Consider the following 144,179-nt stretch of genomic DNA (forward strand, 5'->3'; position numbering starts at 1 on the left):
CACACACACATTAGGGAATGGACCAAAAGAAGTGATGAAGGACACATGAATGGGGATGAAGTAATGTCTGTGCACCGTCCACCTCACCAGGTCCCTTGGAGCTCCAGAATATGGAGTGAAGACATTAGAGACTAAGCCATGACAGCTGCTGTGAAACTCTGGATAATAGAAGAGAAACTTGATGAGTGCAGGAGACAAGGCATAACACAAAGTATACACAAAGCCCTAACCTGAGTCGCACCCTTGCGTGCGACATTGATGGTCTCGTGAGCACTGGTTTTTTGGGCAATGGGAATAGAACAAAGGGAAGCCGGAGGCAGAGAGTATGGGTGTAACATATGCAATGTGGTGAATGCAGGAGAGAGATCTGTTTCTGGGCCCATCCCCTTGGAGATATTTCCTAAGTATCTAGGACACTGCGTGGATGAGAGTTGAGGCCCTGTCACTCACAAATGAGAACAGTTTGGATCACTTGTAAGCTGTATGAGGACCAGGACCAGGTTGGACCTCTCTGCTGCTATCTCCATACCCTAGGACAGGGCTCACCCCATAGTAAATGCTCATCTATTTGTTTTTGTCTATGTGGGTTTCTTTGTTTGCTTCTAACAGTCTTGAAAAAAAAAAAAAAAAAGCACAGATATTTCCAACCTACCAAACTCCATATATCCTGAAACAAACATTGCCTTGGAATGTCCTTTAACTCCCCCATGTCCTTTGATACTTCATATCTAACCTTCCATGGTTTCTATCTCCAACATTTCTCTTGAATACTGCCTTATTCAGGTCTTCATTTCCTCTTGCCTCAAGCCCTTCCTCCATTCTAACCCATCCTACACACTGCTTTCTGATACTCAGTTTCTCACTCCCCTGCTCAGAAACCTCCCATGGTTTCCTATTGCTTGTCTAATAAAGACCAAATTCCCTGGTAAATCTTATGAAGGTCTTCACGTTCCAGTCCCTTACAACTTCAGTTTCTTCAATTTCCCTCACCCTTCACTGACTACCACCTGCCCTAATGTTTGCATGTCTGTATTGCTATTCATGCCATTTCCTCTCTTTCATGCTAGCTTATAAGTTCCTTGGATCTTGAGGCATGTTTTTTTTTTTTTTTTTTTTGACAGAATCTCATTTTGTGGCCCAAGCTGGAATGCAGTGATGTGATCTCACTCACTGCAACCTCTGCCTCCTGGGTTCAAGCAATTCTTCTGCCTCAGCCTCCCAAGTAGCTGGGATTACAGGCACCCACCACCATGCCTGGCTAATTTTTGTATTTTTAATAGAGATGGGATTTCATCATGTTGGCCAGGCTGGTCTCAAACTCCTGACCTCAGGTGATCCTCCTGCCTCGGCCTCCCAAAGTGCTAGGATTACAGACATGAGCCACCGTGCCTGGCCATGTTCTTTATCTTTATATATCCTGTGCCCTTGTCCCTAATACAATTCCTCATTTTGGGGAGGAAACTTCATCTGCCTGCAAGCCATGGGACGTCAGTTAGAGCTAGACTGCAGGACTTTCCCTGCCTTCCTCAGTGACTCTGCCCAGAGAAGAAGAGGTGACTTATCTGATTCATGAGTTTGGCGAAAGGATCTGAGTTTGCTTAACTTAGCACCCTCCGATCTCTCTTTGAAAATCCAGCCACCTATAGGAAACCTGCTTTCTCAGTATATCCTCATTTGTTCTTGGCCATCCAGAAAGAACAAATGAGGATATACTGAGATGTCCCTAATTGCGACAGGATTATTCCTGCATGAAAGGCCTCCAGTTCGGGGGACGGATATAAATTTGACTCAGGGTAGTGCATGCAAGCCTCTTGGCTAGATCTAAGCTATGCCCTATGATATAGAGCTTTATGAGTAACAAAAGGGATATTTTTATCTACATCTGTTTGATTCTTATGTCTATTTTTCAACACATTCCAATTGAGGCAGGTTGGAAGGATGTTGTTTTTTAGGTCATCTCAAACCTAACATCTCATACATATTACGCATATGCTATAGGTGTCTCAATTTAACTGACTTGAATTCTATCCCAGAGGCATATTTTCCATTTTCTCATCCTGAGTAAGATTGAGCAAACAAAGCCTTACTTTATAAATAGTATAACAGTAACATGACATCTTTCAACTCAGGAAATTGAAACATTTAAGGCTTGAGAAACATCATTTATTTCACAAACAGCATGAGGTTGGGAAAAGCCAAAAATGGATTTTCCATGTCAAATTTCTCTTCATCTGTAACCCTTCCCTTCTCACAGAAATTTATAGGTTTCTGGCTTCCTTTCTCTTTGGTCATTAAATTTAATTTCCCAGGACTTGTGTTTTTGTTTGGGGTTTGTTTACTTTTTCTAGTTCCGATTCTAAACTTGGAGAATGTTCCCCATTCTTGATTTTATAGATCTTCTCCTCTCATTTTAATCTGTCACTTCTAACCTATTCTTTTCCTCTACCTCTCCTCTCCTCTTTTACTTCTTAATAAATTCCATAGATGACCAGGCCTCCTGATTCTCTAAATGCTATTTTAAGCCTTTGTATTTCTTTTGTTATGCTTTCAAAATACAGGCAAACCTACCTTTTTCCATCCTTCCCTCCAGCCTTGGATTATATGCCTGTCTTCCTCTCTTGTATCCCCCATAGTACCTAGTATATCCACTTTTCTCCATTCCTCTTACATCCTTTCTATCTATTTTTCTCCACTGATTCCCTCCCCCCTACCTTTAAACATAGCCAAATATATGAGTCCATTATCATTCTGCTATAAGGACATACCTGAGATTGAAAAAGGTTTAATTGGCTCACAATTCAGTATGGCTTGGGAGCCCTCAGGAAACTTACAATCATGGTGGAAGGGGAAGCAAACACATCCTTCTTCACATGGCAGCAGCGAGGAGAAGTGCCAAGCAAAAGGCGGAAAATCCCCTTATAAAAACATCAGATCTCGTGAGAACTCACTATCACAAGAACAGCATGGAGGTAACTGCCCCCATGATTCAATTATCTCCACCTAGTCCCTCCCACAACATGTGGGGATTGTGGGAACTACAATTCAAGATGAAATTTGGGTGGGGACACAGCCAAATCATATCACCAGGCTTCCCTGCTTTGAAAAAAAAAACTCTCATTTCTCACTTTATTTGCAGTCCCCTCTCACCTCTAGCTATCTTACCCTTTCACTCACATTCTCTTCACTCAGAAAACTAAAAACATCACCCCACATGTTCTACCTGTATTTCCACACTGTTGGATTTCTCCATAGCTCCCTGACCTTCTGCTTTCAGCCTAATCACTCAACTGAAATAATTGCTGTTAGAGTTCAAGAACAATTTCTTCATTGTCACTCCTCAGTCTTTCTTCAGTCCTCATTTGTCTTGACATCTTTGCTACATGTGACATTGTTGATCACATTCTGACCTTAGCCTCACGTTCTTTCTTTTAAAACTGTGGTTCAATCCTAAGTCTTGGTGAACTCTGTGGCAGGCACTTTCAGTTGCCATTTTCACCGTCTATCAACAACTGATCAGCCCCAATCATGGGAAACTCTTCTCCTTTGGCAGCGATTGATGTAAGGGCAGGCACATGGCCCATTTATGATCAATGGTAAAAGAAAGACCTCCAAGAGGGTCTTGGGAAATATTTGACTCCCTATAAAAGGCACATAATGAGAAAAAAACATTTCTTCCTGCCCTTCCCTTTCTTCTTCAGATATTCCCACATTAAAAACATAAAGCATTGAGCTGCATCATCCTGCCACCATGAGAAAAGGCCAAGAAGAATATGGAAGCCAGTGCTGTGTCCTGACATCTGGAACTGCCAAGTCAATGTTACAACTACACACATACTGGAATGACAACAGGTATAGATATAAGTAGGGAACTATTGGCTAAGTTTGTATTATTTGCAACCAAATACATTGAAGCATTCCTCTGAAACTTTCTGCCATCCATTTGCACAGAATATATTGTGAGGTCTATGCTGACCTTATGAAAATCTTTATTTCCAAACTTCCCCACCTCCTAGACTCTCAGGGCACCATTGTTTCCACCTGGATTTCATACCATCAGCTTAATGCAACATATGCAAATCCAACTCATCAGTTTTCGCCTAACATCAAGAAGCCTTTTATCATTTTCATTAAGATGAAGAACCCCGTTGAGCTTTGTTAAAAGGACATGAGTTCCAAGAGCTCCAAAGTAGGGGATATAGTACAGATAGGTGAGACAGACAGAATTTCAGATTTGTCTTAATATGGCTTAGTTCTGCCTGGATGTTCTGGCCATTTCACAATGGCATGGATGAAACACACAGTACATGGTAAGACGTGGCCAATGATAAAGCCAAAGTAGAAGTAGTTGTCAGATCATGAAAGATGCCTTCTGAAAGAGCTTGGCCTTAATAGTGTAGATGGTGTAAGACTCTTAGCTGTGGACAAAGATGATCAGATTTGTGTTTTGCAAAAATAGCTTCAGCAACGTTATGAAGGATGGATCAGAATGTTCAAGACTGAGATTCGTAAAGCAAAATAAAAATTCTCTAGTCAGAAAATCATGAGGTCCTGAACAAAGACTCTGAAAGTGGCAATGGAGGGGAAAGGATATTTTTGAAAAATAATTAGGAGAGAATTCATAAGATTGAGTATGGAAATTGAGGGAAACAGAAAAGTATAAAATGAGAACGTAGGTTGACCAAGTAGTTAATGGCATAATTGTATAAATGGGAAGATTGTAATTATTGTGGGTCAATATACTGGAGTCCAGTTTAGCACATGTTCAAATTGAGTTGCCCATGTAACATACAGGTGGAGATATCTAGTAGCCAGGGAAATATATGTTTCCAAAACTCAGAAGAAAGATTTGGAAACACAGGTTTGGGAGTGTGAAAGATACTGGGATGTACATGCTCAATACCCATCCCAAACCTCTTCTTGCATGCTTTCCTCTCCTGCAGAGGCTAGAATGTTAAAATATATATATGTATGCTTCTTAGTTTCCCTAGTAACTAGATGTAGCCATGTGACTATGTTCTGTTCGTTAATGTTAAGTAGGAATGCTGTGTGGGACTTTTAAGAAAACTACTTGAACTAGTGTAACTCAAATGGGAGGTAGACTCTTTGCCCTCTCACTCTTCCTTTTTTCTTCCGCTGAGGTCAAGAATGTGATAGCTGGAGCTCCAGCAGCCATTTTGGCCATGATGTGACCTTGAAGATGGAAACCATATAGCAGGAAAATAGAACAGAAAGATAAGAGGACCCTTGATTCCTAATTAGTGTGAAGCCTCCATACCAACCCTGGACTGAGCACCTCCAGACTTGTTTTACATGTCAAGTTTTATTTGGGTTTTATGTTTTATCCCCCAAAGTACAATCCTAAATGATACATTAAATCACTATCTGTTTATAGGTAATCCGCACAGAGGATAAGAGGTCACGTTAGAGCCATGGAAGTGGAAGAGATCTTCCAGAAATAATCTATACAATGGGGAGGAAAATAAGCACCAATTTCTGGAGAACCTCAATGCAAAAAGCAGAGGGAGAGAAGTCAGCCAATGAGACTTGGAAGGAAGAGACAGAAAGTTAGAACAATGTGTCAGACCTAGAGATGGCCTGCTCAGGTTCCTAGCTACAAGAAGTGTGAGTCGAGAAAGGACTCACTGCCTATCTGAAAGGAGTGGGATTGGTTGACAGCCTCCAGCTGTCATTGGTTGACAGCCTCCATCATGGTCTACCTCCGTTTTAAGGTCATACTATTCTTGGGCTAGCTCCTGGCCAATCACTGAGTAACACGGTAAGTGAAGATCACTTCTCAGTGCAGCTCTGCCAATGACTGAACAATGCATGGCACAAAACTTCCACCCAAAACTGGACTTCTCTAACAGGCCCTCTTTGTTCCAGAGCTCTCCATCGGGCTGATAGAGCCCATCAGACCTGCATCACAGGCAGATAGTTCCTTCTGCCCAGTTAATCTTTTGACGACCTAACTCTGTTTCAGCAACTCCTTGCCAGAAAACCCAGCTGGATATTAAGAGGCTGTACAAGTTAACATGTATTATTTGATTTGATTAAAAATGTATAAAATCATTTACTTTCAAAGTGAAGAGGTAGGTTAATGATTTCTTCAACTTACCAAAACTACCAGACACAGATGTTCTTACTGAAAGCAGTTCACTTTCCAATTCGTGTGCTCAGTCCTCTCTGGGTTTTTATCTCTCTTAACCCAGAATAAAACCATACTCCATCAACAGTCCTTCCAAAATGTCCATTTCTGTTGTCTTACTTTCAATTTAAGTTTTATCTTGCAATCAAATATGTAGGAAAAATGAGTAAGAATGAATTAACAACATCACAAGTAAAGGAATGCATTTGAGGCCCTTTGTGTGCGTCGTTACCGAATACTGTCCAGATTCAGCTATAGTATGGTATAAATCACAATCATTCAACACATAACTCCATATGGCAAAAGCTCAATATAATAAGATTAATTTATAAGGCAGGTATTAAATATGTTCCCAGAACATAATGGCCAAGAGTATTGTCAACAGAATTCATTGAAAAGGTCCTTGTTTCTGAGAATCCAACCATTTATTTCACAAAGATAAAGGTTCATTTTCTCTTCCTTCCTTTTATGTCAATCATCACTTAGCACAAATTAATCTCTCAAGCAAAGCATGAATACCTGCAAATATGTTGGCATTTCCTTCTTATATGAAAAGCGACAAAGCAGATAAAAATCCGCTTTCCTCAATTTCAGAGAGCCACTATTATTGGTGTACTATTGAAAACCTCTGATGTTCTCTTTGGAGGTCAGCAAACTACCACCCACAAGCTAAATATGACCACTCATCTGTTTTATAAATAAAGTTTTATTGGCACACATTCCTGCCCATTAGTTTAAATACTCTCTATGGCTGCTTTTGTAGTACAAGAACAGAGTTGAGTCACTGCAACAGAAACCATTTGGCCTACAAAACCTAGAATATTTATTATCTGTCCCTTAACAGAAAAGATTTGCCAACCCCTGTTCTAGTTTAAAAATTATCATGTACTTTTATATTTCAGTTATTTATCCACTCATTTCACTGATATTTTAACATGTTAACATCACAGTTAATAGGTGTCAATCTGAAATCAGATAACTCTTTTTAAAGATCATAATGCATGCTCTTTTTCTTTAATAGGTGGTTATTATTTTTAATTAATCTATTTTTTTTAATTATCTTCTACCCAGATGACATTTGTGTTTTTTCTCAGATGACATTACAATCTTGACTCCAACACTTGATATTCGGCCATGTTGTAAGATAGAGGTTTAAACTTCGGGTTTTGGAATAAATAAATAAATTAATTAATTTTTAAAAAGGCTAGTCCCCAAAAGAGACTGGAAATAAAATATCTACTGCTTTAAGAGAAATAAAAAAATGAGTATGCCCTAATTCCAATGTTTTTCTGTCTTTCCTTTTGAAAAGATTGCCTCTCTAAATAAAAGAAAGAAGATGACAGCCTTTTAAAATGCGTTTTATCTTCAGATCTTTTGACGTCACAGACCTTCCTATTTTAATGGAGCAGCACCTTCTAAAAATTCATCAATGAATCATAACACAAAAAAGAAGGGGAAGAGGAGGTCCGGAGTGCAGGAAGATTCCAAACTGCTGTCCTAAATGGCAAGTGTTATACAGACCACAAGTTTGCTCAATTCAGAGATGCCCAGAAGGCTAAGCGTGGATTTCTGGTTATCAGCTTCCGTGTGTCAGCTTTCGGCTGGGAGGTCTGTAGCTTACCCACAGAACATAAATTAACTTAGGTTTCTGTGTGATGACTTTGCCCTCCTCCTGAGGCTCTTTATTTTCTCTTACTGTTTCCTTCTCTGTAGTGCACACAACTACTGGGAGCTTGTGAACCATGGGTTCAATCATAACTTCAAGATGACCAAATCAGCATTTTTGAATGTAGTCTCTCAGTTTTCATATGCCAAGTACATTTTTACTTTCCTTTTATTTCTAAAGTAGTGTAAAGATCTTTGCCTAAAAATCATAAAATACTAGTAAGTAAAAAAAGGAAAAAGAAAATTCAGATTATTCATAATTCCCACCACCCAAAGAAACCAATGCAAAATGTTGCTATACATTTATTTATGCATGCAATGGGTTGAGTGGTACTCATCCCTCATCTCACCTTCCAAAAGATACATCCACCCAAAACTTGTAAATGTAACCTTATTTGGGAAAAGGGTCTTTGCAAAGACAAATGTAATTATGTTAAGGATCTCAAAATGAGACAAGTCTGGATTATCTTGTAGGCCCTATATATAATGACAAGTGTTCTGATTTCAGACTCCTGGCATCCAGAATTATGGAAGAGCATATGTCTGGTTGCTTATGGCAACTTTATAGCAATTTGTTACAGTAGCCTGAGGAAGCTAATATATTTATTCAGTAAATATTTATTGAACGATTGTAACTCAGATATTATACCAAGGAGCTGGTGTATGACACACCAAACAGGCTGGGTGTGGTGGCTCATGCCTGTAATCCCAGCACTTTGGAAGGCTGAGGCATGTGAATCAAAAAGTCAGGAGATCGAGACCATCCTGGCTACCACAGTGAAAACCCGTCAATACTGAAAATAAAAAAATAAAAAAAACAAACAAACAGCTGAGCATGGTGGCAGGCACCTGTAGTCCCAGCTACTCAGGAGTCTGAGGCAGGAGAATGGCATGAACCCGGGAGGCAGAGATTGCAGTGAGCCAAGATCGCACCATTGCACTCCAGCCTGAACAACAGAGTGAGACTCCATCTCAAAAAAAAAAAAAAAGAAGAAAGACTTCTCAAAGTTTTAATCTATGCATACATAGAAATATATATATAAATATGTTTTTAATGGGTAATGATATGATTGTTATTAACACATCTTTTCCATCTAGTGATATAAACATCTTTTTATGAAAATAAATAAATATAGCTTCATCTTATAGATGAACCATTATTTTGCTCAGTTTTCAATTTTCAAACATTACACTTATTTCCATTTTTTCTATACTGTAATAACCATTTTTTTATCTAAATATTTACATACAACTTTAATGATTTCCTCAGATTTTTATAAATGGAATTCAGAAGTCAAAGTCTGTACCAGTTACGAATTTGTTGCCTCTCAGTTCCAAACCTACCTTTCTCTGTTCGGCTTTATGAAACTGGAGCTGGACCCTCTAGACATTTCTCCTTTACCAGTTGTCACAATAATAGGCTTTGTCAATAGAGGGCGCTGGAGGAACTCTGCAAGGCAGTAGTGGCAAGAAGACACTTCTCTGGGTCCCAGTCCTCAATTTTATTTCAGCATGGGAGCCCTGCAGCCTTCACCAACTAGCTCCAACCACACTATCAAGTCACACTCCCCACCACCACCACTCTGTGGTTGTTTCCAAAGTAGCTCTGACTATGGCCCCAGGCATCTGTAGCCCCTCCCATGGGCTCTTTGACAGATCAACATGGCCTGCTATCCAGAAAGTTTTTCCAGTGGTAAACATGCTCTCTACAATGAGGTCTAAACTTCAGCCTTGGCTTAAGGGTAGGGGAACCCTCCTAGTCCTTAGATCCACTTTTCCTCAGCTTAGATGTAGCAGCTTCTTTATTTTATTTTATTTTTTTTGCAGCTGCTACTTCTAGATCCCTTTTACAGGTAGATGTCTTATCACTTTTACTAGTTAATAATTCTTTTTATTACATTTTTCCTTTTCAAATAATTGGTATGCTTTTCATCTCCTAACTGGATCCTGACTGATATAAAGTCTGTATGCATTTACATTACCAAATTAACTTCCAGAACAGTTTCTTCAATTTACAATTTCTTCCCCAAGTCCTAGTCAATTCTGGATATTTTGTTCACTTTTTTTTTTGCAATGAAAATGTGATAAGAAACAAATGATCTATTGTCAATTGTTTTAATTTGCATTTATCTGATTACTATTAAGGTAGAGGCAAAGCTACTTGAGTATATGTAGCATTGGAAGGAGTCATATCAAACCAACAATGGTTACCTGTAGGGAAGAAAATCAGGGAAGAGGAAGAAGAAAGGGAGACTTTCACTTATTACTCTAAAATTTTGTCTACTGTCCAAATATTTTACAAAGAGAGAATATTCATGTATTATTTGTAGAATTAAAAATAAATACATCATGAAGATAGGGTGCTACCGGGTCCTCTGTCTGCTTAGATTCTACTGCTGCTAGTCAGAGTTACTGCCTTCCTTTGCAAAACTGAGCACTCAGCTTTGAAACTGGTTTGTCCAGACCTGATACCATGGGCTCCGGTTGTGTCCACTGACTTCTCCTTCTAAGGCTGCATCTAGAACATCAAAGGGAAGTGAGGGCTTAACATATGTGTCCAGTTATGGCAACTATAGTTCCTGACTCTTCTGGGATAGATGACTCATGATTTTTAATACCCTGTTTCATGAGTTTGACCCTAAGTCCAGATTTCCAGTTCATAAAATACGGCCAGCGACATCTGTGGAAGAACAGAGGGAGAGTGTAGAAGCCATGGGGTCCATTTGCCTTTTCCCAGTTATCAAGTGAACACAGTGGAAGGTTGTGAAATGTAGGACTTAGTCTAACCCAGAGAATGGAAGAGAGCATGACTGGTTCACCACAGACTTAGGCTGTAGTCATGCATCTATTTCTAAAATGATTAATCATCTTTTACACCTTTCATCCTTGCTTCCAAATTTAAAAAACAAAAGCAGCATGAAGAGAGTTAAGATGATGTCATTGTATCTGTCCCCACTGTAACTTATAATTTTATGATTCTTCATTTGTCAGAACTAAAATATCATAAAAACATAAATATTTGAAATTCTCCTTCCAAGACAGAAGAGTCCTTTAATTACTCAGCCAGCTAATAGATCTCCATCAGGCTGAACTGCATTGGGAATGGAGAGGGAGACGGAAGCCATTAAGAATGGAGCCTATTGCCCTATGTATGAAAGGACTGAAGTGGGATGAAATAAAGAGAAGAGAACAGGCATGAGTGGGGAGGAGTTTATGGGAATTGGGGTGAGAGGGTAAAAAGGAAAAGGAGATTACAAAGCCTGAACTTTGTGAAGAGAGAGACATGTATTATGGATGTTTAGAAAGGAATACTAATAATTGTATACCTCCATAATGTAATTCTCCTCTTCCAGTCCCTCAAAAATTACTGAGTGAAGACCTATGTTAATTTTGAAAGCTTTTTGGAGTCATTTCTATTTATTTTAGCTGTATCGATGTTCTGACACTGAACTTTGAGCCAGACCAAGATATTTATTTGTGTTACATTTGTTTAATGTTTGTCTCACCCGCTAGCTGTGAATTCATACAGTGGATTAGGAGTTGCTAGAAAACAGTTATGATACTTTAAGACATGACATTCTAAAGACCCAAGAAGTCCCAGCTTCCCACCTTCTAAGAATAGCTGTACTGTCAAGGTAGTAAAAACTGAAACAGGGAAAACACATCTGTTGTTGTTCAGTCTGGCATGTAAAACTCACATAATATATGTAAGAGTTCTGTTCAGATGAACTGCACAGTCTGAAAGCAGCCACACATAAAATCTGTGAATTCCTTCCCCTTTTAAAATATAAATTCAGTTCATTTAAGTTGACATTGCTCTTACACATATTCCTTGCCCTCTACCATGTATCTCCTTCAAAATAAAATAGAGCAAATTTCTTTGACTGCTGCTCCTTATTAACCTGCTTCACCTTAATATCAAAGCCCAATGCTTTCTTTCAATTGTCCCTTTAAAAACCTAGAATAGTCTAGGATGTGAGGTCACAAAATGAATCAAGTCAGATTTTTAATAAATATTGTAAATATGAAAAGTAAAGAGAATGAGTCATGTGATAGAGAATAATGTGACCAACATCCGTATAGCACTACCCAACTTTGTCAGATTTTAACATTTTGTAATATATGCTTCAGATCTTTTTTCTAAGAAATCATTTCAGTTACTGCTGAAGCCCCATGTATAATCTTCAACAAGCACTTTTTTCTCACTTTAATTCCATATGTAATCACTATGCTGAATTTGGTGTTTGCTAAGAACTGAATATCTGTGTTCTCCTCAAATTCATATGTTAAATCCCCAGTTTGATGGTATTAAGGGGGGGGGTCTTTGGGAGGTGTCTCAGTATTTCAGTGTTGCTGTAAAGAAATACTTGAAGCTGGGTAGTTTATAAAGAAAAGAAGTTTATTTGGCTCACAGTTCTGCAGACTATACAAGAACTATGGCACCAACATCTGCTTCTGGTGAGGGCTTCAGGTTGCTTCCACTCATGGCAGAAGGTGAAAAGGAGCCAGTGTGTGCAGAGATTACATGGCTAGAGAGAGGAAGCAAAAGAGAGAGGGGAGGGAGATGCCAGGCTCTTTGTTAACAACCAGCTCTCATGGAAACTAATAGAATGAGAACAGTCTTCCTTACCCTCTCAGACATTAATATATTCATGAAGGATATGCTCCCATTACACAAACACCTCCCATTAGGCCCCACCTCCAACAATGGGGATAAAATTTCCACATGAGATTTGGAGGGGTCAAACATCCAAATCATACCAAGGGGTAATTAGAGTATGAGGATGGGGCCCTCATAAATGGGATTAGTGCCCTTATTAGGGGATGAAAGGACCAATGCTCACTCTTTCTTCAACATGTGAGGATACAATGAAAAAAGGGCTATCTGCCAGGGAGAGTGTCCCCATCAGACACTGGATCTGCCAGCACCTTGATGTTGGACTTTTCAGTCTCCAGTACTGTGAAAAATAAATTTCTTTTATTTAAGCCACCCAATCTGTGGTATATTTGTTATAGCAGCAGTCTGACTAAGACAGTATTCATTATTCTCATGCATGTTTTTATAATTTTGCCAATTTTTTGTTTCTTTTTCAGAGACAGGGTCTCCAGGCACTGGAGTGCAGTTGCATGATCATAGCTCACTGTAACTTCAAACTCCTGGGCTCAAGAGATCCTCCTGCCTCAATCTCCCATGTAGCTAGGACTACAGATGAACACCATTGCACCTGACTAATTTTTAAATTTTTTTGTAGAGAGGGGTCCTATTATGTTGCTCAGGCTGGTCTCAAACTCCTGGCCTCAAGTGATCCTCTCTCCTTGGCCTCCCATAGTGCTGGAGTAATAGGTGTAAGCCACTGTGCCTGGCCTAGTTTGCCAGTTTTGAAGGTTATCTAAATAGTATCATACTGCTACACACACACACACACACACACACACACACACACCATATTCATGTTTTCTTACAACCTAAAGATGTATCTTTGATGAGAAAATACAGTTGTACTTCCTTCATTTTAACTGCTCATTATATAATAATACCACAATTAACATATTTTCCTATAGATGGATGTTTACTTTTTTGTGCAATTATTTGCTATTATGAGCCAGACTACAGGCAAAATTCTTTTGGATGGAGCTTTGCAACCTTTGTTTTTTATTTTATTTTATTTTGTTTTAACATAATTGAATAATAGGGCCAATAAAGTTGCCATTTTTTAAATGTACAGTTCTGTCAGTTTTAACACATGGATGGATTCACATGACCACCATCGTGATAAGGATATAGAATAGTTCCATCACCCAAAACAACTTCCTAATGCTGTACCTTTGTAGTCATACCTTCATCATGGTCCCTAATGCCTGGCAGCCAATGATCTATTCTCTGTCACCATAGCTTTTCCATTTCTAGGCTATCATATAAATGTAATCATACAATATGTAACCTTTTGAGACTGGATTCTATCACTCAGCATAATGCCTTTGAGATGCATCAATGCTGTCATGTACACCCATATTTTGTTCTTTGTTGTTTCTAAGTAGTATTCCATTGTATGATGTACAACAGTTTATCTATTTGCCCATTGAAGGACATATGCATTACTTAATGTTGGCAATTATTAATAAAGCTGCTATAAAACTTTCATAAGTAGGTTTTTATGCACACATAAGTTTTCAATTCATTTGAGTAAATACCTAGCAGTGGATTACTGGGTCATGTGGTAAGTACGTTTATGTTTTCAGATGTTTGGAGATTTACCAGATATCTCTCTGTCATTTATTTCTAGTCTATTTCTATTATGAGCAGAGAGCATAGTTTATATGATTTGATTATTTTAAATTTAAATGCTTGTTTTATAACACAGGATATAGTCCATCTTGGTAAATGTCATGTATGCTTAAAAATAATGTGTATTAGGCTGCTTTTGAGTGAAGTGTCCTATGAATGTTAAATTAGATTTGGTTAGCCAATAGTATTTTTCGGTTCTTCTATATCCTTGCTGATATTCTGTCTACTTGCTCTATGAGTGGCAGAAAAAGAAACACTGAAGTCTTTAGCTATAATTGTTGAATTTTCCCATTTATCCTTTCAGTTTTATCAGTTTTACTTCATGTACTTTGAAGCTCTATTGTTAGAGGCATACACATTTAGGATTATTATGACTTCTTGGTAAATTGTCTTTTTGATTGCTACTTTGAGTAATACTAATAAAATTATGCCAGATTCATTTTAATTAGTGTTTGCCTGGTATGTCATTTTCTATCCTTTTAAGTTACCAGTGGTCATATATACACTAGGTTTCTTGTAGGCGGCATAACATTGAGTTGTTTTTTAATTCATTCTGAAAATCTCTGTCTTTTAATTGGTGTGTCTAGGCCATTTATATTTAATATAATTATCAGTATGTTTACATTTAGGGCTACCAGTTTATAATTTGTTTTCTATTTATTTCCTATATTTTTGTTCTTCTTTCCCCTTTTCTGCTTTCTTTTTTATGATTTGGGTATTTTTAGTGTTTCATTTCAATATATTTATTATTTTTATTAGGTCTCTCAGTATAGTTTTTAATTTTATTATATCTCTTAGTACAGTATAGTATTATAATCTAGGAATTATAACATATACACTTAATGTTTCTCAGCTATTTGGAATTAATATTTTACCACTTCAAGTGGAATGCAGAGTTCTTACCAACATACAAGTCCCTTTACCCTCTTCCCTTTGTATTGTAGTGGTCATACGTATTATGTCTCTGTATACTGAATCTCTATCAGATAATGCTATAATTTTTGTCTTCAATTATTATGTATATTTTGTAAAACTTAAGATGAGAAAAAACAATCTGTTATATCTACCAATATTTTCACCATTTCTGTTGCCCTTCCTTCATTCCTGATGTTCCAGGTTTCCCTCTGGTGGCATTTGCCTTCCATCTGAAATCTTTCTTTAGCATTTTTGTTAGAGCAGGTCTGCTGGTGATTGTTTCTTTTAGTTTTCTTTCATCTAAGAATGTCTTTACCTCATCTTCACTCCTGCAGGAACTAAATGCTGGAAGAGAACTTGGAAATTGTCTACCACAAAATACTTATTTATATGTGAGGCAAAGGAAGCCCAGAGACATTAAATAATTTGTCCCATGCCACCAAGCTAGTTAATGACTGAGCCAAGATTACAGTGTAAGCTCCCTAACTCCCAATCCAGTGCTCTTACTCTTCCTACAAAATGCCTTGGTTTGCTTTCTCAAGTATTTGGTTTATACTGGAAATAAAGCTGTGTGAAAAGATCTAGATTTATATATGCTTAGTAGAAAAAAATGTAAAATTCTCATTCTTCAGAGCTGAAAAGGACATTAAAGATCATTCACTTCAGCGTTTCATGTTTCAAATGAGGCAACTGAGACCCAGGGAAGCTAGTTCAGTTTCCCAGGGGAAATTTACCAATAAGTAGAGCCATGACTTTTTATAGCAAGATCACACTACATACCCATCATTTGTAAAGAACAGGCACTTATTTATTTGTGTTCCCCAGTAGCAATGATGGGGAAACATGTACTCTCTGTCTCTCTCTCTTTAGCGCCTTAGAACCTTATGACACAAGTTGGGTGGCCAGTGTTAGACAATGGATCCTACCTAGCCTATTTGGAATCAAATCTGTGACTTTGTTCTCATTGGCACTGCCCTTTCAACCAGTGATTCCCAAACTTAAATGTGTGTCAGAATCTTGTAAGTGGGTAAGAATCAGCTTATTGAAAATGTACATTCCTGGCCCCACCTCCAAAAATATACTAGGTTTATGGTGTGGCCCTGGAATTTGCATTTTTATAAACACATCAGGTACTTCTGATCCACAGGCTGCACTTTCAGAAATCTCTGGCTTATGTTGAGGCATTATGTGTTGGTCATGAACAGAAAATTTTGGACTTTCTACCTCAGAATAAGGTGCTGAGTGCAATACTAAATCAGTTTCAGTTTCTTACGTTCACTCCATTCTAGGTCTTCCATTTATAGTAATTTCAATTGCATCTCTTGCTGATTACTGAGACAGCTAGCAGGTAAAGGTAACATTCCTCACATGCATCTATACTATAATAAAAACTGTGAGGGACATAGATGTCTACATTTAGTTATTTCCTTATGTGTCTCTTACCTATTGATTTTTCAGTAGGACTAAGGCAATTTCCATTGATGTTCTAAGTAAACATCTACTGGGGCCGGGCACAGTGGCTCATGCCTGTAATCCCAACACTTTGGGAGGCTGAAACAGGCAGATAGCTTGAGCTCAGGAGTTGGAAACCAGCCTGAGCAACATGGTGAAATCCCATCTCTACAAAAAAAAAAAAAATTAGCCAGTCCTGATGGCATGAGCCTGTAGTCCCAGCTACTCAGGAGGCTGACAGGTGGGAGGATCACTTGAGGTCAGGAGTTCAAGGCTGCCATGAGCCAGATCACACTCTGCTACCCTGCACACCAGCCTGGATGACACAGAAAAACCTTGTCTAAAGAAAAAAAAAAAAAAAAACACATAATGGATGTTTAACTTAACACTTATGTAGATGTTCTGACTTAACACTTATCTTGAGCTAGATTATACACATTTATGTTTTTATTTTAAGTGCTCTTTTCCAAACCACTTCCCACCTCCATATATGAACACACATAAACCCACAAACGTCATTTATTCTGCAGGAATTTGTTAATTCTCATTTGCATGCCTTGCTGTGTCTAAGATCCTATGAAGGCAGGAAAATAAAAAAGAAAACATGTTACCCTTGAACTCATGGAGTTATAGTCTAGTGTAGAAAACTGACTACACAAACAAAAAACTAGTCATGTTCTAAGCAACATGGGAACATGGGCAAGATAAAAATAGAGTCTAACCTTCACAGATTGAGGAACTTGGTGTTTAAATGTTGACTCTATTGTTTTCATGATTTAACTCCTGCAAGTACAGAGCTTGATATTTAGCTAGACTGAAAGGAAACACAACTGCCCTTTGCATTTGCTCCTCTTAATGCATGCAATGGCACAGATTGCTAATCTGCTCTGTGTACTGCCTCATACTTTTTTCCCATTGGCTTGTGAGTACAGATATAGCTGGACTCTCTGATGACCACAAAAGACTCTTGAAGGCAAGAAGGAATTGTGTCATATATTTCTTTATGTCTCCTACAGGGTCCAAAGCTATGTCATCTTATTGTAAACAATAATTTAGCCCTTACTGTATACTCGGCCCTACGTGACATTCTACAGTTGTAGAGATGGCCAATATTTCTGCCTTCACTCAGCAAACATTTCTTGAGCATTTCTCAAATGACAGGCCCCATCCTCAGAGCTCTGTGTACATATATAAGTAGCATTCTCCCTCTACACTCAGGAGTAGTGCTCCAGTGAAGACGGCAGACATGTGTACTGTGTAAATTTGCAATGGCTGCTGTAACAAAGTACCACAAGCTGGGTGGGTTAAACAACAGAAATTTATTGTCTCACAGTTCTAGAATTATAAATCCAAGGTCAAGGTGTCAGTAGAGTTGGTCTCTCCTGCGGGCTGTGAGGGACAAATTTGTTCCATGCCTCTTACCTAGCTTCTTGTGTTTGCTGGCAGTCTTTGGTATTCCTTGGCTTATAGAAGAATTGCCCAATCTGTCTTTTATCTTCATAGGGCATTCTCCCTGTATGCATGTCTCTGTGTCCCAATTTCTCCTTTTTATAAGGACACCAGTCATATTGCATTAAGGGTCCACTCTACGCTAGCATGATATCACCTTAACTGATTATTTCTACAACAATCCTATTTCCAAATAAGGTAACATTCTGAAGTATTGGAGGTTAGGGTTTCAACATGTGAATTTGAGAGCGGGATATAGTCAACCCATAACACACACTAAAAAGGAAACCCAACATGGCCAACGTTGTAATAGGGGAATATATGAGGAGCTATGGGGGCACATGAGAGCATGAGGCACTGAGTTTAATGGGTATGAAGACAAGCATCAGAGAAAAATTGGACAAGTGGCCAAAGCTTGGGTGGACTAATGGGTGTTTTCCAGGTGGGGAAAAGAGAAAGAGCTTTTGATTAAGGACACATCTGTCAGAGGCTGGAGCACTTGGGAATTGCAGAAAGTCTTGTGGGGTGAAGACCAAAGAAGGGGCATATAAAGAAGAAGGGAGATAGAAGCCAGACCACGAAGAGCTGTGTCACAATGAGTGACCTAATCCGGAAACAAGGAGAAGCTCAGGGGGTTTTCAGGAGGAGAATATCCTAGTTGCCTCTGCATACCATAAGTCTCACTCTGGCAAGAGTGTGGGTGGGCACTGAAATAAGGTACCATGGAAGCAGAGGGACCAGTTAGAAACCTATTTGCAAGTCTGAGCAAGAGCTTATGAGGCTCTAGATACATCAAGATCAGTAGAAATGGACAAGGAGGGAGGGGCTTCCAATTGCTGTTTGTCCAATTCCAATTGCTGTTTGTCCCAGCAAACAGCAACTTAGGATACCTTCAGTGTGAATGGAGAGGATGTACGTGAGGCTGGCAAGTAAGCCAGGGCCCAAGACATGGAAGATCGGAGGAGCAGGAGAAGGCTCATTTCTAGGAGGGGGAAAGGTAGATTAGAGGCAAACCTGAGGATGCCAACATCCTATTGGCCAATCCTACAGATAGGATTTCCACTCTCCTATCCCAGCTTCATTCACACTTAATATCTAACTCCCACACGCAGTTCTGCACTTGACTGTGACCTTTAAAGGGCATGGAAAATATGTTTACATAATTTCCAAGCAAGTTACACTATTGTTCCCTAAATTGGGGCCAGAAAAAAAGAGTCTACTAAGGGAGTATGACCCCATGGGTTGAGAACAATTGAAGTCACAAGACCTGCAATGTCATCACATCCACGTCCTTTGCCAGCCCAGAAAAATGCTCACCAGTTTGCCACACAGTTATTGCAGTTACATCACCACCATTCAATGCCTGACTTCTTCATTTGCTTGCCATGACATCTAATTAAACACATTAGAAGTTGCAACGTCTCTCAGAAATTGGAAACCAGTTAAAATTTAATTCCAGATAAAAAGGAGGAGGTTCTAGAATCCCTCAAAATGCGCACCATCGTACCCAGAGGAGTGGAGTGGCTGGGAATAGTATCATCTTGGGCTTTTTCACTTGGACTGGGCACTCAGGCCACAATGTTATGCCCCTGAAAGCAGGTTCCTTCCTGCTATCTTCCTTTTCCATCCTTTTCTATTTTTGTCCTAGCGATAAGCAGTCTCTAACCTAGCCTAGTGTACTACAGGAACTAGTAAGTAATTATAATGACAGCAAACGCATATTTCACACTTATTTAGGATGAGTTAGGGGCTCTTCTAAGCAATTTATACATAGTCAAGTGCCACATAACATTTTAGTCAATGCAACAGTGGTCCCATAAGATTACAACACTATATTTTTACTGCATGTTTCCTATGTTTAGATACACAAGTACTCACCACTGTGTTACAACTCCCTACAGTATTCAGTAGTCGCATGCTGTACAGGTTTGTACCTAGGATCAATAGGCTATGCCATGTAGCCTCCGTGTGTAGTAGGCTGAACCATCTAGGTTTGTGTAAGTACACCCTGATGTTCACACGCACAGGAAAATTGCCTAAGGATGCATTTCTCAGATGTGACACATAATTGTACTTCGATTCATTTAAGTCTCATAATAACCTTAGGAGGTAGGTTCCATCATTATCTTCATTTACATTTGAGGAGACTGCAAAGTCCCGAAGAAACCTTCCACTGAACCACGGGGAAAAGAACTCTGGTCTGAATTCACAAGTCAAGGTACGTCTGAGGGTTCTTAATTCCAGCAAGGGAAGGGAGGGGGTTAAAGAGTAGGATTAACTTACATGGGAGGCTTTGCTGCCTGGGCAAGCAGCTTCTGGTGGATTTCCTGAAATTCAGCAGGGTGGGGCCGCCTCTCTGATCAGACTTGCACTTTACTATATACTATGGGGTCATTAAATAGAGGAGCCAGGAGTTCAGGACTCCCTCCCTCTTCCTCAAAAGGAAAATTGGGTGTGGGGAGGGCACATTACCTCACAGGATATCGGAGAAAGCCTAAATGTGTCCTCCGGTGATTCATTTGGGTGGACTACTTTCACACCAAGCTAAACTCAAAAGTTCGGAGTGGGGTCATCAGGGCGCCTCCCTCCCTGAGTGCAAGAAACATTTCCTCTTTTTAAAGTACAGGCAGAGTTGGAATCAAACTCCTTCCAAACAGGAAATTAGTAAGATTCTAGGTAAAACTGATACCTTACTTTTGAAGGTCAAGCTCTTTCCTTCACCAAGAGCGTGTTTCCTGAGCACCTACTACGTGCCAGGCAGGTGGTAGGTAATTGTTAGGAATCTTGGTGGGTCCTGCACTCTGCAGGGGGGCGGAGGTGGAACGGAACACAAACAAATAACAGATACCAACACTGCCACCCCCACTCCCCCCACCCCCAACACACACTCATTTGGCAAAGCTTACAGGAAAAAAAGGGTTTTAGGGAGCTTGTGGTGGTTTTTTTCCTAAAAATAATAGAAATGGTAAAAGAGGCTTCGGACCCCTCGCGTGAGTCCGTTAAAGTGACTGGACTGAGACCTGGGCAGGGAAAGTGGGAGGCCCGAGCGAGGGGGAGGGCGCAGGCAGTGGGTGGGTGACAAGGTGCAAGGGCAGCGCCGGCCTCGGATCAGGAGTTGGCCGTCAGCTGCGCCAGAGGCAGGTGCCAGCGGAGAGTGGGCCGGGGTGCCGGCGCCAGGCCAGGCTCCGGGAGGCCCCGCGCTACCTCTGCCTCTAGGAGTCCAGGCGCACAGACAAGCTCCCCGGAGCCGCTCCTGCTTCGCCAACTCCCCACTCGCGCCGCCCGTGCCAGCCGCAGGCACTGGCGTCTCTACCGCCCGCAGAAGGAGTCGCGGGAGCACTAGCAGCCGCCGCCGAGCGACAGCATCCTCAGGAGAGACGCCCTGGGCTCTGCAGCCGGCGGCCTCCGTCCGCCCTCCGCGCTGCTCTTCGCGGTCGCCCCCCGCCCCGTCGCCCGTCTGCCCGCGGTGGCAGCCGGCGCCCGCGCCCCGGGGCCCTTCACCTGCCGCGGGCGCCCGGGCAGGCGGGCGCAGGGGAGAAAAGGCACAAGAAGCGGGCACCCCGGGAACCCCATTCCCTCGGCTCACTCGGCGCGGAGAAGCGACGCCCGCTGACTCCGAGAGCCCCGGCGCTCCGTGCACCTGGTCCCCAAGTTCAGGAGCGACACCCCTCCACGGGGCACTAGCCTGCGCGGGGAGAATTTCGGTCTCATTGACCCCGGCCTGCCCGCGGGACTCCAGGCGCCTCTTCTGCCCGCACCCCGCGACCCCTCCTGGGACCCCGGAGACAGCCGGCCTGCCCCCGGCGTCCCATTTGGCCGGCACGCCCCGCCGCTCCGCGCCCCGGCTGGGCCATGCCGGGGCTGCGCCGGGACCGCCTGCTGACCCTGCTGCTGCTGGGCGCGCTGCTCTCCGCCGACCTCTACTTCCACCTCTGGCCCCAAGTGCAGCGCCAGCTGCGGCCCCGGGAGCGCCCGCGGGGGTGCCCGTGCACCGGCCGCGCCTCCTCTCCGGCGCCAGACTTGGCGGCAGCCGCCTCAGACCCCGGCACGATAGTGCACAACTTTTCCCGAGCCGAGCCCCGGACTGAACCGGCCGGCGGCAGCCGCAGCGGCTCAGGCTCCAAGCTGCAGGCCCTCTTGGCCCACCCGCTGTACAACGTCCCGGAGGAGCCGCCTCTCGTGGGAGCCGAGGACTCGCTTCTGGCCAGCCAGGAAGCGCTGCGGTATTACAGGAGGAAGGTGGCCCGCTGGAACAGGTGAGGACCCCGCCTGGGACGCGGGAGAGCGGGCGCTCCGGCCGGGGCCTCCCCGCGTCCCAGTCTCGAGTTCCCTGCCGCCCCCGGCCCAGGGCTGCAGCGACTCCACCCACGGCTCCAGCCCTGGCGCTGGGCTTAGGGTGTGTTCCCCACCCGAACCCCACCAGCTGTTGCAGACCTCACAGTCCAGTCCCGGAGTCAGATAGTGGGAGGAAAAAGTTTCTATGCAGCCGCGCAGCGGAGAAACGCTCTCAGCCCCTCCCCTTGAGTTCCTGGGTCGTCGCTGAGCCCCACTTCGGCTCCCTCGTCCACTCCCGCTCCCTCGTCCACTCCCGCTCCCTCATCCACTCTCAAACCCCTCTCTCTGTCCTGATGTGGAGGAAAGCTGCCGCTGGACTTTGGGTTTCCAGAATGAGGCCCCAAACAGGGTGACTCCAGAGCTAGCTGGAATTCAGCACTTAACTGTGCTCTTTGGGTAAACCTGGGCGCCTTCCAGAAAGCATGCTTCTCCCCAAAACCCAGTTCTTTCCCTTTCCTTATTCCTCTGCCCGGTTTCAGAGATCACAAGGGGGTCATGTGGGGCAGGAAGTAAATGGTCAGTTCTCTGCCGCAGCCGCCGCATTGTTCACATTTAAAACGCAGCTTGGGCCCCTCCAGCAAGTATTACAACTTGAAGGCAGTTTTATCATCTTGTATGATCCTGGTGATTTGGACTGAGTTGGATCTGCGGCTTGATGCTTCCACAGAGGAGATAAAAATCTTCCAGGGAATTTTTTAAACCCAAAGCAAAATACAGAGGAAAAACTATCAAATATGTTTAGGATAAAATTAAGAAGAATCTTTTTGGAAAAGGGTGGGGGTGTTGGGGAAGGCAGCACGCTCATTACTGAGATCCCCTGCTAATGGCAGGAAGCCTTCCTATGAGTTAAGGACTCTGTTTTGAAGTACAGAACTTGTCTAAATACCACTCATATGCAGCGTTCACTATTGGACCACACCCATCTCTTTACTTAATACGAGAGATTTCAAAGTAAGATGTCATCGGTAGTTTTATAGTCCCTCCAGAGGATGAGCAGACCATAAATCTCTCTTGAAACTCAGAGCTGGGCCAATTTAACTGTTTGCTCATTATTCTGTAATGCTGAGATTGGAGGGAGAAAACAAAACCTTCAGAAATTTTTGCAAAGGAAGAAGTTGAGTTGTTGGCTGAATCACTGGTGAATTTCAGTAGTAACTCTATGGCTCATGATTTTATGTTAGAAAGAAAGTGATTCTCAATTCCACGTTAACTGTGTGCAGTAATAAAAGGCAGTTTGAGATTGCTTCTCAGACACTGTCATTTTCAATATTATCTGTATTTCGTCAATCACATGGAAGTCTGGATTAGTGAACCAGGAAATTTTGCCCTTAGAAAAAGTATCTACATGTCTACTATGGATCTGAGAATGAGAGACTGTGGACAAAGTCACTTGCTTTGTAAATGTGAACAGCATTCATTTAGTCACATTTCTGTGGTCTTAAACTTCCCGGTGTTACTTTGGACCCGAAGCAAAGTCCAGGGGAATATTATGGCAGAAAAGCAAAAATCTTTCTCACCAAGCTGTTCTACAATCGGTTTTAAGCTTGATTTCTACACCGTTATGTGTCAATAAAGACCAAAAAAAAAAAAAAAAACCTCGCAAAAATACACATACTTTCTGACCAGAAATGATCTTGGTCATTTAACAGAAGATCAAGTGGGGGCTGGTGACCTTGCTATATTCAGAGATCACAGAGTAGTTTTGTGTGGTTGGTCAAATGTGACATTTTCCCAGGTAAGGTTTGTGGGCCATAACAGGAGGACCCGCTGCACTTTTAAATGTTAAAACTGGACCTCAGAGGCAGAGAACACTCTCCCTCCACCCAAACTGGATAGTAAACGTTAACATGAACATATTAATAAGCAGATGTGTTGTTACTTATATCAGGGTTAAAAATGAAACACAAGGCCGGGCAGGGTGGCTCACACCTGTAATCCCAACATTTTGGGAGGCAAAGGCAGAGGGAGGATCACTTGAGCCCAGGAGTTCAAGATGAGCTTGGACAACATAGTTAAGATGTCATCTCAAAAAAAAAAAAAAAAAATAGCCAGTCGGGCACATACCTGTAGTCCTAGTTGCTTGAGGGACTGAGACAGAGGATTGCTTGAGCCCAGAAGGTTGAGGCTGCAGTGAGCCATGATCGTGCCACTGTACTCCAGCTTAGGTGACAGAGTGAAACCTTGCCTCAGAAAAAAAAAAAAAACATACAGAGGATTCATTAGCCAGGGTGAATTTGAGCCACACTCAGAGTTCTGTTGTGAGACGGAATCACTCATTACCTTTAATGAGAGTGCTCCCTGCCAAATATGAGGATGTAGCAGTGCTAATGAAGACAGGGGGCCTGCTATAATATGCAGGGTCGAGGACACCCCCAGATCCTAGCAGCAGACAAATAGAATGGACAGAAGAGGAAGAAACAATGAAGGACCTTGCTAATTGTTTTTCTCTTGCACAGACAAGCTCTCCTTGTTTGTAGCCCTGCCAATATTTAAAATCTAGTGATTTATAAACATATGTGGGCCAGGCACAGTAGCTCACACCAGTAATCCCAGCACTTTGGGAGGCTGAGGCGGGCAGACCTCAGAGACCTGAGGTCAGTCGTTCAAGACCAGCCTGGTCAATATGGTGAAATCCCATCTCTATTAAAAATACAAAAATTAGTTGGGCATGGTGGTGGGCACCTGTAATCCCAGCTACTCAGGAGGCTGAGACAGAAGAATCGCTTGAACCCAGGAGATGGAAGTTGCAGTGAGCAGAGATTGCGCCACTGTACTCCAGCCTGGGCAACACAGCGAGACTCCATCTCAAAAAAACAATGTGGATGCCTCCATGCCAATACCTAACATGAAGTGCTATCCAAAATAATTGTATCAGCAAATTGTCCACCACACCAGGAGAGGTACAGAGAATAAAATAAGCCAAATCAGTGTTCTTCGCCACTTGCCCAGAAGAGACCATTAGTCTGAGTGAGTGATTTTTTTTTTGTAATTTTGACCATCATACTAATAAGAAATGGTATGAAGTCAGAAAGTATCTTTCCACAATTCAAGCTCATTACCAATAAGAGGTAGGTTATGGTGTGTCTCCCCACCTCCCCACTCACCCACACGTTCCTTTTTGATTTCACACAATAGAAGATGACATTTGTACAGTTTTGAATGTCTTGGGTTTTTAATTAATATTTGTTCACTGGATGTCAACATTTAGACATTTAGTTAAGTTACAAATGGGAAGACATGTTGATTTTTAAGGTGGGCTGTCTGTGTGCTATCTGGCCCTGAAGCTTTCTGCAAACCTCCTTCACTCACTGTTCTTCCCTCCCTTCCTTTCTTTTCCCCCCAAAAATGTAACTAAGTGTGGCACAATCCAAATTAAAAATGTAATTAGGGAAAGTGTTTCTGTCAGGTGGTCAGCTGCTGATCACAGCCAGCCAGCCAACGCCAGGCTCCATCAAGCATAATGACACATTTGGCACCTGTCTTGAATAGTGACGAGGAAAGTGCACAGGGAAGAAGGAAAATGAAGTCTTCACTTTCAGGCCATACACTAACAAGGCAGAATTGTGCTGCTGTTAGTCCTTTGCTTGAATAAGTGATGACGCAGGGCAGGCAGGCTTTACCTGGAGCACAGGTGATGGTTCACTGTTGCTCGCCTTTGCATTCTTAGATGCTGAGCTTTGGATTTCTTCTCTAGCCCACAAGCTGCCCAAGTCAGACAACATCTGTCTTTTGATGTGTCAAGCTGATCAGCTTGGCCAGTTTTGCCCACATATCACTGGCCTTTTGGCCACATATCTTTTGGTCAGTCTCTCTGTAACCCTCTGGTCTTGACAGGCAAGGTCAAACGGTCAGATCTCCCTAGTGTAGAAACTCCAGCAGCTACAACACAAGTATGAGTTTTTGCTTTTCTTTCTTGACATCTTCCTCAGATGTCAGGAAGGTTATATTGTCTGGCAATTACAGATTCAGCATTTCTTAGGGGTGTGAGTGTGTGTGGTTTCCCACATCAGAAGCTCCTGTCTTCTTCCCCCCTCCTCCTACCTATTGCTGTCACTGAAAGAAAACCTAGTCCTGGGTCTCTCTTTGAAAATCACCGCAAAGAGACTGGGCAGCTTTTCAAAAATGACAGTTGGTCAAAGGGAGTAAGTTGGCTGAAGTTTTTCTGGGGGATGCTTTGAGAAGATCCACAAGCCAAGGCAGATAGAGAAGGCTGGAGAAGAAGTCAGGAGAGATGAAAAGGAATTCAGCTAGAAATAAGAATTGCCTCGTCTAGGAGCTTGGAGAAGATAAGCTCCTCCCTGCCCCAGCCCCACCATGGCATCTGTGGAAGGAAAAATACAATCTCTCCATTCTCACCCCCATCTTTTTATCTCTGTCCTGCTTATTTTGTGCCTGCCCTAGAACGCTCTGAACCTAGATTTCTTGTGAGCAGGCAATTCAACCCGCAGACTGGATGAAAGTCCAGGTTCTTACTCATGGATGGTGGCCATTTGCTTCTCTCCCAGAATCAACAGGGCCTTGGCCCCTTGTTGGATTCTCCCGCCAATGATGCTAAGCTAAGACAGGAAGCGGCCTCCTGTGATTTGGAAATGGACCTCAACCACGGCCCGTGTGTGGTTAGCAGAGGGAGTGGGGAGCCTGACTTCCATTTCCCATTTCTCCCAATTAGAGCCTTGCTGGACTAGTTTTGGAAAAGATATTATTTTAGTGGTTTCCAAATCCCTGAACTTGTAACTAGAGGAAACCTCGCCACTCCTCTCAGAATCAAAGGCTCCAAGCAGATGGTTTCTGAGAGGGCCAGTCCAGAAGGCCATTGTCAGGTTTTTTCTCCCTCATTCCAAAGCCTGTCCTCACTGCTGTTGCCACAGCAAAAACCTAAATCAGGGAGAGCGTCGGTGTCATTCATCCAGGAAAGACAGGCACTTCCTGCTTCCAAATAGATCAAAATGAAGCCCTTCAGCTGAGAATCAGAGGCTGTTCCACTGTTCCCAACAACACTCTTCTTTCACCACAGCCAAGTTCTCATCAATCCTGAGAACCCAAGTGGCTAATTTTTTTGCATGCAAATGCTCTTACCTAAAACATGCTTGTTATGTGCCAGGCACATGACATACACTTATTTTAAGCCTCATAACCTCTGTAGAAATAGGTGCGTGTGGTAGATGGAATTCCAAGACAGCCTTCCAAGATTTCCAGCCCTGGCATACACACCTCTCCTAGTTGTTCAGCCCACTGCTAATATGGGTACTGCTATAAAGGGATTTTACAGATGTAATTAAGGCCCCGTACCAGTTACCCCTGGGATATGGAGATTATCTGGTTAGCGTGACCTAATCCATGAACCATTTAAAGCAGAGAGTTTTCTTGGGCTCATCAAAGGAGAGAAAGTGAGAGATTCAAAGCAGAATAAGGATTTGATGAGCCATTGCTGATTGAAGATGGAGGGGCCATGTGGCAAGGGATAGGAGCCACCTTTAGGCTAAGATTGGCCCCAGCTGAGAGCCAGCAAGGAAACAGGGACTACAGTCCTACAGCCACAAGGAAATGAATTCTGCCACCACCAAGGATGAACTTGGAAGCAGATTTTTTTCCCCAGAACCTCCAGATGAGAAATCAACCTAGAAACCACCTTAAATTCAGCTAAGTCCCTGTGCAAAGGGTACAGCCACACCAAGCTGGACATCTGACCTACAAAACTGTGAGCTAATTAATGAGTGTTGTTTTAAGTTACTAGGTTTGTGGTACTCTGTTATACAGCAATAGAAGACAAGTACAGTACTGCTCTTTACTTCGTTTTATAGAGGAAACTGGAAACGAGAAAGTTATGTAACCTGCCCAAAGTCAGGCAGCTAGAAAACCACAGGCAGGGTTTATACCCAAAGGGTCTGGCTTCAGAATCCATGCTCTTAACCAACAGCTCCACCACCCTGTGTCCTTTGATGCCCAGATATCCCAGCTTTTCCTCCTTTGGGAAGGCTTTTCTGAATACCTCTCCCCACTGTGGTCCCTCCCTGACTATATACATCCTCTCCATATGTACCATATAATTTTTTGATTGTCCACTTTGTCCAGCTTTAACTTCATGGAAGCTGTCTGGAGCTTCATGTGAGAAGGAATGGTCACTTGCCCTTGGCATGGAAAGCCCCCAGCTTGCGCTGGTCACTCTAATATAGCTGTTTCAGAGCCAGAGTAAATATCTGTGGAACAAATCATTGGAAACAGATGACACCGGGATTTGGGGGCTGTTAGTCAATGGCCTATTATCTTCTTTGAAAATAGCCTTGAACAAAAACAATTCCAACTGTAAAATCATCCCGCTTGTCTACTCCTCCCTGTAGAAGTCTAGAGCAAAACCACCCTGCTGAGACATTCTGAAATTTGTATGTGGAGTCCTCTTCTTATTGCAGTAGCCTAAATAAAATCAATGTCAAAAAAAGCCATGAAGGAAAGTTGAGAAAGCATCATTTGCCAAGAAAAGAGGGAATTTCTTCAGCTTCCTGTGCTTTCTGAGGAAGAGCAGCCAAGAAGTCTTGCATTAAAGAAAAATGGGAAATACAGAGACCTTGACTTAGCCAAAGCTATCCCTGCTCTGCCCCCTTGGCAGGTGCTGACCTGTATTTTTTGTAATTATTCATTAAGCTAGAGGCTGATGAGAGCCTGCGGATTCTGCTGAAGTAGGCTTGCATATGGCCAAAAGCCAAGTAGGGATAACATTCTAAACAGCTGCAGCTGTAGCAGAACAGAAGTTACTAGACATAAGTTCTCACCTGTTATTATAGGCAGGCACACACATATGCGCTTAATGAAAACCACAGTACAGAAAGGAGGCTTAGCTCTTTTTGTGCCCTGTCACTTGGCAGAACATCCTATAGTTGAAATGTGAAATCAGGACAGAACCGAATTTGAAGTGCTGTGGAGATGGCAGCGTCCCTGACTTTCAATCCCTGCAGCCTGGCTTTGGAGACCAAGCACTGAGGGCAGCCAGTAGACTCAGGCTTGAGCAAGAGGCAAAGTCAAGTCCCAGGGAAAAGCCTGTTTTATTGAATTCACTAGCAATAAGCCAGATAATAAATTTAAGAGGCCCCAGGGAACACAGCATAGTAGAGGAGTACTGTTCCTAAGAAGCCAAGAGCCTGTAATAAAATTCAGCAAAATACGGAACGTAAAAAAGAAATTTAAGAAGTGTTGGCACAGGGTACGTGGACTGAGAAGCTGAATCATGAAAAACAAGGTGGTGTGGAAAGAGATGAGATTTTTAAAAGCTTGGGAGAGGTTGATGGGATAGGAAAGATGTCCACTGAAGAAAAACAGAGCTGTTCAGCCCTGGCACGTGAAGCGCAGCTCTCAGATTGCAAATTTGCCTTCAATCGTCAACACCTAGGTTGAGCTCCATAGGTTGTAGCTAAATCTTTTTGATGATACCAACCAAAATGGAATATATACGGAGGGACAGATTGTCTCTCCTGGCCAATTCAAGTGTCCTTACAGGGTCTCAGTTTCACCAGTTGAAATGGAATTTTTTATAATTCTGATTTTCTTCAGTGGCTGACTACTCATAAATCCCATAGGGAAAGTATGTCTATCTGCCTCCACAGCTGGCTCATGTACTTTTTTTTAACCCCATTCATAGTTAACTCATAGCTCAGAATTATGCACAACCAGTAGCTGCTTATTTTCACATTCCATGCAGCCCTGAGCACTCAGAGATAGGAGAAAAGTTAAAGTGACCAATCTCAATTCCATAATCAAATCCGGCTCCTTGTTAACCAGAGTTTCACTGCAGAAGTTTTGTAATTGGGGTCATTGGATCCCACTGAGTCCAGGTGGTGAGGTCCATTTTTCCCTTAAGCTTCATGCAAAATCTGCATCCTGTGCATATGTTCATTTTCCTACTGTTGCAGAACTTTCTCCTTAGTTCAGCTAAAACCAGGCTCTTCTCACACCACCAGGAAAGATTAGGTTCACGGACACATAGAAGGGTGAGGAAAACGGAATTTACTGGGCAAAAAGGAAAAGGGAAAGATACCTCTCAGCAGAGCAAGGGTCCCGCTAGCAAATTTCCCGCCTCACAGATTGAATCCTAGGTCACCACACAGGAACCGGAGAGGCCAGGCTCCTCCCCACGCAAACGGGGTGAACTTCCCGAGGCTCCACCCCCATCCTCCCAGTGCGCAGGCGCAGGTCGGCGTGATTAAGAAACGATCAGCTGGGAAAGGGAGTACTTCATCTGGGACCAGCAGTCCGGTTGTTCAGCCTTCAGGCTGTTTTAGGCTTGAAGGTGGGGTTTCGCCGGGGACCCTTAGCTGTCTCCTGTCTCTATCACTAGCAAATAAGTCATTATATTTTTTAAGTATTCCCCACATTCATCAGGATTCTGCGGTTTCATGTGACAGAAACCCAATTCAAACTCACTGTAGGAAGAAAAGGAAGTTTTAGACTCAGTAACCAAACTTCAGTAAGGGCAGGAGGAACTGCCCTCACAGCATTAAAAAGAATCCTTGGGGCCGGGTGCGGTGGCTCACGCCTGTAATCCCAACACTTTGGGAGGCCGAGGCGGGCGGATCACGAGGTCAAGAGATCGAGACCATCCTGGCTAACACGGTGAAACCCCGTCTCTACTAAAAATACAAAAAAATTAACCGGGCGTGGCGGCGGGCGCCTGTAGTCCCAGCTACTCGGGAGGCTGAGGCAGAAGAATGGCGTGAACCCAGGAGGTGGAGCTTGCAGTGAGCTGAGATCGTGCCACTGCACTCCAGCCTGGGCCACAGAGCGAGACTCCCTCTCAAAAAACAAAAGTCCTTGGACTCTGTGTCTTTGTATTCTCTCTTTCCATAGTTCATCTGCTTATCTTCATCCCTTCCTGTGGCCCATGTCCTCAAAGCCTTGGGACTAGAGAGAGAAGGTTTCTCTGATTTCCAAAAAGAAAGATCCTGGGCAAAGATGCTCATTGGCCAGGTCTGGGAATACAGCCAGGCTTCAGAGGGCTACAATTGGCCCAGATGGAGGCTGATGCCCACCCTCCAACCAATCACTGATGCCAGGGAGGCGGAGTCATTGGAAACAGGTGGCTCAGAGTGGGGAAAAGCAGTTCCCCCAAACCAAGATGGAAATGCAGACTGACAGGGTGGTGGAGGGGCTATAGTGACTAACATGATACCAGAAAGTTTCTCAACTCATGTCTGCTACAGTCACTGACTCCTATGGCTGCTGCTCTAAGGTTTTAATAAGAATTTTAAAAAGCAAATTCAGTCATAAATTCACATGTGCAGACTTTTTATACCAACTATTAAAATCCTCCCAAGGAAATAGGAATCTTTATTTGGACATTCTTTTAAAGTGACTTTAGTCTTTTTGTGACAGCGTAAAAAAGAAATTGATGGGGACCCAGCTCCTTCACGGGTTCATGTCTCTTTCTCCTGAAAAAAGAGATCTCAACTGGGAGCGAAGATACCTGTGTGTAAGTCCTGAGAAAAGTGTTTTCTTCCCCAGGCCTCAGTTCCTGCTTTTGAAAGGAAGAGGGGGCGTCTGTGGCCCCTAAGAGCTCCTTGCAACTCTGTTTTCCAAGCTTTGCACATCTTCCAAATTTCTTCTTCAAAGTCTACCCTAATGAAATATCAGTTTTCCAAGTGTGCTTCATGAACTTCTGGGAGGTGCTTCACAGTTTCTGCAAATGATTGATTGAATTTTCACTTTGAATAAATATACTTTAAGGTAATTTTTATATAATTTAAGAAAACCTACACCCAATTGTGTTATGCATCATTATGATCCTGCCTCCAGTAACTGTGCTGACAGATGTCTTCTCTTCTCATCTTTGTTTAATTGAGGAGTATCCTGAGATTGCAAAGTGAGCTGTTAAAAGCTGTTTTCTGCTGCAACTACTTACAGATGTTTATCAGGATTTTCAATACTCTGCTACCAAAATAATATATAGAAATTGATTGGGTGCTAAAATAAGATTATTCCTGTCTCCCCTTACATCCAATTTTGAATGCTTGCATTAATAATCATATTATCCTTTTCATTGATCAATTTTTTAAACAATTTTATGTATTTGACCATATGTTAGATTTATATCAATAAATTAGAAATTGTATCTATTTCATACATTGAAGGTTCTGTATAATATTTCTTTTGAAAAGAAGCTTCCACTTCTAGAAAATTTTTTTAAACCACTGATTTGCAATATTTGAAAATAGAGTAAACTTCTGGAATCCTTTCTCCAAAATTGATGTGCCCAAACCCAAGCCTTCTGCTCCCCTTGCCCCTAACTCCAAACTATTATCACTAGTAAGAACATGGTATTGGTCTCTGATAACTCCTTTCCATGACTTTGACAATGCTTCTACCACTTGAGCCTAAGAGAGTATCTTTTAGGCCCTTTGTACTGTTAGCTTTTGCTGTATAACAAACTATTCCAATACTTAGTGACTTAAAACAAGAACCACTTATTTAACCCCCGATTCTGCAGGTCAGCACTTCAGGCTGGGTTCAGCTGAATGGTTCTTCTGGTCTCTACTGGACTTACTCAGGTGTCTGTAGTCAGCTCCTGCATTGGTTCCACTGATCTTGGCTGTACTGCCTCCCGTGTCTGGGTTCTGGGCTGGAATGGTGATCTTGGCTCCATGTGGCCTCCACCTCTCATTCTACAGGAGGCTAATGCAGACTTATTCATATAGTGGCAACAGGGTTCCAAAAGAGAGTAGAAGCCTCCACAGCCTCTTGAAGTGCAGGCCAGAACCTGTTAAATGTCATTTCTGCCATACTCTGTTGGCCAACATAAATCAAAGGCCATCTGGGGAGATTCAAGAATCCTGGCCATTGAAGAGAAAGTGGTCTACACAACTTAGTTCTCTTCTACTGAGCAAAAGCTCAAGGGAAATCCCTTCTGCTGGTGAGTTGTCCAGCAGTGGGCAGACAGCTGACAGTGGTAAGACCCCTTGCCATATGTTAAAGTGAAAGAAATTGAATACAACCCTTCAAAAACCTAATGAGGCTGGTATAGACTGAATTGTGTCCCTTCAAATTCATATGTTGAAGTTCTAAACTCCAGTACACCTCAGAATGTGACTGTGTTTGGTGACAGGGCCTTTTAAGAGTTAATTAAGGCTAAGTGGGTAGGTCTTGATCCAGTATGATTGGTGTCCTCATAAGAAGAGAAAGAGACATGAGGAATGCATGCACATAGAAGACCACGTGAAGACACAGAGAGAAGGCAGCCGTCTGCTAGCCAAGGAGAGAGGCATCAGAATGAAATCAACCCTGCTGACACCATGAACTTGGACTACCAGCCTCCAGAACTGTGGGAAAATACATTTCTGTTGTTTAAGCCACCTAGTCTGTGGTATTTTGTTATGGCATCCTTAGAAAACTAAAACAGAGGCTAACTCACCTGGAATGGGCAAAGACAATCTGCTGGCTTAGGCCTATCTCCATCTCAGCTCCCTGGGGCAGAGGTAAAGCCATATCTGAAATTTTCTTTTTCCTCCCATATGGTTCTTACAGCCTCAAGAGGCCCCTTGGCCTTCCCTTCCTTAAAGAAGTGACCCTAGCCTCTCTGCCCTCCAGATGAGACAGTCTGGAGCCTGGATCCTCTCCTTAAAGCAAAGTGTCTAGTTCATCATTTATTATCTTTTTAATCTATTTGTTTATAGATGGGCTTTGAGCTCCCCTTCTTCTGGGGCCCATTTTTTTTTAGGTCAAACGCTGAAAACTGGCTCTTTGTCTCTCTTGGCATTCCTCCTGTAATTGTTCTACTCCTCCCAAGGCTGCAGATGCTGTGGTTGGATGAATCAAGCATACAGTGTCATCTCACAAAGGTTTTAAAGCTTGCTTTGTAAACTCATAAGCACTTCCTTTCATATTAACCAACATAATATTTAGAAACAAAAATGAAGGTTTGTTTTTCTTTATCAGTTCTGTTGACAGCCTGTATTTTATGTGTATTTCCAAGACCATTATCTGTTCATTTATCTATAGGGCACTTGTGATAATAGTTAAGATTGTTAACATCATGAACACGTAGAGTCCTTTCCACTTCTTGAAGCTCTTTTAAATCGTATGTCATTAGTTCGCCACGGCAAAATATTGGTCTTTACAATTCATAAGACTCTGGCCTGAAAATCTCCATGGAAAGGCATCCAGCCAATTGATGTTTTATTATGAAGCAGCTTGCCCATTACCCCAGACTAACTGGGCTTTAGTTGTCCACAGTGGATTCTACGTAGAGCCCCTGGTGAAAACATTTGGCAGGAAACACAGGTGCTGCCCTTGCAGTGACACCTCCTAGAGGCTGAACCTCTTGGAGAGCTCTCCACTCTCCACTGAAATGGATAAAAATGCCCTCAGTGCAACTTAATGGTATCAAAGCAACACAGGTAAAAATTTTGTGATCCATATTTATTATAATGATAATCATTATGTTACTATAATGTAATGGTGAGAAACTGAGACTGGATCTTCTGGTATAATTTGCTGTCAGAAAATTAGATATATCATCAAGGATGGATTTTCTGCCACACACTTTGCTGCAGTAGCCTAAACCCTGTGGCAGAGAACTCTCTGTGAGCTGTACAGCCAAGGGTGAATGCCCGAAGTGTCACACTCCCAAAACATTGGAGGTTGGCCGGGCACAGTGGCTCATGCCTATAATCCCGGCACTTTGGGAGGCCAAGGCAGGTGTATCACCTGAAGTGTCAAGAGTTTGAGAACATCCTGGCCAACATGGAGAAAGCCCATCGCTACTAAAAATAAAAAATAAATAAAAAATAGCTGGGCATGGTGGTGGGCACCTGTAGTCCCAGTTACTCAGGAGGCTGAGGCAGGAGAATTGCTTGAAACTGGGAGGCAGAGGTTGCAGTGAACAAGATCACACCACTGCATTCCAGCTTGGAGGACAGAATGAGACTCTGTCTCAAAATAAAAAAAAAAAGAAAGTTGGAAGTCAAGTCTTGAAGTCTTGAACCATCAGATCTCTTAGCATTGCCTGAGCAAGGTCTGAAAGGGAATTTGGTAACTATATTTTTTCCCCAGGGCTGCTGTACAAATTGTCACTGTTTAAGCCACTGTCGGTGGCCTAAAACAACAGAAATGTATTATTTACAGTTCTAGAGGATAGAAATCTGAAATGAAGGTGCCAGAAGGGCAGCACGCCATCCAGAGGCTTGAGAGGAGAATCTGTTCTTGTGGCTGCTGGCTTTCATTGGCTTCTGGCTGCATCACTCCAATCTCAGCCTCCGTGATCACGTTGCCTCCTCCTCTTCTGTCTTTGTCTGTCTGTGTCTTCTCCTCTTCTATGTGGGTCTTTCTCCTATAAGGACACTTGTCATTGGCTATCAGGTCCACCTAAATGATTCAAGATGATCTCATCTCAAGATCCTTAATTTAGTTAAATCTGCAAAGACTTTTTCCAAATAAAGTCACATTCACAGGTTCCAGGGATTATCTTTTGGGGGACCATTCAGTCCACTTGAATCATGTTCCATGACAAATACAAAGACCATGCAGTTACCATTTTATCTTCACTCTTGTAAAAAAAAATTTAATCTTTTAGATAAAAGATTATCTAGTAGATTATCTATACCTATATCTTTATCCAAGATTTAATCTTTTAGATAAATCACAAAATAATTCTGATATATCACAATATAAAATAGTTGAGAAAAATGTGTCGAAGGAAAAAGAAGGCTACACGAGACCAGTGGAGCCAAGAGTGAGGAACTTCTCAGAACACTGTGTGGTGTCAGGGCTACCATTTTCCATCACACCCATAGGGGAATTATCCAGCAATGGCTCTTAGTGAGTCCCTCTGCTAGCACTGTGCCCCACAGCAAATTCCAAAGTCATGTCCCAGGCACCACCCCACCCATTCGCGGTCATGGTGATCAAGCCCGCTTTCTTGCCTCATCTCAGGAGAGAATTTAAATTGCTGAGGCTCCAGAGGAAAGGGCAGCAGGCACGTTCTCCGGGCAGCCCTCCATGAACCTGGATTTTTTTTAGCAGGGCTTTTCACTGACGTTGAGTGGCAGTGCATTTAGGGTAAAACTTTCAGAAACACTTCGAGCGCAGTTTTTCAGGGTTGTCATTCAGTACAGAGAAAGAGCACGTTTTGCACATGTACCCTAGAACTTAAAGTATAATTTAAAAAAAAGAAAAATTAACATAAAACCTAAAAAAAAATAAAGCCATGGTATTAATGGGAAAAAGCAAAAGAATGTGTTTGCATGGATGAAGAGACTGAAATAATACACAATGAAGACTCAGAAGGGTGGGAGGCAGAGGGGTTGAATAGTGGGATATTAATTAATAAATATAGTGTTTGTTATTTGAAAAAAAAAGGAAAGAAATAGACTTACCAATTAACTGAACTTGGAGGTAGGAACAAAAGGCTCTTTCTGAGGTCATGGAGTCAAACAGGATAGGCAAGTGAACTCAAATCCACTGACCTCTGTCTACAGGGAAGCTGCAGGTCTAAGGGCCAGCCTAGATTCCCCTCAGACAATACCTTTGAATCTGCTGTGACAGGCGAACCAGCGGGTAATCAATACCTCAAAGCCACATGCCATGGAATGTGGCTGCAAAATGTTTGGCTGGAAAAATACTCCAAGAGACTGTAACCAAACGCCTACCTTAGGTATTAAAAAACATCAATAAAGCAACCATTGAATGCCTAACTTAATCAGCATTACTTACCAGTGGCCTCTCTACGTTTAACTCATTGCAAAATGTACACCCCAGGTAACTGAATGAGATGACATTCTGTTCTGTTATTAGCTATAAAATCATTAAAAGGCAAGGGAAGTCAGCCAAATATCATGAGCTAGGATTTGTAGCAATTGGTCTGCAGCAGCTCTTTTTGGCAGTTGTGAAGACAGTGGTCTGTTAAGGCTGCTTGCAGTTTATGATATTAAAGCCATTTTATTTGCATATAAGAAAATGCTCCTTCCTCCCTCTCCTGGCAGGAGATGCTATGCCCAACTCATCCAAAAGTATTATTTACTCATTAAGGTATAAATTAAGCTGATGAACCAGAATGGCCGGGCCCTACTGAAGATGGGAAGATAATCAACGAGCTGCTTCTTGTCCTTTGGGTCTACTTTCAAAGCTGCCCAGTCAGAGAGAACTTTCCTGTCCTGCTGACCCACAGGGGTCCTTACCAAGCCCTGTTTTATTTTCAGCTGGGCTCTTAACACCACTTAATGCCTTTTTATGTATTGATTTGCTTAGTGTATAGCCTCATTAGATCTTAAACTCTTTGTTTTTTGGGTTTTTGTTTTTTTTTTTGAGATAGAGTCTCACTTTGCCACCCAGGCTGGAACACAGTGGCATGATTTCAGCTCACTGCAACCTCCACCTCCTGGGTTCAAGCAATTCTCCTGCCTCAGCCTCCCAAGTAGCTGGGATTACAGGCATGTGCCACCACACCTGGCTAATTTTTGTATTTTTAGTAGAGGCAGGGTTTCACCATGTTGGTCACACTAGTCTCAAACTCCTGGCCTCAAGTGATCCACCTGCCTCGTCCTCCCAAAGTGCTGGGAATACAGATGTGAGCCACCGCACCTGGCCAGATCTTAAACTCTTCAAGGGTTGAACTGGTTTGAGTGGTGGCTCTATTTTGCATTCCCTAGGATGGCCCTTGAGGTAGGCCAAATAATGGCTCCCCGAATGATATTCATGTTCTAATCCCAGAACCTGTGACTATCATCTTTTTTTTTATTTTTATTTTTTTTTTTTTTTTTTTTGAGACGGAGTCTCGCTCTGTCACCCAGGCTGGAGTGGAGTGGCAATCTTGGCTCACTGCAAGCTCCGCCTCCTGGGTTCACACCATTCTCCTGCCTCAGCTTCCCGAGTAGCTGGGACTACAGGCACCTGCCACCGCACCCAGCTAATTTTTTTTATTTTTAGTAGAGACTGGGTTTCACCGTGTTAGCCAGGATGATCTCGATCTCCTGGCCTCATGATCCACCTGCCTTGGCCTCCCAAAGTGCTGCGATTACAGGCATCAGCCACCGCACCCAGCTGACTAACATCTTATATGGTTAAAAAACAGGTCTTTACAGATACAATTAAGACTCTTGAGATGAGGAGATCATTCTGACTTATCCAGTGACCCCTAAGTTCCATGTCAAGTGTCCTTATACGAGGAAGGCAGAAGGAGATTAGACACAGACAGAAGAGGAGGAGGCAACGTGACCACAAAGGCCGAGAGTAGAGTGAGGTGGCCACAGGCTCAGGAACACCAAGAGCCACCAGAAGACACAAGCGGCAAAGAAGGAGCTTTCTCCTAGAGTCCCCAGAAGGAGCACAGTCCTATTGCTACCCTGATTTCAAACTCTCAGACTCCAGAACTGAGAGAATAAATTTTTTGTTATTTAAGCTACTAAGTTTGTGGTAATTTGTTAGGGCCCAGCAGAAAACGAATAGAAAGATGGAGGCTTCTTTGTGTCTTCATCATTGTAACCCAGGTATCTAAAATGCTGTTTGTATATAGTAGGCACTCAATAAATGTTTGGTAAATGAATGGCTGAGAAACTTGGCAGTCGGCAACTGTGGGTTTAAATCCTGCCTCTAATCCCAGCACTTTGGGAGGCCAAGGCAGGCGGATCCCGAGGTCAGGAGTTCAAGGCCAGCCTGGCCAACATGGTGAAATCCTGTCTCTACTAAAAATATAAAAAAAAGCAACTGGGCCTGGTGGTATGTGCCTGTAATCCCAGCTACTCGGGAGGCTGAGGTAGGAGAATTGCTTGAACCGGGACCTGGGAGATGGAGGTTGCAGTGAGCCTAGATCATGCCACTACACTCCATCCAGCCTGGGCTACACAGCGAGACTCCGTCTCAAAAAAAAAAAAAAAAAAAAAATCCTGGCTCTTCCACATAAGCACTATGTAGGGCCAAGGCTCATTTACTCCAAGCCTCAGTTTCCTGGTCTATAAAGTGGGATGTAATGTGGACCCCAAGAGGTGTCTGGGAAGATGGAGTCAGATCATGTACAGAATGCACTGAGCAGGGTGCCTGGTTTCCTACAGCACTGATCATCAAGCAGATAAAGGACCACTGCTAGTTGATTATGCTTTAATATTCCTTACAGGTTATTTGATACTCATCAATATGCAGCCTTATCCATTTATGTTTGATGTTTGGGTGGATGATGATGAAGAAATGGCTTTTGTGGCCTCCTGTTGCCAGGGAAAGGCACCAGTGCTTCCAGCCCAGCCATCGCCCTCACTTGACTTAGCTGCCTCTCATGCTTCTAGCGAGAGACAAAACACACATTGATCTCTCCTCCATCACTTCGACATCAGTTACCTAATGCTTGCAAATGGGGAGAAAACACAGAACGCAATCAATCTACTTATTCTGGAAACTCTGCCCCCCTTCCCCTCCTACATGCACACACCCTTCTCAGTGCAAACTGCTGAGCCCATGTTTCTCAATGACTTTCCTTGAAATGACAGGAATTCTGCTGATTCTAGGAACAACTCTTTTTCTTTTACTAAACCATTTATTAAACTGGTTAAACAGGCTAATCTCTGCTCCCTGAAGACCTTCCCTTCAAACTGTGCCTCTGGTGAGTCGGTGACACTTTGATGGCAGATGACACTTATGCGGCATTTACTCTATGTTAAGCACAGTGCTGACCACTTCACACACCACACATTTAGTCCCTGCAACAACCCCATAAGTAGGTACAGTCCTTATCCTCATTTTCAGATGAAGAAAGTGGCTCAGACAGGGTATGTTACACAAGAAACTGGATTTTGGCTGGGCACAGTGGCTCACGCCTGTAATCCCAGCACTTTAGGAGGCCAAGGCAGGTAGATCACAAGGTCAGGAGATCGAGACCATCCTGGCCAACATGGTGAAACGCCATCCCTACTAAAAATACAAAAATTAGCCAGGCGTGGTGGTGCGCACCTGTAGTCCTAGCTACTGAGGAGGCTGAGGCAAGACAATCACTTAAACCCGAGAGGCGGAGGCTACAGTGAGCAGAGATCACACCACTGAACTCCAGCCTGGGCAACAGAGTGAGACTCTGTCAAAAAAAGAAAAAGAAAGAAAGACAGAGACAGAGAGAGAGAGAGGAAAGAAGAAAAGAAAGAAAGAAAGAAAGAAAGAAAGAAAGAAAGAAAGAAAGAAAGAAAGAAGAAGGAAGGAAGGAGAAGAAAAAAGAAAAAGAAAAAGAAAGAAAGAAAGAAGAGGAAGGAAGGAAGAAAGGAAGGAAGAAGAAGAAAGAAAAAGAAAGAAAGAAGAAAGAGAAAGAAAGAAAAGAAAGAAAAAGAAAGAAAGAAAGAAAGAAAGAAAGAAAGAAAGAAAGAAACTGCATTTCAGAGATACCTTTTCAACTCCAGAGCCGAAACTCAACGCTGAGTTTCACTTTATTTCATGTCTGAGCCTGAGTCCTGGAAACCAATTTGAGAAGAGATTTGTGTCCAGGAGGCTTAGTGGGCCGTGCTGTCACAGTACACCCCTTTGCATCAGGGCCCAGAGATTTTCGAGGCAGAATTACTCCCAGTACTCTGCTCTGGAAGTATAAGTTGCTTTGCCTTTCTGGAGGGCAAGTTGGCAATAAGCAGCAGACGTTTTAAAAGTTATCCGACTCATCCCTCCTTATGCACCATAGTTTTTTATTTTTATACCAAAGCTTTTTGGTTTTCCTAATCAGGGGGAAAAATCATTATTGGTGGAGAATCTTAGCCATATTCGGATGTCACACTCGGGTCTCATCGCAATGCTGTCTTGTACTAGCAGTGCCACCTTGGAGGTGTCATTTGTGCTGCCTACATCTGGTTCCCATATGTTTACAATGGTGGTAAAAATAATAATACCAACCTTATAAGGAGTTTCTATTGGGGTTAAATGAGTTAAAAGAGCAAAGTGCTTAAAACTGCCTGGCCCCGTGTGAATGCCACATAAGAGGTAGTTAGCTATTTTCCTCATTCACACTGTAGGCCCATTTTGGGACACTGGTTCCTCTTGAGTCTGATTTTTGCTCACCAGGGCAGAAGTCCATGTGGTTTCCATCCTGGGACAATCCATGATATGCCCCTTCTCATTCAAGTCCCCTCCAGTTCGGGGCCACTCCAGCTCAGAGGCCCCATGCCCCTCTCTGGGCAGGTTTTACTCAAATGCTGAGCCAGGGCTGTGGTTCTATGAGGTCAGGATAAGGTTAAGGACGCAGTTAGCTGGAGTGGAAACAAGAGGTCCATTGCAACATAGCATAAACCAGCTCCCAGAAGAGGAAGCAATTGTATTTTAACGAGAAAGGAATGAGTTTGTTTCGGGAAACCAGCCCATTTCGCCAAAATCTCAGTAAAATCTTGGTACAGTCATTGCTTTCTCAACAGCAAACAATTAATCAGGTTCTGTGTCTCCCCCCCACCCACCACCACCATGATCTTTAAGAAGGCTCCAAGGAAATTCAAATTAAATTCTTGACAAAGCATTCGTTTCTCTGCAGCCACTGTGGAAGAGCAGAAAAAGCTCAGGTCACAACCCTGGCTTTTATTCCTCCTTTTCACTTATTATGTTGTTACTTCCGCTTTGTGGACCCTTAATTTCTTTAAGAGCTTGAGGAGAGGAGAATAAGATAATAAATGGAAATAACCTAAAATGCCTTTATAATGAGATTTATGCAAATGCAAATTATTAATAGTATTAAATCAAAAGACACATACTATGTTCAATAAGTACCAAGAGGCTGTGGCAGAGGCATTTACTGCTCACCAAAGTCCACTTGTTCTCCCGTGTGTTCTAGCCCCCGGCAGTTAGATGGGGTCATGCAACTAGTCCTGGACAATGGGTTATCAGTTGATGTGACCTGCGTCGCTTCCTGCCAAAGCACTGAAGAGCCAGCACTTCATCTTCCAGTTCCTCTCTTTTCTTGCCCTGATGACTGTGAAGACCATTTGTTGGGATCTTGGTGTGTTTATCAAGCTGGGTCCCTGAGTCAATGTGTGGAGCAGAATCCCTACTGACCTTCACGAGACAAGTAGCATGAGTGAGAAATAAGCTCTTGTTTTGATAAGTCACTCCAATTTCAGGATTAAGTTGTTGCTCTAACAGAACCTACCCTATCTCACTCAACAGGTAAATGAATTCAGATGGATTTTGCTTTACAAACTCAAAAATCAAAGTAACGTAGCATTGGTTTATTTTTCGAAAGTCCAATCAACTTGGATTCTAGGCCCTCTTTTCTGTTTGGTTGGCTAGAAAGTTAGTTTGAGTCATCACTGGAGCTCCTTACCCCAAGCCCCTCATGTTGGGTCAGTGTCCTTAGGGCATCTGGGAGCACATTTGAGAAGGACCCGTAGTCCATGTTCCATCATCTGGTCTTGTGCAGGTGGGTGGCACTGTTGGTTCTGCATCAAGTTCAAACAGGATTATTGGCTGAGGCTGGGTTTCTGGTGCCTAAAATGAGTCTTTCTCTGCACACACCTAACCGTTCCCCAGCACATTGGGTCACCTCCAAGAAACAGGCCAGACACAGACCCCAGTCAACTCTCCTTTCCCAACCTTGGAGTCTCTTCATGCTTCCCCAAAATTCTGTGCTGCTTTATGCACTTTCACATTCTCTGTTAAATCCTCCTGCCTAGCAAATGCCTTCACTGAACTTAGACTTTTTTTTTTTTTTGAAATGGAGTCTCGCTCTGTCACCAGGCTGGAGTGCAGTGGCGCGATCTCCGCTTATTGCAACCTCCGCCTCCTGGGTTCAAACAATTCTTCTGCCTCAGCCTCCTGAATAGCTGGGACTACAGGTGTGCCACCACGCCCAGCTAATTTTTTTTTTTTTTTTTTAGTAGAGACAGGGTTTCACCATGTTCACCAGGATGGTCTCGATCTCTTGACCTCGTGATCTGCCCACCTCAGCCTCCCAAAGTGCTGGGATTACAGGCATGAGCCACTGCACCTGGCCGAGCCTAGACATTTTTAAAAATCCAAGGAAGGAGTGAGAGAAGCCTTACTACCTGTCTAAACTTCCACTTGGTCCTGGATCCTAGACACCCTCTGAGGCAAGGAACACAAAGGCCCAGCTATCTTCTGAGAACAGGGGTGGGTAAAATTCCGGAAGAACAAAAAACACATTAATATCTCAATAAATTATCCTACCACATGGGTGACTGATCCTGCTGAGGAGGAAAGGAGGCCAACATTTGCAATCATTCTCTCGGTTTGCAAATCAGGTGGAAAAATAATACCACACAAATTAGCACTAGCTCACAGGCCAAGGACTTGAAAGAATTTAATCTGAGTGAGCCACAAGGAAATTTGCTTATGAACCATGAAAATATGTGCCCCAGCCTAACCCCATATTGTACCCACCTACATGCAGATTCCCCAACATTCAAATCCATCTCTCTTTCAAATGCCCATGCCTGTATGATAGGCAGTAAGGCAGAATTCAGACACTTGTGAAAATAAATATATTCTGGTAAACCTTTGATTATTAGAGGACCCAGGGGGTGGATTTTTAAAGCCCCTGCTTTTTCTTGGTCCTCTCAGAGTATTGCCTTTACACCACATTTCTTCTCTTTGCATTCAGGAAAATGGTACAGGAAAGAGAGGACACCTGTCTATCCAATGTCGCTTGCTAATAGTGTGTGTGTTTGTGTGTTTGTGTGTGTGTGTGTGTGGTGTGTGAAACATATATTTATTTATTTTAGGATTACACAGTTGGAAGATTGAAAAGAACCATAATTATGACATTTAAATAAATCAATATTGCATCTTTTGCAACTAACACGTGTGTTAGTGTTTTATCAATACGCTTGTTAAGTTGGTAGAAGTCTGACAACTAAATGCTTGCTGATTCAAATTGGTTTTCTTTTTTTAAACAATTAAGTAACATTTTTAATTTTTTGCTGTGCAGAAGCTATAGAAGGAGTGGAAAGGCTCTGAGGAACGCTTTTATGCTGTCTATGGAAAATATTAAATTACACAGAGTCCAAAATCCATCATAGCAATTTTCAGGCCATCATCAGAGGATTAAGTGCTTTATTTGCTCATTATTCTATGGCTGTAGCCCAGGATTTCTAACTCAGCATTACTGACATTTGGGGCCAGATAATTTTCTCTTGTGCAGAGCTGTCCTTTGCATTGGAGAATGTTTACAACAGCCCTCAGCACTCTCCCCACCAAATATGACAACCAAATATGTCTCCAAACGTTGCCAAACGTCCCCTGAGGGGTAAAATCGCCCCCAGTGGTGAACCACTGGTCTACAGCAGGGAGGCAACAGTTCTGCATAAAGGGAGATTCTACAGCTGCAAGGCCCCTGTGCTGTGTGAATCATCACATCACAATTAGGTTGAGGAGCTCCGCAGTCCAGCATTAATATTTCATGTTTCCCAAAATGTGTCATGTGCCATACAGAATAGAGCGGAATTGGTGTGTGCTATGTAAGGAAATGGTTTAAGAGATACCCTCTGAGCAGGAGCCTTCATGGCAGGACTTCTGCAAGCCTTGACTGTCCTTCTGCACATGGTCACTCCCTCAGAGCGGTTACCGTTGGCAGCTCTTTCTAAGTTTATTCCTGTGGAGCTAGATGTTTTGGATCTTAGCTCTATAGCCAAAACAAGAATCTGGGAAACTTGGCCTGGATAGAAGGCATCTGCTAGTTCCCTGACTCGACTCTGGGGACTCTTAGATGAGGGATCATTCTTTCATTCTTCTCCAGGGCATCTGAAAGTTGTTGTGAGGGTAGAGAAGCAGATTTTTTACTATAGACAGAGTCCCAGCTCCTAGAATGTCCCTCCTGGCCTGTCCTAGGCAACTAGCTCAGTCTGGGGCCATTTTGACTCAGATCTGTTAGGCTATCCAAAATCAACAGGGCTGAGCAAAATCAACAGGGCAAGTCTAGCCACTTTGATAAAACCATTTAAAACAATCATATTTTGATTCCTAATTTTTTCTCAGATTTCCTCATCAGTTAAGCAAGTCGCTTTGTCCCTAGGTCTCAACTACATGTAACTAACATTTTCTGTAGTACCCCCCACTAAGTGTCTGAAAGGTGTCTACAGCGAGGATCTCCCTGCCCAAACTGAGCACCCTCATAGCATTTATGGACTTACAGGTCTCTCTCCATGGGGAGGAGGCTGGGACAGTCAGAAGGGAGCCTTGGGCTCAGGGCTGCAGCATGAGGAGCCAGGAGGTGCCAGATGGACCATGATGCGGTCAGCATATAGGGTCATGATGAAGAGCTTGGCCTGGGAAGCCAGTCGGCCAGGTCCAAATCACTGCACTGTGCCTGCCACTCACCAGGCAGGTGACCTTGAGCTAGCTCAAGTCAGTTTCCTGACTTATGTCAGTTTCCTCATCTGTAAAATGGGCTAACAATGGACCTATCTTACGGGGCTGTTGTGAAGAGTCATGAGCCAGCGCATGTGAAGTCTTCATAAAAGGTGCTGGCACAGAGCCAGGGCTCCAGAAATGGTGACAATTATTACATGTGAGGGTGTGGGGGATCAAAGCGAAGAGTGCTTGAGGCAGGTATGGGGGCAGGGTCTAGAAAGCCAGAGAGGACCATGGCACTACGAATTTGGAGCTGGCTGAGCACTGGGCTTTTGTGCTCTTATGGGAGCTTGTTCCGTTGGCTGGCCAGACCCATTTAAAGGGCTCAGCATGCAGCCAAGTTTCAGAATTCAGGAGCAGATGAAGAAGCAGGAACCTCTCTCCAGCCTAACACCATCCATTTCTCCAGGGTTAGCTCCTGGGCAAGGGAAAGGCCATTCTTAGGGGGCGCCCTTTGGACTTGGTTCTCAGAAACAGCAGCGCCTAAACACCACGCCCTGCCTGGTGATTTCCATTGGTTCCATCAGCTATAACTGCCAATGGCTGATTGTGTGTATGTGTATATATATATACACATACACACACTATATATATAATATATACATATAAAGTGAAGACATATATATATAATATATATATGTAAAGTAAAGTGGACCTGGGTTGGCCAGATTGGTCTTGAACTCTTGGCCTCAGGCAATCCTCCTGCCTTGGCCTCTCAAAGTGCCAGGATTACAGGCATAAGCCACTGTGCCTGGCCTGCTTGTATATTTGTAAAAGCCACCAAAACACATTACTACAAACTGAGTGGCCTAAAACAACATAAATTTATTCTCTTACATTTCTGGAGGCCAGAGGTCCAAGCTCAAGATGTATGCAAGGCTGTGTTCCCTCCTGAGGCTCTAGGGGAGAATCCATTTCTTATCTCTCTCAGCTTCTGGTGACTCCAGGAATTTCTTTTTTTAAAAAATATTGATACGTAATAGTTGTACCTATTGACTAGTGGCCACCTCATGCCGGTCTCTGCCTCTGTGGTCACATCACCTCATCCTCTTTTCTCTGTCTTCTTCTCTATATGTCTGTTTTATAAGGGTTCTTGTAATTACATGTAGGGCCCACCCAAGTAACCCAGGATCATCTCTCGATCTCAAGATTCTTACTTTAATCATATCTGCCAGCCCATTTGGACACATAGGGTATGTACAAGGCCAGAGATTAAGACGCAGATCTCTTTGGGGGTACCATTATTCAGCCTACCCCAGGGACAATGCTAGGGAATGCCAAATAGAGCTCTTGACTTCACCTTGGTAAGCAGAACTCAGGTAACTGGGAAATTAAGCAGGAGTTGGAAATAATTCTTCACAGTGTTCCCTCCCCTTTTTAAAGGATAAAGTTACCAATACTGAGTCCCAGAAGTCATAGTAACAATAACTCACATGATGCTACAGTTTGAATGCTTGTCTTCTCCAAAATTCATGTTAAAACTTAATCTCCAATGTGGCAATATTGAGAAGTGGGGTCCTTAAGAGATGATTGAGTTATGAGGGCTCTACTGTCACGAATGGATTAACTCATTTATGGATCCATGGATTAATAGATTAACAGGTTATCATGAGAGTGGGTCTCATGGTGTTATAAGAAGAGGAAAGGAAACCAGAGCTAGTACACTCAGCCCCCTCGTCATGTGATGCCCTGCGCCACCTCAGAACTCTGCAGAGGATCGCTTAAGCCTAGGAGTTTGAGACCAGCCTGGGCAACATAGGGAGACCCTGTCTCTATAAAAATAAAAAAATTAGCATGGCATGGTGGCACACACCTGTGGTCCCAGTTACTTGGGAGGCTGAGGTAGGAGGATCACTTGGGCCTGGAAGGTTGAGGCTGCAATGAGCCATGATAGCACCACTGCACTCCAGCCTGAGTGACAGAGTGAGACCCTGTCTCAAAAAAAAAGAACTCTAGAGAGAGTTCCCACCACCAACAAGGGTCTCATCAGATGTGCCCCTCAACCTTGGACTTCCCAGCGTCTACAACTGTAAGAAATAAATGTGGCTGGGTGTGGTGGCTCACACCTGTAATCCTAGCACTTTGGGAGGCCGAGGCAGGTGGATCACCTGAGGTCAGAAGTTCAAGAGCAGCCTGGCCAACATGGTGAAACTCTGTGTCTACTAAAAATACCAAAAAAAATTAGCTGGGCTGGGCATGGTGGCTGGCACCTGTACTCCCAGCTATTTGGGAGGCTGAGGCAGGAGAATTGCTTCAACCCGGGAGGCAGAGGTTGCAGTGAGCCAAGATCACACCACTGCACTCCAGCTTGGGCGACAAGAGCTAAACTCTGCTGAAAGAAAAAAAAAGAGAAAGGAAAGAAAGGAAAGAAAGAAAAAGAAAGAAAAGAAAGAAGAAAAAGAAAGAAAAAGAAAGAAAGAAGGAAGGAAGGAAGGGAGAAAGAAAGAGAAAGGAAGGAAGGAAGGGAGAGAGAGAGAGAAAGGAAAGAGAAAGAAAGAAAGAAAAGAAAGAAAGAAAAGAAAGAAAGAAAGAAAAGAAAGAAAGAGAGAGAAGGAAGGAAGGAAGGAAAGAAGGAAGGAAGGAAGAAAAAGAAAGAAAGAGAAAGAGATAAAGAAAGAAAGAAAAGAAAGAGAAGGAAAAAGGAAGGAAGGGAAAGAGAGAGAGAAAGGAAAGAAAGAAAGAAAGAGAAAGAAAAAGGAAGGAAGGGAAAGAGAGAGAGAAAGAAAGGAAAGAAAGAGAGAAAGAAAGAAAGAAAGAAAGAAAGAAAGAAAGAAAGAAAGAAAGAAAGAAAGAGAAAGAAAGAAAAGAAAAGAAAGAAAGGAAGGAAGGAAGGGAAAGGGAGAAGTGTTATTTCTTATAAATTGCCCAGTTTCAAGTATTTTGTTACAAGCAACAAAAAACAGACTAAGAAAGATAAACTTTAATTCATTTAATCCTCACTAAAATTCTATAAGGTGGGTACATTTACTATCCTGACTTTTCACATGAGGTGAGGCACAGAGAGGTTGGATAACTTGCCCTAGGTCACACAGCTGTGAGTGGCAGAGCCAGGACTCGAGATGAAGGATCTCCCTCTCCCACTCTTTCCTCTTTCTAGATTCACAAACCCATCACTAATGGTGACTCTGATTTACAGATACAGCAGCATTGCCACCTATCACCCGCTCCTTAAAATCAAGCTTTGATTCCTGAGCTAGCTGAAGCAGATATTCTTTCAGGGCTGGAAGGACAGCCTCCAACGGTTGGCTGCATTTCTCTTTGGGGAGGTGAAATGAGAAGCAGTTAGGAGCTAACTTTGGGGTCTAGAAAATCACTGCAGCTCTGGCTCGCTCACATTGCCTCAGAGCTTTGTTTGGACTTCCCTTGGCCTCTAGCACACAGAAATAAATGGGCGAGGAGGCAGAACAGAAAGGGAAGCAATGAGAAATATGTTTTTTGAGCCCATGAGATGGAGCAGGGGGAAGAAGTCAGTCAACAATTCTTAAAACAAAAATAAATAAAGAAAAGAAAAAAGAAACAATTCTTCAGCTTGCTTATGACAACCCATAGAACTCTGATGATGAGTCAGCTCGTTCTGCTGAGGATGCATTTTGGGGAGAGTTGATCGTTCTGCATAATTCTATCATGAACACAGGCAGCCGGCACAAGTGCCGAGGTTTCAGAAATGAAGCCCATTCCAACAGTGAACACCAAAAAGCCATTTCCAAAAGCCCATGCCTTTCGTGGCCCAGTTACTCCTACTGAGTGTTACTGCTCTGATGTTCTCATACTCAGAAACTGGTTCGAAGAATCAAGAAAGCCCATTGGATAAGGACCCAGACTAATGTCTCTGAAAGTGCTCAACAAATACGTCTGGACTGTGAATTGCACAATTGCTTGTCGGAGGCAGATTTACCATGAAGCTGATGACCTCAGCCCACTTCCCCTCACTTCTCCTGTGGGTGCTGAATGCTGTAGAGTTGAGAAGGGAGCCAGGTTACAATCAAGAAATATTTCTACATACAGCTGGGCACTGTGGCTCACACCTGCAATCCCAGTACTTTGGGAGGCCAAGGCAGGTGAATGGCTTGAGCCCAGGAGTTCAAGACCAGCCTGGGAAACATAGAAAAACCCTGTCTCTACAAAGAAATAAAAATAAAACAAATAGCCAGTTGTGGTGGAATGCACCTATAGTTCCTGCTATATATATATATACACACACACATATATGTATTTCTACATAAGTTCGATCTCTCAGAAAAAAGCATTCAAGTCACCAGTAATTTATTGATTCTTTTTCATTCTAAATAAACAGTTACTGTCATACCTGGTTTTGTATTCATAATTTTGTACTCTTTTTCTTAAAGATGGTCCTCCAAATCGTGTTAGCTTCAGGTCTCACAAAACCTGAATCCTTCCATGTCACAGGAGAAATAGAATAGTATGAAGGAGGATTCTTCCAAACTCATCACAGCCATGGGGAAAAAAAAACCTTGAGAAAATGTTCTTTCTAGGACCCACGTCAAGGATAAGAACACTGAAAGAGACATATGGATCAAACAGATGCAAGATTTAATTTAAAAGCCAAGTGCTATAGAAGTTCACTATAATGCTTTTCTAATTGTCTGTGTGACAGAGTGCTCTTGGAAATGTATTAAATGAGTAAGACCAACCTTATGAACTCCACGGATAGAATTCAAGTGCAATTCCTGTGTTCAAGGGATTTTCTTCCTCAAGTTTTGATACTAGGGTTTTGGAGTATGATGGAACTTTGGCAGCAGGAAACATGTTCAAGCATCTAATAATCAGTTATTTATAGAATATTTACTGTGTGCATAGCACTTCTGAGTGGTCCTTTAAATACTGAGGAGGATGCAAAATAAATCCAGGGCAGTTCCCTGCCCTCAGGAAACTTAGAGCTTAATTGGGAAAAAAGCACATGGCTCCAGCTCTTTCGCTGCTGTTCCATTTCTCTTCTGATGGTATAGCACAATAAGCAGTAAGTTCAGTTTCCAACAAAGAGATTTTTCCTGAGTGCTGACAGCCCCATTCTCATTTTCCTCTCACTATTTGGGATCCCAGGCACTGATGACCACAGCTTCATGAACCTCTGCAGGTCAACCATCCTAACCCAGGTGATGGGACTAGGCAGACCCCATCATACCTCTCCATCTGACACAATGCCTCCTAGGATTGCTCAGGAATGAACAGCTCCAGGAAATGTGCAGGGGTTCAAATAATTAGAAAATACTTAATGGATTATCACCAAACTCCTCCCCAGGAGACCTCAGTATGAGCTCTCAAAACAGAGTGCCATTTCTCATAATAGCTTGGTAACCAGTGAATTTAGCAAAATGTAAATTCTGTGGCATGCAATTTAAATAGCTATACTTGAGAGGACTTGGCATCACTGCTTTTGGAGGAGAATGTGTGGCCAGATGCCAAGGGGAGACTAGTTATTTCAGCAGAAAGGACAGAAGTTATTTCTCATTATCATTTCAGTTCATCCTAACTCAGGAAAGCCCCAGGAAATTTAAGATATGACAAAGTTGGAAAGAAGGAAGAATGGGAGGTAGGATTTCTAGAAATTTTAACATTATAGCAAACATATCATATCCAGAGAGCATGCAAATCAATTTATCCTTTACTGGGCTTGAGTAAGCTTATGGTTCCCATTAGCTGTCTTTCCAGAAAAATACAGAAGGTAGTTCTCCTAAAGCTATCATCCACTGGGTGTGAGATAAGAAGCACATTAATTCATTCAACAAATATTTATTGAGCATCTGTTGGCCAGGTGTGGTGGCTCACACCTGTAATGCCAGCACTTTGGGAGGCTGAGGCAGGCAGATCTCTTGAGGTCAGGAGTTCAAGACCAGCCTGACAAACGGTGAAACCCTGTCTCTACTAAAAATACAAAAATTAGCCAGGTGTGGTGGCAGGCGCCTGTAATCCCAGCTACTTGGGAGGCTAAGGCAGGAGAATCGCTTAAACCTGGGAGGTGGAGGTTGCAGTGAGCTGAGATCATACCACTACACTCCAGCCTGGGCGACAAAGCAAGACTCAGTCTCAAAAAAAAAAAAATTGTATATATATATATTTATCGAGCATCTGTTATGTGCTCAGGATGCTAAGGATTCAAGGGTTAAGCAGAAACAGAAATAGACTCTACCTTTGTGGGGTGGATGAACACAAGCAAATGTGAACTGTAAGTGCAGCATAGATGAAGGAGAGAGACACCGTGCAACGAAACACAGAAACAGAGACATGGGACCTATCCGGAGGCCAATGCGACTTCCAAGGAATGAAGGCCTGAGCTGGTAGACAAATGAGACAAATGAGGAGGCAAAGATGAGGAAAGTGTGCCCCAGGCCAAGGATATGGCTGTTCCAAGCACCCATGGTGGATAGATCATTGCCTTTGTAGCTGGGGTAGAAGAACATGAACCTAGACCAGTGAGTCCAATAGAACTTTTCACAATGATGAAAATGTTTTATCATCTGTGCTGTGCAGAAGGGTAGCCACTAGTTACATGTGGCTACTTAGCAATTAAAATGTGGTGGATGTGGCTGGTGTGACTTTAGTTTTTATTAGTTTAAATGTAATTAGTCACATGTGGCTATTATCGATTGCATATTGGCTAGTGCAGGCCTAAGGAAGCTTGTTTTTATTTAACCTCAATAAAGAGACATTGAGTGCTTCTGAGCAGGAGGCTAAAGGATTAGATTTGCATTTTGAAAAAGAAATCATTCTGGTTACAGTTAGGAGTGCCGGTCAAAGAGAGTCCCAGTGGAACTTCCAGTTAGGAGGCTATTGGAAAAGTCCAGATGACAGGCTAGGGTGATGGTGGTAGAGATGAGGGGTGGACAGATTCAAGAGCTATTAAAGGAGGTAACATCTACATAATTTGGTGATGCAGGGGACATTTTGGGAAGGGAGAGAGAAATTTCAAGGATAACTCCTGGAATTCTGATCAGCTGCAGGTAGCTTCTGTATGCTTTGTGGCTAGTGGCTAAGACAGTGACCTCACCCTTAGAAAGATCTAGAAGTGCCTGGGAATTTTATTCTGTTAGAAACTCCCCACCTCTGCTCCCACACCTACCCAAAATATATCCATGTCAAATCCCTGGAACCTTTGAATGTTACCTTATATGGAAAAAGGGCCTTTGCACATATGATTAAGTTAACAATCTTGAGATGAAGAGATAATCCTGGGTTATCTGGGTATCTCAGTGCTTGCACAGAATCCTTATAGGAGAGGAAAGAATAAAGAGAAGAGGAAGAAACAAGGTAAGCACAGAGGCAGAGATTAGCACGATGCGGCCACAAGACCAGGGATGCCTGGAACCACCATAAGCTAAGAGAAACAAGGAATAGATTCTCCCCTAGAGAGTGAAACTCCCCTAGAGTCTTCAGAAAGCATAAAGTCTTGAAAATACCTTGATTGTGGACTTCTGGCCTCCAGAAGTATGACACAGTAAGTTTCTTTTATTTTATTTATTTTTAAAATTTTTATTTATTTATTTATTTATTTTAGAGATGGAGTCTCACTCTGTCACCCAGGCTGGAGTGCAGTGACGCGATCTCCGCTCACTGCAAGCTCTACCTCCCGGGTTCACGTCATTCTCCTGCCTCAGCCTCTCCTAGTAGCTGGGACTACAGGTGCCTGCCACCACACCCAGCTAATTTTTTGTATTTTTAGTAGAGACGGGGTTTCACCGTGTTAGCCAGGATGGTCTCGATCTCCTGACCTCGTGATCCACCCGCCTCGGCCTCCCAAAGTGCTGGGATAACAGGCATGATCCACCGCGCCCGGCCGTTTCTTTTGTTTTAAATGATCAAGTTTGTGGTCATGTGTTATGGCAGCCTCAGTAAACTCAGACACTCCCCCTATTCTCTCTTTCCCCAAGAACAGTCATAGCCAATGACTGACCAGAGTGAGACAGTATGTATTCATCCGTTTTTGCACTGCTATAAAGAAATACCCGAGACGGAGTAATGTATACGAAAAGAGGTTTAGGCCAGGCGGGGTGGCTCACGCTTGTAATCCCAGCATTTTGGGAGGCCGAGGCAGGCGGATCACGAGGTCAGGAGATCGAGACCATCCTGGCTAACACGGTGAAACCCCGTCTCTACTAAAAATACAAAAAATTAGCCGGGCGTGGTGGCGGGCGCCTGTAGTCCCAGCTACTAGGAGAGGCTGAGGCAGGAGAATGGCGTGAACCCGGGAGGCGGAGCTTGCAGTGAGCCGAGATCGCGCCACTGCACTCCAGCCTGGGCGACAGAGCGAGACTCCGTCTCAAACAAAAAAAAAAGAAAAGAAAAGAGGTTTAACTGACTCACAGTTCCGCATGGCTGGGGAGCCTCAGGAAATTTACAATCATGGCAGGAGGTGAAGGAGAAGCAGGTAACTTCTTCACAAGGTGGCAAGAGGGAGTGAGTGCAAGAACAAGGAAGTGCCACACTAAAACCATCAGCTCTCTTGAGAACTCACTCACTATCATGAGAACAGCATGGGGGAAACCACCCCCATGATCCAGTCACCTTGACCTGCTCCCTTCGTTGACATGTGGGGATTACAATTCGAGATGAGATTTGGGTGGGGACACAGAGCCAAACCATATCAGAGTACAAAGGCTCAGCTCCTTTGCTTCAATGCAGGACAAACTTTCAGGTGTACCAAGCCTAACAGCTCCCCAAAGGATCAGAACAAGACTAGGACTTCTTTGTCTGGCTTCTTCCTCCCCTGTCCTCACTTTCTTACTAGTTTCTCCAGAGGTGCCTTCATAATAAATCACCTGCTCCTAAACCCAAAGCCCAGGGCCAGCTTCAGGGAGAACCTGACCTATGACAGGTGGCCTTCACTGGGCAGAACAGAAGCCACAACTGAGGCCCAGGCTTAGAGAGACAATCAAGAGTTTAGTTTTAAACATGTTGAATGTAGACGCTTTTAAGGCAGGGGTTGGCAAGCTGTGGCCTGCAGACAAAATCTGGCCCATGACCACTTGATTTTGTAAAAACAAACAAAAAAAGCAGCATTAGAACACAGCTTTGCCTGTTCGTTTACAGATTGCCTAAGGTTCCTTTCATGCAATAACAGCAGGTTTGGGCAGTTGAGGCAGAGACCATATGGTCCACCAAGGCTAAAATATTTGCTATCTTGTCCTTTACAGATATGAGCAGTGGAATTTATGAGTCTACAGCTGAGAGAGCTGGCAGAAAAAATTTATGAGCCCTTTGCACACAAGTGATCATTGAAGCTAGGGGGGTGGATGCAACCACATCCAAAGCAAGGCTAGAGGGAGAAAGAAAAAGAGCCAGAACAGAAGCTTTCAGAATTGTAGTATTTAATGACGGACCAAGGTAGACTGAAAAGGAAACACAGACTAAGAGGCCGAAGATGCAGAAGTAAATCCAAGGAAGTTCCTTAAATTTTGAAAGATCAAAAAACATCTTTCATGTGGACCATTTATTTTCATATCTGAAGACACTGAAAGCTTTTATTTTCTCCTAGAGAGTCAGCATTTAAAACCACCCATCACAAGCAATGTGTTTTCTCCAGGGCAATCAAAATGATTTTGAATTAAATTATTTTGGAGTTAGTTTGTCCCAATGCAACTAAAAACATAGAGAGAAACATCGTATACCTATGCAAACCCTTAGCTCTGAACTATCCAGTGATGTTCAAACTCATAGAGAAGTGTCTAATCTTGACTAACCCTTTTGCTATTTTCCCTCTTTGACCCTGCTGTACCATTGCCTAACTCCTGGGGAGTTCCTTTATTTAGAAAGTTTTCTTTGTACGCAACTTGGAGCGAAATACTCTGAAAAAGACCATATTTGTCTTGGATTATAAACCATCAAACCCCTAAAATATTTTGTAACCCACTAATACCAAAAATATACTCAGGCCATGGTAGCTGCATATGTCAGTACTAGTGGAGAGCTTCCAACTTCTTTCCATAATAAACGTTAAGTACCTTCTGTGCACAAGGTGCTGTGCTAAGTTTTGGAAGGGGCACAAAGTTGAGTAAGATGTTGCCTCTGCCCGCCCTCAGTTAGAAGAAATGAGAAATATGCCTAAATCACTATTACTCAAAATATGGCAAGAACAATAAAAGAAATTGGAGTTTTATGAAAATTTGGGGGAGTGAGAAAGAAAGCTCACCTCTGGTTGGTTGTAGGACTGGAAAAGGTTCAAGGAGGAAGTTCCATGGGAGTTTGGCTGGGAGGAATTTCTGGAGATGAAAATGTAGAAGAAGGCATTCCAAGGTGATGGAACAGCATGAGGTGGGAGGAAAGTACAGGAACACTAAACATAGAACTTAGGTAGGAGGGCAACGGGTGGGGAGGAAGATTTAAAGAAATAAAACACTTGGGGAAATGCTAAAGTAGGAATTTCGATAAGAGTCCACAGACAACGAGGACCTATTGAAGGATTTCATAGGAGGGAAATAAGTGCTTGCAGCTGTGCCCTGGACAGTGAATTTGGCAGTGATGGAGGCCTGGAGTAGAGAAGGGAAGAAGACTGAGGTGGTGAATATCAGTAAAGAGACTATTCCAGGATCCAGATAAGAGGGTTAAGGCACAGGCAACTGGAAAAAAAGGGAAAATTAAGAGGTAATGGATGGCCGGGCATGGTGGCTCACGCCTGTAATCTCAGCACTTTAGGAGGCAGAGGCAGGCAGATCACTTGAGGTCAGGAGTTCAAAACCAGCCTGGCCAACATGGTGAAACCCCATCTCTACTAAAAATACAAAAGTTAGCCATGCGTGGCGGCATGCACCTGTAATCCCAGCTACTTGGGAGGCTAATGCAGGAGAATTGCTTGAACCCAGGAAGCAGAGGTTGCAGTGAGCCAAGACCGGGCCACTGCACTCCAGCCTGGGGGACAGAGCAAGACTCCATCTCAAAAAAAAAAAAAAAAAAAAAAAAAAAAGGAGGTAATGGAGGTTAAACTCCAGGATTTAGAAATGATTGGGAAGAGGCAGGAACCAAAGATGTCTGTGCTTTGTAGCTGGGAGACCTTAGGAATGAACAGCTAGCTATATAGTTTTGGAGGGGAACAAACGGGGGTCTCGACTTCCCCTTCTGATACTGCCCCACTTCTCCACTGTAACACCCATTGAGGAGGATTGCTGTGTCTATATTTGCATGGTCAGGTATTAAAATTACTCCAAAGGGGACTGACCTCAACCCCCAAAGAACTGTTGAATATAACAGCCATAAACCTATGCTCTAAAACTAAGTTGGAGGTGGGGGTCCAATCCTATTCCTTCTATTTCCTCAATACAAGGAAATGTAGGCACTGGGGAAGATTTTCAGACCTGAAGCCGTGTGGTTAGTGACTAGGAGCATGGGGAGCCGTCCAGTCTTCTGAGAACCCTCCAAATCCTCCCTGAACCCTCTGAGTCACAGCCGTCTCCCCTCCCTGCCTGGAGCACTCGCAGCACCCCAGTGACTCTGCCCTCAGGGCCCCAGAAGAAAACAGGGTGCAGTTTGGCACCCTCCTCATGCCCTCAGCTCCCATATCCCAGGAAGCAAATGGGACTCCAGGCTCCCATTTAGGCCACCGAAGCTCCATTTCCAGGCTTCCTGCCATCCCCATGCCTGCAGTCACCCACCTCCTAAGGCCCAAGCCCAGACCTGCCTTGGCTCTCCCTCTAATGCCTTGATAACCTGCCTGTTGCTTAGTCTGCACAACAAGAGACCACAGAAAAGCTACAGCAGGATTCCAAGGTCCCTTGGATGATCTGCAGTCTCACACACATGCCAAGGCATGCAAATTGTGGTGGTGTCTAATGCAAGTATGACATAGATGCCATTCCCTTGCTTATGGGATGTTCCAAGGGGTTTTGCGGTGGCTTACAAAGCTGGTTGTTTCTGGTTACCCAGTAGAACAGTGTTTTTGAAAAAAATCATCATCCACCTGCTCTCTCATCTTTATAAGTGGTAAAAATCATTATTAAAAATAGCCACCATTCTTGGATGCCTACTCTATGGTTGACTATTACTGCACTTAATTCTGATGGTATACAAGGAGGTAGTATCAGCATTCCCCACTTCCCACAACAGGTAACCTGAAGCTCAGAGGGCTTAAACTACTTTTTAAGCCTGTACCCTATCTTCAGTCTTCTCATTTGCAAATTGTGGATAGGAATATGTATCTCGTGGGGGGCTGCAGGATCACATAAGACATCGTGTTCATAGCAACGACACTAGCATTGATTTTTGATGCTCCACTGGTGAGAGGCAGAACCAGGTCCTTGTGACACAGACTCTGCATCCCTTTCTGTTATTGCACTACTGATTAGTTCTTGTTCGACTCGCTGTGCATTCTGTGACCCTCTCACCTCATTACAGCAGTGGTCAAACTATGACATTGTCATCATTGTCATCAACCTGTGACACCAAAACAGAGCCCTGTGTTTGGCCTTTGTGCTGTTTATCCTTTATTTGGGAGAGTCAAAGAAAGGTTAATGCTAGAGATGGAGACATTTGAGATGGTCCTTGAAGGACTTCTGTAGATGAAGACTGATATTGAAATGGACTGACATCTTGGAAGCATCTCAAGAAAAAGATTTAGGGAGATTTAGAGAGGTTAAAACAACAACAGTAACCCTAAATTAGTCTGGAGATGAAACAAGGGCACTGTGTGATAATGAAGGTTACTGAGAAAGATGCCTATCATGTTGACCCACCTGTAAGATCATCTTAGGGAAGTGGTTTTGTTTGTTTAAGAAAAAAAAAAGTCCCTAATAACTGTGGACATGGGGAACAAATGTCAGAGTCTTGCATGGACATCATGGGGCAGATGAGGTTCTGTCCTTCCAGGGTGTGGGCTGTGAAAAGTGGAAGCTGACACCATCTCCCAGAGCCAGTGCAAGTGCATGGCACATCAGGAAGGGGTTTGCATCTTTCATTTTTTTTTTTTTTTGAAACGGAGTCTCACTCTTGTTGCCTCGGCTGGAGTGCAGTGTCACGATCCCAGCTCACTACGACCTCCGCTTCCCGAGTTCAAGCAATTCTCCTGCCTCAGCCTCCCAAGTAGCTGGGATTACAGGTGCCTGCCACCACACCCGGCTAATTTTTGTATTTTTAGTAGAGACAGGATTTCACCATGTTGGCCAGGCTGGTCTTGAACTCCTGATCTCAGGTGATGTGCCTGCCTCAGCCTCCCAAAGTGCTGGGATTCCAGGTGTGAGTCACCGCGCCCGGCTGTTTGCATCTTTTAAAGGGCAGCTTAAAAATATGATCCTAACCAGCTGGAGGAAAGGGATCCATTCCATTCAGATAACTAAGTCCAAGTATGATGGCTGCATCCAGGCACTCAAACGATGCCTTTGGGCAACCTCTTGCCCTCTGTTGCTTACTTCACTGTTCAGTTTTCCTCAGTGGTGGCAATACCAGGCAGGCTTTCTGGTATCTGGCAGCTCTTCACGTACAGTCTTCTCGTAGCTGAGAATCCCAGAAAAAGAGAACAGCTCTTCTCTGCTAGCCTTTGAAAAATCTTTAAGAATCCTCAGATTGATACAGCTTGGGTCATTCGCACATGCCTGAATTAACCACGGGACTCAAGGAAATGAGGCATTGTGATCTGAAATTGTGGGTCACAGATCACCCAAGTACAAGAGGAAATTTTTTTTTGCCAGGTCTGGGAAATGCAATTCAATGAGAAGACGCGATGCTTAAAAAAAAAAAAAAAAGGGTGGGGGATGGAAAAGGATGCTAGATGGGGAGACACATGGAGGAGTGAGAAAGAGGTATGCAAAAACAACTTTCAGTGTAATTTTTTTAATTGCACAATTACAGAAATATATAAAGTAAAAATGATGCACCTCATGCATACCCCCAGGGCCCACCATCATTGAGTTTGGTATGTGTTCTTTTCATGCACACTAAATGAAAGTGTCTATGTCTATATAAGCACCTGTATACGATATTTTTAGCAAAAAGAAAAAGACCCACTCTACACTGTTCTGAAATTAGACATCCTTCTACGTCACTACGTATAGAGATATCTCTTAAATACCCCTGTCCTAGATATTTCTCTTTTCTCCAGTTTTTACAGTTACAAACAATAGTGAACACCTTTGAACATATTTCCCTGCACAGTTGTGCAAATCATTCTACAGGATAAGTTGCAGAAGTGAAATTGCTAAGTCAAAGGGTACACTCATTACACATTTTGAAATGTACTGGGGGCCGGGCGCGGTGGCTCACGCCTGTAATCCCAGCACTTTGAGAGGCTGAGGCGGGTGGATCACCTGAGGTCAGGAGTTCAAGACCATCCTGGCCAACATGGTGAAACCCCATCTCTACTAAAAAAACAAAAATTAGCCAGGCATGGTGGCACACGCCTGTAATCCCAGCTACTCGAGAGGCTGAGGCAGGAGAATTGCTTGAATCCGGGAGGCGGAGGTTGCACTGAGCCGAGATCATGCCACTGAACTCCAGCCTGGGCGACAGAGGGAGACCCCATCTCAAAAAAAAAAAAAAAAAGAAAGAAAGAAAAAGAAAAAAAGAAATGTACTGGGAAATTACCCTCTAGAACAATGTGCCAACTACACTCTCATCAATAATTCAAGAAGGCATTATAATAATGCTACTTGATAAGCCTGTTTAAAACTTTTTAAGGTTTCCATTTTGAAAGGGTTTTTATAATTGTAAAATTCATATGGATAAGTATACAAGTTGGACTATATAGGAAAACTCTTAAAAAAAAAATAAGAGCAATCAAAAAGACTAGCCCAACCAGCTGTTAAAGTGTTTTATCAAGTTAAAAAAGTTCAACAGCATTGCCTTGGAATATGGCCAGACAGAGAATGAAACAGAATGGAGCTTCCAGAAATAGACCCAACTACAAATGGAAATGTTTTGTCTGATAAAGATGACATTTCAAATCAGTGAAATTAAAAAATGAATTTGTTTAATAAATGATTGTTAGAGAACTAGCTAGTCATCTTGGAGGGCGGAAAAAAGGTGAACCCATACCTAACACGTTTTATCTAAATAAATTCTAGACCTCTCAGCTATTTAAATGGAAAAAAACGAAACCACAAAATACTAGAGAAAACCATGCTTTGGTTTGGTTTCTTATTCTTGTAATTTCAAAGTGAGACTGGCCTAAGAATTGCACAGAAGTTGGAGCCATGAATAAGTGGGTTGGTCATTTCAACCTTACAAAAAAATCAACATTTTTGCATTTTAAAAAATCACCATAAGTGAAGTCAAAAGATTGACAACAAACTGGGAGAAAAATGCAAATTATATCAGAAAAAAATGTAATTTTCTGAGTGTATAAACTCAATAGGAAAAAGACTAACAAGTCAGTACAAACATAGGCAAACATAATGCAAATGACTCTTGAACAGATGAAAAGATGTTCTACTTCCCTCATAACAAGATAGAGATGCAAATTCAAAATGCACTGTGATACCATTTCTCACCTATTAGACTGACAAGGATCAAGAAGTGTAACTACACTGTTGGCAAAGCTTCTTGAATACAGTCTCATACAATGCTGGGGGAGAGGGATTAGCAGTATCTTGCCTTGGCAGAGGGTACTTTGGTAATATCAGTAACAATTATAAATGCACTTACCCTCTGACCCATCAACAACACTTCTAGGAATTTATCATACCAATACACTCTCACACATGGGGAACATCATATTTATAGGTCGAATGTCCCAGCATTGCTCAGCATAACAAAACATTACAAACAACCCAGAAGTTTGCTAGTAGATGATGTCTTCATCTATTCAGACTGCTATAACAAAGTAACATAAACTGATTGGCTTATAAACAACAGAAATTTGTTTCTTGCAGTTCTAGAGGCTGGGAAGTCCAAGATTAAGCCACCAGCAGATTCAGTGTCTAGTGTGAGGACCTGCTTTCCGGTTCATAGATGAAGCCTTCTCTCTTCACATGGTGGGAGAGATGAGATAGCATTCTGAGATCTCTATTTTTTTTTTTTTTTTTTTGAGATGGAGTTTCACTCTGTCGCCAGGCCGGAGTGCAGTGGCACGATCTCGGCTCACTGCAACCTCCACCTCCCAGGTTCAAGTGATTCTCCTGCCTCAGCCTTCCAAGTAGCTGGGACTGCAGGTGCATGCCACCATAACCCCAGCACTTTGGGAGGCCAAGGCGGGTGGATCACGAGGTCAAGAGATTGAGACCATCTGGCCAACATGGTGAAACCCGTCTCTACTAAAAATACGGGATCTCTTTTAGAAGGGCACTAATCCCACCCATGAGGGCTCTACCCTCATGACCCAATCACTCCCCAATGGCCCCACTTCCTAATACTATCATATTGGGGATTAGGTTTCAACATATGAATTTAGGGGTAACACAAACATTCAGACCATAGCAGGTTAATGATGTGATTTTCATACACTGGAATATGATGTGAACTTAACAAAGAATGAGGAGCTTTCTGTGTACTGAATTGGAAAAATCACCAGACCCTATTGACAGGAAAATAAAGCAAGTTTCAGGACAGCACGGATTTTATATTATCATACCTATAAAAATAAAGGTGGAAAAAAACAATGGGAAAAAACATCAGCAACATAAGTTGCCTCTGGAGAGGGGAAGCGGGTTAATTCAGGGACAGGATGGAAGGAAGAGTCTTGACATTTAACATTTTGAGCCATGTAAATGCATTTATTTGCTACTTAAAAAATAAGTAAAATCAAACGTTCTAAAATGCTCTTTTTTTCCTAAAAGAAATACTGTTCTTTTCAGGAAACTATTTCCAAGGAAAATTCCAGTATTGCAGAGTCAGGAGCAAAGTGATTTCTACTTCTCCCCTGAAGATCATGTGATTCATAACTAAGGTTTTATTTTTATTGATGAAAGCAACAGCTATGAAGACTTTGTGCTTTATTTTTGTGATATATACTTCTTCTCTTTCCTTAAAAGTAAGGCCAGTGTTACCAGACAATGGCCTCACTGTCCAACACAAATAGAAGGCAATACTATGGCATGGCTTTTAAGGGAAAAGAAAAGTTTTATTGCAGAGTCACCCAGCAAGGAGACAGGAGGCAATGCTCAAATCTGTCTACCTGAGCTGGGGTCTCAGGGCAGGTTTCATAGGCAGAGAGTAACTATGAAAGATTCTATGGCCATATCACCCTGAGTGTGCCTGATCTCAGAAGCTAATCAGGGTCGGGACTGGTTAGTACTTGGATGGGAGTAACTATGAAAGAGATGGGAAAACACAAGAAGGCATGATCTGGTCTTTTGTTTTGTTTTGTTTTTTGTTTTGGAGACAGAGTCTGGCTCTGTCGCCAGGCTGAAGTGCACTGGCGCTATCTTGGCTCACTGCAACTTCCCCCTCCTGGGTTCAAGCGATTCTCCTGCCTCAGCCTCCTGAGTAGCTGGGACTACAGGCGCATGCCACCACGCCCAGCTAATTTTTGTGTTTTTAGTAGAGACATGGTTTCATCATGTTGGCCAGGATGGTCTCGATCTGTTGACCTCGTGATCCGCCCGCCTCAGCCTCCCAAAGTGTTGGGATTGGGTCATGCAAAGAGGTGGTGCTGGATCCGTGGCTTTTAAGGTCATACTGCAAGAAAACAGGGTGCCATGCCCCTCATTTATTAATTTGTTCCCCACACCCGATTTCAATACTTAGGTTCCACATGTGGTTGACTTTTTCATTCCAGCAGGCTCTGGGGTCAGGAATCAGGCATCTTTGGTCCCTATAGGCACACTCTAGGTTACTGTCTTGCAACCCAGGGGTCCCTTGTGACTGAAAAACAACTCATCATCTTGTTATATTTTATTACTGACAAAATTGAACCAGGATGAACTAGTTCTGCAGTTATACTAGCTTAATAACTAAGTTTATCTTGGCTGATATTACGACTAGCTATATAGAAATATATTTTTATATGAATGGATTTTTATAGAGCCATTTAAAATATAGTGATATTTACTGTTGTCATATTGAGCTGCCATTTTAGAATTCTACTTTTTGTTTTAAGCATAATGAGAAAAAAGAAAAAGCAGGTGAATTCTCTCTCACTTCACCACTTTTATACCTGTAAGCACACAGCCATAATTAGAGCACTGGCCAGTGATGTGCTGGAAAACCAGCTCTCCTGAGTGGGGAAAAAAGTCCTGATTTGTAGCATTTGCCCATTTCCATGGTGTAAATACACCCACCATGCCCGATTTCAAGCCTGTCCAAACCAGCTCCAGCACGCCCCTACTGGTTGCCCACTTAGGAACAAAGAGCGCTCAAGCAGTTTCTGATAAGAAATCAATTACTCGGCCGGGCGCGGTGCCTCACGTCTGTAATCCCAGCACTTTGGGAGGCCCAGGCAGGTGGATCACGAGGTCAGGAGATCAAGACCTTCCTGGCTAACACGGTGAAACCCCGTCTCTACTAAAAATACAAATTAGCCAGGTGTGGTGGCGGGTGCCGGTAGTCCCAGCTACTCGGGAGGCTGAGGCAGGAGAATGGCGTGAATCCGGGAGGGGGAGCTTGCAGTGGGCCGAGATCGAGCCACTGTGCTCCAGCCTGGGCAACAGAGCAAGACTCCGTCTCAAAAAAAAAAAAAAAAAACAGAATCAATTACTCTTGACAATTCCATCTTAACCATTAAAAAACAAAACAAAAAAACAGTGGGAGGACACAGCAAATATCCTTTCTTCCCTGTCCACACCCCTACCCCAGGAGGCTTGTGACCGTAACTCTGGCAAAGGCAGAATAGCTAACCAGAAAGCCATGCGTCCCCACCTAACAGTAAATGTGAATGTTTTCAGGAGAGTTTGTCCTAGTCCAGAAGGTACACTCCATTTGCCACATTTGTTTTTGATTTGGATGCTGAGTCCCTGATTTGTTATGGCTGGAATCCATGAGCTATCAGCTCCACTGAAGAAAACTCCACCTCCCTCCCACCCCTCTCCCAAAACCCAGCTCAGCCAGAATAATTATTCCTTTCTCCTAACTCATCTTCTGTGCTGCTCTAGTTCAGGGTGACTAACGTAGCGGAGGACTTTTTGCCCTTTTCAGAAGACTCCCAGGGGAGTTTCGCAGACACATAGCTTTAACTTTAAGTAGCCTTGGGAACCAGAGCCCGGTTAGATTATGCTTTTAAAATAAAAATAAATGTTAGTAAAGTAAGGGAAAGCCGACTGGAGACATACAGACCTGGTCAACAATTTGCCTTTGCCCTTGGTTTTCATCAAATGCTAGGTCTGAAGCGGCTTTAACATTTGTCACATTGGATAATTATACCAACAGTGCAAATTGCTCCTTTGTCTTGGAGGGGGCGGGACGGGCTGGTGGTCGCTGGACTCCTGAGCCTGCTGCTGACGTTTAGGAATAAGCTTCAGTCCCCTTCCCCCACCCCAAGCTGGAAGGCTGGCTGAGGGCTTGCTGTCTTGGGACAGAAGTCCCAGCCATCTTTCTACTGCTCTTGGAGAACAAAGTCTTAAAATAATAGGGTATTCTAGCTGGGTGCAGCGGCTCATGCCTATAATCCCAGCACTTTGGGAGGCCAAAACAGGAGCATCACTTGAGCCTAGGAGTTCGAGATCAGCCTGGGCAATATGTGAAGACCTGTCTCTACAAAAAATAAAAAAATTAGCCAGGCATAATGGCACATGCCTGTAGTCCCAGCTACTTGGGAGACTGAGGTGGGAGGATTGCTTGAGCCTAAGAGGTTAAGGCTACAGTGAGCTGTGATGGGGCCACTGTACTCCAGCCTGGGCAACAGAGCAAGACCTTGTCTCAAAACATAATAATAATAATAATAATAACGTGTTCCTTTGCTTTGCCTTGTCTCCTCTATTCATATACGTCCCCAGAGTAATATGTGTGCAGGAGGATTTAATATTGCCTCACATTGACCAGCTCACTTCTTCATTTGCATTAACAGGACAGGGCAGAGAACACAAACTGGCTGTGAATTGTTGTTGTTGTTGTTGTTTGGCCCACACAGGATATTTTTTAATTTGAGTCAACATTTTTTTTTTTGGACTTCTATTTTAGAATCAGGGGTTCATGTGCAGGCCTGCTGCAAAGGTACGCCATGAGATGCCAAGTTGTAGGAATGAATCTGTCACCAAGGTAGCGAGCTTAGCATCCGATAGGCAGTTTTTTTCAATCCACCCCCCTTTCCCTTCCCCCTCTAATAATCCCCAGTGTCTGATGCTCCCGTTTGTGTCCATGTGTACCCAGTGGTTAGCTCCCACTTGTAAGTGAGAACATGCAACATTTGGTTTTCTGTTTCGGCGTTAGTTCACTTAGGATAATGGTTTCCAGCTGCATCCGTGTTGCTGCAAAGGACATGATTTCATTCTTTTTTTATGACTGCATAAAATGGTGTATATGTCCCACATTTTCTTTATCCAATCCATCGTGGATGAGCACCTAGGTTGATTCCACGCCTTTGCTATTGTGAATAGTGCTGTGATGAAAATACAGGTGGTATGTCTTTTGGTAGAATGGTTTATTTTCCTTTGGGTATATACCAGTAATGGGATTGCTGGGTCAAATGGTAGCTCAGCTCTTCATTCTTGAGTCAACACTTAGAAGGAGAATCCAAATCCTGATCAAAGTCTGGATTCTAGCTTCTCTTGAAAAACTAGAATAAATGATTTCCCTGGAAATTATAAGTTTCATATGAACAGAAACATTGTAGATTTGTACACAGCCCTAGCTCCAAAATGTAAACCAGTATCTAGTATCTCAACAAATAGTTGATGAATGAGTGAATGGATGAATAAACAATGTCAGAACAACTCTACAATCAGCTGAAATTTAGCAGTGGCTGTTCCCCTTTACATGGAGAGTGTGCTCTCTAGTTTGCCACACTCCCCACCCCTCCTGCCTGTATTCTTCACTCATTTATGATGTCTGCCTGTATCTCTAGGTGTTAAGTCTGTGGACCCTCTTGCCATGATAGTTCTTCAGTCTGTATCTGTTTTGTTAAGAGACTCTGGGGAACTCAGAAATATGTCTCATCTGAAAGCTGATTAACCACTTTAATGACAAAATAAAAATCTAAAACTTACGTGAGGGGCAGTGGCTCACATGTATAATCCCAAGAATTTGGGAGGCTGAGGTGGGAGAATTGCTTGAGGACAGGGGTTCAAGACCAGCCTAGGCAACAAAGCAAGACTCTATCTCTGCAAAAAAAAAAAAAATTTTTCTTAATTAGCTGGGATGTGTAGTGCATGCCTGTAGTCCTAACTGCTTGGGAGGCTGAGGCAGGAGGATTGCTCAAGGCCAGGAGTTCGAGGCTGCAGTGAGCTGTGATTGTGCCACTGCACTCCAGCCTAGATGACAGAGCAAGACCCCCATCTCTAAAAACAAACAAACAAACAAAAACACTTGTATGAATAGTTTTCTAGATCTAATAAAAAATATTACTTAAGGTTATTTTTAAAATAAATAAAAGCATATGCTTAAAATAGGAGCATTTAGCTTTGGAGACTCTCTGTGAACAAAATACGTATTTGTTTTTTACTTCTGAGTACAAATTACCTCAAATTTAGACACTTAGAGCAACCCCCCATTTGTCCTATAGGTCAGAAGTCTGGGGTAGTGTTTCAGGCTGTTTTTGCGTTGCTATAAAGAAATATCTGTCCAGGCGTGGTGGCTCACGCCTGTAATCCCAGCACTTTGCGTGGCCAAGGCGGGCGGATCACCTGAGGTCAAGAGTTCAAGACCACCCTGGCCAAGATGGTAAAACCCCATCTCTACTAAAAATACAAAATTAGCCAGGCATGGTGGCATGCACCTGTAATCCCAGCTACTCAGGAGGCTGAGGCAGGAGAATCGCTTGAACCTGGGAGGTAGAGGTTGCAGTGAGCCGAGATTGTGCCATTGCACTCCAGCCTAGGCAACAAGAGCAAAACTTCATCTAAAAAAAAAAAAAAGAAAGGAAGAAAGGAAGAAAGAAAAAGAAAGAAAAGAAAAGGAAAGAAAAAAAGAAAAGAAAAGAAAAGAAAAGAAAAAGAAATACCTGAAGCTAGGTAATTTATTTAAAAAAAAAGATTTAATTGGCTCATGGTTCTGCAGGCTGTACAGGAAGCATGCTACTCCTGGTGAGGGCCTCAGAAAACTTACTCATGGCAGAAGGTGGTAGAGAACAAGCACATCACATTGGCAAGAGCAGGAGCACAAGAGAGTGGGCAGGGAGGCGCCATATGCCTTTAAACACCCAGATCACACATGAACTCTGAGCAAGACCTCACTCATCACCAAGGAGATGGTGCTAAGCCATTCATGAGGGACCCACCCCTATGTTACAGTTACCTCCCACCAGGCCCCGCCTTCAACACTGGGCACTACATTTCAACATGAGATTTGGAAGGGACAAACATCCAAACCATATCCGATAGTATGACTCATTTTCTGCTAGGATCTCACAAGATTAAAATCAAGGTGCTGGTTGGCTGCATTTTCATCAGCAGCTCAGGGTCCCCCTTCAAGCTCATTCTCATTGTTGGTAGAATTCAGTTCCTTGCCCCCATTTCCTTGCTGGCTTCAGCCGGGAAGCATTCTCAGCTCCTCATGGCGGCTCTCCGGTCCTTCCACTTGACCCAACAATAGTGGGTCTTCAAAGCCAACAATAGTGTGTCAAATGCTTCTGATGCTCTGGATCTTTTGGACTTCTGATAACAGCCAGAAAAAAAGCTTTACTTTCAAGGGCTCATGCGATTCAATCAGGCCCACCTTGACAACCTCCCTAAATTCAACAAGGCCATGAACGCAGCATAATCGTGGAGTGAGAGCTCTTCAGAGTCACAGGTTCTGGAAATGAGGGCATGGAATCTCAGAGGCCAGTTTTAGAATCCTGCTTACCATACAGTCATGTTTTCTTAGAGATATGTGACATGATTTCCCAAAGATTTTCAGTCTTGGGTTACATTCATACAAGGAAAATGCCATGAATGGGGGTGGTGATTACCGTATTCTCCTCTGCACTGGGCAATCACATCTGGGGATATTACACTTAATTCTGGGTGTCAGAAATAGGAGAGAAATGGTGAAGCAAAACTGCGTTAGTCTGTTTGGGGTGCCATAACCAATACTATAAACTGGGTGACTTGTAAACAACAGAAATGTATTTCTTACAGTTCTGGAGGCTAAGAAGTCCAATACCAGGGTGCTGGCAGATTCCATTTCTGGTGAGGCCTCTTTTCCCGGTTCACAGATGCTGTCTTCTTGCTATAACCTGACATGGCAGAAGGGGTGAGGGGTTTCTCTGGGGTCTCTTTTATGAGGGCATTAATCCCATTCCTGAGGGCTACCCCCTCATAACCTAATCACTCCCCAGAGTCCCCACCTCCAATACCATCACCTTGGAGGTTAAAATTTCAACATATGAATTTGAAGGAAACATAAACATTCAGTCCATTGCAATCGCTAAGATCACAAATGGATTCAAATCCCTGTGGTGTATTTTATTTCCTTCCCCATAATACATCTATTTTTATTTTGATAGAAAAGTAATTTTTTTTTTTTTTAAGTCAGAGTCTCGCTCTGTCACCGAGGCTGGAATGCAGCGGCACGATCTCGGCTCGCTGCAACCTCCACCTCCTGGGTTCAAGTGATTCTCCTGCCTCAGCCTCTCAAGTAGCTGGGATTACAGGTGTGCACCGTCATGCCTGGCTAATTTTTGTATTTTTAGTAGAGACGGGGCTTTATCATTGTTGTCCAGGCTGGTCTCAAACTCCTGACCTCAGGTGATCTGCCTCAGCCTCCCAAAGTGGTAATTTTTAAAACTCTCCACCAATGAAAAAATTGGACACTCCCAGATCTGCCATGTTTGTTTTGTTTTTCACCCCGCCCCAGACCCAAGAGGTATGCTATCACAGTTTGAGAAATAAGGATATATAGGAACTGCAAAACCCTGCCCCTATCATCCCACTTAACCTCTGCCAATCAGCTTTTCCCAGCCAAATGACATCATACTAATTTGCCTTCCCTTCCAACCCAGAGGCCTCCGTCTTCTCATTCAACAGTGCATTTATTCAACCTGCCTCTCTCATCCCCAGATACATCCGTTTCTTTCCTACCTCTCATAGTGCTCATATTGTCCTTAATGCAGGATTACCCTCCCTGTCCCCTTCAAGCCAAACACTCCCCCCCATTCTTTAGGATCCAGCTGAAGTCTGCCCTCCTCAGTGTGGTTGTCCTCAGGCTACTTCATCATAGATTCATCTTTTCCCTTCTCCAAAATGTTAAGGCGTTTCCATCTGAGCCACATGTTTAGCAGTTGATTTATAACAGCCTTGTATTTTGCTCTGGTTATTTCATAAACATACAACTTGTCTCCTAAATTACAGTCTACGTCTCTAAACAGTAGCACCATCTTTTTTATTTTTCTCTTTTTTTCCTGGGAGAAAAGGCCACCCAAGCAGAACAAACAGTAAATGGCTCATTAATTCTTCTTTTCTTTTATAATCTAACTCAGCTTCCAGCCCCACTTAAAGATCTGCACCCTCTCTTCTTTTTATTCTCACCAATTGCCTTCTCACCTCTGTCTTCTGATTCCTTGGAATAAAATACTGGGAAATGTAAGATAGAGAGTTTTAATGGGAAAGTGCACAAAGAGGCCCACAGTCTCACCCTGAGATCCCAGATTATATGAGGCCCTAGTTTTATTCTTAGCAATCTGCCTTTTTTCCTTCCCAGGATTTGTCCCAGTTTGTAATTAAGTATTTGTGTATGATATTGTATAACTATGTGTGTGTTTTACTCACTAGAGTGTAAGCCCTCTGAGGGTAAGAAAGGACCCCACAGGTTTTGCTCCCCATGATATCCTAAGCACAGCTTAAAGCCTAGCCCTCATTAGATGCTTAATACACTTGTGGAATAAATGAAAGGATGAATAAAAACTGCAGACAAGGTATCTTGGTGGGTCTTTGCATTCTTGTTCCTCTAATGAACAACTATCTGGCTCTTTCAGGCGACACAAGATGTACAGAGAGCAGATGAACCTCACCTCCCTGGACCCCCCACTGCAGCTCCGACTCGAGGCCAGCTGGGTCCAGTTCCACCTGGGTATTAACCGCCATGGGCTCTACTCCCGGTCCAGTCCTGTTGTCAGCAAACTTCTGCAAGATATGAGGCACTTTCCCACCATCAGTGCTGGTAAGGTTCATGGGATCAGGCAAGGACGACTGACTTTCTCCCAGAGAGTCTGGGTAAATCATCCCAGGCCAGGCTCCAGAGTGGAACATTAAAGGCTTGACACTGACACCTGAGAGACAGAAGAGGAACATACACACTGATCTTTTTCCCTCTGAAAGAGATCCTATAACGATAATCTCATCCTGACCCCATAAGGAGGTACGCTGTTGTTCGGTACACCTAAAGGAAGGTGATCGCTACCATTTCTTGAGTGCTGCTTTTGAAGTAGGCGACGCATTCTCTTTCATCCAAAGACCTCATGGCATGGATATTACCATTGCCATTTTACAGATAGGGAAACTGAGACTCAGAAAGGTTAAGTAACTTGGCCAAGGACCTAGGGGGTGGAGCTGGGATTCAAACACAGGCCTGCTGATTCCAAGTCTGTGCTGCCAAGCACTAAGACAATCTAAATGACACAGCAAATTATTCGCAGAGACAAAAGCAGCCTCAGTCTCCCAGCCAGATATTGCTGGAGTATCCACTGAAGAGCTAGAGAGTAGGGGTCTGGGACACAGCAGGGAAGGAGGCAACAGCCTCCTGGGCTCCAAGAGATCTCCCACGAGTGGTCAAGGGCCCCAGGCTACACCACAGTCTCCCCTCTGGCGATCTGAACCAGAGTCAAGGGACCTCCATGTTGTAGGCTCTCCCAGGAACAAGACTGGAAGTTCTCATTGCCCTTCTCCTCCTTTGCAGATTACAGTCAAGATGAGAAAGCATTGCTGGGGGCGTGTGACTGCACCCAGAGTAAGTGACCTGGCCCCGCCCCCACCCAGCCTCTTCACCCTCACAGCTGTGCAAACCCCAAAATCCACTCCAGTGGTGACCTTGGGCAAGAATGGAAGGAGCATGGCTCTCTGCCTAACCCCTGAGAACTCAATGTTTCTCCCCATCCACCCACAACAAGAAAAGGCACTTAAGGGGAAGGGTTGTATAGGCCCCGCTGGGCAATGCATGGCCCAGGAAAAGCATCATCAACATCACTGAGGAACTCATCAGAAATGCAGAGTCTCACTCTCCTTCCGAATCAGAATCTGAATTTTAACAACATCCTCAAGTGATTGGAGTACGCTTTCAAAGTCAAGAAGCAATGGTTCCCACTATTGACAAAATATTAGAATCAGCCGGGCTCAGTGGCTCACGCCTGTAATCCCAGCACTTTGGGAGTCCGAGGCGGGTGGATCACTTGATGTCAGGAGTTCGGACCAGCCTGGCCAACACAGTGAAAACCCATCTCTACCAAAAAATATAAAAAGTTAGACGGGCGTGAGAGGCTGAGGCAAGAGAATCGCTTGAACCTGGGAGGTGGAGTTTGCACTGAACTGAGATTGTGCCACTGTGCTCCAGCCTAGGCAACAGAGTGAGACTCCAGCTAAAAAAAATATATATATATATATGTGTGTGTATATATATGTATATATATGTGTGTATATATGTATATATATGTGTATATATGTATATATGTGTGTATATATATGTGTATATATGTATATATGTGTATGTATGTGTGTATATATATGTGTGTGTGTGTGTGTGTGTATATATATATATATATGTATTAGAATCACTGGGGGAGCTTTAAAAAGTGCTCCTGCCTGGCCTCCACCCCCAGGGGTTTTGATTCAAGTTCAGATGGTGAGGCCCAGGTGATTCTAATATAGCCAGAGTTGAGACTCACTAGGATAAGTGATTAATGGCGTCAAAAAGCTAGGGCTGAGAGTGGCAGAGCTCCCCTCCAGGAGTGCTGTGACCTGGTTATAGGTGGGTCTGGACCCTAAAACCCTCAGGCCAGTCATCACCAGCCATGAGTGGCCCCGTCCCTTTACTTCAATGTGTGGAACACACATCAGAAATGTCTACATGTGACTACATCTGATGGAGCGTGTCAAAATGTATTAGTCCATTTTTACACTGCTGTTAAGAAATGCCTGAGACTGGATAATTTATAAAGGAAAGAGGTTTAATTGACTCACAGTTCTGCAGGCTTAACAGGAAGGATGGCTAGGAGGCCTCCGGAAACTTACAATCACAGCAGAAGGGGAAGGGGAAGCAAGGTACATCTCACACGGTGGCAGGAGAGAGAGGATGCAAAGGGGGAAGAGCCCCTTATAAAACCACGAGATCTCGTGAGAACTCACTATCACAAGAACGGCATAGGGGAAACTGCCCCATGATCCAACCGCCTCTCACTGCATCCCTCCCTCAACAATTTGAGACGAGATTTGAGACAAGGGGATTACAATTTGAGACGAGATTTGGGTGGGGACACAAAGCCTAACCATATCACTAAGGTTTGAAAATAAAGGTTTACAGGGCCCCAGGCTTCCCTTTTCTTCAGTTAAGCACCTGCCATTGACCATTTTATAGAACACAAGGTGAGTGAGATATTGTCCTGACCCTCCAGGACCAGGGACAGGGTAAGACAAGTGAGGTGCCCAGGATGCAAAATTTAAGGAAGTAGCACTCCCTGCACCTAAGAAGCTCTCACTTGCCAAGCCCTGGTCCCAGCCCAGGTGTACAGTCTTAAGTAGAAAGCGGCATAGATAAACAAGCTAGTCTAATATAACAGAAGGCATAAGTAGAATCTACAAAGATGTAGTTGAAACACAAAGAGGAAAGGGTTCATTCTTATTAGGAAAACATTCTTTGGGGTTTTCAGTAAATGTCTTCATTGTAATTTTTGCCCTTTTCCCATACCAGCAGAAAATGTACTTTTTTTTTTTTTTTTTCAAAATGGAAGTCTCACTAATTTGCCCAGGCTGGTCTTAAACTCCTGGGCTCAATCGATCCTCCCACCTTCACTTCCCAAAGTAAAAAGTACTGTCTTGAGCCCCTGGACACCGTCACTATGGCCTGACCCCATGGTGTTTACCCGGCAGGCTATGGAGAGCACATCCTAGTCTTTAGGGTCTCATTACATAAGAGGAAAGCGAAGTCAGCTGGGCTTATTGAAGGAACAGAGTCACAAGCCTGGGCTGAGGCCCGGATGCATGGTTAACTCACCCTTCTGCCTCTCACAGTTGTGAAACCCAGTGGGGTCCACCTCAAGCTGGTGCTGAGGTTCTCGGATTTCGGGAAGGCCATGTTCAAACCCATGAGGTAAGTGACTGCCTTCCTCCTTTCCACACCCAGGTGGGGTGGCCCTGGGAAGATCTGGACCAAAAACTAATAAAAGTGACCTAAAGTCTTTCTGCCAGTTATTCAAAGATTCTCTAATCTGCCCAAGCACAGAACTGTTTGGGGTGATAATAATAATAATAATAATTGAAAATACTAAGAGCTTGTCTTTATCAGGCCCTTACTAGCATCTATGCCACACAATGACCTAAGTTGTGTCCTTGGATCGCGGGCAAGCTTATGAGCCAGATACTCTTATAATGTCCACTTTACAAATAAAGATACTGAGGCTGAAAGAGACCATCTCATCCCAATCTTCCAGCTGCAAACAGTGGACCCAGGATTCAAACCCAGGCATCTGGGTTGCTAAGTTCACGCTCCACCACTTTAATTGATCCCCACTTTTTTCCAGGGAAAGCACTCTCTTTTTGACATCAAAAAGTTTACAGACTTGTATACCACAATACTTGTTTCAACCGAAAAACTAGACAATCAAGAAAGGCTACTAGGAAGTCAATTACATGTTTACATTAATTTATATTTTATTCATAACAACAGCAACTACATGCCTTGAAAATTTTGTAAAACATATAGATGAGTGAAATAATATGTATTTAGTCCTTAGACAGAGCTTGGTGTGAGTTTGGGTTTCTGGCCCCCAAAGGATCTGCAGCCCACAGGTTGGGGTCTCCTAGAGTTGGGCCCCAGTGCCTTAGCCTAGGGGAGTGTTCCTCCTTGAGATGATGAGGTGACCTGCAGAAAAGAAAATCACCCCAAGAGGGGCCACGTTACCCGAGTCATGCTTTCCTCCAGAATGTGTTTCTTCCAGTGGAATACAATCAGACTGGCAGATTCCAAACCTTCAGCCATTCGAGGGGAGGCCCATTGAAAGCCCCAGTGGATGGTTCTTAGGGCAGGGCCTACTTGAATAAGCACTGAATAAAGAGTTTCAGTCCCAACTGCTTTGGCAAAAGCACCTCCTTAAAGAAGGGGTTGGAGTGGATCAGCTGCATGTTAGATTCACTTGAGGAGCCTTTAAAAATCCTTATGCCTGAGTCCCACCCTCAGGGAGTCCAGTGGACTAGCTCTGGGGGCTCTTCCTGTGATCCCAAGGCCCAGGCAACCTTGAGAACCACTGCTGTATAAAGAGTTCCTCTGCTGGGCACAATGGCTCACACCTGTAATCCCAGTACTTTGGTAGGCCAAGGCGCGTGGATCACCTGAGGTCAGGAGTTCAAGACCAGCCTGGCCATCATGGTGAAACCCCATCTCTACCAAAAATACAAAAATTATCCATGCGTGGTGGTGCGTGCATGTAGTCCCAGCTACTCGAGAGGCTGAGGCAGAAGAATCTCCTGAACCCAGGAGGTGGAGGTTGCAGTGAGCTGAAATCACACCACTGCACTCCAGCCTGGGCAACAGAGGGAAACTCTCTATCTAAAAAAAAAAAAAAAAAGAGAGAGAGTTCCCCCATTTTTCCTATGTGAAAGATCCAAAAGCCTAGTTGTTAGATCAACTTAAAATTCTCCAGAAATGTACATGAAACAATTGAATGTCTGCTTATATTTATGTTGATTTTAAAATCTCATCATATAAAACAGTATATAGATTTAGAAATATTGCTTTTTTTTCTCCCACTATAGATTTTACTTGTCAAAAATTGGGGGCATTGGTTGTCATCATCACTTAGAGTCAAGTTGGGGGTGAACGTCCAATCAATATTAAATTATTTCCCCACTCCCCTCCCCCATCACCACCAACAACCTGTTGTAACCAGTTACACTAGGCAGTAAAATCAATGCAAAGTAGCCATACCAGGTTAATGTATCTGTCCCAAATAAAATAAAGTGATTGACTATGCCAGGACTTGAATATAGAGACTCCTTTCCAAGGGACAATTTCAGGAGAGACCTCATCTTGTATTCAGGCATATAGTGTACTAAAATATGTAAATAAATACATTGTGTCCCTTTGAAATGAGAGCTATAACAGCAAATACACATGACAATTAGCAGAGTTTCCACAAGTAGACATGTGACTCTTTGGCACAATGCTCAGCTGAACACAAGAGCCACCAGTGAGGTTCTGGTTGTTATAGAGCTAAAATTATTGTTACAGTTAGTCGGGCACGTATAATATATACGCAAAAGACAGTGCCAGTTAGATAGAGGCAACCTAAGGAACACTGGTAAACAGGAGATGTTCATAAGAAGCATAAAAGTAATGATAAATCTGCAAATGCACCACAAATCACCAGGTCTACAGATTCTGTTCTCCGAGCAAAATTTTTATGTGGCACAATAGGATGTCTCTAATTTTTTTTTTTTTTTGAGATGGAGTTTCGCTCTTGTTGCCCAGGCTGGAGTGCAGTGGCACTATCTCGGCTCACTGCAACCTCGGCCTCCCAGGTTCAAGCAATTCTCCTGCCTCAGCCTCCCGAGTAGCTGGGATTATAGATGTGTACCACCACACCTGGCTAACTTTGTATTTTTAGTAGAGACAGGGTTTCACCATGTTGGCCAGGCTGGTCTTGAACTCCTGACCTCAGGTGATTCCCCTGTCTTGGCCTCCCAATGTGCTGGGATTCCAGGCATGAGCCAATGCACCTGGCCGGATGTCTCTCATTTTTTAAAACTGGAAGCTAATATGCAATGGATGAGCTCCACTCTCAGTTCCTTTGTATCAGGGAGGAAAAACTTCTAGAACCTGTAGCATTTCCTTTGCAGGAAAATAAATTAACATAACTCACAGCCTAAAACATCTCTGCCTGGTTAGTTAAGACAAATACAGGCAGGCCGGGCATGGTGGCTCACGCCTGTAATCCCAGCACTTTGGAAGGCTGAGGCGGGCAGATCACGAGGTCAGGAGATCAAGACCATCCTGGCTAACACGGTGAAACCCCGTCTCTACTAAAAATACAAAAAATTAGCCGGGCGTGGTGGCGGGCGCCTGTAGTCCCAGCTGCTCGGGAGGCTGAGGCAGGAGAATGGCATGAACCCGGGAGGTGGAGCTTGCAGTGAGCCGAGATCGAGCCACTGCACTCCAGACCAGGTGACAGAGCGAGATTCCGTCTCAAAAACAAAACAAAACAAACAAATACAGGCATAGCTCACTGTATCTGCATTTCACTTTATTGCACTTTGCAGATACTGGGTTTTTTACAAAGTGAAGGCTTGTGGCAACCCTGCATCCAGCAAGTCTATCGGTGTCATTTTCCCAACAGCATGTGCCCACTTCATGTCTCTGTGTCACATTTGGTAATTCTCACAATATTTCAAACTTTTTTTTTTTGAGACAGAGTCTCACTCTGTTGCCCAGGCTGGAGTGCAATGGTTCAATCTCAGCTCACTGCAACCTCCCCCTCCTGGGTTCAAGCGATTCTCTTGCCTCAGCCTTCCAAATAGCTGTGACTACAGGCGCCGCCCACCACACCTGGCTAATTTTTGCATTTTTAGTAGAGACGGGGTTTCACCGTGTTGGCCAGGCTGGTCTCGAACTCTTGACCTCCGGTGATCCGCCCACCTCAGCCTCCCAAAGTGCTAGGATTATAGGCATGTGCCACCACGCCCAGCTAATTTTTTCTATTTTTAGTAGAGATGGGGTTTCACTGTGTTGGCCAGGCTGGTCTCGAACTCCTGGCCTCGAGTGATTGCCAACCTTGGCCTTCCAAAGTGCTAGGATTACAGGTGTGAGCCACTGTGCCTGGCCTAAATGTGTGTTCTGACTGCCCCAACAACTTGCTGTTCCCCCAATTTCTCCCTGTCCTCGGGCCTCCCTATTCCCTAAGACACAACAATATTGAAATTAGGCCAGTTAGTAACCCAACAAGGGCCTCTAAGTGTTCACATGAAAGGAGGAGTGTCATATCTCTCACTTTAAATGGAAAGCAAGAAATTATTCAGGAGGCTAGTGAGGAAGGCATGTTGAAAGCCAATAAGCCGAAAGCTAAGCTTTTGGTGCCAGTTAGGCAAGTTGTGAATGCAAAGGAAAAATTCTTGAAGGAAACTAACAGCGCTGCTCCACTGAACACACGAATGATAAGAAAGCAAAACAGCCTCACTGCTGATATGGAGCAAGTTTAAGTTATCTGGATAGAAGATTAAACCAGCCACAGCATTACCTTAAGCCAAAGCTTAATCCAGAGCAGAGTTCTAACTCTCCTCAATGAAGGCTGAGACAGGTGAGAAAGCTGCAGAAGTTGGAAGACAGCAGAGGTTGGTTCATGAGGCTTAAGGAAAAAAGCCATCTCCATCACATAAAAGTACAAGGTGAAGCAGTAAAGTGCTGATGGAGAAGCTGCAGCAAGTTATCCAGAAGATCTAGCTAAGATCATGGATGAACGTAGCTACACTAACAATAGATTTTCAGTGTAGACGAAACAGCCTTCTGCTGGAAGAAGATACCATCTGGGACTTTCCCCATAACTAGAGAAGAAAAGTCAATGCCTGGCTTCAAAGATTCAAAGGACACACTCGTATACATATGTAACAAACCTGCACGTTGTGCACATGTACCCTAGAACTTAAAGTATAATAAAAAATAATAATAATGATGATAAAGATTCAAAGGACAGGCTGACTCTCTTGTTAGGTGATAATGTCACTGGGAACTTAAGTTGAAGCCAATGCTCAATTACCATTCAAAAAATCCTCAGGCCCTCAAGAATGATGCTAAATTTACTCTGCCTGTGCTCTATAAATGGAGCCACAAAGCCTGGACGACCACACATCTGTTAACAGCATGGTTTACTGAATATTTTAAGCCCACTGTTGAGACCTTACTGCTCAGGTGAAAAGAAAAAAAAAAAAGATTCCTTTCAAAATATTACTGCTCATTGGTAATACACCTAGTCACTCAAGAGCTCTGCTGGAGATGTCCGAGGAGACTAATGTTGTTTTCATGCCTGCTAACACAACATCCATTCTGCAGCCCACAGATCAAGGAGTCATTCTAACTTTCAAGTCTTACCATTTTTTTTTTTTTTTTTTTTTTTTGAGACGGATAGAGTCTCACACTCTCGCCCAGGCTGGAGTCCAGTGGTGCAATCTCAGCTCACTGCAAGCTCCACCTCCTGGGTTCACGCCATTCTCCTGCCTCAGCCTCCCAAGTGGCTGGGACTACAGGCACCCATCACCATGCCCGGCTAATTTTTTGTATTTTTAGTAGAGACAGGGTTTCACCGTGTTAGCCAGGATGGTCTTGATCTCCTGACCTCGTGATCCGCCCGCCTCAGCCTCCCAAAGTGCTGGGATTACAGGCGTGAGCCACCGTGCCCAGCCAAGTCTTACAATTTAAGAAATATGTTTCATAAGGCTATAGCTGCCATAGTTAGTGATTCCTCTGATGAACCTGGGCAAGATCATTTGAAAACCTTCTGGAAAGGATTCTCCATTCTAGATGCCACTAAGAAAATTTGTGATGTGTGGAAGGAGGTAAAAATATCAACATTAACAGGAGTTTAAAAGAAGATTGATCTCAATCCCCATGGATGACTTTGAGGGGTTCAAGACTTCAGGGGAGAAGGTAACTGCAGATGTGGAAATAAAAGAGAACTAGAATTAGAAGTGGAGCCTGAAAATGTGACTGAATTGTTGCAACTGCATGATCACACTTGAACAGATAGAGTTGCTTTTTTTTTTTTTTGAGACAGTCTCACTCTGTTGCTCAGGCTGGAGTGCAGTGGCACGATCTAGGCTCACTGCAACCTCTGCCTCCTAGGTTCAAACCATTCTCCTGCCTCAGCCTCCCAAGTAGCTGGGACTACAGGCATGCGCCACCATGCCTGGCTAATTTTTTGTATTTTTAGTAGAGACGGGGTTTCACCGTGTTAGCCAGGATGGTCTCAATCACCTGACCTCGTGATCCGTCCACCTCAGCCTCCCAAAGTGCTTGGATTACAGGTGTGAGCCACCGCACCTGACCAATAAGGAGTGGCTTCTTACGGATAAGCAAAGAAAGTGGTTTCTTGAGATAGAATCTATGTCTGGTGAAGACCCTGTGAACATTGTTGAAATGGCCACAGAGGATTTAGAATATTATGCAAACTTAGTTGATAAAGCAGCAGCAGGGTTTGAGAGGACTGACTTCAATTTTGACAGAAGTTCTACTTTGGGTAAAATGCTATCAAACAGCATTGCGTGCTACAGATAAATCTTTTGTGAATCAATGCAGCAAACTTCATTGTTGTCTCATTTTTATTTATGTATTTATTTATTTATTTTTTGAGATGGAGTCTCGCTGTTGCCCAGGCTGGAGTGCAATGGCGCGATCTCGGCTCACTGCAGGCTCTGCCCCCCGGGGTTCGCGCCATTCTCCTGCCTCAGCCTCCTGAGTAGCTGGGACTACAGGCGCCCGCCACCTCGCCCGGCTAATTTTTTGTATTTTTAGTAGAGACGGGGTTTCACCGTGTTAGCCAGGATGGTCTTGATCTCCTGACCTCGTGATCTGCCCGCCTCGGCCTCTCAAAGTGCTGGGATTACCGGCGTGAGCCACCACGCCTAGCCCTGTTGTCTTATTTTTAAAAGTTGCCACAGCCTCACCAACCTTCAGCAACCACCACCCCAGTCAGTCAGCAAAAAGATTATGACTTGCTGAAGGCTCAGATAAGTGTTAGCATTTTTTAGCAATGAAGTGCTTTTCCATTAAGATGTATACATTTTTCAGACACAATGCTATTGCATATTTAATAGACTCCAGTATAATAAAAAGATAACTTTTTTATGCCTTGGGTGGGAAACCAAAAAATGTGCATGAATGACTTTATTGCCATATTTGCTTCATTGTGGTGGTCTAGAAGCAAACCTGCAGTATCTCTGAAGTGTGTCTCTGCAAAAATTGTTCAAATTAGCCAGCTTTTTTCCCAAATATAATGCAAAACCCTCCAACATTCAGTGATAGGACCAATTTTATCTATTTTTATACCATAACACAGTGTAATCTACATTTTTATAAAATTCAGTCCAAAATCTAAAATAATATCATTTTAAAATGTATTTCTTGAAAAGTTATGTGATTTTTATTTTTCTGTAATTTAAGGCGAACACCGTTTTTTTCTGATTAAAGAGAGAATGTAGAACTTTATCTTTGGAAAATATACATTAGGAATATAAAGATTTTTATTTTTAAAATGTAATGTATACAATATAATGTGCAATGAGACATGCATTAGTGCTTCTCAAAGTATGAGAAGCATTGATCTAAAGTAAAAGCAACCTTTGAATTTAAAATTACTTATGTCATACAAAAATGAGAAAATGTTTCAGAAGACCCTAAAAGGTGTCTGAGAGATCATATGTTCCTATAGATGGGACTCAGGAATTAAAATGAGACTGGGAAGAGGGATTGTCCTTGCTAGCCTGGACATCCAGTGATGATGATAAGCTGGCCAGGCCTGAGCACGGAGGGCTGTGCTGTAACTGTGGCTGCACCTTTTAAAATAGAATCTCTACTTTTGGCAGCACCTCACTGTGGTTTCCAGGACTCACTTGTGTTTTTTGGCAAAATGCACATCACGGTTTAAACTGCCAGTGCTTCTTATTTATAGATTTCTGCAACATTACGTTTATTTACATTTAAATCGCTTTGCAGTCGTTTTAACAGTTCCACACAGTGGATTATAAAATTATTCGAAGATCATCATTCTTCCATGTTTATTAGCCTCGAGGCAAAGTCAGCCTAGAGACCAGGACTCACACCACAACGCTCTTAATGATTAAAAAGCACTTTCGTGAATGTACACACCCAGCAGGCCCCACCACTCTCAGGCAGCCTGGCGCTTTTCAGGAATTCATTAGAGATTTAATGTATATAAATCAATATCATCTGCACCAGCCACCCCCAGCCCTCATGATCCAGCTGTGTTTCTCTGTGGGGATGATGGTCCACGTATTTCCCCAACATCCCAAGACCCAAAAGTTTTCTGTTCTTCAACCCCAGCATACTAAATTGCATTTCTGGGCCACTTTTCCATTACCAATTCCTGGCTCATACCCCACCTTTCTTCATCCTTGGACATCTGGATCTGTACTACCTCTGGTTCTGCTAACCATTCCTCTCTCTTCTGTTTATACCTGCAAAAGAATGTCTATTTCTTCCCTCTTAACTGCTGGGTTTTGAAAATAATCAGCCACTGTCACCAAAGCTTCTTAAGTAGCAAACTTGGTATTGGTGGTGTCTGCAGGACAATATCTTGCAAGAAGCCTGTCGCCTCCCACTTTGCATGTCTTCTCCTGGCCAAGGGAGCCACAGGCCATTCCTGACTTGCTGCGCCATCGCCTGTGTGTACATGAAAAGCATAAAAGCCTGTTTTCCTTTCTCGCTGGTCATGCTCATCAGCTCTCTTCTCAGGCTCCCAGCTGAAGTCTGAGTCCAGGGCGTGATTCCTTCCTTCCTTCCAGACAGCAGCGAGATGAGGAGACGCCCGTGGACTTCTTCTACTTCATTGACTTTCAGAGACACAATGCTGAGATCGCAGCTTTCCATCTGGACAGGTAGGGTCTGGCCCCATGGAGATGGCATTGCCTATAAGGACCAATCCTCTGGGAGGGGTGGCTAGACAGACCCTCAGGTGGGAACTCCCTGGCATTTCTTCCTTCTGGCTTTTTATCTTCTTCGTGCCTCATCGTGGTGTCTTTGAACCCAAAATGTCCCATGCAATCCCCCAGATTGAAAAACACAAGGCCTTTTAATGAATGTAATGAAAAGAACAATTTACAAAGAACACGCTTCCTGCCATGCTGCTCGGGGCAGTTGCTCTAGTTGCCTGATCTGAGAGCAAGGAGAATGCACCCACTCCTATTTATCCAAGGAGTCTCACTGTTATGATATTAGGTGAAAGCACATTCCAAAACATTCCACTCCCTCTATTTGCTCAGTCATTGCTACCCAAAGTGTGGTCTGTAGCGTCATGAGCACTTCCAAGAAGCTTTTTAGAAATAAGGAATCTCAGCCCCACCCTAGAGCCACTCAATCAGACCCTGTATTTGAACAAGATTGCCAGGTGACTCACAGGAACATTAAAATATGAGAAGCACTGACCAAGAACACAGTTGGGATGGTGGGAAGGTTTGCCCAGGAGGCTTGACGGAGTAAGGATTCATTTTCAATTCCATCTCCACTACTTCAGACCTAGGTTTAAAGGCCCAGTGTTGACCTGGGCACTACCAGCTCAACACTGCAGAGACCCGCCTCACTGGCCACCCTCCTGGGTACACCAGCCAATTCCTAATGTGCACTGGCCAGGGGACAAAACCCCTTCTCCTCACTCCCTGATCATCGCTCAGATGGAACAGAGCTTCCTCTCTTGCAGGATTCTGGACTTCCGACGGGTACCGCCAACAGTGGGGAGGCTAGTGAATGTCACCAAGGAAATCCTAGAGGTCACCAAGAATGAAATCCTGCAGAGTGTTTTCTTTGTCTCTCCAGGTAGAGTACTGGCCCGAGTGATATTCCGGGTCTGAGTAGATGGTAAGCCAGAGTGCCCACCCCTCCATTCATCAGTGGCCTGACACCCTGCTGCTAGCACTATCCATTACTGGGATGGGCGTATGAAGTTGTAAGACACCCCCACCGTGGTCTGCCTGACCATAACACAAGATAAACTGGATGGGAAAGGTTGTGTTTGAGATGCTACCTGGTCTGTGTGGGCATTGACCCTGCAATGCTGGCCTCCCCGGAACCAGAGGTTATCCACCCAGGGTAATAAAGAGTGTTCCCACTCATAAGGATAGAATGCAGTGAGGCTGGGACATTTGAAAGCAGGTACCCAGGAGGTTCAGCTTAGTAGCATTCACACCCTCACTTCTGGAAAAGTCAATGTTTCCTTCTTCTTCTGCCTCTTCCCGAGCTGTGAGTTCAGGGTTTCCCTTCCCTCCCAGTGGATTTCCTAGGCCAGGAAGATGTCATGCCTCCAGAGCCTTCCACTTAACTCCTTCTCCTCTCTCCTCCCCATCCTCCAGCGAGCAACGTGTGCTTCTTCGCCAAGTGTCCATACATGTGCAAGACGGAGTATGCTGTCTGTGGCAACCCACACCTGCTGGAGGGTTCCCTCTCTGCCTTCCTGCCATCCCTCAACCTGGCGCCCAGGCTGTCTGTGCCCAACCCCTGGATCCGCTCCTACACACTGGCAGGAAAAGAGGAGTGAGTTGGTCCCCAGGCCACACAGCTCAGTCCTTGACAGTAGCCACAGACCCTGTACCAGGGACTTGTTGCTAGCTTGGCTTTTGAATCTGAAAAGCTGCCTCAATACTCCTTTGCCCCACTTCATATTGATCCTGGGATGAGCAGGCCTGGGTCTGTTCTCTCCCTTTAGTTCATTCAGTTCTAAAGAACCTTCCATGTACCCAACACTAGGTGCTATGGGATACAGAAATGGAAGACTCACTCTCTCCTTGAGAAGCTCCTTGGTCTAGTGGGGAGGACAGACATGTAGCCAGATCATGAAAACACAGCACAGCACTTGCTATAACCAGGGAGCACACGAGAATCCCATGGGAGGTTCACCTGGTTCCCCTGAGCAAGCCCTGGGAGGCCAAGGACCTCACTGCTGTATCCCCAGGACCTAGCACCCTCCCTGGCACATAGCAGGTACTCCACACTAGCTGACTGAGTGAATCGATCCATCATTCAAGCCATCATGATCACAGTGGGAAGGGAAGTAACCAGGCAGAATTTCTGGAGGACATGACAGATCCTAAGGGACTCTGTGAAGGCTGAGAAGAGCCCTCGGATGAAAATGAGCATCGGAGCATTGTAGGCAGAAAACCATGTGTGACAGAGAAAGGGCAGGAACAGCCCATGGAGGTGCTATGAGTGGTGCAGGGTCCAAGAGGCTTGGTGAGAGGGACTGTGGAGGGACGAGGAGGCAGGTGAGGGTCACTGCCCCCTCCTTTCCTGCCTGCCCCAACCTCTCCCCTCTGGCACACAGTATCCCAACCACGGGTTTAGTGTCCACCAGAGTTAAAGGACCCAGAACCATCTCACCACATGGAATATGCAGCCTTATGTGTCCTTGTCCAGGGCCTTTCTGAATTTTAGAAGCTGCCACTGGCCCCAGGCAGGATCAGGGAGGCAGGGATTGGGGGGCAGGGGGAGGTGTGGGGAGACCCCCCGACACCCTGCCATCTTGGCTTTTCCAGCCCCAGGACTTCTTCTCCCCCTCAGGTGGGAGGTCAATCCCCTTTACTGTGACACAGTGAAACAGATTTACCCGTACAACAACAGCCAGCGGCTCCTCAATGTCATCGACATGGCCATCTTCGACTTCTTGATAGGTAGGTCCCCACACGCAGGCCCCCAGCAGAAGTGGGCTCTGCTATGTGGCGGGGGTTCCCTGTGACCTTGAGCACAAACTTACAATCTGGTTCATGAGGACTGAGTAACTCTGCACCTCCCACAGCCTCAGAAGTGGCGGAGGTCCCAGAGGACAGAAGGTAACAGGCTCCCCTCTCTTCAAAGAACTGGAAGAAGCTGAAGGGGTCGTCACTCAGAAGGCAGGCATCTCACCCTGCCACAGGCCTGAGTGGGCGTCAGATTGGAAGTTATATGTTCACTTTACCAAGTGAGGGGAAACCAGGTAGAAGGGAAGAAAGTACACAAATATGTGGCAGGGAGGGCCTCGGGTGAGGCCACGGACACACAAGAGTAGTAGTTCCACCTTCCGGGCCCACAGGGACTTCTAGGGAGACGAGACACTTATGAAGGTGGCCATCACACAGGAGCTTAGGTCTGAAGCACGTCAGACAGCTGGCTCATCATCGTGCCTTTCAGGAAGTTTAGCTCTGTCTGTTTACTATAACCAGGCTCAGCTGAGGATCTCTGGGCTGAGGAAAGCCAATGTCAATACATACACGAAGTGCAAAGGTGACTTTCTGCACATTCAAATCCCTGGCCAAAGGCTGGGGTAGGGGCAGGGGCAGAGGTGAAAGCCTTAGACTTGAAACCAGTCCATTTACGGTTTGCTCGTTTTGCTTCCTTCTCCCTCCTGCGGCTGCTTGACTGATGGCCCTGAGGAAATGACAGTGTGAGGCCCAGCTTCGTTCAGACCCCTGCCTCTCAAGTGATGACAGGCCTCCGTTCCCTAAAGAGAACTCAGGTCAGGAACACCTGTCCCCCTGGCCTGCTGGTTCCGGCTCTGAGTCCTCCCCTTCTTCACAGGGAATATGGACCGGCACCATTATGAGATGTTCACCAAGTTTGGGGATGATGGGTTCCTTATTCACCTTGACAATGCCAGAGGGTGAGTTTCACCACATGTGTTCAACATTCCCCTCTCCCAGATTTGCTGCTCTGTGCAGCCAGCTGCTCGGGGGAAACAGACACCCTGCAAATGAGGGCCTCCACCACCACGTGCCTTATCTCCTTCTAGCCGGGCTTCCTCCATTTCCTTCTTTCTCTTTACCTTTGCAAGCACCACTTGATCCTCCTCCAGCCTGAGAGCAGTCGTGTGCCCTCTAGTGAAATAGGGTGAGGTTTTCGAGAGCAAGTGCATCCTCAGTGGCTGGCACTCTGCAGCTAGTGAATGAATGAAGGATTGCTTAGCTCTAATATCTCTGTATAGAGGCTTTTGTGATCTGACTGGGGAGAGGGGCTGGAGAGGCAGCGCCATGATCCCTGGCATTTTACCCCAATCTCTGATTCACAAAATGCTGAGAGGAGAGAGGAAGCCTCAGGGGAATGCGAAGGATGCTGCCGGCCACCCATAAAAGCCTGTTTCTCCTCCTAGGTTCGGACGACACTCCCATGATGAAATCTCCATCCTCTCGCCTCTCTCCCAGTGCTGCATGTAAGTTTTCCTGCAGCAGATGATACGGGCAAGTAACAGTTGTGACCCTTCATGCTGCTTGCAGCCGAGGTCTGAAGGGCTTCATCAGTTTTCACTGGTCTAGGACGTAAGTGGGTAGAATGACAGGAATTACCTTATTTCTTACATATTTGTGCACTGCATGACATCTCAGCCAATGACAGACTGCATATATGACGGTAGTCTCATAAGATTATATTAATAATATGGTATTTTTACTGCATTTTACAATTTTACTGTTTTTTCTATGTTTATATACACAGCTATTCACCACTGTGTTGTAAAGGTTTGTAGCCTACAAGCAATTTCATATAGCCTAAGAGTGCAGGAGGCTACACCATCTAGGTTTGTGCGAGTACACTCTATGACGTTCACACCGTGACAAAACCTTCGCTTAAGGATACATTTCTCAGAACACATTCCCATCACTAAGCAATTCATGACTGTACTACAACTATCAAAATTTCCCCCACAACATTTTGTCTTTTTCATCCTTCTACATAGGATGAATTAGGATTTAATCCTTTAAACCTTTCAATTGCCAACTTTAATCGTTGACCCACTCAGATGATCACCTATTTTTGCAGTCTGCTGGGTTTTGATATTACTAATCAGACCTCTACTTTGCCCAGCATTCATATCAGCTCATAAATATTACTACTTGATCACCATCTAAGCAAAACCATGACTAAAGTCCTGTAAACCTGTGCAGACTGGAAGAAGGCACGAAGGCCCTTGCTTTGCCACCATTTCTCTAGAGAATGTCTAACTGACTTCCATACTTCTCCAGTGTTTCAGCCAGGCTTGTAAAATTGACCACCTGCTCAGCTGCAGTATGCAGAGCTAATTATAAATATGATATTCACACCTAACAAAAGCATCTCATTTGTTTCCAGCTGGAAAACTCGGAGCAGAGCATGAGTATTCTTCATCTACGTCTTAGGTTAATTTAAACATGCTTCCCTCTGGCCTCCCTTCAGTGCCTCCTGAGCAGGACTGGATGAGCAGTACCTGTTTATGACAAAAGTCAATTAAGCTGCTTACACATCAGAGTCCAAGTCAGATTCCCACATAAAAAGAAACTGGAATCCTAAAGATGGGTCCTACCACATTTTTATCTCTGTGATTTTAAAATCTGACAGACAGAAATAAAGTTAGCAAGAACAACTTAAAGGCTGGCAGTACTGGGGGATTTTGAGATAGCAAATAGCTCATCAATTCACCTACTAGAAACCTCTCCCATTAGCTTTAAATCTCCTTGAAAAATCCTAAGTATCACTTTGGTTTTGATTCCCTTAGCGTTGTCAGAGAAAATGCATATAGCCCAGCATCACCGTTATTAGAGCACAAATGGCTATGCAGGCTCTTAACCAAATCGCAAATGGGCAAAGGACTGCAAGATACTGGAATTTGCCTTTCATTTATTCCCTTTTTACCTGGTTTCCATTAAAATGTGCCTGAGAAGACACAGGGAGAGGCGCCAAGAGTATCAGCTACAACAGCTGTTTGTGGGGAAAGAAGTTCAGGCAAGTTATTTTCTTTACATTTGCTTATTTGGTTCCTATAACTTTGTCTTTTCAGGATAAAAAAGAAAACACTTTTGCACCTCCAGCTGCTGGCCCAAGCTGACTACAGACTCAGCGATGTGATGCGAGAATCACTGCTAGAAGACCGGCTCAGCCCTGTCCTCACTGAACCCCACCTCCTTGCCCTGGATCGAAGGCTCCAAACCATCCTAAGGACAGTGGAGGGGTGCATAGTGGCCCACGGACAGCAGAGTGTCATAGTCGATGGCCCAGTGGAACAATCGGCCCCAGACTCTGGCCAGGCTAACTTGACAAGCTAAGGGCTGGAAGAGCCCAGTTTCAGAAAATACGCCTGGAGCCAGAGCAGCGACTCGAGTGCCGACCCTGCTTCCTCACCTCCACCTGTTAATGCTGGAGGTCAAGTCAGCTAGGAAGGGAGTAGGACATTTTCTCAAACAGCAAGTGGGGCCCAAGGAACTTGATCTTTACTCCTTGGTGCACTGCTTCTGTCGTGCATTGCCTTGCTCCGTTTTTCCCAAAAAGCACTGGCTTCATCAAGGCCACAGACAATCTCCTGAGTGCACTGGAAAATCTAGGTATAGGTCAGTCTTGGCAGCCTTGATCCCAGGAGAGTACTAATGGCAACAAGTCAAATAAAAGGACATCAAGTGGATACCTGACTGTTCTCAGGATCCTTATTCTATCTACAAGTCAAAGATAACTCCTGGTCCAGACAAAACACCTGGCCTATCACAAGCTGACTAAAAATCTGCACTTTGGGCCAATGCAGGCAACAGTAACTCTCAGACAGGTTCAAATTAGACCTTGAACTTTCTACTCATATTCTAGTCACTGGCCCCATCTGAATCAGTAATCCCTACTGCCCGGTCCTGGAGTAACTTCTTAGAGATGTTATTACAAGTGGCAAAAATAAAAGAGGGACTTGCTAAGAATATCAGAAAAGGAGTGTTCCAATCTGAAGAGTATCACAATTGAAATAACATCAAATATGTCAAACTAAGCAGCCAGTAACAAAATAAATAATTACAATGAAGGAAAAAAAAGGAAAGTCCTCCAAGGTCAGGATGGCACGGGAACAAGCATAGCAGGGACACAAGCCTGGAGTAAGGCAGGAAAAGAGCCAAGGCTGACCATAGCCCACCAACCACAATCTTCTTCCCTAAGACCCCAGGATTGTCCCTGGCCCATCCCCAAAAGGAGAAAGGGGCTATGTGGAAAGGTGAGGCCCTCTAGATGCCCCTCCCTGTGACAGCTGGCTCAAAAAAGACTAAGTCAGGTTTTTTATTGAAGCCTCCCTTAAAAGAAAGTGTAGTAGGGATTCCTTCTCTCCTCTACCTTCTCCCTACTGACTTGTTGATATAGGAAACTCCTTTTAATAGGAGGCTTTGTTTCTTATTCCATAATTAATGACCGAAAACACAAAGGACAGGAAGGTCTTCATTCCATGGAGCGACTAGTCAGTCAAGTAAAAATGCCTGATTTCACCAGATCAACATTTCCAGTAAAGGCCAGAGTTCAAATACTGTAAGCATGAGAGTAGAATGGAGCTGTCACTAAAGAGAATACAAGGTCAAGAACCAGAAATGTCTCCAAGCTTTCTGCAGTGTGAGCAAAGATAGCCTCGACTGGATAAATAACACTTCTGACCCCTTGGTACCCCCACATTACTGGTATGCTGCCCCTGAACTTTGTGTCTCTATAAAATCACTACCATTCACTGAGATCTGACCACGTGAGGCACTTCACCAACGTCACAGAAGCAACACACAGGTTTCCAATCCTCTCAAACATAGATATAACCCCCTATCCTCCAATGTGCATGGAAGAACTTTAAGGCTCAGAGAGAGTAAGCAAAATCACACAATTTAGTGGTTTAGATCTATTCCAAAGTCTTCTTTTCACTGTAACGCAAAACCCAACAGTATCCCACCCAATTTATGAAGTTAAATTTGTTTGCTTAAAAAAAAAAATCAGCTGGGCATGGGCTCACACCTGTAATCCCAGCGCTTTGGGCCTAAGCAGGCAGATCGCCTGGGTAACATGGCAAAACCATCTCTACAAAATATACAAAAAAAAAAAAAAAAAAAAAATTTTTTTAAATCAACTCTTTAACAGAGAAACCTTAATCCCAAAGATTTCCTTAACTGTTGTGGCCCTACTGCAGCATAGGGCTCCCCACTTCATTCACTGTCTCTCCTGCTTCAAGATGTTTCTTCCCCGTGGATGAAGAACCAGGAGATCACACACAGAAATGGGAAAATATCTGGGTAAAAAGACGTTCAAAGAATAGCACAAAATGGTTTCGGACTTCCAAATAAGACTCTCAGGAAAGTAGGCTACAGCTCTACCTCAAAACCCGCCACCTCCTATAACGAAGGACTGGTTTTCCAATGGCCTATATACAAATTTTGCTGCACTCTACAAACAGAAAGCAATAGGCTTGAATTTCACCATGATATGTGGTACACCTATCTTATTATTCACTTATCTTTCAACCTTCCATTACTTTTTGATTAATAACAAAATTAAGACTCATTTCTCAAAAATATCAGAAAACCAACCATTTCATTTTTACTCAAGTTCTTCCAACGTGTTCATTTTGAACTGTTTACGTCCCATGAAATAAAAAGTCTCTTGACTCTGAGAACTTTTCAAGTTACTACTGACAGCAAACTAAAAAATGAACGGGAACTGTACAGCATGTAAACTGATGGAAAGAGGCATTTGGAAGAATTCATTTTAGCCTTCTCAAAAGTCAGGAAGACAATATGAGTTTGAAGATTACAAAAAAAATAGTCATTCTCTTACGAGTTAGTTTTATGTTCCATAAAGTCACCACAAACACTGCACTGGCAAATACTGAATGTTGCTCCTAGCGGAAATACAGGGTGAGGTTGCTGGGAGTCTCTAGTTACATTTTTATCGACCAATCAATTCATAATCTTGCTGTGTGTGTGTTTTATGTTAAGGCATGTTAAAGACACTTTATTTAATATATACTGATTCATTAACATTGTACTCATGGCAAACAGCACTGTAACCCAGACCTAAAAGAAACATCCAATATACATATTTTCTACATATGGCACAACACAGCCTTCTTGCACTTAGGAACACTACTCAGCACTTCATCACTACACTTAGGGGGTTTTAATACTGAAATCACCAACAAAAAAAATACAAAAATGCAAAAAAAAAAAAAAAAAAAAAAGGCACTAAAAAGACCCAAGAAAAGGACACTTATTCACAGTATGAGAGATGAAACAAAGCTGACCACCCCTTTGTTCCACCTCAGTTGGGAACATGCATGTTGAGAGTCTCAAACTTTTCACTTCCCTGCTCATGTCTGCAAAAGCCCTGTGACTACTGATTTTGGGGTTACAAATAAAGTTTAGCAAGTAGGCAAATTACAAATACAGAATCCATGAATGATAAGGATCAACAGTTAACTCATTTGAGATTAACAAAGATTTAAAAAAGCTCTCCATCTAGTGGCAACCTTTAAAATCATACAGCTACTTAAGCAAAATTGGCAGAACTTTCACAAAATGAAAAAATCTTACTCAGTGGTTTTGGTTTTAGGTGTAGTCAGGATGAAGTCACAGCTCTGAACTTATGTCAAGAAACGAATGTTAGCGGTACATGTATATAACAATGCTGCTTTCTATGTAAAAATCACATAGCATAAGAAGGAAGAGATTTAAGAAATTCACATAGCTACAGCCTTTACTGATAGCTATTATAATAATACCTTTGGGAGACGGGCACGGTGGCTTACACCTGTAATGCTAGCACTTTGGGAGGTAAGGTGGGCAGATTGTCTGAGCTTAGGAGTTTGAGACCAGCCTGGGCTACATGGCAAAACCCCACCTCTACTAAAAATACAAAAAACTAGCTGGGTGTGATGGCACACATCTGTAGTCCCAGCTATTCCAGAGGCTGAGGTACAAGAATCACTTGAATCTGGGAGGTGCAGAGGCTGCAGTGATCATGCCACTTCACTCTAGCCTGGGTGACAGAGACAGACCATCTTAGATAGATCGATAAATAGACAAATAGATAGATAAAAATGTACCTTTGGGGACAAATTAAATGGTTATCTAGCCATTGTTTCTTGATGTTGTCTTAGCCCATCTAAACATACACTGCCAGGACCTAACGTAAGTACAGAAGGTTCAGCTATTATTTGTGGTTGGAGACAAAGTAGTATGAAGAAAACTGACATGCTACTTCAATTTTTAAATGTCAATATTTATTTATTTTTATTTATTTATTTATTTTTTTGAGACGGGAGTCTCGCTCTGTCGCCCAGGCTGGAGTGCAGTGGTGCAGTCTCGGCTCACTGCAAGCTCCACCTCCCAGGTTCACGCCATTCTCCTGCCTCAGCCTCTCCGAGTAGCTGGGACTACAGGCGCCCGCCACCACGCCCGGCTAATTTTTTGTATTTTTAGTAGAGACGGGGTTTCACCGTGGTCTTGATCTCCTGACCTCGTCATCCACCCGCCTCGGCCTCCCAAAGTGCTGGGATTACAAGCGTGAGCCACCGCGCCCAGCTAAATGTCAATATTTAAATCATTAAAAAATAAAATAAACAAAAAAAAGAGCCTACTTGGGCCACTGTTTAGAGAGAATTCAACTATAACCAGGACTGTCAACCCAGAGAAATTTTCTTTAGTTATATTCTATTGTGACTCTCAAGGTTTCAAAATCCAGAGGATGGGGGGGAAGGGATTACTGAATCTAGAAAAGGTACACATGTTCAAAGCAACACAAAGAATGCTCTTCTAACATACAACATATCTCCAATTTCACTGGATGTGAAGAAATACCAATACACTAATGAATACAACTTAATCATCTCACTCCTCAGAAATCTAAGGGCATCAGAAATAAGGCTTTATACATGCAAAATATAAAAGTATCCCTAAGTAGCATTAAATGTATATATTAAATTTAAACCAAAGAGTATGCTAATCTAGAAATGATGTTTCCTCATTAAGTCTGGGAAAGTTCCAAGGCCACAGAACCAATCCGTCTTCAATCAAAAGGAAATCTTTAGCTTCTGACTGAATTTTTTCCTTCCATGACTAAGTAAATAAATCTGCTACATCTCAATTACCCTTTAAGCAAGATTTTGAGATCCACTCTTTGACAAACTGAAAAGCACTGAAAATAAACATTGCTCTTTCAAAACACCGATCCCATAATTCACTTTCCCTTTTCATTTTTGCCCACCAGAGTAGACTTTTGGGGAAGGACAGAGAGAGGAAAGACGGAAAGGAGAAAGGGAAGAAAAACTGATTCATTTAAGAATTTAAATTATTTCATCTCTTTTTATTACTTGACCTACCATTAAGACAATCTATAACAAAAAAAGTGTATTAGCACACATGGTATAATCAGACTGGTAATCAGGAAGCAATACAAAACGGTCCTTTGGCCATCTATACTTTCTAGAGCAGTAAATCTCATAAATTCACTTACCAAGCCCAGGAATAATGACTTTTAAAGCCTTGAATATCAACTAAGACAAATTATGCCAATTCTGATTTCTCACATATACTTAGATTACACAAAGATAAAGCTTTAGATGTGATCATTGTTTAATGTAGACTTATCTTTAAAGTTTTTAATTAAAAACTACAGAAGGGAGTAAACAGCGAGCCAAATGACTTAAGAGTAAAACTCACTCAGAAAGCATTATATGTATCTAAATATACATGAGCATGATTATATACATACATGAAACTGCAATTTTATGGCATTCTAAGTAACTAAGTACATTTTGGCATTTAAACAAAGATCAAATCAAGCTTTAAGCTTGTAAGAACATAATTTTCATTTTTAATTTTTTAGATATAAAAAGGTAGCTAAACACAAAGTACAGATCAGAAAACCCTCATTTAATATAGATTATTTCGGAAATTAAAAAATTTGTTAACAAGGTGGCTTTCTTACCCACCCTAAAATGTAAATAAAACCTCTTCCCCAGATTTATACTTCATACTTGGTTACAACCTAAAAGTTTTTCAAATCTATGAAAAAAATCTACCATGACCAATTTAAATTACCTGGGAAAGGGCAGGAGAGGGGATCAATAATCAGAGTCAGTTAGTTGCACACAGATGGAAAAATGCTTGCAGTCACTCCCAAATATAACCCTACATTACCTTATATATAAATCACAACAAAAATAGAAGTGCCTACATTACAGAACTGTGAAATTTTGTTTAAAAAAATAATAAAAATAAACTGTTGGGTATCATTGGAATAATGTAACACATAAGGCTGGAAAATACTGAAATACAGTTAAGACTCAATACACAAGTTTACTTTAAAAAAGAAAAGAAAGAAAAGTTTGCCAGAGAAATAAATGCTAGATAGGAAAGCAGCACTTTCAGCAGGATAGCCTTTTAGACCAATTTGAAACAACACAGACACATCATACCCTACCATCAACCCACCAGAAATTCTAGCTGAATAAAAAAGAAGGAAAAAAAGACTAAACCAAAGTAAGAAACTTCCTCCAAAATCTCACGCCCCAGTGAATCTCACGGGGAAAATTCCCGACACTGAACTTTGTCCGGCTGGCATTTCTCCCTTTAGCAGCATCACCTCTATTTCTCTGTTAGGACATTTGCTCCATCTGTATCTAGTCACAGCAAATCCAATCTCCTGGAATCAGTTTAACGAGCAGAGGAGATTATACTGGAGTCAGCTGAAGGACATACTTTAACCAAAAGCTCTAAATTAACAACCAAGAATGTAGACCTCAAATTCTTATTCTCAATTCAGCATCTGATCAATTATTTGGCACTAGCTGGATAAAGGTCTAATCGGAATTTGTGAGCCGAGGCAGACATAGTTAAATACTAACCAATATTTGCAGTCTATGAGTTAGTTTCAAACTTAAAAGGCAGGTATAGATAGCCATACTTAAAAGTATTTCAGAATTGGAGAAGAAACATTAATAACAAGATATAAATAAAACCAGGCAGATTAGCTTGGCAAACAAAAATTCTGGAAAAAAAAATGAACCAATCATATCCCATTGATAATTAGCAAAAATGGGCATTTTTCCACCCTTAAACTAGTTTAATTACAGGCAGATGTCTTTCTACTATACTAAGATTTTCTATATCCATTTTCCCTAATCTTTAGAGTTTAATGAGAAACCATTTATTCTACAAAGAAATACAGCATATATGGCCACAGTCTAAATATGCTTATAACTGGAAAATTATGTCACTTAAAAAAAAATCTTGCACTGTTACATCATTACTCTATGGTAATTCAATAGGTGCTGGGATCGGCCCTCACCAAAAAGCATGGCACTCACTGTCCAGGGTGAATACTAACACTGCACAAAGAGAAGCAGTAACAGCAAAGTCTCCATAGAACTCTTTCTATTTATTTAACTGTGTATGAGCATTTAGTTAATGCTCCAAATTGAAAATGGTGCAATAAAAGCAACTTTCAATATATAAACAGACAGGAAGCTGCGATGCCAGTGGCCACTTGGCGCTGCAAGTAGGGAAAATAAAGCAGTCTGCATGAGTGAAGCATGGATTGGGGAGAGGAGAAAAGGGAGGCACAGGAGGCAGATTTCAGACAGACAGTGACACAAAACTGTTGTACTGCTGGATGTTTCGTTTGAGGATGTCTGAGCATGGGCCAAGAACACGTTCAAATCTGGGTCGGTCCAGCTTAACGCACTTCAAGGGGCCACGAGCAACGACTGTGGCAGCACGAGGACGATTCATCAGTAGCGCAATTTCACCTGGAGAAAGGAAAAGAAGAGGGGTAACAGGCTAACTTCTATGAAAAACATTTCCTTGAAGCAGTGCACTTCTGAGAAAGAAGACAATAGATATGAGACAATCAGTAATTTCATTAAATGAGTAAAGATCAAAATCTCACACCTTCTCTCTCAGAGCCAAAAAAGACTGCAATTAGAAAATAAAATACAGAAGACAAAATTATGGAAGACTACAGTATCTCACTGAGAGGTGACTTAAAGAAACCATGTATTTATTGTGAGGGAATTTGTACATACCAAAATAATCAGAAGGCCCCAATCTTCCCACTTCAACAAACTCTTCATTTTCTGACCGACGTTGTAGCACAGCAGCTGACCCCTATAATAAAATCACCAAAAAGCCAAACAAACAAACACTCTCAAATCCAGGGTGGCATCTTAAACATCCTATGCAATTTTAGCTACCTTGCAAATATGTGTGCATATGATAAAAAATGACTTTAAAGTTAGTCACCACATGAGCTTCAATTTCTATTTCACCAGCATCTCCTGCTAGCGAGGTTCTTCGTATCAAGCTAAGGTGCTTAAAGGGTGCAGACTTGGGTTAGCAAACTGTAGATGAAGGGCTAAATCCAAGCTCACTGTCTCTTTCGCAAATAAAACTTTACTGGAATACCACACACATTCATTTACATATTATTTGTGGCTGCTTTTGCACTATGAGAAGAGTTGAGTCTTTGCGAATAAAACCCTATGGTCCACAAAGCTTAACTTACCACCTTGCCCTTTACAGTCTCCTGACCCCTGATTTAAATAAAATCAATTAACAACTATGGAGCCACATTCATAGAAATCTGCCATATGGATCTGCTTAGCAAGAGTATCTGTTATACATCTCCATGGAATGTGGAGATATACAAACACAGTAATTTTTCAAATTTAAATATTACCTTTAATCCTTATTTGCCAAATAGCCCAAACACTTGCATTTTAACAATGATAGTGCAGAATCATCACAGTTTGTTATGTTAAATGGTTTTTAGAATTTGGCTTTTCATGTCTAGGGCCCTTCAAGAATTCTGACTCAAACTCATTTAAAAATGTGGTGACCTGGCAGAAAACCAAACAACAGCATTTCAAAGTAAAAGATAATTTTAAAATAAAATGGTCAGGTATTCTTAAAAACTAAAGCTATAGTTCAGAATTAGCCCACTCTTTCCCTCTTAGAGTGTACAACTTTTTAAAGTATTAAATTCTGAGTTCTTTACCTCTAAAATAATGAAGAACTCATCCCCTGGTTCTCCCTGCACCACAATCTTCTGCCCATCTTCAAACTGCACTGGTTCCAATGCATCAGCTACTGTAAGACGTTCCCACTTGTCCAGAGACTCTGAAAGACAAGAATCAAAATAATTGCTCTGTATTATTTGGTGCTGTTATAAAGGTAAAAAGAAAGTATAAAGAGATTCAACCAAATAGCCATGCCCATTCAACATTCTAGTAGTGTCTCGGATTAAACATGGTACCTGTCTTCAATTACCTCTAGTCTGAGCAGGATTCTCATACTGCCTGCAGATAGCCCTCAGATCCTTACTTCAGTAGCCCAGTGGCTAGTTTAATTTATACCAACTGTACCCAATGGCAAGGGAATAAGAAAATATAATCCTTAAGTATTCCTGAAGATTGCTATCAATGCAAATCAAACCTACAACTACAATACTCAAAAGTCAGTTTCCCCATCCATATCATTCCAAAGTTTCATAGAAATAATTTAATCTATTTAAATTTTTGGTTTACTTTATGAAAAAGAACTAGAAAATAACTTTTATTCAAAAAGGCCAAACTACGATCCAAAACACAAAGCATATGTAACCAATTCAAAGAAAAGACAAAGAAGAGGTGAAAAATTCACTGTAATAAACAATGGCAGAAGCCTGTTATCTTATAAAAATCCCCATTCCCCCTTCATGAAGAACAGGTTCTAACATCTCCAAGTCCACATAACAAAATGCACAAAAGAATATCTTCAATTAATCTGCTTTACTCTAAATTCCAACAAACTTCTGGCATGTTTTCAGAGGATGCCAGCAAATGGTACCTAATCTTTCCACAGAGGAAATGTATTGTTGGAAGTACTCACTTTTCTGAACCAATCAACTCACTGATGGAACAAGAGAGACAGAAGTCACAGAGGAAATAACTGTGAATGTCCACAGTCAGAAGGACTTTCAGCCCTTCTGTCTTTTCAGGGGGAATAAGTAGCAATTATACTTTCAGAAGGTTTTTCCCAAGTCCATCCAATTCTAATTCAGGGATATCTCATATACTAGCAAAGTCAACAAACTACAACTCACCTAAAATAGAGACTTTACTAAGGAATTCCTCATACATCTTCCGCTTTCTCAGTGTGCTTCCCTAAAAATAAAAATAACAAAAGTGATATCCCCAAGACGTGTAATTGTCACCACATAATGCTATGGAATAATAAATATTAAGTTTCAAATAAATTTTAAAACCAAAAAGTCAAAGCTTGTTGCTTTTTTTAATGAAGTTTAATTTTAACTAATTCATTTTTATTTTACAGGTAATGAATGACATTCTTGTGATTTTTATTTTCTGCCAATATTATGCCCAATTCCTAGCATTTGCAACCAGTATGTTGACATATTTCACAAAGCATTTCCCAATTTCCAAATACAGTTGAAATACCGGTTTATACCTGAGCCTATCACTCAAGATATTTTTCCACACACTTTAAACCAATGTCCAATTTCCATGTTTACTCTCAAACTGATTTTATGCCACTGCCAACCCAATTTATCTCTGAAAATATTTTCTCACAAAAGTAATCTAGGTCTTGATTTACAACCCAATAATCCTAGTGTTCTTCCTGTTCAACGCTGATATTTAAATGCAGATTCCTCCATTAGTTTTGGCTTCTCACCTATACAATTGACATGTCTTTATTCTATAAGAAAGGACCTCACCCTCCCCTACCCAGCTATATAGATATTTCACCCCATATCTAAAGTTCCTAATTCCTGTCCACAAAGCCAATGCATTGTGAGGCCCTAATTTCCTTTCAGGCCCACTACGAGAAAGTAAAATATTTTATTTCAAACCAATAGTTCCAGGTCCTACCTCTTCCTTCTTTGGCAATGAGATAAAGCTGTAAACATTCTATGTTTCCTTTTACTAATAGTATTACTGTAGAGGAAATGCAGAACTAACTGTATGGTCAATTTCTTCTCCAGTAGACTGTCATATCACTTCAAAACCAATCTTTCTAAAATTTAGACTTATCTTTGCCATAAGCATTTTTTTGTGGTTTTTTTTTAAGGTTCAGGGATTACATGTGCAGGTTATATAGGTAAACTGGGTGTCACCAGGGTTTGGTGTTCAGGTAATTTTGTTGCCCAGGTAATAAGCAAAGTACACCACAGGTATTCTTCCTGATCCTCTCCCTCTTCCCACCCTCCACCCTCAAGTAGGCCCCAGTGTTTGTTGTTCCCCTTCTAGTATCCATGAGTTCTCATTGCTTAGCTCCCAACTGTAAGTGAGAACATGCGGTTTGGTTTTCTGTTCCTGTATTATTTTCCTTAGAAAAATGGCCTCCAGCTCTATCTATGTTGCTGCGAAGGACAAGACTATCTATCTCATCTAATCTATCTATATATCCCAAATGCAGAAAAATTTCAAAGTACATCAGACTGTAAATTTTCAAATGGTCAGATGGACACTGCACAAATTTAAGAAAACCATTGAAAATGACCAATGCATTGGCTGGGACTTAAACATCCAAAGCTATCCTATAAATTTATCACAACGTTCTCAAAAAATCTGACTGTATCACCAGAATGTTCCAATGGTTTTAGTATTTTGTTTATTCCTTTAACAATAGGGGACATGACATACATATACATTACTGATAACCCACTTTCACAGGTTAGGGAAGCTGATTATTTCTGAATGGCCCCAAATAACTTTAAGCACTTAAAAGCAGCACCTATCATGCTGTAATGGGTATAATTAGGTAAATTAAGATGTGCCTACCAGCAAATGGACAGATTTCCAAACATGAGATGACCAGCACATATATACCAGATCTTGTTTCCCAAGGTTTTGTTCTAAAATATTGCTGCCTAAAATGGCATAATGAATAATTCTAAGCTGGGCTTAATGCAAAGTATTTGCTCATTAAAAGAAAGAAATATTTGCTCATTAAAAGAAATATTCACTCATTAAAAGAAATATTCTCTTTTTAATTTGATAATATTCAAACATTAGTTACGTAGATGAGAATTCTAAATCACACTCTCAAACACCATGGTCTCTTACCATGAGGATTCTTCTATAGCTGTCTCGGTCGATGCCCCACAATTTCACATTTGTCTTTGCTTTGACAGTGGCTGCTCTAGGTGTTCCATAAATCAAAGCAAGTTCTCCAAAGCTCCCTCCTTCCCCAACACTGGTTGCCCATTCATTGTTGACATAGACCTAAAGTGCAAGTGACATCAAAAAATTTTTTTCTAGATACAAACACATAAATGTTAAAAACCCTCAAACCTTTTTAAAAGGTCATAATCCTGAACTTTGTTTTAAAAAACACAAATATTAAGTTTGCAATAGACAACAGAGAAGAATAGGTGATTTCTGATGAGTTAAATGAGTTGAGTGTCCATAATTTACCTGATTTAATTATCTGATAAGAAAAAAGCACTCTGTAAGGATGTAAGGGAAAAAGGTTGGCTAAGCACTAATACCAGTCATAGATACTTAGAGAACTGTGCTGAGCACTATGCTAAACATTTTACTTGCATTAGGTCATTGAATTTTCTAATAATCCTTAAAGATCAATGCTATTATTGTCCCCATTTCATTTGTGAATAAGAAAGCTGTATTAAGTTTGCTAGCTAATGGCTGGGTCTAGAATCTTTTTTTTTTTTTAAGAGATGAGGTTTCACTTTGTTGCCCAGGCTGGTCTTGAACTCCTAGGCTCAAGCAACCCTCTTGCCTCCATCTCCCAAAGTGCTGGGATTATAGGCATGGGCCACTGTGCCCAGCTACACACACTTCTTAACCACCACTCCAGCAAAAGTTCTGAACAGAAAATTACCTTTAAAGAGTTTCTCTGTGTCATAAAAATACTTGGCAAAATGTAATAAAATCTGACATACAAGGGATATAATGACCCTTCAAAATCACTATTCTTATTGCTCAGAAGCAATCAATACATTGGCTTTTAAGATCAACATATTTTTGATATTGGTAAATCTTACATCCGTCTCTCCTTGATCAATCACATAGAAGTTATCCCCTTCATCACCTAAAAGAGGGTAAAAAAGTTAGAAGCATATTCCAAACTAAAGAAACGAATTATCAAAATTACAAAATAATAAACTTATTTTATAGTGGTACTGTGAGAGTGTGTTACAAACTAACACAATCTTTCAGGGGAAAGAAAATCAAGCAATGTATTTTAAAAGTCATAGAACGAATCAAAATTTTTTTTAGTCATCTCATACTGAAGAATACCTCTGAAAAAAATTTTTAAAAGCTACATATGTGGACAGTTATTAACTGCTACGGCATCTATAACAAGGACATTAGAAACAACTCAAATAGTTAATAACAAATTATCAGGTTGCCACAAAATGGAAATATATACCAACTCATAAAATGTCAAGAATAAATAAGAAAATAAAAAGAGGAAGATAGTCAAAAAGTTAAATCCATGTTAGTCTATGTAGGCAAAGAAAGAATCTATAGAAGTCCTAGAACCCTTTCAACAGACAGGGCTATACAATGAAGAATGTAGGTGTTTCACTTATTTCTTACTTTAAAAGTGATTAATAATATAAAGAACATGAGAGATATATATGATTCTGAAATTCTATACAACATTCAAGGTAAGACAATGTAGGCATTTCCTTTAAATTATAAACAAAACTATATCAAAAATATTAGTTCCCAATACAAAGTGTTCTGCCCATCTCAGAAAATTTTAATTTAAAAGAAACAGAAAAATCCAATAGGATAACAGGAAAAAAAAAGTGGTAGGATCAAAGAGGAAAACAAACTTCAATAAAACAAAACCAAAAAAATCCTCCAGTCTCGCCTCCTCTCCCATAACAATACTGCATGCTACAGAAGCCCTTACCTTGCTGAATCACAGTCTCTCCTGCGATAAAGGAGACCGAAAACATGGCATCAAAAATATCACTGCAAAAGAGAGAAGGCCTCGTGTTACATTTCACATGTCTCTTCCGTGAATTTCAAACATTAAGCTTAGAATTAAAGACCCCAGATTGTCATCTGGTGAACAATTACTAAGAGCTCTAAAACCTGCAACAAGTGTTGAAAATAATTTGGGATCACACCCCTAATTGAAAAATAGTGTTAAGACAGAGCCTGTTCCTACCTTCTCTCATTATCATCAAGATGTGAAAACAGCACATTCTTTTCAATGGCTTTGGCTAAAGCAGCCATTGTCTTGTAATCTTTTGGTATAACCTAGAAAAGAATTGAAGGTCAAATGACAATTCCATAAACGAAAACATTTCATGTTTGCAACCTGAGCTTCAATTAAATGTCAAGCCACATTATGGTATTTAAACAAGACTGCTTTGAGTTAAATATTTTCACTACAACACACTTGTACTATCTTTGATCCATAAACTACTCAACAAATATTGACTAATTAATCCCCTTGCCTACAACCAGGCCTAAATATAAAGTCTGGTACTTGGTTCCCAGTTAACAACTAAAGAAACAAATCAAAACACCTTGACCAAGGTCATTATTCTGAGGCAAAACTAAGTATTTTATAATAATTAGTCATTTTAAAAATCTGTGATCTGTTAGTTTCACAAGCCTCAAGTGCCAGGACAATTCTGTTCCCCTTTAAGGCTAACAGCATAACTCAAAATAGCCTGGCTCTGAGGAAGAAGAGAATACAGGACAAAGGAGGCTCGTAGAATAAAAGGTTAAATGCCACAACATTTAATAGGATAGCAAAAAACAGACATCATGATTCAAGAGAAAAAGCAATACTGCCCACCTCCTTCTACTGCAGAACAACTGCAAGGAAATAACAAACCCCAAAATGCAATTATTCACTAGTTTATAATCACTATTAGTTATTTCCTCTGACAGCATGCTATTACAGAAACCTGTTTTCCAGTACCCAAGAATTGTACAGGATGGATGAAGTTTCACCCTGTTTTGTATTTTACGATTCATTCATCAAAGGAGACTAGATGACCAGCAAGTGGGTCCCGAAAGCATCTCCCTGATGTTCAAATATCAAAACTACCTTTCTAACATATGATGCGGCATCTTCCTCCGTGTAGACCTCAGCGCTGATAGCACCTCGTCGCCTCCTACCTTTAACCACTGGGTTGGGTGGAGGAGGAGAGATCTCATCCTCCCTTGAGTCTGTACGAGTGCCTGCTTTCTGCAGATTCTGAATCTGTTTTGCCTCCTCCTGAAAGAAATTACAAGTTTGCAAAATGAGATCCTTCGGCATGTAAAGTTGGCATTCTCATGTTCCAATGATAGTCTATATCAGTCACTTCCAATCTCTTCTTCCATTAACAATGTAAGTTAAGAGGAAAACACCAATTCCAAAGGGGAAAAAAAATAGAGAGTAACACTTGAAAAGAAACACTCTCAACAGAATGTACCTCAGATGGTAACAGATGCTATCCTTCATTAATGGGCAAAAGCCATTAGTACAAGCCATTAGTACTCACATAACATGTGAGTAACAAATCAGATATTCATTAATGTCTTGACAACAATTATCTGTGATGCACACAACAGTAACACACTGCAGGACAAAATCCTGAAAACTGGGTTTTTTTGGATGCTACTGCAGATAGCAAGAGACCCTCCCGCCAAAAGAAATGTTATCAGGAAAAACAATTCAAGCCCAACATAGTGATCCAAGAATGTCTACATTACTGAGTTATTTCATTAACTCAGTAAGCCATTTTCTGAATCTGCCGTGCCAAGACCTATGCTAGGCAACAGGAAATTAAAAACAAATAGGAGAGGGTCCTGAGCCTGTGGAATTCACATTCTAGTTTGATCCCAGATAAAAACAAATAATGAAATGATGTGACGGTAACCACGAATTTAAACGAGACCATATCTATAATAGTTCTCCCAGCAGGGCTAGGATCATTCTTTGTAATCAAGGTTTAAACTTGAAGTTAAAAGACAAAAAGAGTTTACTTGCTTTTAAAAACTACTTATTGGACCAATTCAAATAAAACCTAAGATAAACTATTAAACATTTTTTTCACATCTAGAGCCTTAAAAACAAATTCTTCTCAGATCTAAAGAATTAGTTGTTGTGCCTGAAGTAAAAGGGAAAAAATAAAAATTTGTTATCTTCTACTTTCTCATTCATTTGACCCATTATTTCTTTTTTATATATAAATTTGTAAGTGCCCATGTATTAATCTCCAGAACATTGGCAGCATTCAAGAAAAGCAATGGCGTGGGAGGGAGACCTTTCATTATTATGCCCTTTTGTACCTGCACAACTTTGAAATATGTGAATATGTAACCTACTTTTTAAAATATGGTTTTTAGAAAACTCATTTCATGTTAATTCTGGTTGTTCCAATAACCAATAAGGTTTTCTCATTTCATATTAACACATGGCTATAAAACTCAAGTCTCTCCCAAGTTTAAAGTTTAAGAGTACATGACTGGGTACAGTGGCTCACGCCTGTAATCCCAACCCTTTGGGAGGCTGAAGGGGGCGGGTCACTTGAGTCCAGGAGTTTGAGACCCGCCTAGGCAACATCGTAAAACCTCGTCTCTACAAAAACACATAAAAATTAGTTGGGTGCGGTGGCACACACCTGTAGTCCCAACTACTTGGGAAGCTGAGGCAGGAGGATCACCTGAGCCTGGAAGGTAGAGACTGCAGTGAGCCATGATCGCACCACTGCACTCAGGCCTGGGCAATAGAGTGAGATCCTGTCTCAAAAAATAGGCCAGGCATGGTGGCTCACGCCTGTAATCCCAACACTTTGGGAGGCCAAGGCGGGCAGATCACAAGGTCAGGAGTTCAAGACCAGACTGGCCATTACGGTGAAACCCTGTCTCTACTAAAAATACAAAAATTAGCCAGGCGTAGTCCCAGCTACTCAGGAGGCTGAGGTAGGAGAATCACTTGAACCCAGGAGGCGGAGGTTGCAGTGAGCCGAGATTGCACCACTGCAGTCCAGCCTGGGTGACAGAGCGAGACTCTGTCCAAAAAATAATAATAAAAATAAAATAAAAAAACATACACACACAAAGTTTAAGAGTATAAATGAAAACACAAATTCTTCCCCCCAAATTTGTCACTGACATTTCACAAAAATTTCAGGAAAAATTTCACAAGTAACATTTCACTTGGGACTATATTCTACTTCACTGAATTTTTAAGATTAATTTTGAAGTAACAAAAACATTCTGATTTTAGCACTGTCTCATGGATTCTAGTGAGTCTTTTAAAAACAGCAATCTGAATATAACCTAATCTGACGACTCAGAGCTGTTACTCAGATCATGAGTTTTCTAGTATATACTATGATATATTTTTATATCCTTTCTCTTGCTGTTGTCATCCTGCTGTCAGTCTCCTTCCTCCTCAGCTCTTTAAGTGAAGTGATGAATAACCTAAATACCTTGACGTGATCATTACACATTCTATGCATGTAAAATATCACATGTACTCCATAAAAACATACAAATGTTATGTATCAATAAAAAATTAAAAATTAGAAAAAACCTCCCAGTCTACTCAGTGGTTAATTATGTTCTTGACTCTGAGGTTCAAATTCTGCATTCGGTTTTGCATTAAATTCTACACTATCTTCTTGACTCTTAGGTTCAAATTCTGTCCCCACTACTAACTTACTTGTTTTCACAATTATTTGTTCCCTCCCTGCTTCTGTCACTCTTCCCTGTGGGTAAAGTATACTTCCCACCCCACTGACTTAAGGCTTGGCTACAGGACTTGCTCTGGCCATGGAATGTAAGTGGACATGCCATACCATGGTTGCCTGTGTGGTTTGGCTCTGTCCACCTTGAGCTTCTGCCCTCCCTCTGCTTTGAAAACAGCATGCCCTATATAGGGCTGCTCCTTCTGCTCAGCCCCAGAACAAGGTATGTGGTGTCAAGAACACAAGACAGGCTGATACCAGAAGAACTGCACATGACTAGTCTGTTGTAGTAACCAGTGAAATTTGGGGGTTGTATGTTGCTCCAGCAAAGCTGACGACTACAGTCTATAACCACAGCCACATTACTTAATTTCTCTCAGTTTTACTGCTATGTCTGTAAAATGCTGATAATCACATACCTCATACATTTGAAACGAGTATGTATGTATATAAAGTGCTTCACACAGTACCTGACACAGCAGACACAAGGTCACAGTTATTTTAATTCCTCTTATCTAAGGTTCTAATAAATACAAGAGTAAAAGAAGACTCAAATTCCAGATGACTGAATTAAAATGCAGAAGCTTTCAAAAGACCAACTGTCAAGAGTTTTTGGTACATTTCTTATGGAGTAGTTGAAGGTAACAGAAACACAACCCTCCAGTAATGAGGAAGAAGGTGATGAGAATATGACTGTATTTTCAGACTGATATGGTTTGGCTGTGTCCCCACCCAAATCTCATCTTGAATTATACTTTCCATAATCCCCACGTATTGTGGGAGGGACCTGGAGGGAGGTAATTTAATCAGAGGGGTGGTTACCTCCATGCTGTTCTGGTGATAGTGAGCTCTCATGAGATCTGATGGTTTTGAGGGGCTTTTCCCCCTTTTGCTTGACCCTTCTCCTTGCTGCTGCCATGTGACGAAGAATGTGTTTGCTTCCCCTTCCGCCATGATTGTAGCTTCCTGAGGCCTGCCCAGCCATGAGGAACTGTGAGTCAAACCACTTTCCTTTATAAATTACCCAGTCTTGGGTATGTCTTTCATTAGCAGCATGAGAACAGACTAATACAGTAAACTGGTACCACAGAGCGTGGGGTGCTGCTACAAGGATACCCAAAAATGTAGAAGCAACTTTGGAACTGGGTAACAGGAAGAGGGTGGAACAGTCTGGAGGGCTCAGAAGAAGACAGGAAAATGTGGGAAAGTTTGGAACTTCCTAGAGACTTGGAGGGCTCAGAAGACAGAAAGATGTGGGAAAGGCTGGAACTTCCTAGAGACTTCTTATATGGCTTTGACCAAAATGCTGATAGTAATATGGACAATGAAGTCCAGGCTGAGGTGGTCTCAGATGGAGATGAGGAACTTGAGAACTGAAGTAAAGGTGACTCTTGCTATGCAAAGAGACTGGCAGCATTTTGGCCCTGCCCTAGAAATCTGTGGAACTTTGAACTTGAGAGAAATGATTTAGGGTATCTGGTGGAAGAAATTTCTAAGCGGCAAAGCATTCAAAAGGAAGCAGAGTTTGAAAAATTTACAGCCTGACAAAGCAATAGAAAAGAAAATCCCATTTTCTGGGGAGAAATTCAAGCCTGCTGCAGAAATTCACATAAGTAACAAGGAGCCAAATGTTAATCACCAAGATAATGGGGAAAATGTCTCCAGGTCATGTCACAGACCTTCAGGACAGCCCCTCCCATCACAGGCCCAGAGGCCTAGGAGGGGAAAATGGTTTCCTAGGCCATGCCCTGGGGCTCCTGTACTATGCAGCCTCAGGACATGGTACCCTGTGTTCCAGCTGCTTCAGCTCCAGTCTTGGCTAAAAAGGGCCAAGGTACAGCTCTGGCCATTACTACAGAGAGTGCAAGCCCCAAGCCCTGGTGGCTTACAAGTGGTGCTGGGCCTGTGGGTGCACAGAAGTCAAGAACTGAGGTTTGGGAACCTCCCCCTAGATTTCAGAAGATGTACAGAAATGCTGGATGCCCAGACAGAAGTTTGCTGCAGGGGCGTGGCCCTCCTGGAGAACCTCTGCTAGGGCAGTGCGAAGGGAAATGTGGGGTCATTTGGAGCCCCCACACCAAGTCCCCACTGGGGCACTGCCTAGTGGAGGTATGAGAAGAGGGCCACTATCCTCCAGACTCCAGAATGGTAGATCCACCAACAGACTGCACCATGCACCTGGAAAAGCAGCAGACACTCAACGCCTGCCCATGGAAGCAGCCAGGAGGGGGTCTCTACCCTGCAAAGCCACAGGGGTGGAGCTGCCCAAGGCCACGGGAGCCCACCTCTTGCATCAGTGTGCCCTGAATGTGGGACATGGAGTCAAAGGAGATCCTTTTGGAACTTTAAGATTTAATTACTGCCTTGTTGGATTTCAGATTTGCACGGGATCTACAGTCCCCTTGTTTTGACCAAGTTCTCCCATTTGGAATGGGTGTATCTAACCAATGCCCCTAGAAGTAACTAACTTGCTTCTGATTTTACAGGCTCATAGGTGGAAGGGACTTGCCTTGCCTCAGATGAGATTTTGGACTTGAAATGTGAGTTAATGCTGGAATGAATTAAGACTCTCAGGGACGGTTGGAAAGGCATGACTGTGTTTCAAAACGTGAAAACATGAGATTTGGGAGGGGCCAGAGGTGGAATGATATGGTTTGGCTGTGTCCACACCTAAATCTCATCTTGAATTGTAGTTCCCATAATCCCTATGTGTCCTGAGAGGGACCTGACAGGAGGTAATTTAATCATGGCGGGGCGGGGGGGGGGTTACCCTCATGCTGTTATCATGGTAGTGAGTGAGTCCTCACGATAGCTGACGGTTTTATAAGGGACTTTTCCCATTTTGCTCTGTACTTCTCTTTGCTGCTGCTATGTGAAGAGGACGGGTTTGCTTCTCCTTCTGCCATGATTGTAAGTTTCCTGAGGCCTCCCCAGCCATGCTGAATTTTGAGTCAATTAAACCTCTTTCCTTTATGAATTACCCAGCCTCAGTATGTCTTTATTAGCAGCATGACAAGGGACTAATAGACTAACATACAAATTAACACCTAATACACAGAACTATGACCCACAAACAAGTTGAAAATCTAGTTACTTAAAGGTCCAGGTATCTATATTCAACCCTGGAAGGAATGTATACATGTGAACAAAGACCCTTGAATTACAGCAAAAACCATGTTGAACTGTAACTTTAATTATTAAAAGTTAAAGAAGCTGAAACACATTAAATCTAAAAATCCCATCTGCAAAGAAATCATTTTAATAATTATTTATTGCTTTCCACCTTTGTTAGTCTTTAAACAGTACTGTGGCAACTACAAGCTTTGAAACTAGTATCACACATTCAACACTCCCTATAAAAAGATACACACTTAATGTCTCACCAACTTAATCCTCTCATTTGATGGTTTCTATTGATGTCCAAAGAAGAGGGATCACCTTACAGTGACCCATTTCAAAAACGGATCTCCAGGAACGCACTTGACTTCAAAACAAGCTACATCTATGACCTGCCTCTACAACACTTCCATGATTTGGAAATTGCATAAATAAGAGAAAGTCAGAATAGCTACTATAATTCCAAGACAGCAAAGCAACATTCACAGTGACTAGTTGTTGTTGTTTTTTTTTTAATTATTCTGATCACGGTACTAAATACAAATTTTAACAATCAGTTTTTAAGGAAAATAGAAAATACCTGATCATTGAGCTACCCAAATACTTTTTAAAGCTTAGTACAGATTCTTTTACTAATAAACTATACTGATTATAAGAAACTATAAAAACCAATGGAAAATAACGCAAATTATTTCTATTATACAATTAGATAATCATATGCCAAAAGAAATGTATCATTTCAATTGATTCATAATCATTATGAACCACCTCATAACTTCCACATGCACAAGAAAATCTGTAAGTTTATCTCACTGATTTACAGAAGCGAATCACATAAACTATTCAAAATATTTGGTAACCCAGACTTTTTCATTCATCGTTTCTTGAGGGAGATGAATTGAAGCATTCAACTGAAGCATTCATTTGCTTCAATTATCCCTGATGTAAAATTATCACTTTACTTGGAAAAACATATGCCACATACGTTGGTCACAATGACCTACACGCAAGGAGGAAGAGCAAAAAAAGAATAAAAATTGGATTAATTTTTTTCAAGGCGCAACAAGTCCTGACCAATAATATGGAGTAAAATTTTTGAGGAACATCAATCTCAGTATCTCTACGGTAATTCATCAGATATACTCTACACTAAAATAGACCAAATCTAATTGAAAACTTTTGATATATCAGTCACAAGCTAGATTCATGTTTCATTACACTAGTTTTAAAAGTGGGAGAAGATTTACTACGCTTACTTGCTTTGTTCAAAATGGGAGGAGCATTAACTGCCTTCAAGTACTACAGAATTTCTTATTCATAGAACTGCTATACTACTTCTGATCAGTTTTATCTGGTATAGTTCTACGCACTAATTTAAAAAGTTACAAAGAATTGTTTGGAAACCCTTTATTAGCCAAGTACAGTTAGCATACAGGTTCATTTTTCTGATAAATTCTACTAATTAAGAATTTCTAAATTACTACAAATGCCTTAACTGTATTTCTTATTTGAAATTCTGTTTTAGGCTTTTTATTCAGTCAGATTCCTTTTCTTCCAAAAAATACAAATTAGTAACATTCCAGTTATTAAATGTAACAACTGTCACAATCACCTCATCATCTCCCCACATTTATTTTTACCTTCTCCAACCTCTCAAAGTATTCCCTGAGGAATGCCATGGGTCTCTCAGGTCGAGCAGTGCACAACTGCACAATAGAATCTTTGAGCAGTGCTTGAATGTTATGCTTCTGGACGTAGAGTTCACATTCTCGAAGGCTGCGTGCCTCTTCGCTGGCGGCGGTACTGCCAGACTCCATGGTTCTCTGCGAGAAAAAAACACACATATGCTTGTATAAACTATAAAGCAAAATGCCAATCTGGCATTTAACTTGCTAAATTCATTAGGCAACTGATTCATAGGGATTTTTTTTCTAAGTAGATTTTGTTTTTAAACAGGGAAGTGGGGACTAGGGAATAAAATATGTACAGAATTAGCATTATTCCAAGTAAATGTTTCATTTAGTTCAGGATCTGCGCTCTGTAGGCAACAGTGAGAGTCGATAACCTCAACTCCTGAGAGGAAGTATGAGCCACTATCCTCTGCAGAGGCGGGTGCTGAAGTCAGGCCCTTAAGGGAATTTCATTCAGTTCTCCCTCAAAAGAAATCATGATGACGTGGCAAGTAGGTAAACGGTAAACAGGACACAGAATTACCAGGCCACACAAGTCAACTGTAAGCGAAAGCAAGTCAGCACAATGAAGAATATCTGACATTCCCTATATGTAACTTCTATCCCATGGGAGTATCCTAACGTCACAGAGCAAACCACTGGAGTGAGGATCTGATTAGCCAACTAACTAGCGTAATCAAAATTTTTAAAAACACAAAAGAAAATTCAGATGAGTTTTAAAAGCAACCTTTATTCCAGAATCGTTTGCCAGATTCCACCCCTAAATGATAATACACTAGTGGTAAAAGGAAAATCCTTAGTTGGGGGAGAGGAGGATTCTTACCACATAAACTCTAAAACATTCGGACAGAAAATTGTCAAAATATTTTCTTCATCTTGACAGGATAATGTTAAAACACTTAAGTTTCAAACTTGCATGAAGATTCAATAGATAAATTGCATTTAATGGATTACATTTAATGGATAAATTGCATTTAATGGATTTTAGAGGATTCAAATTATGGTACCTTTATGTAAAGTAAAGCAAACAGAGATAATAATGAGCAGCTAACCTTACCCTAGAATTAAAAGTTTAGTAATTTAACAACAGGGTCATATACTGTTTTCCTTCCAACTCCTAATTACTAAGCACTTAAGAGTAGAAGACAAGAGTGTGTGCCCCTCCACTCAGCAACTGAATTCAATACTAATTAGACTTTTCCAATTATAATGCATTGTAAACTATTGAGATGAAACTGTAAATTTAAAAGAACTTATAGAAAGAATTACCAGAGTAAAGAGCTTTTCTAAAGTGCTACACTGTTACTCATTTTGTTTTGACAACTTTCACCATAAAGGTCAACAAGTAGACTAATTAACAGACCATTAGAAAGTTTGTGGCTCCAAGACAACCACGTAAATTAGAAGCCATGGAAAAATAATCATGCTGCTACTTTAAACAGGAAGAAAAAAAAAACAAAAAACGCGCATTTACTTTAGGATAGATTTATACAAGCCACTTCTCCAGGTCAGGCAATCACATGAACTGAAAATCCACTTCAGTAGAATTGTCTGCATTTCAAATAATACTTAAAGGCCACCAAGAACAACCATAAATCAGATCTTTCATGCTTCAAAGCATTGTCATATTTCAAGAACATTCAACTGATCAATCATTCTAAGATCAGGTCTTTGGCTGGTAGAGATGACAGAACTGGGCCTAAAGAGTGAAACTGTGTTTTTGTTTGAAACAACTAATATATTACAAAAACCAAAAAGATAGCCACTGGTAATAAGACAGTATACGAACAGAAATGTACCAAGATTAATGCAGTCACCATGTAAATCCCTGAATAACCAGACTTCACAGTCTTAATATTTTTAATCGAGTTACCTGGATTCTCTATGTGTACTCATTTGTAAAGCCCAACAACCTAGCCTTCCCTCCCCACACACAATTTAACTGCTTTAAAACTTTCGCTGCATTGTCTCTATGTAAAACAAAACACTCAGATTCATTCTTTTGAAAATTCAGCTGCGACAAAATTGTTTCGAAAGGATTACATCCTGGGAAATAAATAAAAACACTTTGAGAAACTGTTCCTGATTCAGACCGCACCCCCTTAGACCAGCCAAATTACGGCTCCCCTAGGGTCATCTTGAGGAAGTGTTTGCTTTCCTCGCTCTGCTAAAAAGACGGATCTCTTGAGAATCTCTCAAGGAGTAGGACGGTCGTCACCACAAGCTCTGAGCTGAAGGGATTAATAGGTACCCTGTATTTTCTAGAAGAAGGGCAGGAAAATGCCCTTCACTTCACGTAGGCCACGGTCATGACCACAAAACGAAGGGAAGCCGAGACTTCAAGCTACGCCAGTCGGAAGGCCACAGTGGTGGCGAGGCGGCCTCAGGGGAAAAAACTGGGAAAGGGAGAGAGGTGAAAGGGGACAAAAGGAAATTCAGAAGCCCGAAGTCAACACCGTCGTGTTGGGGGAAAAATCACACCCCTATGGAGAGGAAAGGCTACTGCTAGCAATGACGAGTCGTCAGAAGTGGAGAGGAAAACTGCCGGCTTACAAGAGAGCCAGGACCGGCGGACGAGACGATGGCGGACCCCAGTAAAATAGAGCCGTTGTCCTTCAGGAAATGGGGGAGGGTGAGCGAGGAGGCCGCGGCGCGCGGGGGCGAAGGCGGCCGGGGAGGGCCGCGGAGGGCCCAGGGCCCCAGGCGCCGTGGGGTGGGGGCAGCGAGCGCGAGCGGGGCGGCTGGGGAGCCCCGCACCAAAGCCGACGCCCAGACGGCCTTGGGGATGCAGACTCGGAGCCGGGGGCATGAGGCCTGCGGGAAGGCGCCCGCCGGGCCGGGGAGGGGCAGGGGGTGCGGCCGTCCCCCTGCAGGTCGCTCCCCGTGACGCCATCTTGGATCGGTCCAGCTCCCCCAAACCGGCTGCGAAGCGGCGAAGCGACGAAGCTCACCTCGCCTGAGCCCCCGGCCGACCCCACTCACCTGGGGACGGGCGGCGGCGGGCGCGAGGCTGCGGGTGCGAGGCGGCGGACTACCGAGCTCCCTCAGCGATTTGCTCCCAGCCCCGCTCCACTCTGCGATAGCGGCTAGGCGACAGCTCCACCGGAAACGGCCTGGCCGCAGCCAATCAGCGTTCGGCTACTGACGTCAATGCGCCTCGCTCTGGCCAGAACCGTCGCCTTAGCAACCTTAAGGGCGCAGCAGCCCCAGTTCCTCCCCCGTCGCTCTTGGAAGGACCCTCACTCTGCAGTCGTTAGTCTTCCGCCATTCTTCCCATCTTACTCGTCCCTTATCCACAGCAGTTTCCTACGCCCGCCACTTCTCCTTTCCGCAATCTCCCTAGCCCGATTCTCTCCTCCTTCCTGCTCACCTGCCCCTCCTTACCTGTCCCTCTCTGGCTGTCTTGGGGTCGCCTTTGTTCCTCCTTCTGCTCTTCGCTCTCTCTCCACGCAGCTATCGTGCGCTTCCCTCTCGTCCCTCCGCTCCTCTGTCCACCCCACTCTCCCTCCGGCCTCCCTCGACGCCTCTGCCTTTTCTCCCTCCTTTCCACGCTCTCCCCGGCCGACCCACGTGGGGCGTCTCGGATGACAGGTGGGCGACTCCTCCCCGCGGCCCCTGCAAGGGAGGGCCCCGGGCCGGGGCGGGGAGAGTCCTGTCGCTGCCAGCCCCCGGAGGAGGTGGCGGCCCCCGCGGATCTGCAGCAGCTGCGCCGCGGGGCCGAGCGCGGGCGGATGGCCGGGATGCTTTCTCCGGGCCGCGCATCCTGTGCCCGGCCAGCGCCGCCCGGGCCCCGGGCTCAGGTCCGTCATCCGGTCCAGGAAACCTGAGCCCTGCCGAGTCTCCTCTGGGGCCGCTCTCCCCGCCGGGGGTGCTGTCGTCTGTGCAGGCAACACCGTCCCTGTGGAAACCAGGCGCGGGAAAGGACTTTGCCAGGGTCCAAGAGGAGGCCTGAGTCCTTCTAGAACCTGAAGTGCCCCCCCCATCACTCCTGACCTTACAGAGGGAGAAGAGCAGAGCGTGCAGATTGTCACAAACGCCCTGTGACCCAACAAGAAATCGCAGCTGTCCATACAAGCTGCACTAATGGGGGAAAATCGGAGGAAAAGCGATTTTACTCTTTCAGCCATTTTTTTTTTCATCAGAGTATCTGTCTAAGGAGGAAGAAAAGGGAGAATTTTAGACACATCGAGTCTCTAACTCAATAAAGAAGGCCCATCAAGGAAACACTTCCAAGTGTCTGGCTAGTGGCTACTGTAGTAGCATTGTATATATTTCTAGGGCTGTGTGCTTAAAATTCATAATGGATTCAACACAATACAAAAAAGCAAAATACACGCATATGCACGTGTCCAGGAGCTGTTGTAGTAACATTGTATATACTTCAAGGGCTGTATGTTTAAAGTAAATAACGAACTCAACACAATACAAAAAAGTATCTCAATAATGTTTATATTGATTCCAGGTTGAAATGATAATATTTTTGATATATTAGGTAAAATATTAAAGTTAATTTCACTTTTGTTTTTTAATTCTTAAAGTAGCTATTAAAAAGTTTAAAGTTACACGGATGGCTCCCATTATATTCCTATTGGACAGCACTGCCCTCGGAGGCCGACTGCTCCCCCAAATCCACCAGGCTCTAAGGGTACTGTCCATCAGATGATTTATTTAGTTATGTTATTCACTGCCTTCTGATAGGGATACATAGGCGATATCAAAATCCATCCCCTACAGGGGGGAATGGAAAAGGGAAGTTTCTCCTTTCACTGACTCCCCAAATGTTGACCATTGGCCCTTCTCCAGGGTTGATCAGAATTGGGGATAAAAGACAGAGCCTCAGTCAGATAGGATTTCACTCTTGACAGTACAAAGAAAGGTTGATAAACTGAACCCTACGCTGGCAAGCAGCAGAGGGAATTTGATAGCATTGAGCAGGCCCGGTCATGTTATGGGAAGAAAATATTGCAGTCAGGTAAATCTGAGTTTGGTTTCACCGTCTGCCATGTCCGGTAATTGACTTAATCTCCATGGGCGTCAGTTTCCTCAGTCATAAAAGGATGAACAGGACTTTGTTGAAGTTAACTACTAAGGGTAATAACAGCAAACACACCTATAGCACTTACTGTGTTCCAAGCACTGATCTAAGGGCTTTACCCATAATTAATTTAATCCTCATAGTAACTCTTAACATAGGTAATGTTGTTATTGTTACAGAAGAAAACATGAGACATGGAGAAGTTAAGTGACTTGCCCAAGGCCACACAGCTAGCATGGCTTAAACCCAGGCAGTGATCTTAATCACTCTCCATTGCAGAATAGATAGATCTCTCTTTCTCTCTCTACATATATGTATATATATAGTGTTCAGTACAGTGTGGGATATATTAAATGAATGTTAATTTACTTCCCATTTCTCCCTCTTCCTGCAGAGCTACCCAAACTACAAGGTTAAGTCAGAGTGACACTATGTCCCATCATTAGTGTTACCTTCCAAGTGCAGTTAAGACACTAAGAATAAGGAAACAAGCAAGCTGGTGACATTGAGCTGAGCGCTTTGAGTGACAGCTGCTTCCTTGCTGAGGCCTGGCTGTGTGTCCCCATTCAGCTGCATGCAGGCACCAGTCCAGCCACGGGCCGTTTCCTGTGTCAGTCACACTCAACCTTGTTCTAGGTGCCAAATCCTCATATGCTGGGGCTTTAGGAGACATAAAGGGAAATGGGCAGTAGACAGTTGAGCCCGGGGAGAGTTCAGTGAGACAGCTGTTCTGAAAAACTATATAGCCTCAGTGCTTTCCAAATGGTGCAAATGTTCTTTCAGTGCCACTGTGCCACTGTGAGAATACCAACTTGTTGGTATTCGTAAATTATGTTTCAGAAATGACATTTGTTCCACTGTAGTTTCTGTATGGTTTCCCTTCTCCAGAGGCCTTCTGCCCTTGATTCAAAGGTCTGTTAGCCTTTCCTTTGGCCTGTGTCCTTGAGAAACTCAGTTTAAAAATATGTTTCTAGAGTAGTGGGATTATAAGTAAATTTACCTGTTTAAGTGGTGGCTAACATCTGTAATCCCAGCACTTTAGGAGGCCCAGGCTGGAGGCTTCCTTGGGCCCAGGAGTTCAAGACCAGCCTGGGCAACACAGTGAGACCACTGTCTCTACAAAAAAAATTTAAAAATTAGCCAGATGTGGTGACCCATGCGTGTACTGGGAGGATTGCTTTAGCCCAGGAGGTCAAGGCTGCAGTGAGCCATGATCGCACCACTGCACTGCAGCCCTGGCCACACAGCAAGACCTTCCCACTCAAAAAACGAAAAAGAAATTTCATAATTGCTGTTACAATGCTTGTGAAACAATACCAAAAACCATAAAAGCAAAATAAACACGAGTGATAAGCAGGAATAGAACTAAGAAAGCTAAAACGTGAAAGGAAGGAATACTTTGGTGGTCCATTTCTTGGTGATTCTTGTACCTAAAGTTTCCATTGGCTAAACACAGATCCACATATTTCCAATTTCAAAGTCCATCACCACCTACTTACAGTGTACAATGGTACTGAGTACTTATACTTCCTAAGAGACCCAAAATTGTGGTTTCAGACATAACTAATTCCAGCAAACACCCAAATGCCAAAATGTCTTCCTACTTTTCTCACTGGCAAATGCTCATTTAAACTAAGGAGGAGTGTTCATCTTGAGCATTAATTGAAAATATTAACCAAGAAACCAGAAAGGTGGCAAACTTGGGTCTAACACTAAAGTGTTCCAAGTAAAAATATCTTAATCTAAAACATATCTTCATCAAAAATAGCATATTTACTTATTTATTCAACTTTTATTTTAGATTCAGGGGGTACATATGCAGGTTTGTTACCTGGGTATATTGTGTGATGCTAAGGTTTTGGGTACAAGTGATCCCATCACCCAGGTAGTGAGCATAGTACCCAATAGTTTTTAAATCCTTGCTCCCTGACTCCCTAGGTATCTATTGCTGTAGTCCCAGGTATCTATTGCTGCCATCTTTATGTCCTTGAGTAACCAATGTTTAGCTCCCACTTATAAGTGAGAACATGCGGTAGTTTTCTTGTTTTTTTGTTTTTGTTTGTTTGTTTTGTTTTGTTTTGTTTTGTTTGAAACGGAGTCTTTCTCTGTCCCCCCGGCTGGAGTGCAGTGGCGCGATCTCGGCTCACTGCAAGCTCCACCTCCCGGGTTCACGCCATTCTCCTGCCTCAGCCTCCCAAGCAGCTGGGACTACAGGCGCCCGCCACAACGCCCGGCTAATTTTTTGTATTTTTAGTAGAGATGGGGTTTCACCGTGTTAGCCAGGATGGTCTCGATCTCCTGACCTCGTGATCTGCCCACCTCGGCCTCCCAAAGTGCTGGGATTACAGGCTTGAGCCACCGCACCCGGCCGCACATGTGGTAGTTTTCTATTCCTGTGTTAATATGCGTAGGATAATGGCCTCCAGCTGTATCTATGTTGCTGCAAAAGACATGATTTTATTCTTTTTATCACTGCATACTATTCCATGGTGTATATGTACCACATTTTCTTTATCCAGACTACCACTGATGGGCATTTAGGTTGATTCCATGTCTTTGCTATTGTGAATAGTGCTACAATGAACATAAGCATGCATGTGTCTTTATGATACAATGATTTGTATTTCTTTGGGTATATGCAGTCCAAAATCTGCAGGGCAGGTCAGCAGCCTAGACTCAAGGAAGAGTTGATGCTGCAGTCTCAAGTCCAAGGCAGAACTCCTTCTTCCTCAGGGAACCTCAGTCTTTTCTCTTAAGACCTTCAACTGAGTGAGGCCCACACACATTTAAAGAGGGTAATCTGCTTTACTCAATGTCTATTGACTTAAATGATAATCACATGTACCAAAACAAATACCTTCACAGCAACATCTAGACTTGTGTTTGACCAATAACTGGGTAGCATGGCCTACCCAAGTTGACACAACAGTAACTATCACAAGCATGTATTCGGTGAAGTCCAGATATTTTTATGAATCTCTTCTAAAATGTTCTTCCTTTGAATACTAATCTCCTAGGCCTAAGCTGTTTTTAAACATGGCTGACCTTTTGTCATGGATTTGAGGCTTTAAAAAATAGGAATGAGTCAGTCACCCACACAGATCTTTTTTTTTAATGTGAAAAGATAGCAGTTTTCTTTTTTTCAGATGTATGTGTGTTTGTTTGTTTTTTAATTTAATTTAAGTTCTGGGATACATGTGCAGAAGAACGTGCAGCTTTGTTACATAGATAAACGTGTGCCATGGTGGTTTGCTGCACCTATCAGCTCATCACCTAGGTATTAAGCCCCACGTGCATTAGCTGATGCTCCCCCTCCCTGCCGCCCCGACAGGCCCCAGTGTGTGTTGTTCTGCTCCCTGTGTCCATGTGTTCTCATTGTTCAGCTCCCACTTACAAGTGAGAACATGGGGTGTTTGGTTTTCTGTTCCTGTGTTAGTTTGCTGAAGATAATGGCTTCCAGCTCCATCCACATCCCTGCAAAGGACATGATCTCATTCCTTTTTATGGCTGCATAGTATTCCATGGTGTATATGTACCACATTTTCTTTAACAAGTCTATCGTTGATGGGCATTTGGGTTGATTCCATGTCTTTGCTATTGTCACACAGATCTTTGTGTCATGGATGGTATGATTGTTGACTAGGATCAGTAACTTTCTTTGTTTTTGTCTATCTGACAAAGTCAACAAATCTTGTTAATTTATCCAGGTTGGCACTGTACTGACCATGTACCTATACTCTTACAGGAATTCTTCATTTTTTTCTTTGTCGGAGGCTGGTCATGGTTCCCTTTGAGAAGCTCATGAAAACAATGGGCTTTCTCCCCAGGAAATAAGCCCAAACAAACTTACACATATAGCCTTTTTCATCCGATTTCAAGGTGGTCACAGATCCTGAAGCCCATCCATGTATGGACTCCAAGTTTAGAATCCCTTATAAAATGATTCCTGATCATCCACACCAGTGGATACTAGCAGGTACTAGGTAACAGGGATGCAGAGATAAATAAGCCATGACCTCAAACTTAAAAGTTCACAGTCTGGGCCACGCGCGGTGGCTCATGCCTGTAATCCCAGCACTTTGGGAGGCCGAGGTGGGCAGATCACAAGGTCAGGAGTTTGAGACCAGCCTGGCCAATATGGTGAAACCCCGTCTCTACTAAAAATATAAAAATTAGCCGGGTGTGGTGGTGCACGCCTGTAGTCCCAGCTACTCGGAAGGCTGAGGCAGAAGAATCCCTTTAACCAGGCAGGCAGAGGTTGCAGTGAGCCGAAATCGGGCCACTGCACTCCAGCCTGAGCGATACAGCGAGACTCCGTCTCAAAAAAAAAAAATTTTTTTAACAGTCTGAAGGGGCCAGCAATAACATGAGTTCTTTCAATAGAAATGCCAAATTATGGGGGTGAGATTAGGAGGGTACATTGAAAGGGCATCTAACTCAGGCATCGGTGATCAGAAAAAGCCAGCCAAAAAAGGTATCTGGGATATAATGGTACCCAGTTAGTCCTGCCTGGTATTTCAGGTAGAGGAACTAATGGGCAAGAGAGCATAGATTTCTAAGGAAAATATTTTTCAAGATGGCCTAAGGGTAAGATGGGAGATAGTGTGAGGATGGAGGAGTAATCAGTGGCCTGTGGTAGGGGGGAGGGGCAGATAGTAAATGCTTTAGATGTTGTAAGCCATCTGGGCGCTGTGGCAACTTCACAGTTTGGTTATTGTATCACAAAAGTGGCCATAGGCAATATGTAAATGAATGGGCATGGATGTCTTCCGATAAAAATTTATGAACACTGAATTTGAAATTGATATAATTATCCTAATTAATAGACTTTTTGTTTTAGCAATTTTAGGTTTACAAAAAAATTGCAGAAAGTACAGAGAGTTCCCAGATACCACCTCATCATCCCTCCATACGTGGTTTTCCCTTGTATTGACATCTTGCATTTGTGTGGTACACTTGTTATACTTGAAGAGCCAATATTGATACTTGTGTGTGTGTGAAACAGGATCTGGCTCTGTTACCCAGGCTGGACTGCAGTGGCACAATCTCAACCTCAGCTCACTGCAACCTCCCGTCTCCTGGGCTCAAGCCAGTCTCCTATCCCAGCTTCCTGAGTAGCTGAGACTATAGGCATATGCCACCACGCCCAGCTAATTTTTGTATTTTTTGTAGAGACAGGGTCTCACTATGTGGCCCAGGCTGGTCTCAAACTTCTGAGCTCAAGCAGTCCATCCACTTGGGCCCCCCAAAGTGCTAGGATTACAAGCCTGAGCCACCTCACCTGGCCTGATATGTTATTATTAACTGAAGTCCATAGTTTACATTAGAGTTCACTCTTTCTGTTGTATATTCTATGAGTTTTCATAAATGTGTAATTACATTTACATCTACCATTACAGCATCCTGTAGAAGAGATTCACTGCCATAAATCTCCCCTGTGGTCCACTGTTTATCCCTCTTCTTCCCCTAAGGCCCTGGTAACCACTGATTTTCATTTTATTTTATTATCTACATATATATTTTTTGAGACAGAGTCTGGCTCTGCCACCCAAGCTGGAGTGCAGTGGCATGATCTTGGCTCACTGCAACCTCCAGGCTCATGCCATCCTCCCACCTCAGCCTCCCAAGTAGCTGGGACTACAGGTGCACACCACCATGCCCAGCTAGTTTTTGTATTTTGGGGGGTAGAAACAGGGTTTTGCCACGTTGCCCAGGATAGTCTTGAACTTCTGGGCTCAAAAAGGCCTGCCTTGGCCTCCCAAATTACTGGGATTACAGGTGTGAGCCACCACGCCTGTCCAACCACTGAATTTCTATACTGATCTCCTTATGTTTTTCTCTCTATTTTTTATTTGTGTGGGTACATAGTAGGTGTATATATTTATGGGGTATATGGGATATTTTGATACAGGCATACAATGGGTAATAATCACATCAGGGTAACTGGGGTATCCATCACCTCAAAGCATTTATTCTTTACATTACAAACAATTCAATTATACTCTTTTAATTATTTTTAAATGTACAATTAAATTATTTTTTACTATTGTGCTATGAAATACTGTGTCTTATTCATCCTTTCTAACTAGTTTTTACCTATTAACCATCCTTACATCCCCTCCACCCTCCACCACTACCCTTCCCAGCCACTGGTAACCATCCTTCTGCTCTCTTATCTCCATCAGTCCAGTTGTTCTAATTTTTAGCTCCCACCAATAAGTGAGAACATGTGAAGTTTTTCTGTGCTTGGCCTACTTCACTTAACAAAATGACCTCCAGTTGTTTCCATGTTGCTGCAAATGACAGCATCTCATTCTTTTTTATGGCTGAATAGTACTCCATTGTGTATTTGTACCACGTCTTTTTTTGAGACAGAACCTCACTCTGTTGCCAGGCTGGAGTGCAGTGACGCTATCTCAGCTCACTGCAACCTCCGCCTGCTGGGTTCAAGCGATTCTCATGCCTCAGCCTCCCAAGTAGCTGAGATTACAGGTGTGCACCACCATGCCAGGCTAAATTTTTTTTTTTTTTTGTATTTTTAGTAGAGATGGGGTTTCATCATGTTGGTCAGGCTGGTCTCAAACTCCTGACCTCAAATGATCTGCCTGCCTCGGCCTCCCAAAGTGCTGGGATTACAGGTGTGAGCCACCATGCCCAGCCTTGTACCACATTTCTGTATCCATTCATCTATTGACAGACATTTGGGTTGCTTCCAAATCGTGGCTATTGTGAATAATGCTACAATAAATATGGGAGTGAAGATATCTCTTTGATATACTGATTTCCTTTCTTTGGGGTATATACCTAGCAGTGGGATTGCTGGATAATATGGTAGCTTTATTATTAGCTTTTTGAGGAACCTCCAAACTGTTCTTCATAATGGTTGTACTAATTGACATTCCCCCCAACAGAGTACAAAGGTTCCCTTTTCTGCACATCCTTGCCAGCATTTGCTACGGCCTGTCTTTTGGAAAAGCCATTTTAACTGAGGTGAGATGATACCTCATTGTAGTTTTGATGTGCATTTCTCTGATGATCAGTAATGTTGAACATCTTGTCATATGCCCGTTTGCCATTTGCATGTCTTCTTTTGAGAAATGTCTATTCAGGTCTTTTGCCCATATTTAAATTGGATTATTAGAATTTTTCCTATATAGTTGTTCAAGCTCCTTATATATTCTGTCTCCATATGTTTGCTTTTTGCAGAATGCCATATAGTTGGAAGCATACACTATGTAGCCTTTTTAGACTGACTGTTTCACTTAGTAACATGCAATTAAGATTCCTCCATGTCTTTTTGTGACTGGATAGCTCATTTCTTTTTATTACTGAGTAATATTCCACTGTATAGATGTACCACAGTTTGTTTATCCATATTTACTAAAAGACATCTTGTTTGCTTCCAAGTGTTAACAATTATGAATAAAGCTGCTATAGACATCCATGTGCAACTTCTCTGAGTAAATAGCAAGAAGTTCAATTTCTGGATCACAAGGCAAAAGTACCTTTTGCTTTGTAAAAAAAAATTGCCAAACTGGATTCTAGTAGGTGTACCCTGTACCCTCTTGCATTCCCACCAGCAATGAATGAGAGCTCCTGTTGCTCTACATCCTTGCCAGCATTTGTCAGTGCTTTGGATTTTAGGCATCCTGTTAAATGTGTAGTCGTTCCTCCTTGTTTTAATTTATAGTTCCCTAATGGCATATGCTGGTAAGCATCTTTTTATGTGCTTATTTGCCATCTGTGAGTCTTCTCTGAGGTGGTGTCTATTTAGGTCTTTTGGCCATTTCTTTTTTAATCCAAAATGATTGTATTATTTTTCACTTTCCCAAAGCTTGCGAGCATGAATGCTTCTGAATCTGACCAATAAAGTCTATATTTTGGTCGAATACATTATTAGACTAACTTGTATGATCAAGTCCAGCTTGATTATCATAAATCATAGAAGTTAACAATTTACTCTGAGAATCTGTTGCTAACATAGATGATGGATTTCCAATTTTTTCTTAGCTAAGAATTTACTCAACTTTAGCTCAGAATCAGATTCAAAATGTCTTTTTTTTTTTTTTTCCTGAGATGAAGTTTCGCTCTTGTTGCCCGGGCTGGAGTTCAATGGTGCAATCTCAGCTCACTGCAACTTCCACCTCCCAGGTTCAAGCGATTCTCCTGCCTCAGCCTCTTAAGTAGCTGAGATTACAGACACCTGCCACCACACTGGGCTAATATTTGTATTTTTAGTAGAGACAGGGGTTTCACCATGTTGGTCAGGCTGGTCTTGAACTCCTGACCACAGGTGATCCACTTGCCTCAGCCTCCAAAAGTGCTGGAATTACAGGCGTAAGCCACCGCGCCTGGCCCCATTTTAGCCATTTTTTAATTGAGTTGTTTGTTCTCATGTTGAGCTTAAGAGTTCTTTGTATATTTTGGATAAGGTCCATATAATTTTCATGTGTCACATTCTTTGATTTTTTTTAATAATTTTAAAATGTAAAAACTATTCTTAGCATTCATGCTGCATAAAAACAGGTGATTCAACCCATGAGCCATAGCTTACCAACCCCTGCCTTAGAAGTTTAAATTTTCTTATAGCCATAGGAATTTACTGAATAGTCTCATGCAGGGAAGAGATGTGACCAAGTGCACACTTTATCATTTGGGTTCTAATGAAGCAAGGACATGAGTAGGGACTGCTAGGGTTCTCTGGAGTCTGGAGCCTGAACACTTCTCAGGAGTCTGTTGCAATGATCCAAGTAAGGGATGGCAATAGCTAAAACTAAAAGATTTTGATGCAAGTGAATAAAGCTGGGCAGATTTGAGAGATATTAAGAAAATAAGAGTGAGAGAACCTAGGGATTGATGTGAAGGATAAGGAGGAGACAGGAAGGACTCAGAGATGATACCTAGATTTCTAACTCAATGATTCTGCTGCTATTCACTGTATCAGAGAACACAGGAAGAAGCAGCAAGGGTTCCATTTGGAATGTGTTCAGTTTGAAGAGCTGCTGGACATCCACAAAGAGCCATCTAGTTGCTTCCTTGCTGGTTGGAAGTTTAAGAGAGCTGAGGTCTGGACATGGTGGCTCATGCCTGTAATTCCAGCACTTCAGGAAGCTGAGAAGGGAGGATCACTTGAGGCCAGGAGTTTGAGACCAGCCTGGGCAAGATAGTGAGATGTCCCTCTCTACAAAAAATTTAAAAATTAGCCAAGCATGGTTATGCACATGTGTAGTCCTAGCTACACGGGAGGCTGAGGTGGGAGGATGGCTTGAGCCCAGGAGTTCAAGGCTGCAGTGCGCCATGATTATACCACTGCACTCCAGCCTGGGCAACATAGCAAGACCATGTCTCAAAAAGAGAGAGAGAGAGAATGCTGAGGGTTTTGAAATCATCAGCTTATTGATTACAAAGCCATAGGAGTGAATGCAGCCCCTCCTGGGACAGGCTATTGAGAGAGAAGTGGGAAGAAGAAAGGCAGCTGAATATAGAACCTTGAGTAAGGCTAACAGTGAGAGGTTAAAGGGAGGAAGGGAGCCCAGAAGGAACATTTAGAAAGCAGGTGGCAAACCTGGACAGGAAGGAGGTCACAGAAGCCAAGGGAAGCAAGTGTTCTGCGAAGCAGACAGATGCTGCAGAGAGTCAGAGTGAGAAATGAAGAGTCAGGGCAATTCACAGCTCAGGCAGGATCCTGGAAACCAAGATGACACTTCTGATCCACCATCAAGGAGGAGTATGCTCTGAGCTCTCTCCACATGGACTTATGTGCATTGACCAACCAGTAAGAGATGAGAGAATAAATAAACAGGAAGCTGTCATGCTGTTAAATGTTCATTTGGAACTTGTATCAAAAGGCACAGGGAAAATATACAGAATGTGAAGACTGCGTTGTTTCCATTAACTGCTTTTCTACTCACATCTCAGGAAACGAATCCTCCATAGTGTCCTTACCTGAGCACTTTCACAGTGTGTACATTTGTCCATTTTCATGCTGCCAATAAAGTTATACCTGAGGCCGGGCACAGTGCCTCATGCCTGTAATCTCAGCACTTTGGGAGGCCAAGGAGGGTGGATAACCTTAGGTCAGGAGTTCAAGACCAGCCTAACCTCCTTGAACAGCCTTGAGGTCAGGAGTTCAAGACCAGGCTCGGTTCAAGACCAGCCCTTCAAACTGAACACATTCCAAAACATTAACGCCATCTCTACTAAAAATACAAAAAACATTAGCCAGGCGTGGTGGTGGGCACCTGTGATCCCAGCTAATCAGGAGGCTGAGGCAGGAGAATCACTTGAACCCAGGAGATGTACGTTGCAGTGAGCCAAAAGTGCGCCATTGCACTCCAGCCTGGGCAACAAGAGCAAAACTCCATCTCAAAAAAAAAAAAAGACATACTCAAGACTGGGTGATTTACAAAGGAAAAGAAGTTTAATGGACTCACAGTTCCATGTGGCTGGGAGGCCTCACAATCATGGCCGAAGGCAAAAGGCATGTCTTACATGGAGGCAGACAGGAGAGAAAATGAGAACAAAGCGAAAGGGGTTTCCCCTTATAAAACCATCAGATCTCGTGAGACTTATTCACTACCTCAAGAATAGTATGAGGGAAACCACCCCCATGATTCAATTATCTCCCACCTGGTCCCTCCCACACACGTGGGAATTAGGGGAGCTACGATTCAAGATGAGATTTGGGTGGGGACACAGCCAAACCATATCAGTGTGATTTTGAGAACTGTTTCCAATTGGTACAGCCCTCAAGCCTTGTTCTCAAACCTTCTCAGAAGTTCTGTGAGTCATCCAGTATATAATCAATAAGTTCTGATTCTACTTAGATCATCTAGGTTATATTTCTTTGTTTGCAAATAAGAATTCTGGCTGATATACGTCCCATATCCTGTCCTGGGTATAAAAATCTCTAGGTTCCCGTTTGGATGATTAGGAAGTGACCTGTTAGTTAATATATGGTCTTCATGTCATCCCAGAAGGGAAGACCATGAAAGAGTGACCGGGGTCAGTTAGTCAAAAGTTATAACTGCATGGTGAGCCTGGGCTGGCTGGCCACACTTTGACCAACCCTGATTCACCCACACCACTGGCTGGGGTGGCAGCCCAGAGCAAGGAGCTGTGATCAGTGGCCACCACTTACAACTCATTACTCTACAGCACAGTGGCGATCTCAACTGTAGAGGACCAATACAAGCAATTCTCCTCTGTATACTGAAGAAAATTGTAGAAGAAATTCCAACACCTACTTTGAGAAACCCAACGTGCATTTTCCACCTTGAAATAAACATTTTTACATGCAATGGTCTTAATAATGGTCATTAGTGAGCTGTGGTAAGCAACCCTGATGGATAGCTCATCTGGTCAGAAGCCTGGCTTGCTGTCCCAGCCATGCCTGCTCCTAGATTTGGATCCTGGAATGCAATTCAGCACCCAATTTCTGAATATTTTCTCATCCCTTGTTGCTGAGTTTGTCTTGCTTACTTATATCCCTCCTCTCTCTCTCTCTCTCTCTCTCTCTTCCTCTTTTCCCCTCTTCTACCTCCATGACACCCCTGCTCTCTGATATAAGAAGAATGAGGAAGAATAGGTTAAGAGGGAGAAGGAACACTTTCCAGCAGAGGAAATATGCAAAACACCCAAAGATGAGCAAATTCAGGCTGGAGGACATTTATGAAACTACAAGTAATTCCGTTGGATGTGAAGCCAGAAACCGCATGAAGGGCATTGGCAAGAGGTGAGTCTGAAGAGCTCATGACAGTGACAATAACACATGGAGAGACCTTCTTGCCAGGAACCGTTTCACATAGATTCCCACAGCCTACCCTCACAGCACCTTTTGAGGTAGGTACTATTGTTGTTCCTATTTTACAGATAAGGAAACTCCAGCATACAGAAGTTAAGCAACTTGCCCAAGTCATGTAGTGAGGAAGAGGCAGAGCTGGGGTGTGAACGAGGACCTTAAGCAAAGCTACTAAACTTGGACTTCCACCTGAGAGCTACAGAAGACCTTTAAAGAGGGGAGGGATCTGATCGGCCTGTACTTTAGGGAGATTGTAGGATGCCAGCGTGTCCCCTGATGCCAATAACAAGACTGAAACTGAGGATGTTTGGGAGTTAACACTCAAGGAAGATGCCAACAGACATCAGAGCCAGCAGAGGAAGCAAGCGGGCAGTGGCGTGGGATGGAACTAGGGCCAATTGCCAGGTTTCCAAGAACTGAGTGGGGAGCTGCCAGGATTGCAGCCAAGGCTGCAGGAGATAAGGGCATGGGGATGGCACCTAACTGGCTCAGGCTATTTTTCAAAGGCAGGAACACCCACCAGCTTCCTTGACCCTGACTGTACCCAGTGCCTGACACCAACTTATCTTTTCAAACTTATCTCCCTGCGTTCACATCCTCCCGCAGCTGGAACCTATTCCATCATTTATACCCACACGTATTCACAAAAGGACCCAGGGGCATTGCAAGAAATAAATATGTAATGAAATGATGTTAAAATATGGATAAAAACAAATATTAAGACCAGAGAAAATACTCATTAGAGCAGAAATTGAGCTTTTGGGGAGGAAAGAAGAAACTAAAATTTTCACGCTGGGTGGTTCTCTGCTCTTGCTCAAGTTAAGCTCAAGTTTGAAGCTAAACTTCCAGTCAAAGTGAAAAGGAAGGCAAGGTCATTTACATGGTTGTTATGGAGAGAAAAGAGGAAGTGCACCAGCTGCCAAGAAAACTTGTGGCCCTTTGCTAGCAAAGGTGTGGCATGAATTTTCAAAGTGGACTGCTTTGCAATCCCTTAACCCCCCCTTTACTTCCCCCATCACACTTGTGTTTAGGTGGTTGCATCCATCTAGCTTACAAGCATGTAAGTGTCAATCAAAATCCTGCCCAAATTTTAGAGCCCATCTTAAGTAGTTTGGCACCCATGAAGAAGGTGTCTTTTCCCTCCCTGGTCAAAAATTTTTACCCTTAATTATATCTCTGCCTTGTTGTTGCTTCTTTCATAGCACTCATTACATTCTCTCACATGTTACAATTCAATGTCTATGTGTCTTGTCTTTCGTGAGGCAGCATAGCCTAATGGTTAGAGCAACAGCTCAGGAGTCAACCTCCCTGGGTTCCAGCTTGCCCCTCTCTGGCTGTGTAACCTTGGGCAACATACTTGATCCATCTAAGCTTCAGTTTTTTTCATCTGTAAAATGAGAATTATAAGAGCATCATCCTTGTTCTCTTAGCACGGCCCTTGGCACATGGTAAATTATCACATTTTTATCAGCATCTTCATAATCGTCATCTCATCTCCTAGGGCTGTCAGTACAGTAGCCACTGGCCACAGGGAGCTCTTCAAATCTAAATTAATTATAAGCAAATAAAGCTTAAAAGTCTTTTCCTTAGGGGTACTAGCCTCATTTCAAGTGCCAGCTGTAGCTAGTGACTACCATATTGGACAGTCCAGATACAGCATATTCCCACCATCACAGAAAGTTCTAAAGTTCTCTCTAGAGCAGGGACTAGCAATTTTTTTCTGTCAAGGGTCAAATAACTAATTATTTTAGACTTTGTGGCCATAAAGTCTTTGTTGCAACTACTCACCTTCACCACTATAGTGTGAAAGCAGCATAGACAACAAATAAATGAATGGGCATGGCTGTGTTCCAGTAAAAGTTGACTTATGGACACTTTAAAGTAAATTTCATCTAATTTTTATGTCACAAAATATCATTCTCCATTGGAGCTTGTTTAGCCACTGAAAAATATACAGCCAGGTGCAGTGGCTCACACCTGTCATCCCAGAAATTTGGGAGGCCTGAGCAGGCATATCACTTGAGCTCAGGAGTTCGAGACCAGCCTGGGCAGCATGGCAAAACCCTATCTCCACAAAAAATACAAAAATGAGCCAGACATGGTGGTGTGTGCCTATAGTCCCAGCTATTTGTGGGGCTGAGGCAGGAGGATCACTTGGGCCCAGGAGGTCAAGTGCAGTAAGCTGTGTTTGCACCACTGCACTCTAGCCTGGGTGACAAAGTGAGATCCTGTCTCAAAAAAAAAAAAAAAAAGAAGTAAAAGCTAAGCTTACAAGCTGTACAAAAACAGGTGATAGATCGAAATTTGTTGACCCCTTCTTTTAGAATATAAACTCCATTTGAACAAATATCATGTCTTCCTCATATACTACATAGCAGGCTTCTGTTCTACATTCAAGGAGAGTGATACATAGGTCACAGCCTTTTTACCATAGGAGTTCACAGACTGCAGTCAGCCAAATGATGACCCCTGCAAGAATGTCCATGTCCTACTGCCCAAAACATGTGAACGTGTTACAATACATGGCAAATGGGAATTAATATTGTAGATGAATTTAAGGTTACTAATCAGATGATCTTAAAATAGAGAGATTGTCCTGGATTATCTGGATGTGGCCGGTGTAATCACAAGGGTCCTTCCATGTGGAAGAGGAAGATAGAAAGCTAGTATCAGAGTGATGCAGCATTAGGAAGACTCATCTGGCCATTGCTGGCTTTGAAAACGCAGAGAGGACCAGGCGCAGTGGCTCACGCCTGTAATCCCAGCACTTTGGGAGGCCAAGGCAGGTGGATTATTTGAGGTCAGGAGTTCGAGACCAGCCTAGCCAACATGATGAAAACACGTCTGTACAAAAAATATAAAAATTAGCCAGGCATGGTGGTACACGCCTGTAATTCCAGCTACCCAGGAGTCTGAGGCAGGAGAATTGCTTGAACCCAGGAGGTGGAGGTTGCAGTGAGCTGAGATAGCGCCACTGCACTCCAGCCTGGGTGACAGAGCGAGACTCCATCAGAAAGAAAGAAGAAAGAAGAAAGAAAGAAAGAAAGAAAGAAAGAAAGAAAGAAAGAAAGAAAGAAAGAAAGAAAGAGAGAAAGAAAGGGAGAGAGAGAGAGAAAGAAAGAAAGAGAGAGAGAAAGAAAGAAAGAAAGAAAGAAAGAAAGAAAGAAAGAAAGAAAGAAAAAGAAAGAAAGAAAAGAAAGAAAGACAGAAAGAAAGAGAAAGAAGGAAAGGAAGGAAAGGAAGGAAAAAGAAAATGCAGAGAGGGACCAGGAGCCAAGAAATGCGGTCTGCCTCTAGAAGCTATAAAAGGCAAGAAAACAGATTCTCCCCCAGAGCCTTCAGAAAAGGATGCAGCCCTGCCAACACCTTGCTTTCAGCCTAGTGAGACCCATTTAGGATTTCTAAGGTTCAGAATTCCAGATAATAAATTTGTATGGTTTTAAGGCACTAAGTTTTTTTGTAATTTGTTATAGCATCAAAAGGAAACTAATACACAGATAAATAGAAGAAATAGACATGAGAACAAATGTGCTACAATGTATGTGATGAGTAAATGAGTATAATAAGAGAAACACGTGCAGTAGAAACATTAGCACAGAGAAGATATAGAACCCTGTATGGGAAGAAGTAAGTCTTTCCAGAAGCACCATCAGAGGTAAATTTTGAAAGCTCAACAAGAATTTACCAGAGAGATGGAGGAGCTGGTGGTTTGATAGACAGGTGAGGACAGAGGAATGGAGTAAGGATGGGAACGTCAGTCCAGGCAAATGGAATAAATAAGAAAAGGAGGCTGGCATAGACAATGGCACCAAGGTAAAGACCATAGTTGGTTCAGGAACCTAGAAGAAGCCTGGAGCCAGGTATGATGGCTTTCACCTGTAACCCCAGCACTTTGGGAGGCCAAGGTGGAGGATCACTTGAGGCCAGGAGTTTGAAACCAGCCTGGACAACATAGTGAGACCCCATCTCTACAAAAAAAAAAAGCTTTTAAAAAAATTCAGCAGGGCACGGTAGCACACATCTGTAGTCTTAGCTACTCGAGAGGCTGAAGCGGGAGGACCACTTGGGCTCAGGAGTTCGAGGCTAAAATACTCTACACTCGAGGCTAGGAAACAGAGCAAGACCCAGTCTCAAAAAAAAGAGCCTGAGATATAAAGAAGAGCACAGTAGGAAGGGAAGGTAGACAGAGGCCAGATCTAGGAGGATCTTAGCCCTGCTAAGAAGACTTTCTTTGTTTAATAGAATTCCAATCATCTATGGCTATCTAACAAGTTAACATAACACTTAAAACAATAATTATGTCTCATTTGTGGAGCGGGACATTTGGCAGGCCCAGCTAGGGGGATTCTTCTATTCCATGTGGTGTCGACTGAGGTCAGGGGTGGCATTCACCTGGAGGATGGGCTGGTCTGAAGGATTCCAAGTGGCTTCTGCTTGGTGGGGAGGATTGATATACCAGGCCCAGCTGAGACTGTTTGCCGGGCACTTACATTATGGAAGTCTCAGGGTATCCAACTTTTCCACAGTGGTCAGGGCTCCCAGATAGAATGTTCCATGAGAGGCAGGCAAAAGCCGCATGGCTTTTTATAACCTACCCTTGAAGTCCCAGCACAGCACTCCTGCTGTTTTATTTTATTTTGTTTATTTTTTGAGACAAAGTCTCCCTCTATCTCCCAGGCTGGAGTGCAGTAGCGCCATCTTGCTCATTGCAACCTCTAACTCCTGGGTTCAAGCGATTCTCATGCCTCAGCCTCCCAAGTAGCAGGGATTACAGGCTCCCACCACCACGCCTGGCTAATTTTTGTGTTTTTGTAGTAGACGTGAGGTTTCTCTATGCTGGTCAGGCTGGTCTCGAACTCCTGACCTGCAGTGATCCATTTGCCTCAGCCTCCCAAAGTGCTGGGATTACAGGCATGAGCCACCACACCCGGCCCATATTTTCTTATTCAGACAAATTACTTAGGCCAGCCTAGATTCAAGGAGAAGGGAATTAAACCCAGTCCATCAACGGAAAGAGTGTTAAAGCTCTTTGTCTGTCTTTAATGTGTCGCAGCTAGAACAGGAAGCCAGTAAAGGGCATTTTTGATGATATATTTTTAAACATTTTCAATATAGAAAAATACAAAAAAGAAAATTAAAATCATCCATAATCCTCCCACCTAGAAACTATTCATAACGTTGTGAAGAATTTTCTTTCAAAATTTTTGATGGATGATGTTGCCACTTTCTCCATTTATCTTCATGCTTTTCCACTCAAGAGCTTTAAGTAGGAAATAGATACTATTAAATTTGCGTGTTGGGCCAGGTGCCGTGGCTCACACCTGTAATCCCAGCACTTTGGGAGGCCGAGGCAGGCAGATCATGAGGTCAGGAGTTCAAGACCAGCCTGGCCAACATGGTGAAACCCCATCTTTACTAAAAATACAAAAATTAGCTGGGCGTGGTGGCACGTGCCTGTAATCCCAGCTTCTTGGGAGGCTGAAGCAGGAGAATTGTTTGAACCCAGGAGGCGGAGGTTGCAGTGAGCCGAGATCACACCACTGCACTCCAGCCTGGGTAACAGAGCAAGACTCTGTCTCAAAAAAAAAAAAAAAATTGCAAGTCGAAAAGTATCTTTGGCATCAGTGCAAAGAATAGTTTGGCAAGGAGACAAAGTGGGAAACGATTGCTACAGCGCCAGGTGTGGCCACCCCGAGGTTTGGCTGCAGAAAAGTAAGAACATGTGCGGGGGGAATCAGCTATTCCATGAGCTTCTCCTTATTTAATTTTTTGATATCGACAACTTAACTTTTAAAAAATATCACAAGCACTTGCCTTTCAAGTTGCCTGCTTGGCCCTCTTCCAAGTGTATTTTCCTTCCTTTTGTTCCTGCTCTAAAGCTTTCTTTTTCCTTCAACTTTTAAGTTCGGGGTACATGCGCAGGATGTGTAGGTTTGTTACGTAGGTAAACACGTGCCATGGTGGTTTGCTGCACAGATCAGCCCATCACCTGATCAAGCCCAGCATCCATTAGCTGTCCTTCCTGATGCTCTCCCTTCCCCCCAACCCCCACCCCTCTGACAGGCCCTAATGTGTGTTATTCCCCCCCATCATGTGTCTATGTGGTGATTCCTCAAAGACCTAGAGGCAGAAATAGCATTTGACCAGCAATCCCATCACTGGGTATATACCCAAAGGAATATAAATCATTCTGTCATAAAGATACATACACACATATGTTCATTGCAGCACTATTCACAGTAACAAAGACATGGAATCAACCTAAATGTCCATCGATGATAGACTGGATAAAGAAAATGTGATACATATACATCATGGAATACTATGCAGCCATAAAAAAGGAATGAGATCATGTCCTTTGTAGGGACCTGGATGGAGTCCAAAGTTTTTAATAAACTTGCACTCCTGCTCTAAGACTTGCCTTGGTCTCTCCTTCTGCCTTATGCCCCTCAGTCAAAATCTTTCTTCTGAGGAGGCAAGAATTGAGGTTGCTGCAGACTCATAGTGATACAGATTCACTGCCAGTAGCATACTTGGGTGCTGTGTGACTTGGATACGTTCCCAAGGGCTAACATACTTTGGCGCTGCATAGCTCACATATGTTCCCTAGTGGTTAGAGACCTCTACACTGTCTTCAGCTGCAGGCGTTCAACCCCTGTACGGTTTTCTTCTCCCTTTCGCTCTCCTGCTTACTAACCAACGGCCAGAACAATTCCTCTCAGTCACAGTGGCTCTGCTCCCATGGCTGATTTTCAGCTCACTGTGATGGCTGGCTCGCGGGGGTGGGAAGGACCTTGGGGTCTGCACCAAGTAGAACTAAGGCACTAATAACCCTCCTGGACAAGCGGCTCATGAGGGTGGTAGAGCTAAAGCCTGATACCGTGCAACATCTGGGGTGTCCTCTGCTTTTTCAAATAAGATCGGCTCTTTCCCAAGAACCTGCACTGCCTGTTCTCCTGTTTTCTCTGTGTCTTCTGAAAAGAGGCCTTGAGCACCCGCTGAATGAACCATCGGCCTCAGGGGCAAGTCGGCCGCTTGGCTTTCACTTTGAATGCCACATGACTTCTTTTTTTTTTATTTTTTTATTTTTATTTTTATTTTTTATTATAATTTAGGTTTTAGGGTACATGTGCACAATGTGCAGGTTTGTTACATATGTATCCATGTGCCATGTTGATTTCCTGTACCCATTAACTTGTCATTTAGCATTAGGTATATCTCCTAATGCTGTCCCTCCCCTCTCCCCCCACCCCACAACAGTCCCCGGAGTGTGATGTTCCCCTTCCTGTGTCCATGAGTTCTCATTGTTCAATTCCCACCTATGAGTGAGAACATGCGGTGTTTGGTTTTTTGTCCTTGAGATATAGACATATGCACACGTATGTTTATTGCGGCACTATTCACAATAGCAAAGAGTTGGAACCAACCCAAGTGTCCAACAACGATAGACTGGATTAAGAAAATGTGGCACATATACACCATGGAATACTATGCAGCCATAAAAAACGATGAGTTCGTGTCCTTTGTAGGGACATGGATGAAACTGGAAAACATCATTCTCAGTAAACTATCGCCACATGACTTCTTAAACACACGCTCCCTGTTATTTATGGGCCTGTGGCTTTTGCACGGCAGCTTTTGCACGGCAGCAAAGACACAGGCTTCCTTGTGGATCTCTCCTGAGATTTATACTTGGTTTTAACCTAACAGCTTGGATGACCTCCAACCCTTCCCCTGTCTGCTGGCCCATGGCCAGGACAGACACTATCTGGAACTCTGGCTCTGCCAGCTCCTTATGACTTACCATATGCTTTTCGTTCCTGTTATGCCACAGGGCCAAGTTTTCTGGTGGCTTTTGAAGCAGTTTGTCCGCCTCCATAGGGCCTTATTCTGGCCATTTAAGGATCCCACCTACCGGCTTTTTTGTGTGTGTTAGCACCACTTGGGGAGGAGGGGAAATTCTGCTTTTGCTTTTTACTCCAAGCCCCAAGTCCTCCAGAGGTTGCTACTTTGTGTCAAGAGGGCAAATGAATATTGCCCTCTGGAATCCAAGGGCTGCTCTTTTTGCAAGCATATGAAGGCTTTCCACGAGTGTTCCTCTCACTTCCTCCCACTTCCTCCAGGAGCCTCTACTTCTCTAATTACTTCCACGCCCTTCTCAACAACCATCAAGACCTGCAAGGTCATATTTAAAGCTTGCAGGGAGAGAAGTTCAGCCCCTTTGCAGCAGTGAGGTGAAAAACAGGCTTCTTGTCTACTTAAAGAACATGGGAACTAGGCATCTGAGAAAAGAAATAATCATTTTGGCTGGGCACAGTGGCCCACACCTGTAATCCCAACACTTTGGGAGGCTGAAGCGGGTGGATCGCCTGAGCTCAGGAGTTCAAGACCAGCCTGGCCAACTTGGCAAAATCTCATCTCTACTAAAAATACAAAAATTAGCTGGGCATGGTGGCACATGCCTGTAATCCCAGCTACTTGGGAAGCTGAGGCAGGAGAATCACTTGAACCCAGGAGGCAGACGTTGCAGTGAGCTGAGATCATGCCATTGCACTCCAGCCTGGGTGACAGAGCCAGACTCTGTCTCAAAAAAAAAAAAAAAAGAAAGAAAGAAATAATCATTTTTTTGCTAAAATGCTCTGAGTGAGAGTCTTGGAGACAAGGATATAGGCTGGTCCACAGCCACAGGCACAAGAGACCCGTAGGACAGAGATGAAGGTTGATCCCAGGCTAACAGATTACCATTAGAACAGAGATGAAGGCAAGGTTAGGGGTATGCAGTAAGACAGTTCACTCTAGAACCTCAAGGATAAACAGGGGACCCACTCTTCACTCCAGTATCTCCTCTGTTCTCAAGCGGGTAATTGTGACGAGATGGGGCCAAGGGTACGTGATAAGACTGCTTCATTCTGGAACCCAAAGGACAATGAGGGATGCCCCATTCAGGATAATAGGAAAGTAGAGGGAGTGCTTTCTTTTTTCCTTTTTCTCCTCTGTTCTCTCTTCACAGATGGGTAATCGCGTCTCCCTACCACAGGACACGCCCCTCAGATGTATCCCCAAAACTGGGAAAAGTTTTATTACCCCAAACCTTAAGAAAAAAAAAAGTTTTCCTTTGTAATACTGCTTGGCCTAAAAATGAACTGGAAGGAAATTACAAAACTCAGCCATGGAACCCAACACCCCTGTGCAGGAGGTCCTCAGATGAGCCTCCTCTGTCTTTTATAACCCAGATCAGAATAGGAAGACAGGGCTAAGAAAAGGGAGAAATGCGGGGACAAGAGGCAGCCTCAATGACTGGCTGCTTTACAAGCTCTCCAGCACTCTCCATGTTGCCCTAAGGATTACTCCTCCAGGTAACTGCCAGAGGTACAAAAAGCCAGGACACTGGAAAACAAAGTGCCCCAATGGGATAAATGGGGAAAGGCCCCACGCACTTGCCCCCTCTGCCACAAGCTCGCCAGTGAAATGGGACTGCCCAGAGGGCCAAAGGGACCCTGGGACAGAATCCCAACCCCTGTTGGCCTTGAGCTGAAGGGCTGTCTGCTCAGTCTGGCTGGCTTCCAAACCAGACATCGTCATCAACAAGACAAGCCAAGGGCTACTCTCAAGCGGCAAGTAAAATGATACATTTCCCTTTTGGGTGCAAAAGCTGCCTATTCTGTGCTCATCTCCTTTTCTAAACAACTCTCCTCCAAATCCTGTTGAGTAATCAGGGCAAATGGCATTCCCGCTCTCTAAAAGAAAAGATTCACACCCCTTTATATTACTTAAGGGACCAATTACCATTCTCCCACCAGTCCCTGGTAATATCTAAATACCCCACACCTCTTTGGAGCAAAAATATACTCTCCAGCCAGGTGTGGTGCCTCACGCCTGTAATCCCAGAACTTTGGGAGGCCAAGGCGGGTGGATCACTTGAGGTCAGGAGTTTGAGACCAGGCTGGCCAACTTGGAAAAACCTCGTCTCTACTAAAAAAAAAAAAAAAAAAAAAAAAAAAAAAAATATTTGCCGGGTGTGATGACACGCACCTGTAATCCCAGCTACTTGGGAGGCTGAGGCATGAGAATCACTTGAACCTGGGAGGCAGAGGTTGCAGTGAGCTGAGATTGCACCACTGCACTCCAGCCTGGGTGACTCTTTCTCAAAAAGAGAAGTGTGTGTGTGTGTGTGTGTGTATATATATATATGGAAAGTATATATATATATGGAAAGTATATATATATATGGAAAGTATATATATATATGGAAAGTATATATATATATGGAAAGTATATATATATATGGAAAGTATATATATGGAAAGTATATATATGGAAAGTATATATATATGGAAAGTATATATATATATATGGAAAGTATATATATATGGAAAGTATATATATATGGAAAGTATATATATATGGAAAGTATATATATATGGAAGTATATATATGGAAAGTATATATATATGGAAAGTATATATATATGGAAAGTATATATATATGGAAAGTATATATATGGAAAGTATATAATATATATATGGAAAGTATATATATATGGAAAGTATATATATATGGAAAGTATATATATATGGAAAGTATATATATATGGAAAGTATATATATATGGAAAGTATATATATATATGGAAAGTATATATATATGGAAAGTATATATATATATGGAAAGTGTGTATATATATATGGAAAGTATATATATATATATGGAAAGTATATATATATATATATATATATATATATATATATATACTTTCCAAGATGGGTGCTCACTTAGTATTTACCCAACCTCTATCCTATTTCTCCTAGGAAAGCTACCTAAATCTTTAACCAATAACTTCAATCTGGTCAGCCCCACCTCTGGGGTTTAGAAATAGCCCAAACTTATTCAGACAAACCTTAGTAAAAATCTGAGCTTTTTTTTTCAAATTTTTAAAAGACAAAAAATAAATATTTTAAAAATTGTGTGAAGTGCTTTACACACACAGCTTCAAGACAAGCCCAATCCAGACACAGAATAGAGAAAGAACCCTCTGAAATCTTATTTCTCACATGCATATCCATCAGGGAGCCTGAAATCCAGTTCCATAGTTTCTTCACTCCAGAGCTCAGGTCTAAAAGGTGACCTCTTTATAGAACCATGTGGCAGAGGGAAAGGAATGATGGAGAAGCCCACGCTGGCTCTTTTTTTTTTTTTTTTTTTTGAGACGGAGTCTCACTTTTGCCCAGGCTGGAGTGCAGTGGCATGATCTCAGCTCACTGCAACCTCTGCCTCCTGGTTCAAGCAATTCTCCTGCCTCAGCCTCCCAAGTAGCTGGGATTACAAGCTTGAGCAACATCACCCAGATAATTTTTTTTTGTATTTTTAGTAAAGATGGGGTTTTGCCATTATGGTCAGGCTGGTCTGGAACTCCCGACCTCAAGTGATCCTCCCACCTCGGCCTCCCAAAGTGCTGCAATGACAGGCATGAGTCACTGCACCCAATCCCATGCTGGCTCTTAAAGCTTCTTCCTGAGAGGGACACTTGGCACTTCCTCTCACATTTCCTAGGTCAAAGCAGGCCAGAAGACAATCAGGTTGTATATACGGGGCAGAGAAACCTTGCAATGGCGTGCAAGCTCCTTAGATCTGGCCACCGTCAGCCTCGGACCTCAGCTCTTCTCTCCTGCTCACACCTTTCTCCAGCCACAGACATCCTGGCTGTTGCTCAGATAAGCCAGGCCCACCTCGATCTCAGGGCTGGCTGTTCCCTCCCAGCGAAACATAGACCTCCCCAAACAGCCTCAGGGCTCGCTGCCCCGCTTCCTTGGGTCTGTGCTCAAAAGCCACCTGGCCATCGTCAAATTGCAACTCTCCCCATGCCATCCTCCTACTCCCCTGTGCTTCGTATTTATCACGATCTGATGTATTACATGAATTTCTCTAGTCTGTTTATTCCCTCTGTCTCTCTTTCATACAAATGTAAGCTTCATGAGTGCATTCTGTTGTTTATTTTTGAGTTTTTTTCATTATTGTTGTTGTTCACTGTTGTGCCTCTGATACCTAGAACACTATCTGGCACAAAGAAAATGCAAAATAACCAAAAAACCACTTTTCTTTCTTCTTTCTTTTTTTTTTTTTTTTTTTTTTTTTTCTGAGATAAGGTCTTACTCCATTGCCCAGGCTGGAGTGCAGTGGTGTGATCTCAGCTCACTGCAACCTCCGCCTCCTGGCTTCAAGCCATTCTCTTGCCTCAGCCTCCTGAATAGCTGGGATTACAGGTGCCCACCACCAGGCCCAGCTAATTTTGTATTTTTAGTAAAGATGCGGTTTCACGATGTCGGTGAGGCTGGTCTTGAACTCCGGACCTCAAGCAATCCACCCGCCTTGGCCCCCTAAAGTGCAGGGATTATAGGGGAACCACCGCGCCCGACTCCAAACCACTTTTCTGATAAGTCAATATGAATGAATGAATACAGAAAAATTATTAGCACAGGAGAAAGTCAAGAAATGTTGGCTTAAATTATAACTATATGCCTCTCGATATATACCATAGTGTTAGGCTAAGTAAATATTGATTAATTAACTTGGTAGCCTTCATTTGAAAACACTAGAATGTAAAAATGTACCGAGAGGTAAAGTTTATTTCCCAGCAGTTGAATTATAATGTTGGTTATCTACATTTTTCTGATTTTTATTAATAAAACCATACTTTGAGCTCTCCCTATGTGCCAGGCACTGTGCAATGTGTGTACATGAATGTCTTATTAAATCCACACAACAGGCCGGACGCAGTGGCTCACACCTGTAATCCTAGCACTTTGAGAGGCCGAGGCAGGCGGATCACGAGGTCAGGAGTTCGAGACCAGCCTGGCCAACATGGTGAAATCCCATCTGTACTAAAAATACAAAAATAAGCCGGGTGCAGTGGCAGGAACCTGTAATCCCAGCTACTGGGGAGGCTGAGTTGGGAGAATTGCTTGAACCTGGGAGGCGGAGGTTGCAGTGAGCTGAGATCATGCCACTGCACCCCAGCCAGGGTGACAGAGCAAGACATCGTCTCAGAAAAAAAAAAAAAAAAAAACCCACACAACATGGACTTTGGGAGGTAACTAGCATTAGTATACCCATTAACACTTGGGTACCTGAGGCACAGGCGTATTAGATGAGTGACTTCTGTAAGGTAATGCAGCTGGTTAGCAATGGAACCAGATTTTTCAGCTCAAGTTTCATTCCAGAACAAAAGTACATAGTCACACTATATTTTCACTTTCTACAATGAGCATAATTTATTTTTATAATAGGAAGAGGGAAGAGAAAGCTAATTAGAAGAAGGAGAAGGAGGAGGGAGAGAAAAGAAGGAAGGCAGATGAAAGAAAGAACGAAAAAGAAAGAAAGAAGAAAGAAAGAAAGAAAGAAAGAAAGAAAGAAAGAAAGAAAGAAAGAAAAGAAGAAGGAAGGAAGGAAGGAAGGAAAGAAGGAAGGAAGGAAGGAAGGAAGAGAGAGAAAGAAAGAAAGAAAGAAAGAAAGAAAGAAAGAAAGAAAGAAAGAAAGAATAAGGGGAAGAGGGGGGATGAGAAGAAGGAGGAAGATGCAGCCCCAAGTTAAGGAGCTTGTGCCTCCTGATGCTATGACAGACTTCAGCCCAATCACTTCATAGAACAGTTTCCTGCGAAGCCATGTATACGTCCAAGACTCCTTAATTATGCGGACATTAAAAAGAAAAATCTCATGAGCTCTTCTCTTAGTCCAGGCACCAGTGTGACTGAGGTGAAACTGATTGCGAAGTGGCTGATTGCTGGGAGAATGTCTTCTTTCCTTTTGATGAATCAACAGTTCACTGAATCACTAAACATGTTGTGGATTGTGGGGCTCAATCACTGAAACTTAGGCCAGGCACAATGGCTCACGCCTGTAATCTCAGCATTTTCGGAGGCTGAGGTGGGCAGATCACTTGAGGTTAGGACTTGGAGACCAGCCTGATCAACATGGTGGAACCCCATCTCTACTAAAAATACAAAAATTAGCCAGGCATGGTGGCATGCATCTGTATTCCCTGCTACTTGGGAGACTGAGTCAGGAGAATTGCTTTAACCCAGGAGGCGGAGGCTGCAGTGAGCTGAGATCACGCCACTGCACTCCAGCCTGGGCAACAGAGTGAGACTCTGTCTCAAAATAAAGAAACTTAAAGTATGTTTCTTTAGGATCAGTGGAATGATTCTAAATAAATTTTTAGATGAAAAACCATAATTCTTTATGCCTCGCAAGAATAATTGGAGTGTTTTCTCCTTCAGCCACTTCAACCCCTTATCTCCAAAAGCTTTGGATGTAAAATGGGGTCTCTTCTTCTGTGGTGCGGGCATTATCATCATTTTACAAATACAGGGAGGAAAGTAGAAGAGTTTCAAAGGTCCTATTTCCAAAGCAAAAGATCAAAGGGTCAAAATAACAAGTGGTCACTAAAAGGGAAATATTTTTAGAAGGCTTAACTCACTAGAAGTAACAGATGTCTTCTCCTTTTTTACTTTGCTCTTTCTCTTTTACAAAGCAAACCCACTGCTGCATTATACAACACAATCCAAGGATAAAGGGGAACTCTGAGGTCTAGGACGGTATCCTTGCCCAATATTAGCTCATTTTAGGGGTCACTCAGCACTCAGCTATTTGTGGAAGCGAAGTTGATCTTTGTTTCCCACTCTCCATCTGACCTTCAATTCTAGGCAAATGGTTCTATGTGCATAAACTACTGCTTGTTTGATCATTTTTCCATGATAGTTTGGTGAGTAAAATAATCTAATTAGCAGAAAGGCAGCCCACAGTCTGCCCTTGAATCCAGCAAATCATAGAAGTTCAAGTTGTTCTTTGAGTCCTTGGTAAAACAGATAACATCTGCAATGTCTTAATATATTCCGTGGATCTCTTACAAACTAAATTGCTAATTTGTTAATTCTTTGCCATTGTGGCAGAAAACACATTCATTTTAAAGTGAACAGAGCAAATTTAACTTTGCCTTGAACTAAGAAGGTGAACAATATCCTTTGACTCCCCACTTTTATTTTCATGACAAATTTAGGGACATTTTCTTAGTTTGGATTGTCTCCAGAATCTGAGACTTCACCCTCACTTGCTTTCTCCATCAGGATGGAAAACACTACTTTGTTTGTCAGCCTTTCTTGCTACATTTGATGAGATTCCAAAACTGACCCAAATGGAGCTTTTTCAACCTGTTAAAGGACATCTATGAAAAACCTGGAACATTTTACTCAATGATGAAAGACTGAATGCTTTCTGTCTAAGATCAGGATCAAGCCAAGGTCATCCACCCTCATCATTATAATGAGAGATCTAGTCAGTTCAACAAGGCAAAAGCAAGAAACAAAAGGCATCTATATCGGAAAGGAAGAAGTAAAATTGTAGAAAACCCGACGGAATACAAAAAAAAAAAAAAAGATACCACAATAAGTGAGTTTAGCAAGGTTGTAGGATACAAAGTCAAAATAAAAAAATTAATTGAATTTCTTTTTTTTTTTTTTGAGACGGAGTCTGGCTCTGTCGCCTAGGCTGGAGTGCAGTGGCACAATCTCGGCTCACTGCAAGCTCCACCTCCTGGGTTCACGCCATTCTCCTGCCTCAGCCTCCCGAGTAGCTGAGACTACAGGCGGCCACCACCGTGCCCGGCTAATTTTTTGTATTTTTTTAAGTAGAGACGGGGTTTCACCATGATCTCGATCTCCTGACCTCGTGATCTGCCCGCCTCGGCCTCCCAAAGTGCTGGGATTACAGGCGTGAGCCACTGCGCCCGGCCTATCCACTAACAATGAAAAATTTAAAATTTAAAACTCCCATTTTTAATAGCATCAAAAATACAAAACATTTAAAGGTAAATCTGACCGATGTGCAAGACCAGTACATTGGACACCACAACACATTACAGAGATAAATTTTTAAAGACGTAAATAAATGGAGAGATTTAATTTGTTTGTGAGTCCAAACAGTCAGTATTGCTAAGATGTCAGTTCTCCCCCATATTACTCTATAGTTTCAGGGCAATCCCAATAAAAATGCCTGCAGTTGTTTGTGGGATTTTTTTGTAGACATTGACAAGCTGATTCCAAAATTCATAACGAAATGCACAAATACCTAGAATAACAAAAACAAAGTTGGAGGGCTAATGGTACCTAATTTCAAAAGTCATTATAAAGCCCCAGTAATAAAACAACATGGTATTGGCATAAATATTAACAAATAGATCAATGAACTGAACAGAGTCCAGAAACAAACACACGCATATATGGACAATTGATTTTTTTCTTTTTTCTTTTTTTTTTTTTTGAGATGGAGTTTTGCTCTTGTTGCCCAGGCTGGAGTGCAATGGTGCGAACTCAGCTCACTGCAACCTCCGCCTCCCAGGTTCAAGCAAGTCTCCTGCCTCAGCCTCCCAAGTAGCTGGGATTACAGGCATGCGCCACCATGCCCAACTAATTTTGTATTTTTAGTAGAGATGGGGTTTCTCCATGTTGGTCAGGCTGGTCTTGAACTCCTGACCTCAGGTGATCCACACGCCTTGGCCTCCCAAAGTGCTGGGATTACAGGCATGAGCCACTGCACCTGGCCTGACAATTGATTTTTAACAAGGATGTGAAGGCAATGCAGTGAAAAAGGACCACCTCCTCAACAAACGGTGCTGAAGCTTTTTTTGTTTTGTTTTGTTTTAAG

At 42.8% G+C, this 144,179-nt stretch overlaps 2 protein-coding genes across 4 annotated transcripts; one reads left to right on the forward strand and one right to left on the reverse strand.

Moving 5' to 3' along the window:
- The first annotated feature begins 21,623 nt into the window (after positions 1–21,623).
- On the forward strand, positions 21,624–89,073 carry FAM20A (FAM20A golgi associated secretory pathway pseudokinase). Its single transcript, XM_030828055.1, has 11 exons — positions 21,624–22,168; positions 70,450–70,634; positions 71,370–71,420; positions 73,694–73,772; positions 82,187–82,279; positions 83,098–83,213; positions 83,747–83,927; positions 84,951–85,060; positions 85,944–86,025; positions 86,512–86,571; positions 88,171–89,073. Exons 1-11 carry the CDS (start codon positions 21,765–21,767, stop codon positions 88,433–88,435), a joined length of 1,626 nt encoding a protein of 541 aa, XP_030683915.1. The 5' UTR covers positions 21,624–21,764; the 3' UTR covers positions 88,436–89,073.
- Positions 89,074–93,441: 4,368 nt separating this feature from the next.
- On the reverse strand, positions 93,442–114,394 carry PRKAR1A (protein kinase cAMP-dependent type I regulatory subunit alpha). 3 transcript variants are annotated; one of them, XM_003276077.4, is made up of 11 exons: positions 114,035–114,394; positions 110,600–110,782; positions 103,211–103,381; positions 102,317–102,408; positions 102,056–102,117; positions 101,175–101,221; positions 100,234–100,392; positions 98,250–98,310; positions 97,164–97,285; positions 96,193–96,274; positions 93,442–95,916 (listed from the first exon to the last, which is right to left on the reverse strand). In XM_003276077.4, exons 2-11 carry the CDS (start codon positions 110,774–110,776, stop codon positions 95,744–95,746), a joined length of 1,146 nt encoding a protein of 381 aa, XP_003276125.1. In that variant the 5' UTR covers positions 110,777–110,782; positions 114,035–114,394; the 3' UTR covers positions 93,442–95,743. The 3 variants fall into 3 exon arrangements, with proteins under 3 accessions (XP_003276125.1, XP_003276124.1, XP_003276126.1); XM_003276076.4 differs by lacking the exon at positions 114,035–114,394 and adding an exon at positions 113,633–113,802; XM_003276078.4 differs by lacking the exon at positions 114,035–114,394 and adding an exon at positions 113,602–113,802.
- Between the last annotated feature and the right edge of the window lie 29,785 nt (positions 114,395–144,179).

The sequence above is a fragment of the Nomascus leucogenys genome, chromosome 14, assembly GCF_006542625.1.
Source record: "Nomascus leucogenys isolate Asia chromosome 14, Asia_NLE_v1, whole genome shotgun sequence".
Taxonomy (NCBI): domain Eukaryota; kingdom Metazoa; phylum Chordata; class Mammalia; order Primates; family Hylobatidae; genus Nomascus; species Nomascus leucogenys.

Coding starts and splice junctions, on each gene's coding strand:
- PRKAR1A (XM_003276077.4), bottom strand. CDS start 110,776: ATGGAGTCTGGCAGTACCGCCGCCAGCGAAGAGGCACGCAGCCTTCGA. Junction 103,382..110,599: donor ACTTTGAGAGGTTGGAGAAG/GTAAAAATAAAT, acceptor AATTTCTTTCAG/GAGGAGGCAAAACAGATTCA. Junction 95,917..96,192: donor GGGGCCTTCTGATTATTTTG/GTATGTACAAAT, acceptor TCCTTTCTCCAG/GTGAAATTGCGCTACTGATG.
- FAM20A (XM_030828055.1), top strand. CDS start 21,765: ATGCCGGGGCTGCGCCGGGACCGCCTGCTGACCCTGCTGCTGCTGGGC. Junction 70,635..71,369: donor CTTTCCCACCATCAGTGCTG/GTAAGGTTCATG, acceptor CCTCCTTTGCAG/ATTACAGTCAAGATGAGAAA. Junction 82,280..83,097: donor GCAGCTTTCCATCTGGACAG/GTAGGGTCTGGC, acceptor CCTCTCTTGCAG/GATTCTGGACTTCCGACGGG.